Genomic DNA, 144179 nt, shown 5'->3' with positions numbered 1-144179 from the left:
AACACAAAATTCTTGCTCTGGGGGTCAAATGGGGATACCAAATCCATATTTTCTCGAATTCTAATTCTTGTTTTGCAACCCAAACAATGGATTAATTTTTTTAAAGAATTTTGAATTCTAATTCCTACTCAAATCCATGATCCAAATTGGCCCTTAAGAGGCAACAATCTTGCAATCAAGTAGTACATTACATGGTTTTTTAAGTATTCTTTTCCTTGGAGTTGTGGTAGCTATTAAGGAATGGGTTCTTTGACATGCATTCCTCTAATCCTTCTTTTTCTTAAAGATTGTTTGGAGTGTATGTATAGATACTAAAATATAAGGATGATATGAGATATAGGTTAAAGGATCAACTTAGACCAATCCATATAATAGTGTGTTAGATTAATTGAAAGTACATGGAAAAGATGAAAGGAGATAATGAATTTTTGTTATTCTTAAATAAAATATGTTAAGAATATCTATGTTAAAGTTGATATATTTTAAAACATACACTTTTTCCTGCAAAGATATGATTAATGAAAAATTAAGTTTATTAAATTTATTCAACATCAATTTGTATGTTAATTTTATAGGAAGCATATTATTTTGTTATAAATAGACTTTTATCTTTTTCTATTTATATAATATGATTTAATCTTTCTAACACACATATCTATGTTAAAATTTCATATATTGTGGAAGGTATTATTTTCCTCTAAAAAATATGAATCATTTTACAAGTGACGGATAATTATAATCATTGAATTTGTTCAATCTCAATTCATACATTAATTTTATGTATGAATCAACTCATTTTGTAAGAAATGGTCTTTGTGTATGTGGTCACACATGTGCAAACATATGTATACATGTAGGGGTGTGTATGTGTGTGTGTTGATTCACATGGTCTAAAAAATATTTAAGCTTTTGAATCTATCATTAAGGAAACTAATGAAGTATAGACAAATGCTAAATTAAAGTTAGTGCCATTTGGGGTTATCAATATCACATGCATAAGGAAGTTAAGATCTTTGGGGTATTTTCTACATGTTTATTATAATTAGTAAAGGTAAAGAAAATTGTGTGATATTTGATTGGATAATATAATTTATAAAAAAATTGGTCAAGTAAACTTAATTCAACAAAAAGAAATTATTTACCTTTAAACTCTCCTAAGAGCTCTAGGGATGGAACAAAATTTGAGTTTTAAAAATATGTAATGAATAATATATGTTAAAGTTAATGAAGAATCAACCCCACAGCTCCCAATAATCACCTGCATACAAACACCTATCACGAAAAGAGAAATGCAAAAGCTATAGAGGCTGGAATTCCTAGATCCACATATGAGATATTCTTGATGAGCAAAAAAGAGATTTCTATTATCAAAAGTGGATGAATAAATTACAAAGAGATCAATCCTTATAAAAGGAGATCAAAACCCTAACAAGTAACTAACCTAGGTTGCATGATAATGATTAATAAAAGAATTAATTATTATATGCCCAAAGTTTAGCTTAAGTAAACTAGATATAATAAGTAACTTAATAATTAAATAAATATGATTTAATAAATGAAGAAATTACTTTATTAATCTAACACCCCCCTTTAAGATAAACTTAAGGAGTAGCTAAAAACCTAAAAACTATTAATGAAAGCAAATTTGGGTTTCGGCAACAAGGCCTAATGAGGTACTCAAGCACAACCAAACCTATGAAAAGAGGAGAAATAGAGAAAATTGCATGTGAAAAACCATACTCCAAAAAGAAATGTGAATAATGCTCAAAGAAACAATGAGGGACTTGAAGCCTCCAAATTAGGGAATGTCCCAGAAGATAGGAACAAAAGATGATCATGAAGAACACCACTGAAGTGTTAAGCTGCAAACACTACCAAATTGTTGATTTGAAGAACCTCCACTATATAGAATATGATCAATTAGAGAAGATTAAGTCTGAAGAGTTGATCAATCGAAGATGTAAGGTATATTTATGGCCTCCAAAAATAAGAATGAAAGAATATCTATATGCTAAATGATCCATCTCATTGAAATTCATAGGTATCTAGCCATTGCAATCGCCTAGTACATGGATCAAATACTAAATACATAGCTCACTCCATTCAACCAAGAAAATAATAGAACCAACATAACCTCACTATAATGATGAGAGGTAAGACATGAACACTGAAACTAAATGTAATATCTCCTGCAAAAGGAAGAACCAAGAGCATCGAGAGTGCAAAAGAAGTACAAACACCTATAATGGCACATGTCATCGACACATCATGAAGCTAATATCATGGAAGAAACACTCACTTGACAAAGGAAGATGGTGAATATGGCCAACATGAAACCCCCAAGGCACTTTATAATGTAGTGTGAGTACAACAAAACACAAAGATGTACAAGTTCCTGAAATACAATAGAGTGACACTTTATCTCAGTGCATTTGCAAAAATACTACAAAAGGATGTCAACAAAGATCAAAAGAGACATAAGGTTGATACAAAAGATAGTTCAACCTATGACAAATCATTTGAAGCAACGAAATTGATCGTTGGACCTAAAACAACCAAGACATCCACCAGAATTCAATAATGCTAAAAAATAAATTGAATGGTTCTAGAGAAAAATTTGAAAAAAACAACCAGCATCACTAGAAATATCTATGAAAGTCCTTTGCAACGATGCAAAGAATTCACATATTAAAGATTGGATGCTCAAGATATGTCTCCCAGAGTGAAAATAGAACCCTTGAATTGAATAGTAGAAAAGCCATTAAAAAGAATCAAAACTTAAAAAATACCTATACCATTATGACAGGCTCGAAACCAACTTTCTGATGATATCACATTTCTGAAAAATAGAGTCTCTATGCCTGATATATGAGCAAAAATGCGAAGGTAGGCCAAACAAAGCTTGAAGGGGTGACAAGATATGACGATGCAATGCTAATGTCAGCAAGTGATGAGCATAAATTTGATGGTCAAATGGTTTTCGAGGCAAAAAAATTCCAAAAAAATGACCCCTACTAGAAAAAATATCTGATCGTCGAAAATAAGCTAGAAAACAAAAAGCCAGTGCCGAAAGAAAAATCTAATGACAAATAAATCAAACATGTGTTCTAAAAAATACCAAAATTGCTCATAAAATATCCTTTGAAAAATGAAACCCTTCAAAAGAAAAAGCATAGATTTGAAAGTCAAGCCAAACCTCTCATTAAAAAAATAGGGGCACGAAGATCTGGAGCTCTGATACCATGTTGAAGTTGATGAAGGATCAACTACACAGCGTCCAAGAATCACCTGCATGCAAATACCTCTCACAAAAAGAGAAATGCAAAAGTTATGGAGGTTGGAATTCCCAATAACACAAATGAGACATTTTTATGAGCAAAAAAGAGATTGCTATTATCAAAAGTGAATGAATAGATTACTAAGAGGTCAATCCTTATAAAAGGAGATCAAAATCCTAACAGGTAACTAACCTAGGTTGCATGATAATAATCAATAAAAATAATTATTATTATATGCCTTTTGGGTGGATATTTTGCAACCAACAGTTTTGGGTAAAAATCCAGTTGCAATATAGGATGACTAGCCACAACGTTTGTGAGAGAGTCTCTCCTACCTTAAAGGTGTTGGTGTAGATAACTATTTAATTATTACACTTTACTTAAGTTTACTTAGGTCAATGCATTATTTTATTATTTATTAGTTTAACACCTAGGAGTTTGCGTACTCTTATGAGTTGTCATGTTGACAACACAAGACTAAGCAACTCTAATTCAACACATGGTGTCTACAACATTGGAGTTTGCATCATTAACTGAGTTGCCATGTAAATAACACAATTATTTGCACTCTTAATTAAGAATATGGTGTCTAGAACATAATTTTACATGCTAAACCTTTATAGGCTTATCCTCTCATCATCACACTAACTCCTATGCTTAATGGAGGATAATCCACTCTTGGTGGACATGTGCTTGGTTGTAAGACTTATCAGTGTCTTGACTCCTAGATATTCTAAAAGCATTCTAGAGGCCTTTATATTCAGGCACTCCTAGTGTGTATGTACATGACATTACATCAATTCATTTTGATATTGTTATTCTAATCATACTCTTTTCATCTATTATGTGTTTTTGCTTGAGTTCCTTGATCTTGGGTGATTTTTCCCTAAGGAAAATTCTTGCATGGTATCAAAGCTAAGGAAATTCTCTTCACATAGCCATTTGAGACCATTTTCTTGCTTCATCTCTCAGAGATCCTCAACCTAGATCTAAAGTATTGTAATCATTGGGAGCATCTAAAGCCAAAACGGACCTCACCATTGCTTCTGGAACATCGATTCGGTAGAATTTGACTATAAATTTGACTACCCTAAGCCATAGTCGAATTTGAGGCAAAAAATTTTGCAAACCGGCACCCGAAGGCCTAATTTGCAAATTTGGTATGATCATTTTTTTAGATCTGCAATTTATTCTTTAGATCTAAATTTATTTATTTTTGCAAATTCATCAAAATATTTTTTTGCAAGAACCAAGTGGTGAAACTCCGGCCCTAGCAAGGAATATTCACTATGAAATCCAAAATATTCCTTTCATATCAACAATTTGACAAATGGCTCAACAATTTTTGGATGCATCACATAACTCCAGCAAGTACGGGTGGCTATGCATATTTTTACATCATGCCATTTCAATACAAAGTTCAGCATTACATTTTCTAACCACAGTACACACAGTCCAACTACAACCACCATCCAATTTTCTAACAAATTTTGAACATAGTCTGGCTTCACTTATCATAGCGGCCCTCAAAGCCACGTTAGTCATTGTGTGTGTTATTTTTTAAACAAAGGATTACTCAAGACCATAGTGTATGTGGGGGAAAAATTAAGTCCCTACTGGCATTCCAAACACTACATCGACAAACCCTCCTCTCCGGCAGCGACAACCCTTTTTCGACGATCGACTACAATTTCCACCACTTTTTTAAATTTTTGCCAGTATTCACTACTTTGGTGCCATGCTATAGACTCTCAATAGGCTAAATTTAATGGCACCACATGGCATTCCACTCACAACTCCATGCATCATCTAGCCAGTGCACAGCTCAACATCCGCTAACTCGCTTTTTTGGCAGTTCATTAAACTTTTCAGTGTCAGCAACTTCTTGGCACCTACATCAATGACGCCCACAAAACCTTGTCAGTCACATTGCACCTTCAGATGCCACCACACGACATTAGTAGAAATGTGCCACATCCTTCGAACAACTAGTGGACCCCTTATGCTAACGCGATAACCCTGCAATACACCTTTGACCCCATGTGGATCACCGTTACCACAACCTTTTCCATCAGCCACCATACGATCTTCTTAAATTCTACCACATTATCCAAAGAACAAAGTCTACATGTATAGACCGTATGCACAATCAACCTACCATATCACATTTTCGTACAATTGATGTCACCTGCCACATCACCTGGATGGTTTTTTGCTGACATCAGCATTTTACTATGCTAAATTTGATGGTCGTCTAACTGTCATTTCCAAGAAAAATTGAATTGTTGCGATGGTTGTTTAACCATCAAAATTAACCCCGCAGTTTGCTGCCTAGACCCCTCTCTAGATTCAATTTTGATTTCACAGTCCATCTTTGGGAGGCCATAACTCAGTCATCTGGACTCCAAATCAAGTGTGATTTTTTTCTTTTTGGTAGAATTTCTTGTACTTTTTAGTGGTGTTTTTCTTTTGTGGTTTTGGTGCACATATTTGTTAGAAACTTTATTTTTAGCATCTGTACCTGTTTAATCCTAAATTTTGCAAATTCAAATGCTCCGTACGGGCTCATCCAAACACATTTTCATGTTCAATTTTTCTTGAAAGTGCTTAATTTTTTGTCTACTTTCCAGATCTACAATCAGATTATAGGCTTCTGTAGAGAAAAACATCACTTTCAAAATTAGGTCCTTTTCTGCATTGTATTGATTTGATTACTCTTCAAAATTGTTGTACATCTAAGCTACAGTGCTTAGTGGAAGATTTGAACCTCAAAAGGTAGTTGTAAATAGCAAAATCAAAAGTCCACTTTGTACTTTTTAACAAGTGGCCTATTGTGAATGCATTACATATAAAGTGCCAAAAGAATCATTTTTTGGGGGGGTTGGGTGGGGGGGGGGTTCTTTGATTGAGTGAATAGGGGGGTTGTCTCTTGTGTTTTTGTGTCTCTCTTTCTTGTGCTCTTTCAATTTTTTGCATCATGGGTTCACCTAAAAATCCACTTATAACTTCATAGAATTATACTACATGGAAAGATATTGTATGGAGTAGACTAATGGAAAAAGGTTTAAATCTATATGTTGATGGTACAATTGTAAAACCCATTGATGCTACAAAACTAGTTGATTGGAAAATTAAAGACAATCAAGCTTTAGGAATTATCCAGAGTTGTGTTTACATAGATCTCTTCTTCCACATTTGCATCTATAAGGAAGCCAAGGATGCTTAGGACAAACTTGAAGGGTTGTATGGTAAGGTGGATGAAGAAAAGGGATACCAAATTGAGGATGACCTACTTCTCTTGGATCCTAAGAATTTTGACACAATTGAAGACTATATCAACAAAGCCAATGAATTAAGAGCACTACTTAAGGATTGTGGTAATCGCATGAAGGATGATTGATTGATTCATCACATCTTGAAGAGACTACCTTTAGAGTATGCATCTTTTGTGTTGAGTTACAACACTCATAAGTGGACCATGGGAAGTGCCTTCACTAAGTCTTCATTTGATGCATTTGTAGAAATGTTGATGTTGGAACAATCCAAGTTGATAGATATGGGAATTCTCAAGTCATCAAAGACAAAGGCATTGGTGGCTACCAATGAGAACCAATCAAAGCAAAGTGGAAAAAGTTCTAACATCAGTAAGAAGAAGTAGGGGAAGCAAAAATCACAATTAGAGACACAACAATCTACCTCCTCACAACAAGGCAATTCTTCTTCCAGCAAGAAGGGAAACAATGATGAGAAGGATAAATTGTTTTGTGCATATTGCAAGAAACCAAATCATGATGAGCATCATTTCAAGACTAAGAGAATAGATGAGTTGGAAAACTTACTAAGGAAGAACAAAATCAATGTGCCAAATGCTTCCAAGGATTCAACTCCGCCCACTTCAAAGTGAAAAGGGCAAGCACTTATGGCGGGTTCAAGTTCTTTAGGGAAATGGATTCTTGACGCAGGTGCCTCATATCATATGGGTTCTTCAAAAGGAGACTTTTCTTCATTGAAGCAGTCAAAGGTACTACACATCTTTGTAGTAGATGATACAAAAAATGGAAGTTGAAGGGAAAGGACAAGTGGAGATGAAATATGGGGAGTTCAAAGAAGTTCTCTATGTTTCCAACATTAGCTCTAATCTCCTTTCAATCTCCCAAATCACTCACTATGGAGATGGCAATAAAGTTGAGTTCCTTCCTGATTCAGTAATGGTGTGAAATCTTAAAGATGATACATTGGTTGTAGTGGATAAAGTCAATCATCACAAAAGGCTTTATTCATTTTCCCACTTTATGCCTAAGTCTCCTTCACATGCCTCGTTGACTCAATCTCATTCACAAAGCCAATTATGGCATGGGCGGTATGGAAATCTTGCCTTTCGCTATCTTCATCAACTTTTCTCAAACAATATGGTCAAAGGTCTACCTACACTCAACTTTTCTAAGGGTGAGTGTTTAAGTTGTTCAATGGATATGCATCTAGAGGAGAAGTTTGATAAAGGGAAGTATTGGAGAGCATCAGTTGCTCTTGAGTTGGTTCACACAGTTCTAGCAAGTCCTTTTGCAGTAACATCAGTTAGCAAGGGTCATTGTATCCTCACTTTCATTGATGACTTTTCACACTACACATGGGTCTACTTTCTTGATCATAAGAATGAAATGTTTGATAAGTTTCTAGCCTTCAAGAGTCATGTTGAAAAAAAATCAAGAAAAGCCATCAAGGTTCTTCATATGGACAATGAAAGTAGATATGTGAACTCAAGACTTAGAGACTTTTGTGAACTTGAGGGTATTGATCTTTAGAATCCAGTAGCATTCAATCCACAAAAGACAAGTGTTGTAGAAATGAGGATTAGATCTCTTAAGTCTATGGCAAGTTGTATGATTCAAGCCAAGTCTCTTGATCCATCACTTGAAGTTGAAGCTATAAGCAGTGCCAATCACATACTTAATAGGTCTCATCATAATGCCTTAGATGGAAAGACTCCCTTTGAGGCATGGTGCAACATAAAACCAATTGTGAAACACTTCAGAGTCTTTGGTTGTCTAGCATGGGAAAACATCTCTTCAAGGGAATGCAAGCCACCATCACCAAGGCCTTGTACTTTCATCGGATATGAAGATAGTATTAATGCATGTAGACTTATGGATCTTGAGACTCATGAGATTTTTGTAGAGAGGAATGTTCACTTTGAGGAAAGTTCACCCAGCTTATCCTCTAATCCTCTCTGTACTTCATACATTGTGGAAATTGATAGTGACAAAAGTGATAGTGATTCAATAGATTCAAATATGTGGAATCTTATTAATAGATATAGGAAGAGGTCACATCATCAGCACATTCCACATGCATATATTGCTATAGTGATAGGTCCATGCAATTCAACACAGTTGGGTACACCTTGTCTTCCAGTTCCAGCATCAGGGGATGACTACATAATAGATATTTCAGGTTTGTTTGTGCAATCATACATAGTAGATTTGGGGGACATCATTGATGATATACATCTTCTCTTTGATGATGAAGATCCTTCTTTGGTTGTTGCAAGGACCCACTCTAACCCTCCTGTCCATTCTTTATATCATCGGTCTTACCAAGTTGATATGATTGTGGATCCTTATGTACAACAGTTGTAGGAGGTCTCTTTATCATTTGAGGAGACACATGGTTCTTTAGAATATGTTCTACATCCATCCTTTCTAGATTTTACATTATTCTTTTAAGCAGCATTGGAAGGGGCAACTGTCAGTATCAATACAAGGACAGCTGAGTAAGTTTTAGAGACACCATTCATCATCGAGATTCTTTCTACACATTGGGGAAGCATCTCATTTGTACCTATGATATTGTTTCTTCCAAAGGCGAGGAACATTATTCAATAGTCATGGATCAGCTTCTCCCTTGGAGCAGCTATCATTGATCGGCATTCTACATTGGGTGGGGGGGCGGGGTGACTACCTTGTCTCCTTTCTTCTTCTCTCTTATGGGGAGGACTTTTTCCTCTTTTGGGATTGTGTTCTTCTCATACTTCTCTATTGTATATACCTGATGTATGTCGTAATGGGGGGTCTTGATTACTCCATCCATCGATGCATCTTATTTTTTCATCTCTCTTTTTGGGGGACATCATTGATGATATTTCAGGTTTTTTTGTGCAATCATACATAGTAGATTTGGGGGACATCATTGATGATATGCATCTTCTCTTTGATGAAGAAGATCCTTCTTTGGTTGTTGCAAGGGCCCACTCTAACCCTCCTGTCCATTCTTTATATCATCGGTCTTACCAAGTTGATATGATTGTGGATCCTTATGTACAACAGTTGTAGGAGGTCTCTTTATCATTTCAGGAGACACATGGTTCTTTAGAATATGTTCTACATCCATCCTTGCTAGATTTTACATTGTTCTTTTCAGCAGCATTGGAAGGGGCAACTGTCAGTATCAACACAAGGACAGTTGAGTAAGTTTTAGAGACACCATTCATCATCGGGATTCTTTCTACACTTTGGGGAAGCATCTCATTTGTACCTATGATATTGTTTCTTCCAAAGGGGAGGAACATTATTCAACAGTCATGGATCAGCTTCTCCTTTGGAGCAACTATCACTGATCGGCATTCTACATTAGGGGGGGGGGACTACCTTGTCTCCTTTCTTCTTCTCTCTTATGGGGAGGACTTTTTCCTCTTTTGGGATTGTGTTCTTCTCATACTTCTCTATTGTATATACCTGATGTATGTCGTAATGGGGGGTCTTGATTACTCCATCCATCCATGCATCTTGTTTTTTCATCTCTCTTTTTGGGGGAGGGATTCTCCCATGAGGTTTTCCCTCCTTCTCCGCTTTATGAGATATTTTATTGCATTTGTACATGGGTACCTAACATGGCCTAGTAGTCGGGACCCATTATGCATTTTTCATCCTAGCTTTTGTAAGCTTAAGTGCATTCCCCCAAATTGCACTTAAGGGGGGGTGTTGGTGTAAATAAGTATTTACTTATTACACTTTACTTAAGTTTACTTAGGTCAATGCATTATTTTATTATTTATTATTTTGACACCTAGGATTTTGCATACTCTTATGAGCTGTCATGTTGACAATACATGAGTAAGCAACTCTAATTCAGCACATGGTGTCTACAACATTGGAGTTTACATAATTAATTGAGTTGTCATGTAGACAACACAATTATTTGCAGTCTTAATTAAGCACATGGTGTCTACAACATAATTTTATGTGCTACACCTTTGCAGGCTTATCCTCTCATCATCACACTAACTCTTGTGCTTAATGGAGGATAATCCACTCCTGGATGACATGTGCTTGGTTATAAGACTTATCAGTGTGCTAACTCCTAGACATTTTAGAAGCATTCCAAAGGCCTTTATATTTAAGCACTCCTAGTGTGTATGTACATGACATTACACCAAATCATTTTGATATTGTTATTCTGATCATACTCTTTTGGTCTATTATGTGCTTGTGCTTGAGTTCCTTGATCTTGGGTGATTTTTACGTAAGGCATATTCTTATAAAAGGAAAGGTCCCCCCTTCTAACCATTCCTTGGATCAAGTCAAGGTAAGCAAGAAGTCGAGAGATTTTATAAAATGGTTATTACCAATATCCTTTCTTCTTATCTTTCAAGAAAGAATCTACTTACTTTTAAAGAATCCACTTACTCATGGAGTGAGTAATGGGTAGGGTGAATCTCTAACTACACTTATATCAAGAGCTAGAAATAGTAATATTGATAAACCTTCACTAACTCAAAGGCTAGTTGAAAATGTACCAATTTGACTCTAAGTTCGGTCATACTTCTATATAAAAAAAATTTACAATTAGGGAACAAAGACTCCTAAAGGTAAGAATAACTTAACCATTTTGTGAATTAAGAAAGAAATATAAGCTATAGACAAAGCTTCTAGCTATATATTTTCACAATCGCTCCTAGACAAAGCTTTGGCTCCAATTGCTTCTTAAATCACTATGCTCTTTTATTGAACACACAATAATAACATGAATCAAGAAAATAGGCACAAATTACAGTCAAAGCTTCTAATTTTCTCTATCACAATTGGTTCCAGTCAAAGCTTTGAATCCAATTGCTTCTTTTATTCACTTTTCTCCCAAATTTGTACTACACAATCAAAGTTATGCTTGCACATTTGTGGTAGAAATTTTTTGCATACAACAAAAGATTATTTTTACAATGAAGGGGCATTCTTTTAGATAGGCACGAGAGTTGAGAAAAAGATGGAGGAAAAAGTGGGAGCAACTCAACCAACTTTGACAGAATCTAACTAAAAGAGAAATTATCAGGTTACATGCAACTGCACGTGTAACTCGCATTATATGTAATTACACATGTAAGATGTATTACTTACACATTTTTCATGTGATACATCCTATTCCATTACAAACATGAAAGAAGAAGGGGAAAGACAAAAGAGAATTGAAACAATCCTAGGGATTATCCTGAAAGGCCTTGTACTTGATGATGCAATCCTGGATGATCACAGGATCGAAAGTTCATGTACTTTGTAGCACTACATTCACCTTGATAACCATGGTATTGTATATTTTGAATACCTGTGACTTTTATGAATTGTTCGTTGTCATTTGAAAATTTGATATGATCTATCTTTTCTCGCTCAAGTTGTTGTGAATTCTCCTTTTGTAGATCAGCACAAACTAGAGTCTCTCACACTTTGAAAACCTACTCGAAATAACTTTCTATCAACACCTTTAGCTTTTTTTCTCTTTTTTTAAAGTAAAATGCTTGGCGCATGGGAATGCATGCAAATGAGAACTTTTGGGCTTTCAAGATGTTATTGCATGAAAAATGATTACATGTAAGGGCAACATGCAACAAGGGATGAAAAGTGAGATGTGATACAAAGGCGGATGGAAGATGAGATTTTACATGCAAGTGTGGATAACGGATGAGATGTGAAGCATGGAAAGATGTGGAAAATGGAAAACATGTATTTTCTCATGAAGGCATGAGTGTATTTCGAGAGATGGAAATGGAAAATGAAAGAGGGGTAATGAACTTTGTAGTCATCTTTGGTGAAAAGGTGAAGTCAAAGTACATGAAAATGACATTTTTTACTTTTCAAAAAGTTACTTTAAGTCAAAAATGGCTTTTGGAGATGCAATTACACATAAAGCTTTTTCATGTAATCATGTCGTGTGAGTGGAGACATGAAGTGAAATGAGAGAAAATAGAAGTGAAAAATGAGATTATATGCATGTGTGGATGGTGAATGAGATGCAAAACATGTAATCGCATTTTTTGGATGAGATGCAAAGTGTTGTGACATGGAAGATGGTAGTGAAATGTGACGATGCTTTTGCATGAAGTGAAGCAACAAGTTCTTGGGAAAGAACTTGTAACTTCTCCAAAGTGGAGAAAATCGACAAGCAAGCACACAACACAAAAACTCAAAAGAAAAATGTACCTTTGGAAAGTGATTCAAGCATGTCAAGATGCAATGCACTTCAACACAAATTTGAATTTGAAAGTTGGAAAAAAACCAAAAATAAGAAAATGAACAATTCCTTCATTTTTAAAGGAAAAATGCACTTTCTATGGCATTGATTTCAACAAGTAGCAATCATCAAGCAATAATGTGCATGGAAATAGAAAAATAAGCATGAATTGATGATTAAGGTTGAAAATATCCACTTACTTGGAGGTTAAAGAGCCAAAATAGCAAGTTTTATACACTTGAAGACCAATTCTCCCTCAAATCTGGATTTTCAAACAACTTTTTGACTTTTTTTCTACTTGCATGTAATGGAGATTCAATGGTCAAATTTGACATGAGAAAGCCAAAAATGTGGTCTACAAAGACAAGAGTATGCATTAAAACTCAAAAGGAAACCCCACTTGATCCAAATGTATGGGTTGAAATGCCATTTTTTGAGTTTTTTGAACAAAAAAATGACTTCTCATGCAAAAATCTGGGCCATTTTTGCAAAAATGTGGCCAAAAAATGCATGTTTTAGAGTCATTTTTTACTTGTGAGTGCAAAAATGACTTCCTCAAATGCCAATACATGGATCCAAATGCAAAAAAGTGATTTCAAAACACACAAAAGTGGATAAAGACCTCAATTTTCTAGGCATTTTAAGAAAAAAACATGATTCATAAAAAGGCATGAAAGAAAACTATTTTGGCTTCTAAAGTTGAAAATATTTAATACAATGCAATGAGAAACACTTAAAATGTCAAATAAATTCCTCTTTGGGCAAAAACATGAGCCAAAAATGGTGTTTTTTGAAGATTTTTCCAAAAAAAATGCTCTTGGAGGGAGTTTGGAAAAACATTTTTTAGCAAGATAAATCTATTTTTTATGTTATAAAATCTATTTCCAAGCAAAAATGGCTCTAATGGAAAATATTTCATGCAAATCCACCAAGTAAATCTCTCACAGTGAGCAAAATCGAGTTCTTGGAGAGCAAATGCATGTGTTCTTCCAAAATCGGACATTTTAGGTTGATATGCATGTTTTAAAATAAGTTTTTGATCAAAATTAGACCTTTTGGAGTGACTTGCATATTTTAAAAACTCTCAACAAAGAAAATCGGACCTTTTGGAGTGAATAACACAATTAAAAATATGCACTGATAATAAATTGGGCCTTTTGGAGTGCATTGCATATTTTAAGTTGTATCTCACTTTTTTAATTGCAATAACACAAAAAGTGACCTTCTGATGTAGTGACACCAAAAAGGCCCACTTTTGATAGTGATATGCATATTAAGTTGAACTTTATATGCAGTGACACGTAAAATATCCACTTTTGATGGATTTTACATTTAATTGCATATAAAATGTCCACTTTTGATGACTTAAATTCATTTAACAAACATATATCCATTTAATTTTATTGAAATGTTACTTTAATGGGACATAAACAATATTTTTATATCATATTAAAAATATAACACATAAATATCATTTAAAAAGTAACATTTAAATGAGCATTTGATTTAAAAATCAAAAATTAAACCGAAACTATATAGTTTATGTAGTGACTTAAAGTGAAAAATCAAAAAGTAACTCAACTTAAAATTATAACATAAAGTGCACTATACGTTAGAAATGTTTTAGAATAACTAAGAGGGGGGGGGAGGTGAATCAATTATTCACGGTCCAGATGTCCTATTCAAACTTTTCACTAGGTATAGTGGATCCATTCAACCATTCATTCAAGCTTTAACTTATTTAATCAACAAGTTACTATAAATCAACATGCAAGCTTAACACATAATAAATCAACACATGACACAGTGATTTACGTGGAAATCCAATTTGGGAAAAACCACCAGTAACATGCTACTTAATTCTCACTCTTCTGAAGTGATGCCCTGTGAAAGGCCTGCCCTATTAAAGTCTTACAACACACTGTTAAATGTGACTTTGTTAGAGGATTTAACCACCCTGTTAGAAGTGGGTTTGGTTAAAGGACTTTAGAACATTCACTTGGAATGTCACCCTGTTAAAGGATTTACAAATAGTTGTTAGGCCAACCTAAGTCCATAGGATTTTTAGATCTAATACAATTGCTAGGGAGTATTAGAAAATATTGACCTAATTTCAACATACGACTTATCTTGCAAATCTCAAATCACTTCTCAGCTCATACCCTTACCTAGCCTTCAATCTCTGCAACTCTTGATAGCTTGTCCTCCTTTCAAGCTTTGTCTCCTTGAGTCTTCACACTCAATGTACCAATGCAATCATCTCTTCATGACCACTTGTAGAAGCAGAGCCTATGTGCTCTTCCTTCTCATAGATGTCACCTCCTTGAGACCCTTCTAACCACTTTGTATATTTGGCTCTTCAACAACAATAGTATCAGTAGTTCTTTGCTTCTTGGTCTATGACGTCTTAAATAGAAGCCTTGGAGTGCCTTTTCTCACTCGATTCTTCCATTTTTCAATTTCAATTCGCATGGATTAGGTAAGATTCATTTCATCTAACCCATACTTTGTTTCCTCTAGAAACTTCATGAATAATCCTTTAGAATTTTCTCAAAAATGGCTTACATAGGATTTTGTGCCTCCAACTCATCATCCTTATCTTCCAACTCATTATCTTCCAACTCCTTCACAAAATTCAATGTAACCACTATGTCAGCTTAGATTTGGAAAATCTTCATCTTTTAAAATAATGTAGCAACTCAACACTATTGAAATACTGGTGCTAGGCACATACTGTGTTACTCAACTTCAACTGTATTTTTCTTGATGCTCAGCACCTGAAGATCACTCGGCATCAACTAAATTTTTTTTGATGTTCAGCACCTGATCTTCACTTGGCACATCAAGATCACTCGGAACACACTAGGAATTTATGTTACTCGGCTTCTACTAAGAATTTGCTCGGCTTCAACTAACTTTCTCGTCACCCACTAAAGATCTTAGTTTAAGCTTTGCAATCAACCTTGTTACAAATTTTTTTCTCCAATGTTTCTAAGTTTGACCACCCTCTATATCCTTGAGTATGTCATCAATACATTACTTAACCATTGTCTTAACTGATCCTTGCACTTCATTACAACATCATAACTCAACCTTTCCCTTAGGTGCTATTGTTACATCTTGCTGATCAAATCCTCTTCATCAATCAAGTAAGTGATAGTACTTGGATCTTATAAGAAAATATCATTCTTACAAATAGCAGGTTTGACATCAATGACAAAACAATGATTGAAAATATTCTTTTACAACAATCTCCCTCTTTGGCATTGATGGAAAACCAAACTGATCAACCATCAGACTAAACTATTCAACCACAAGCTTACTAGGTTAGAACAGTAAGTCAAATGCCAAAAAGTAAATTGTAACATCACATCTCCTTCTACTATTTTGATTTTAGCTTCTCCCTCTTTGCTATTGTATCCTTGTTCTTTGTCTTTCTCCCTCTGTATTGCTCATCTTATGTTGTTCTGATCAACTTCTGAAATCTCCCTCTATCTTTATTTGATCAATGTTAAACACCTTCAACAGTTGTTGATCAGTTGTCTACTTCTCCCTCTTTGACAACAATGCCAAAGACATATTAACATCTCTAATATGCAAGTGTAGCTTTTACAGGTTTATTCGATGTCTCCCTCTTTCACCTTGCTTGTGACTGATTTGAAATTTTAGCACTTCTACTACTTTAGGCATGGATCCCAAAGTAAACATCCTCTGCATCAATGTATAAAATCTTTAACATTCGGCTTATTTGATGCAGGGCATACTTGCTTTTTTTTTAAGTAGCCTTAGTTAGGGGTATCACCCCTAACGTACCTCTAAGATACTCAAAAGCATCTTTTGGTAGTGCTTTTTTCATGAAGATATCAGCAATCTGTTCCTTTGAGCTAACATATTCCATCTTTACTTGTTTGTCTTCCACCAATTCTCTTACATAATGATACTTGATTGCAATATGCTTGGTTTTAGCATGCATTACTAGATTATTTGATATGTTAATAGCACTTGTATTATCACAATAAAGTATCATAGGCTCAATTACCTCTTCCTTCATACCTTGCAACAAATGTTTGATCCATACAATATTGGTGCATTTTATAACAACAACCACATATTCAGCTTCAGCAATAGACTGTGAGGTGTAGCTTTGCTTCTTGTTGGTCCATGTAATCAACCTCTTTCCTAAGAAAAGTGCTCCTCCACTAGTACTTTTTCTATCATCAATGTTACCTCCCCAATCTACATCAATGTAAGCTTTCAATTCAAATTTTTCACTCCTCTTGTAGTACAAACCAAAGTCATCAGTTCCTTTCAAGTATCTCAATATTCTCTTCACTGCCATTAAGTGATTTTCTCTTGGATTTGCAAAAAATCTTGCTATTATTCCAATAGCTAATGCAATGTTTGGTCTACTATGTACAACATATTGCAGCTTTCCAATCATAGACATATACAATGTCTAATTTACTTTAGCAGAGTCATCATTCTTGGATAGTTTATGGCTTGTTGTCATTAGTGTGCTGATTGGTTTTGAGCCTTCTAGCCCAAATGTTTTGAGTACTTCCTTGATGTATTTGGATTGGGTTACAACTATGCCATGCTTTAACTGATGTACTTGTAATCCAACAAAGAATTTGATTTCTCGAAACATTGACATTTCAAATTCATGCTTCATTTGATCAGCAAAATCTTTGCATAAAACATCTTTTCCTCCAAATATTATATCATCAACAAAGATTTCTAATATCAAAATGTCTTTACCTTCTTCAGCTTTGATGTACAAGTTGTTGTTGTCATTTGTTCTTTCAAATCCTATCTTCACAAGATATTTGTGCAATCTTTTATACCATGTTCTAGGTGCTTGCTTCAATCCATAAAGTGCTTTGTGTAGCTTGCAGACCATGTCCTTGTTCTTCTCATAAACAAATCCCTCTAGTTGTTCTATGTAAACTTTCTCTTCCAGTATACTATTCAGAAAAGCAGACTTCACATCCATTTGGTAGACTTTGAAGCCTTTATATACGGCACATGCAAGTAATGTTCTTACTCCTTCCATTCTTGCAATAGGAGCAAATGTCTCTCCATAATCCAATCCTTCTTATTGTGCATAGCCTCTGCAAACTAGTCTAGCTTTGTTTCTTGTTATCTCACCATTCTCATTAAGTTTGTTTCTAAACACCCATTTTGTACCAATCACATTCTTGTCAGCTGGTCCAAGAACTAGAGACCATGTTTTGTTTTTCTCAATCTAATCTATCTCTTCTTCCATGGTTTTATACTAGTCATCATTTTGTAGTGCATCTTTCACTGTTTTGGGTTCAACCTTGCTTAGCAGACATGATTCATTTCTGAGCCTATTCCTTGTCATTGGTCTTGCATTCTAGTCACTAATGATTTGATCTGCAGGGTGATGTCTTCTTACATACTTGGCTAATCTGGGTTCAATCCTTCTTTCCATGTTTGATCCTTGAGCTTTAGAGTCATTTCATTCTTCTTCATCTGGAATTTCATCATTCATTTCTTGCATACTATTTTCATAATCAGAATGTGCATTCTCTACATTTTGCAGCTCAGCTTCTAAATATAGCTCGGCATTCATAGGCTGAGACTCGACAAATACTAAAGTTTGTTGTTGATTCCCTACTTGATTTGCAGCATTGTGTTCAACTATCATTCCTTCATAGAAGTATACAAAGGATCTATAATCCTATATTTGCTTTGACTCATCAACCTAAACTTCTGCATGCTCATCAAAATTTATGTTTGCACTCTCCACAACTTTGTTAGTGTTAACATTCAAACACTTATATGCCTTACTTCTAGTGGAGTATCCAAGAAATATGCCTTCATCACTTTTTGCATCAAACTTGTCATTTCTAGTATCTTTTAGAATATAGCATTTACAACCAAATACTTTAAAATGTTTAACATTAGGTGAATGACCATACCATAATTCAAAATTTGTTGCATTTGTACCTTTATTGATTTGAACTCTATTCAATGTGTAGACTGCAGTACTTATCGCTTCTCTCCAATACTTTAGTGCAACATTTTTCTCCATCATCAAGGTTCTAGGACAGTCAATCACTGACCTATTCCTCCTTTTAGCAATACCATTCTATGGTGGAGTTCTTGGTGTTGATGTTTTCCTTTTGATACCTTTGTCATTGTAGAATGTTTCAAACTCTCTTGATGTGAACTCACCTCCTCTATCTGACCTTAGGCATTTTAGGTTCTTTCCTATTTCCTTCTCAACCCTAGCCAACTACCACTTAAACATTTGGAATGCATCAAATTTTTTCTTTAAGAACATAGTAGACATCAACAAATAGCATTATGTATTTGTCTCCTAGGTAGATTTGCACCTCTATTGGGCCACATAAGTCTATATGGACTAACTCTAGTGCTTCTCTAGAAGTGTATGTTTTACTTTTGAAACTAGACTTAGTCATCTTCCCTAGTTGACCTTTTTTACACATTGTGTTTTCAGGTTTCTTCAACTTGGGCAATCCTCTGACTTTCTTTTTCTTGCTGATGTTAATTAGATTATCAAAGTTAACATGACATAGTCTTTTATGCCACAACCACACATCATCAAGTCTAATAACAAGACATTTTGCATCTTCCATATTTAGGTAAAACAGATTACTCCTTGTTTGTTCACCTTGTCCTATCAGATTTCCATCAGTATCATAGATCTTGGCAGTTTTGTTTTCAAATTCAACTCTGCAACCTACATTGCCTAATTGTGATACACTCAACAAGTTGTAGTTCAATCCTTCAACATAGTATGCATTATCACATGAAATTTTCTCTGTAAGTTTGATAGAGCCTTTTTCTTTGATTTGACATGGGGTATCATTACCAAATCTAACACTATTTCCATCATATTGAGTAAAGGTAATGAACTTACTTTTGTCTCCTGTCACGTGATGTGAGCATCCATTGTCTATGATCCACTTGTCATTCTTGTTCACACAGGTAACCAATGTTGTTGCTTCATCTTCATCTTTTTCGGATTCATCCTTCATGGCTACATAGACTACTTCATCATCATTTTCATCAAAGTCTTCTTCAACAATGTAGCATCTCTTGTCTTTCTCCTTGTAATCTTTGTTGTCATCTTCTCTTTTGTTCTTGAACTTGTTTCCTTCTTTGTAGTTCTTCTTCTGTGGACATCTTCCAACTATATGACCTACTTCATTGAAATTGAAACATATGATAGGGAGCTTACCTTTGAATTTTCCTTTACCTCTATGGAATCTCCTAGCCAGTAGTGCTTCTAACTATTCCACATCTTCCTCATATGTGCTGCTACCACTAGATGCATGTTTTCCTTTTCTTCTTTTCTTGCTTGATGTGTCCTCCTCAGTCTCTTTTATTGTCATCTTGGCTTTGAAAGTAGATTGAAGGTTCTCAGGTCTGTAGTTGTCAAAATTGGATAGCTCAAATGTAGTAAGTCTTCCCACTATTCTTTCAAAGGTTAGTGTGTTCCCTTGTACACACCTCAGGTCTTGGATGGCTGAAACTCTAATAGCATAGATAGGAAGTAGAGTTCTTAAGTATTTGTTGATAGTTGTTTCTTCTTCCAATTGTCCACCTAGACTTCTTATTGCACTCACCACTTCTTTCATTCTTCCAACATACTAAGCAGTATTTTCACCTTCTTCTATCTTCATGTCATCAAACTTTCCTCTTAGACTTTCTCTCTTTGCTCTCTAGACATTATGATCTCCTCCATAGATTTTTGATAAGGTTTTCTACATCTTAAATGCAGTGTCACAGTCTTTAATGTCATCATATTTTGCATAGCTAAGTGTAGAGGCAATCTCCAACATTGCTTGGTTATGCTCCTTCTTTTTATTTAAATCATCTGTAGTAAGAGGTCCTGCTGGAGTGACATGTTCTATTCCAATTGAGGTTTGTGCATAGTCACCTATTGATCCAAGGTGCAATTTCATCAGACTCTACCATGTAGCAAAGTTATCTTTTTTGAGCTTGGGAACTTCTCTCTTGCACATCTTGATCTTTCTACTTATAGTACCTTGAAACTAAATTAGCAAAAGGCTCTGATACCAATTGTTAAAAATGCTTTAGAATAACGCAGAGGGGGGTGCGGGTGAATCAATTATTTAAGGTCCAGATGTCCTATTTAAACTTTTCACTAGGTATAGTGGATCCATTCAACCATTCATTCAAGCTTTAACTTATCTAATAAGAAAGTTACTGTAAATCAACATGCAAGCATAACACATAAGAAATCAACACATGACACAGTGATTTACGTGGAAACCCAATTTGGAAAAAACCACAAGTAACATGCTACTCAATTCTCACTCTTTTGAAGTGATGCCCTGTGAAAGGCCTGCCCTGTTAAAGGCTTACAACACACTGTTAAATGTGACCTTGTTAGAGGATTTAACCACCCTGTTAGAAGTGGGCCTAGTTAAAAGACTTTAGAACATTCACTTGGAATGCCACCCTATTAAATGATTTACAAATGGTTATTAGGCCAACCTAAGTCCATAGAATATTTAGATCTAATACAATTGCTAGAGAGTATTAGAAAATCTTGACCTGATTTCAACGTACAACTTATCTTGCAGATCTCAAATCACTTCTCAGCTCATACCCTTGCCTGGCCTTCAATCTCTGCAACTCTTGATAGCTTTTCCTCCTTTCAAGCTTTGTCTCCTTGAGTCTTCACACTCAATGTCCCAGTGCAATCATCTCTTCATGACCATTTGTAGAATTAGAGCCTATGTGCTTTTCCTTCTTCTAGATGTCTCCTCCTTGACACCCTTCTAACCACTTTGCAGATTTGGCTCTTTAGCAGCAACAATATCAGCAGCTCTTTGCCTCTTGGTCTATGACTTCTTAAATAGAAGCCTTGGAGTACCTTTTATCGCTTGATTCTTCCATTTTTCAATTTCAATTCACATGGATTAGGTAGGATTTATTGCATCTAACCCATATTATGTTTCCTCTAGAAACTTCATGAATAATCCTTTAGAATTCGCTCAAAAATAACTTACATAGGATTCTGTGCCTCCAACTCATCATCCTTATCTTCCAACTCGTTCACAAAATTCAATGTAACCACTATGTCGGCTTAGATTTAGTGAATCTTCATCTTTTAAAATAATGCAGCAGCTCGGCACTATTGAAATACTGGTGCTCGGCACATACTGTGTTACTCGGCTTCAACTATGTTTTTACTTGATGCTCAACACCTGAAGATCACTCGGCACCGATTGAAAATTTTTTGATGCTCAGCACCTGATCTTCACTTGGCACATCAAGATCACTTGGCACACACTGAGAATTTCTGTTACTCAGCTTCTACTGAGAATTTGCTCAGCTTCAACTAACTTGTTCAACACCCACTAAAGATCTTAGTTTAAGCTTTGCAATCAACCTTGTTACAACTTTTTTTCTCCAATGTTTCTAAGTGTGACCACCCTTTGTATCCTTAAGTATGTCATCAATACATTACTTAACCATTGTCTTAACTAATCCTTGCACTTCATTACAACATCATAACTCAACCTTTCCCTTAGGTGCTCTTATTACATCTTGTTGATCAAATCCTCTTCATCAATCAACTAAGTGATAGTACTTGGATCTTATAAGCAAATATCATCCGTACAAATAGCAAGTTTGACATCAATGACAAAACAATGATTGAAAACATTCTTTTACAACAATCTCCCTCTTTGATCTTCAACAACAATGTGCTTTTTCAATCAGATTTCCAACACTCTAGTTACTTTAAGTGAAAAAATTAATGATAAAGTAACTTAAAAACATAACATAAACTGACTTTAACTTATATTTTTCAAAAAGTGAATGTCAAATTTGAAAATATAATATGATATTTTTAATTTGTGCTATTGCATGTCCACTTTTGAGGCACTATAATGGTCATATCTCTTGACTGACAACTTCGATTACGGTCTAGGTTAGATCAAATTGAAGGGGTAACTGAAAGACATGACATGAGAAAGACCAAAAGACTAAACAAATGCAAACTCAAAAGCAAAGTAAATGACAATGAAGGCCTAAAAATCAAACAAAGGATTGACAGAAAAGAAAACAAAAAAGACTTAACAAAAGCCTTCAACAAAACAATTTTATATACAAATTGAATTCGATTGATCAACCACCATTAAATAATTGAGTATCAAATTCAAACTTAGAAATATGCGAAACTAGCTTGAAAAAAATTGTGTTGTTACCAACATTTTGTGGTGACAACATGCAGGACAACAATGCCCAAATTTTGGCTTAAGTAAACTAGAGATAATAAGTGACTTAATAATTAAATCAATATGATATAATTAATAAGAAAATACTTTATTACTCACACAACATAGATACATATAAAAAAGGTTGCAAATAGAAACTAGGTAATGGGAGTAAGATCAAGTTTTGGGATGATGAATGACTTCTAAATCATCCTCTGATTGAGGATTTTGATGATAGGACTTTTGTGGTCAAGTGCAAATAGGTTTATGGTGAATTTGTGGAGAATTATTGAGATCAGAGTATATGAGTCAATATTGATGACATTAATCAAGATTTTTCCAGTATCTAGTTGTACCTGAATGATGTTAGCCTTTACCCTCAAAAAGAAGATACTTTGTTTAGTGGATTGAACCTAGAGGATGTTTCAAGGTCTCTTCTATGTTCAAATCAAAGGATAGAGAAAATATTCATCTGTAGGTTAAAACATGGATTGAAGGGCTTACTCCAAAAATCAATGTCTTTTTTTGGACTTTGCTTCAAAATAAAATCTTAACTTTAGATAACTTGCGAAAAAGAGGAGTCCCCTTGATGAATAGATGTTGTCTCTGTAAGAAGGACTTTGAAGACAAGAACCACCTTTTTTAAAAAATTTGTTTTAGGCAGAATGTTTGGAACTATCTTCTCAAATACTAGAATTTAAATTCGGTTCAGCACAATGACATTGATCTTTGTTTTAAGGGTTGGACTTCTCCTACCAAGAATGATGATATTGTTTTTCTTTGGAACATTTCTCTACCTCATCTCTAGTGGGAAATCTGGAAAGAAAAGAATTATAGAATCTTTAGAAATAAGGAGACTCCTAATTGGGTTTTAGGTCATAATATAATCAGAGCTATAAAAGAGAATTTAAAAACTCAAAGGAAAATGTCTAATGAGAATCAAATAAGTAATCCAATGAATGCCAAAGGTACTACTACAAAACAAAAGGACTAGAGATAGAATGTTAAGTGGAGATCTCCACCTATGGGTTGGATTAAAAAAAAATGGATGGCTCTACCAAAGGGAACCCGAGAAAAGCTGGACGTGGAGGTGTATTGAGAAACTATTATAGTACGATTGTGGATGTTGTTGCAATCCTATTGAGAAGTCTACTAGTCATAAAATTGAGGCAACGAATGCTCTTTTCACTATAAGGATGGCTATGGAATCTGGTTTTCAGAATCTTTGGTTGGAAGGAGACTCTCTTAATATCATTAACATGTTGAACAATAAGAGTCTAATTACATGGAGTATAGACGGAAGTATATTGGAAATAAAAAGACCTTGTGAATAAATTTGATAATGTCTATATTTCTCATTTTTTTTGGAGGTCAACAAAGTTGCTAACTGGATTGCTAATCAAGTGATCTATAGGGAAACTAGGTTGAGCTGGCAAGATGACCTAAGAAAGGAAGTCGAGCTGACGGTAACTGTTAACTATGATATGACACATGCTAATGAAGGAAAGATCACACAAGATCGAGGAATTTATTAAGGGAAATGATGAGTTTATCGCAGATTTTTTGAGTATCCCTAGGTGGTGCTTTTGCATAATTATGGATTGTACTTGACACACATGCAAAGTTAAAGGTTTCTTAGAAATCATTAGCATCTTACTCTACTTTTTGGTGACTATTTTTTAGTCTAGTTGCAAGTGTAGAGCTGAAGACAAGATGGGAGGGGAACCAAGAAAGAAAGAGCCAAAAAATTGCAAAGAGTGGACGACAAATTTGGATTTTTGGGAAATTTTGAAAAAGAGAAGGTCACGGCTTATATTGAGAAACCTCCAGGGTATAAGCCACACATTATAGAGACCTTCAAAAATTGGATTAAGGATAGGGTAACGTTGCATGGGGTTACTATGAGGTTGTCAAAGGAGTTCATCGTTGAGTTTACAGGTCTTCCAATGGAGGGTCTTAAATTCAGCAAGGAAACCACTATCTTGAATGTGGCCTTCAAAAAATTCCCCAAAATTGGCGAGGAGGAGAAAAGGATGGAGAAGAATGGTGATTTTATGATCTGAGCCAAATTAAGGTTATCTGGAGGGATTTTCTTTCGTGTATCCATGAGTATTTTATCCTTGATGGTAGAGCTAAGAGACTCCTCAAGTTTCATTTTGTGTTCCTAAATTATTTTAGGTATAAAGATAGAATTTTATTCTTGTTCTACCTTAAGTACTCTCTAATATAAAGCCTTCAAGCACATAGGAAGAAGGATTCTCATCTTGTGCTTCATGAGGGCTTAATCCTTCTTATTGAAAAGTATTGTAAAAGTAAGGCTGTTAAACCCTCTCTAACTTTGGAGAAAAAAAGGAAAGTGTCTGGTAATGAACCCTCTGAGAAAAAGGTTAAAAGTGAGGAAGGCACCAATGATAGTAAAAGCACTAAACAAGGTCATAAGCAGGAGATTAAAAAGAGGAATATTGAGGAAGTGATGGATTTTGAGAATTTTGCCAAGAAGGAAACTAAGACAGAAATAGGAGACCTTAGCTCGAACCTGGAAGACTACTCTGGAATTAAGGGCATGTCTACTAGTAAGGACCAAGTAGAGGAGAGAAAAGATAGAAAAACTGAATCAAATGTTGGATATGAAGCTTTAAAGGATGATGAGGGGAAAGATCAAGTTCTTTCTTCTCTTCCTAATACCAAATCCAATGAGGAGAAAATGGACATTGACACAGAAAAAACAATGAAGGTAATGTCCTTGTTATGAAAGAGCAAAGCCCAAGTAAGGAGAAGGAAGAGGAGTTTAAGGAGAAGTAGGATGCTAACATTGACATCCAGGTCAATAACACTACCATTGATGTTGCGACTAGAACTGAAGAAGATACTAGGGATGAGACCCATCATGTGAAACTCTCCTTTCTTCATACTACCAAACTTAAAGTGGAAGCCTCTCTACAAGCAGATTCATGGCTATAAAATGAAATCATGGTGCTCAAGAAAAAGGTTGAAGTCATTCAGAAAGAGTTAGACCATGAACGTGTTATGAGAGCCCACCTGGAGAAACTTGTCAACAACATACTTAATAAAATTAAGGATTATGAGCTAGAACTTTGTCAACTTATTAATGAAAGCGGGCAGAGAATGGAGCAGGTCACTTCTAGTTTGTGCACCGCAATGGCTAGTCTAGGCAAGAAAAGCAATGAGGAGATCATGTCTTCAGACATTGATGTGGTGAGGAGTCCAGGAGGGCCTAGCAAGAGAATGAGGCAAAGTATGAGGAAAAACATTGTTGATGCTCCTAAGCTTCCTATTTCTACCACGATTGATATTATCCATGCTACTACTGAAGTTGGTAAGGAGGTGGAGAAGAGCATCAAATAACTAGTGTAGGTGCTGGTTGTGGTTGCTGGTATGCTAATTGTTGATCTGAGTGTTGTTGTTGGTTCTACTTTTAAATTTTTCTAGCTTTCTATTTAAAACTTTTAGGTTCCAGGTCCTTGCAAAACCTAGGGGTGTTTGGTTAAAACTTTTGGTTTCAGGTCCTTGTAAAACTTGGTTGGTTCGAAATACTTATCTTTTTCTTTTGTTAAAGGGTTTCAGGTCCCTTCAAAACCTATTTTTAATTTAATATAAAATAATATAGATACATTAATGTTCAAGAATGATTTAGATGTGTAGGGTTCATAAGAAAAAAACAATATTAAGTGTCAACAAAACTAGAATGTTGTCCCTAACAAATACAAACCAAAATGACCATTTACAACAAGGTAACAAACATGCCATTAACAATAATCTAGTAGATCAATTAGTAACCCACATCAAGAGTGCCTAAAAAGCTTTGTCATGTCCTAGGGATGGGAATAAGAAAATGAAAAATGATTTTTCTTAAATTGACAAATAATCATCCATGCAATATTATTCCTATGATTCCCACCATAGGGGAGATAAAGAGGTAACCCTCATTGTATGATTGTCAGTACAAGGGACAGAGTGTTGAGAAGGTTGCACATCTTCAGCTAACAATTGGAGTACGCTAGGAGTTCTAGCAAATGGAAAAGGGCATGTCTGATTAGAGTAGCATTGAAAAGAAAATGTTAAATAATAGTATAATAGATATTAACATGATCCTAATATTCTAACATATTAAACATAAATTCAATTCATTATGTATGGATGAGTTTAGACTTAGTCAAAATAATCCATTTTAGAGAAAAATAATAGTTCCACACAGATTCAATGAATTCAAATAATTTATTTTAATTTATTGTTTGAGTCTACCATACCCAATAAATTTATTTGCTAAGAGTCATCTCATAATAATTTGATAGGTTTTGAATTAGCATTAATGAAGGGGTAGGGGATACAAGTGTAGGTAGTCTTTATGCTCATGTTGATATCATTTGTAGTGCTATGAATAAGAAAAACCCTTACAACCACAAAAGTGTTAAAGAGCACAACAGGAAGAGAATAAGCTAGTAATCTGTTTTCTTTTAAACTATTTGGTGGGCTTTGGAAGGAGGTCTTTTCTTGCCTCTACAAAAGATTTTTTTGCTAATTTTTGGATGACTAAAGAGATTAATTATATTGGTAGCATTCTTTTGTCTGGAATCTTGGAAGGTAAGTTATATATAGTATTCTAAAATTACAACTAATACTTTCTCCATGGTGAAGAGGATTATTAAGAGGGTAAATTTGATGTTACACATTGGAATGATAGTGCAAGATGTTAGTTGGATAATGGGTATAATAGAGGGTAAAAAAATATTATAGGTCTCTTTAACTATTATTTTTTGTTCAAAAAAAAGACACAGTACACACCCATATGCCCATGGTATTTTGACAATCCATAAGGCAAACATTCAACAATTTATCAATGGTTACATTAGTGAAAGACATGAAAACGTGAGCCAAATCAATTTCACCAGCTCAAAATACAAGTTCTTGTTGAAATACTAACTTTATAAGCAAGATGTGTGGCATTAGTTAAAATTTAAAGTTCTCTTAAATCTTTGTACCCTTTGTCTTGTAATTGTATCTCTAATCATTACAGAAATCATAGCTTGGAAATCTTAAGATATTATGGCAATTTTGTTACCCACAAGTTGTGAACCTTTTGTTCTTCGCAAATGTATAACTTGTGAAACTTTGAAGGTTTCCATCGACTATGAAGCTCACAAAGCATGACCACTAAAACCATCAACAAAATGAAGTTAAAGAGGGAACCTCCAATCCAAGTGCACCATATGAAATTTGTTTGATTTTGATCTTGATTAGATAAAAAGAGAAACAAGGGTCCCAACACTTATGCAAATAATACCATAAACAAAGATGAACACATCATTTCATGATGGGAATTTAAATTTCCAAGCAGAAACCAACACAATAACCAAAAAGCATGAAAATTATTCAAGGATTTAACCTAAAAAATACTAGAGTGAACCCAGTTTAATCTCTAGCATGAAATCATGAAACTAATTTTGGAAGGCCTTTCTTTGACCTTTATTCGATTTCCCAAGAAATGTTCTCTCAATTCTTTATATGTAGAAGAAAGAAAATAATGTTAAACTGCAATAGTAGAACAAGTAGCAACCACCTTGGAAGAAAGTCTAAGCTTATCCAAAATAAATGGAATGAAAAAACAAGCAATCAAAGAAAGAGGTGGATGAGACTTGCTAATATAAGTCAATAGAGGATCTAGAGAGACTTTTCCAAATCACACCAATCATATGAGAAACTAAACTAGAAGAGAAGAGCTAATCTTTTCAAAAAACAGTTGATATCTTAAGAGGAACCATCAACTAGAGAGTCAAAATCACTAATAGACAAGAGGACTTCTCTCAGCCCTAAGCTAAAACAAGTAAAGATAATTAATAAAAAGGACATAAGAGGTCTATGTCTTATGCATATAGAGAATAACAAAGAACATACAAAAACAATACAAAATGTTGCATGTCTTTGTCTTGCTAATAGAGAAATAGTTGTGGCAAGTGCTTGCCCCACCTATGACTCGGTGTATCACACTTGTAGAATACATCTCTTAAGGCTAGGAGCGGATAGTTGCTCTTCTAAAATAAGATGGTTTCATTGAATTTCACAATTCAAATACACCATATTTTACAAGTGCATAATCCCTTAGAATATGCATGTCTTTGCACTAGAGAGGTTTCAAGGACATGCAAGAAATGTTCTCATGATCGTCACCTATATTTTTTAAAAAGAAAAAAGGAAAAGGAAAAGATAGACATACTTAAATTACCAACTAGAAACCAACACAATGACCAAAAAGCATGAAAATAGTTCAAGGATTTAACCTAAACAATACTAGAGGGAACCTTATTCAATCCTCTAACATGAAATTGATAAACTAAATTTGGAAAGCCTTTCTTTGTCCTATATACAATTATCCAAGAAATGTTATCTCTCAAGTCCTTATACGTAGAAGAAAGAAAATAATGTTAAACCACAATAGTGGAACAACAAACAACCACCTTTGGAAAAAGTCAAAAAGCTTATCCAAAGTAAATGGAATGAAAATCCAAGTAATCAAAGAAATAGGTGGATAATAATTACTAATATAAGTCAATAGTCGAGTTGGAGATACTTTTCCAAATCACACCAATCATATGAGAAACCAAGCTAAAAGAGAAAAACCAATATTTTAAAAAGACTTGATATATTAAGAGGAACCATCAACTAGAGAGTAAAAATCACTAATAGACGAGTGGGCTTTACAAATATTCGTGCATTATGTCATTGTGCCCTTCTGCTTGTACTATTAAATCAAGAATTAGGTGGCCAATTGAAAAGCATCATTTGCATCTCAATGGAAAAGCCTTGTACTTATGAATTTACTTGTAATGCTTATCCCTATTATCAAAATAACATCCTTTTGTAAAGGGTTGGAGCTATTAGAATCTACCCAAATATGAGAAAATGTAGAGTGATGCACATATGTATTAGTAGATTCAACCTTTAACAAACAAACCTATAATATTAGCAATTTCCTTATAGCAAACGTATTCCTAGAACTGGAAAGGAATTATCAAAATTTGAACCTAAATCAATCTAACATTAAGATGTTCAAAGAGAGAGTTGAAGGGGATAAATAAAGGCTTGATCGAGAGAGTTTTCTCTCCACAACTATTCCTCAAGCACCAAATCTCTTTCCTTTAAAAATGAAAAAATCACTATGAAAAATACCATAACATAAGGGAATAATTTAATCTTACCTTCAATAAAAGCCTTATATGAATCCAAGAATATATCATGAAGAATGAGATGAAGGCCACAATTTGTTAAGCCTATAAACAAAGCATTATCGAAGATCAAATTCTACATTGTGACCTATTTGCAAACCACCATAGGAGAAGAAGGTGACTAGGGGAGGGACTAATTTTTTTTGTAGAGATGGATGAGCTAGAACTTTAGAAAAAAAATCCTTACTTAAGAACATTGTTCAAACAACTCTCTATATGCTAAAGTTACTCCATCAACAACAAAAAAAACTCAACAAATGGTCCAATAAAATCTTCAACCCAAGGCAACGATCTAATACTAATCTTTTTTCGAGTAATTTTTCTAAAGCTTCAAACAAGAAAAATAAAGAGAAATGTAACCTAAAAAATAAAGAAAACTAGAGTCCTAAAAAGTGAATACATTTCTCTACAATACTACCATATTTGCTTCCCTTCCCAAAATGTCCCATTTTATTCACTCTTACACACCATTACATAGTATTTAAATTGACATTTTATTTTTTGGGGAAGAAAACTTTATTTAAATACCATGAAGTTTATATTAATATTAGAATGTAACAGTCTCACTTCACTTCACTTGCCTAATCTATTTTTTTCATAATATATTTTTCCTAAATGAACCAAAACTTCAACATACATAAAATATGCACTTTATATATATATATATAATTTTCATGTTTTATAACCACTTACCATTTTTAAACAAGAAATTGACACATTACAAGACATCTAAATGATATTTTTTGAAATATGGCAAAAATTCATTTTGCAAGAAATTAAGAAAATACAAAAAGTAATGAAAAATAATTAATTACAAGAATTGAACAGTCTATGAAAAATATACAAACATGTTTTACAATTTTCATGTTACTGAATAATCCAAATTTAACTTCTTTTTATCCACACACTAGGTCACACAAGACTCATCTCAGACTCTAAATCAGGTGGTATAAAACAATTAAAAACCTTTTCCCAAATCATTTGTCTCCAAGTTAATCGGTGCCTACACACTCAAATAGAAATATCAAGTATATCTACACAACAAGATAGTTAAAGAAATAATAATATAACTAACAAAATATTGTCACGTAGAATAATTACGGATATGGACTCTTATGATCCGTTGCATTTTTAAATTTATGGATCCTCTACATTGCCTCAGATGTGACTATGAGTTTTTTTTCAGGTTGATGGGTCTAAGTGTATTGATGATGTTTCTAAACCATGAGCAGACCCTCGTCCTAAGGTCTTTGTTGGATTTGGTGAAAATTTTCACCTGCTTCAATAAGCTTGGGAGAGGTTGTTGTTGCAGTGCCTTTTTATGAAAAGATTAGGGCTTGGTATGGTGTTTTCAAAGGTTCTTGTCTTGGATCATTTGTGGCAACTCTTCCATCACTTTTGGCCACTACTTTTTTCGCTCCCTATGGAGTGTCTAATTCTAGTTTGGATGTTGGCCCTAAGATGTCTACTAAGCTTATTAACTTATTGTTGGGCATAGTTCTTTTGTTCTTGGTGTTGATGGCTTGGGTTTGGGATTATTTCTTTAGCTCCTAGCATTATTGCCTCTAGTCTTAAGAGAGTCTCCCCCTGCCCCCACCCCCCCCAAAAAAAAAAAACCCTATTATTACTGGTGGACAAAGTTATGCTCTTACTGAAAATTTTGTAGTTATCATTCCCTTAAAGGTGATATGATGTCTCATTGCTTGTGTCAAGACCTTAGTTGTGGTGGCTTGTAGCCCTAAAGTGTTGGATAACATGGAGTTTTACGAAAGCCATGTGCTAGTTGGTAGATTTGCAGATCTTTGGCTCTCTATTCTGAACTTACATTACTAGGTAACTAACTCTTGGAGGCCTTTAATCTTGGGTGACTTTGAGCTCTACCCTTGTGCTAAGGTTTTTTTTTTTGCCTCTTTATCTTCTTTTGGAAGTCATTATTTGGTTTTGAATAAGTTGGTTATTTGGGGGAATTGCTCCATGTTTGCCAAACTTTGGAGTCTCATTTAACCTTGTTAATGAACCGCGTAATGTGCATTCAATGTAGGTCCACCTTCCAAATCTCCCACTCCATTTCTAGGAGATGTCTTGCTTTAAGGTCGTTGGGAACTCCCTTGGTCATTTTTTGAAAGTGGATGAAGCTAAGACAACTATGGACCATTGTACATTTATTCATATTACAATCGATATGGATGTCTCTTAGCCGCTTCGGGGGGTTATGGTGCTTATAGTTGGAGATAGGCCATGGATCCATGTGTTGGATTATGAGGGCCTCCCCTTCTATTGTCAGTGTTGCTTCTCTACAAGACACGTTGCTACAAACTATGCTCTTTTGCGTCGAAATGGGGTTGCCACTCCGTGGAAGACTATAAACAATGATCATTCAACAGGCCATTCTTTTTACTCTTTCTAATTCCTCTTCTGATCTTATTGCTAATCCCATGCTTGCTCCTTTTGCAACTCTTGTTTTCACCTCATATACATTGATATTATGCCTTATTTCCATGATGACCTCTTTGATCCCTTAAATGATGTTGTTGCACGGCACCATGTTTCTACTAATGTTGTTTCGCTTCTTCAACAATTTGGTTATTGTGTCATTAGATTCTTTATTGGAGTCTACTTTATTGGGGAGGTAAATGGTATCATCATGACAATTGTTCAAAGGTGTAGGAAGATCTCTCTCTCTTCGTATGTGATGTTAGTTTGACCCCTCCATTTGGGTTTAGTCTGTATGCTTTGTGTTTGGTATTCTTAGTCTTTGTTGTTATTTATGTTATGCTTTTATTAGCATGAACCCTTGCTTTGTTACCTTGATCTTGTAAGGGTCATCCCACTTTTTTGTTTGTTTTAATAATTAAAAAACTAATAAAATATCATTCATAATAATATAAAATCTTATATCCAATTGAAAATCATCTAACTTAACATGATTTATATATATGATATGTATAATTATAATGTTGGACCTAAATCAAGCATTGAAGTTAAATAACTACAAAGTCCAATATATAGAAATCCTCACATGAATCTAAAATACATTACTCGTATATTATGATAGCAACCACAAGAATATTAATAATAATTGATATAAAATGTGATCAAGTACATATAGTTCCAAAGCTCATTATACATATACCTCAATGAAAATCCACAAAATGCAATAGTAACAAATACAAAATGAGTCCAAATATATAGGTTTGAAATATATGATTTTACTAGATATCAAAAAAATCAAACTCCAACCTCCTGCAATTTTTTGATATACAAAATTGGGTAACCAAACCAACTAGATATTGCCCACATTTGACTACAACAAACACTATACACAACATATTGGAGAAAGAGAAAACAATCCCTCTAACTATTATGAAATACAATCAAAATGTTTGTAGCTGAGGCTCATGACAAACATCTTACCAAACTTTATCAAAAAAAAAATTTTAAAAAGATTTTTTGCCTAATTGCAAAATCATTCAAACAAAACCTACATCATAGTCTTCCCAAGCATTTTGCTTCTTGGACTTACAAATCCTGCATCAACAAGTCCTTTGGGATAAAAATGCCATTGGCTTTCCTCTTACATAATGTTGAGGAAGTAATTAGCTCTCCATTAGTCTTCCTTGCATTCTCTTTTCACCTTAAATGCCCACGAGCCCTATTCAACTCTTCTATCTCCTCCGGCCTCAAGTCCTTTAGTAGCTCTAAACCATCCCTAGCCTCATCAACCCTCACTTCCTAACTATGGCACTCCAAACAAAAAATGGTTTATATGTATCTCGTGAACCATCACCATTCGCCATTCCTCCTACACTTGAAATCCATATCTAGGCTCCATTAAGGCCAGCATTTGCACCATCCAACCATCCATTTAGGTTTTTCAACAGCTCTCATACCCAAAGGGATTCCTCCCTTCTACCCAACTAGAGAGCACATGCAAAAAATAATAAGATATGTCCACATTGACACTATACTAATAATTAATACTAAACTCCTCTCCCAAAAGGATATCAAGAATATGTATAAATTTTTGCTCCTTAAAACTTAAATATCCCTTTCAACCTTCTTTAGGACACCTTAACAAAAAAGTTTATGTTGATGCATAGTTTTCAAAAGTAAAATTCACCTGCATTATCCTCAAGGTCTCGATCCTCCCCAACTCTCAACTATCTAACAACAATAGTAGTTGAAAATGGAAAATGGGCAAAAATTATTTAGCCTCATCTCTTTAGATTGTTCATAACTCAAATGATTCCCTTCAACCACTAATCATGCCTTGATCACTTCTCTCAATCGAGAATAATGCTACATTTGTCCTTCAATGCCATGTAAGTACATCCACCATTATAAAATAGGTGTTAAAATCACACATGGGTCGTTTATCCAACTTCCTTATTAGTTGCCTTTGTTGATTTAAATTAAAATTAAAATTTGAAGCTAAGACCATAAGCTAGCAACCAAATACTATTCCAGTAACTCCAACCTAATTCTCCTTCAATTAATTTGAAAACCTCCATTATTTCTTCTTTGTCTACTTCTGTCAATCTTCCTCCAATTTTGACATCGCATCAACTTTTCAATTGCCTTCCCTCCTTACATGTATTATTCTAAACTTTTTTAAATCAATCAACATTGCTCTAATAAGTTTGACAAACCTATTCAATTACTGCATCTCAAACAATTTGTTAGATAAAGCCAATATTGTTACCATAGAATCCCCTTACAATTGGAACTTTCTATCCCAAATTGTCTATCATTTCTGACTACTAAGTAAGTTCTTGCATTTCCAACTCAGTATTCATCCCCTTTCCCAATCTCAAGGCTCTTATTGTCAATGTGTTTCCACTCCAATCTCTAATTATGCAACCTGCACCACACATCCCTAAGTTGACCTTAGAGGCACCATCAAAATTAAAATTAATTCGATCTTGTTTTGAGTTTATCCATTTTGAAGCTAATGCCTTACCAACTCAAGGATTACCCACTCTACACCCTTGAACAAGCTTTGGGTCTATAATATATTATTAATACACATTGATGAATATCCACAAGAACGTCGTCACTAAGTAATAATAATACTCTCAAATACAAAATGAGTCCAAGTATATACAAATTCTAAATACATACAAATTCAAGATTCATTATGCATACACCTTGATGTTAATACCCACAAACATCATCAATAAGTACCATAGCAACAACAATGTTTAGAGAAATTTGCTAAACCAAAAGTATAAGATTTTTTAATTAAGGTTTATAACGAAAAAACTAAAGAAATCTATCAAAAGGGATAAGAAGTTTTATTAAAAAATTAAAAGCATTTGAATAGCTAAAAGATTTAGAGCAAATATAATTAAGCCAATCAATTATTTAATTTAGATTTTTTATTTATGTTCAATATCACTTATTATATTGCATTCAATAGTACATAACAAAATGTTAATAGTTTTGAAGAGTTCAAATCCCTTACAAGTTTGTGTATATGATTTGTCATATGTCCAAAGATAAGATTGAGATAACTTTGCAACTAATGTTGTCAAAGTAACTCAACCATAGTAACAAAGTTTAGTGACACTTCAAATAAGTTCAAAGTTCCTCGCAACTTTATAAGTCGTTCTAATCTCCTCAAAGACAACACCCTTAGATTCTCTAGATATAACTATAGATAAATATTAACATTAGAGATACCTCCTAGATTGTGACAAATAAACAACTTATACATAAATTGGCTGCTATTACTTGACTAAAATATATTATATCTTAACAAAACTCAAACAAACCTACACATAGAAAAGGGATCCATGAAAATAAAAATGTGAAGGATAAAATTGCTTAACCAAAGTAACAAAGCTTAGGTCAAGCATCAAAAAAGTGTTTTGAAATATTTCAAAGCAATCTCAATGACCTTATAACAAATTGCCCTTAAATTATTTAGATTGGCTAATATTACTTGACTAAAATATATTTTATCTTAACAAAACTCAAACAAGCCTACACATAGAAAAGGGATCCATGAAAATAAAAATGTGAAGGATGAAATTGCTTAACCAAAGTAACAAAGCTTAGGTCGAGCATTAAAAAAGTGTTTTGAAATATTCCAAAGCAATCTCAATGACCTTGTAACAAAGTGCCCTTAAATTATTTAGACCAAGTAAGCATATATACCAATATCACATATTTCTTAAATTATAACAATACTTGTGAAATAAATTGTCAAATATATTTTATCTAGAATAAGTAGTATCATAACAAGATTTAAGCAAGCAAGCTAATGAAAAAAGAATACAAAGCATGGTATTGTTTTGTTTTAAATAGAAAAGCTACTACAAAATCTCATATGCCAACCAATATGAACTTAAATGGAGAGAATCCAAATCTCACCTTCAACATCTAATACACTTGAAAATTTTAAAATTTTAAGAGACAAAATTATATAAGTTCACACCCTCTATGCTTAACAACTTTTGGAACTCAATTAAATCTCTAATAAATTAGATGTAGAACAAACAAAAAACATTCTGATAACAATATCAAAATCATATTGTATATAATGAGAACATTAAGAACACAAAATTGAAGTACTCTTCAAGTACTAAACTCATAAGCTAAAGTTGCAAACTATCTACAAAGAATCCTCTCAAATTTTGATTTTAAATGTATTTTTTGGCCATACAACCCACAAACCATCATACTCATCTTCTTACCTTTCAATATGAAAATGCAAAATCATATACATTTTTGTTGATATTATCATTATAATGTTAGATAAAAGAACGCAAAAAGTTATCAGAGTATTAAAAAAAAAAAAAAACTATCACCCAAAAAAATCTCCTATTGAACCCATAAAGCCATCACCAAAATTGTATTATATTGTATCTATATTTTTCACATAATCCTTATTGTATGTATAGAACTCACCATGCAAATAAATACATAAATTGTTTAAACTTAACCATGCAATGAATTTCATTTAAAACAAAGAACATTAAACAATGCAATTTATAATTATTATTATTGATTGTTTTTTTTCAAATTTTACTTCTATGATAAATATAACAACACCAAATACATATACAAACCCAAAATAAACTGTCATTACAAAATGCACAAATAGCAGGTTATACATTCTCTTGGTGCCTTCCATCCTCATTAAATCGTCTACTTCTGAACAACTGGAATTTGTATACTCGCCAGATATTACCGATGTGATAAGCTCAGAGATTATTATATACATAATGTGCCTCCTATGTATTGGGCAGACATACATGATAATGTTTTTGTTCAACTTCACGCATAGAACGGATAATACAATGCTCGATCTAAGCTATATATGCCTTCCTAATAGTCTATCTTTGGGACATTACTAGCTGATAGCCTCTACGTATATTTTCCTGTTGGATTTGTGAGTTATCCAATTTCCTTTATTTTTAAAATGAAAATACAATGCACCACAATGCATCTTTGCCTCTTGCTTTCACAAGCATGCACTTGAACTAGAAACATCGTTACGAAACATTATAAACTCTTACCGTACACTAAAGAAAATAATGGCAGAAATCAACCAGTCTATCACAGTTTTTTGTTGCCATAAATTAACCAATCTATACAGAAACGGATATAGGGGATCATGATTATTGGTCACTATTTTCAGTGGTAACCAATAAGCTACTTCTTTCGGGAGCTAATACACTTTTAAGATAAATTGTAGCTAGTCAAAATAAATAACCTAATAATTGGATAAATATAGAGAAGCAAGAATATTGCATTGACAAACACTCAGTTTCGCAAGACAGCTCAGATAACATTAACTCTGGAAGTAGCCAAAATACACTGAAAATAAGCATACTAGTCTAGATACGTATACATATGTAAATCTCCAATTTCATAAATAGAAATTGAATATTTCTAGGCAACAAAATTTGTAAAAAATTATTATTATTCTAACTTACATATAAAAGCAGATTAAAAAAATCAAAGTGCAGATGGCAAAATTTCTTCATTCTCACTAAAGCATAAACTTTACTTCAAAGAGAAACTAATAGCCAAGTTTGATAAATCTTCAGTATAGTGTAATACTTGTTTAAAACTAGCCTATATGCTTCCTATAATCATGTCAACCATGGCTGTACAGTTACTTCAGATTCTGAAGAAACTGACTCTTAAGAAATCAAGATACCAGAAAAGGTAATGTTGAGTATTAAATATACATCTCCATATTTATCAGAACTTCAACACAGTAAATTATAACAGTATATTTGATAAATCTGTTCCTTTGATTTTTCAGTTCCAAACAAATAGATAATTGCAAATATGAGCATGTATCATAAGACGTTTATCCATTTGTGCAGTGAAGATACTTATCATCAGGAAACACGCAGCATTATTAGTAATATAGAAATTTTCTGAATCTATTAACCAAATCAAGCATAGTTCCCAAAATAAAATGCAATCATATAAAGCAAATAGCAATGCAATTATTGAAAAAATGTGTAGACATTTCATAAATAGGTTCTAAACGAAGATTTTCAGTAGTTAAGTCAGTACAAAATATCATGCTTGGATTGGGCATTAACTGCTTCACTCATTCCACTTGATCACAAAACAATAATATCAACAAAGATGAGCCAAAGCTCGCCACAAATGTCAAATAACCGACATTAAAATTCCTGTGCACAATGGTTGGTCACAGTATCCACAAAACCTGATAAAAATGTGCAGCAACGCACCTTCCACACACAGCTTTGAACATTTACATTGGTCATTCCTTGATCGACTAAATTGCAGTGAGTTTAGAAGACATCTACTGACAAACTACAGTGTCATTACAACTACTTTATAGCTTACTCTTTGCATTTCTACTGTACAGTGCTGTATCGGAGATGCTGTTCATAAAAATCAATCAACTGCAATGCATTATAGTTATCAATTAGATTTTCTATCTTTAAAACAGTTATAAAAGCAACGTCCCCAGTTGAGTGCAATTAGATCTTGATATTTAACCACAAATTTTAATATCCCTCACATTGGAAGCCTAAAGTAGAAAGATAAGAATGTATTTTCGGCAAATAAGCACAAAATTAGACAAAATAAGAGTTCACTTACCAAACTCGGATAGTTAATTCTTAAAAATTTGTTGTCAACCACCAATTCCTGCCCATCTGCTCTGTTGAAGCAAAGCATAAAATGCCATCAACTTAAAAATTTCCAAAAAGCTAATAAGCCAACTTTATTATTGTACCATATCTTAAATCATTTGCTTAAACATATCATCCTACGGTCTACCCCTCAATTGACAGACACCATATAAAATTTCATTATGTGATGCATCAGTACAGCACCAACACCCATCTTCATTTAACATCAGTCACTGAATGCAACAGTTCATTCTGTAGGGTGGTTTAGACTAGAGCAAATCCCACATAAAAGGAATTTCGCTCAGCCCTAAGCTAAAACAAGTGAAGCTACTTAATAACAAGGCTGTAAGAGAGCTCTATCTTATGCATATCGTGAATAACAAAGAACATACATAAAAATGAATGCTGCATGCCTTTGTATTACAGAGAAAAAGGGCGGCAGCAGGTGCTTGGCCTGCATACAACCAGGTGTATCACACTCGTGGAATAAATCCTCCTAGGGCTAGGCATGGATAGCTGATCTTCTGGAATAGGATTATTTCATTGAATTTTAAAACTCAAATACACTATGTTCCACAAGTATCCAGCCCCTTACAATATGCATGTCTCTGCACTGGAGAGGTTTCAAACTTTCAGGGACACGCAAGAAATGTCCCCAAGACAATCCCCTATTTTTAAAAAGAGAAAAGAAAAAAGAAAAGACAGACGCACCCCAGGTGTTGAAGTTAGGTAGCTGCAGCAGCTACCTGCATTCCTGAGATGATCATATCAGTATTGTGGTTCTTTTCCTTCATGCCATCTATGATTGTATTCTGGGAGACCGTCATTTCTCAGCTATATTTTCCTACCTTATTTCAAATATTGGTTCTTAGACACCGTTTCTTATCTCCAAGTCATGCATGTGCAAGGCTGTCATTCATTGAAGAAACTTGAACTGCTGCAGATTCAAAAGCTACATCATATGTAGTGTCACCAAATTTATAACCATAGAAGCCATGGCTACTGATGTATTCACTCTCGTCTCTTTATATCATTCATTAAAATAATATGGAGATGCTTTGAAATGTCTCATTCCCGTGACTGCCGTTATTTCATGTGTTGCGGAAATTAGTAATATTAAGTGTTATGATCTCTTGAATATGAACGGCACTTAGTGACAATTGTAATCAGCTCATGCACACGGGAGTAGGAGATAATAAAGTTGATTATTCTTGTTCTGCCATTTTTCATGTATCGGCAAAGGTTCATGGTTACACAGTCCTAATGAAAGCAAGGTTGTCTTTCATTTGGATATTGATGATTATTGTTTATCAAGAATAGTATCATTGAGGCTATTGTAGTATGTATTTGCAAGAGACAGTGTGAAGGTTGTTTTATTATTATCTCTATAGGCAGTTCCCGTTTGTGTGTAGTTTCAAATTCATTATTTTGTAAGGGGAGTTCTGTTGATTCATTCTTTGTGTAAAAGCTCAAAAGGTTGTGAGCCGTGTTCTGTGAGACTTATTATTATCATTCAATAAAGTAGCAGTTATTGGTGTGGCCCAGATTTTCTCATATGTAGGAGGGTTTTCCCAGGGTACTGTACCTACCTCCACAGAAACAGCAAGGGTATTCCTGTGTTCTTATTATCAATTATTTATTTGTATGCAATTCTACTTAACACCAGGTACACCACAGAAACAGCTAGGGTCTTGCCTCTTGTTGTTTACCACATTACCATCTGTATTGCCCTTATTAAATTATTAGGTTGAACCAACCTCTGCATTACACTTATTATAGCCCTAGGCTCAACTAGCCTCATAATTGCTCTAGTTGTAGTGTTTTGCTTTGCTATCTTTACTGTCCTACATCTCCATCTCGATATTCTCTATATATTGTCCAATGGAAACACTTTATTATAGCCCTAGGCTAGACAAACCTCATCATTGCCCTAGGTGTAGTGTCTTGCTTTACTATCTTTACTGTACGACATCTCCATCTTGATATTCTATATATATTGTCCAAAGGAAACTCTTTTCTTAATAAATGCAATTGAAGTTTACAGATTTGGTAATGGACTGTTGAGCGTAACAATGCATCTTCCATTATGAGGTATATTGACCTTAATTTATTTAAGACAGCTCTTTACAGTTTGGATATCTTGTGATAACACAATGATTCTGGACAACCATAGAAAATACTAGGCCTGTATCAAAGTAATCGTGGAAATTGAGAATGTACGTAAACACATGCAACTATTAAAATAATTTTATGACATATTCACTTAGCAAGAAAAACAGGGAATTTAGTATATGTACTAATGGTATATTGTTGATGCTTGTGTCTTCATCAAAATTTGGTACTTAACTCTCATCTTTCATTGAGATCTTTTTACAAGTAGGAGCTACAGTGTGTACATATGAAACATTCACCGATGTGTTCAGTGCTATTTACCACATATATTGTATTACGATAATAGATAGCTTCTGTTATTAATTGATGGTTATCTATTTGTAATCTATTGTAAATATTAGAATGTTTCTCATATTTAGTTAGGTTGTAGATAACTGTTCGTTTTCTTTCAGCTAGAATAGAAAGTTACTATTTTTTATGATCGTTTCCTAAGGAAACATCATTTCATTCTTTTGTATATATTGACCTCTCAGTCTCTATTAATATCAAACAAGTATTTTACCAATTAATTCGTAATATGGTAGCACAGCAAATACTTTAAACTTTCTCGAAAAAATTATAAATTCTTTTGAAGTTATTTGCTATAAAAAATCGGAACTATTCTTACAACTCTCTCTACAATCCAACTAGGGTTTCCGTTTTGAAAGATCTGACTGTGGTGAAAATTGCAAATAGAGTCTAGGACCATTTTTTCTGTATTTTTTGCATTTTCTTGGATGTGATTTGTGCCCTATTTTCGCATTTTCCTTGGACGCAATTTCCAATGAACTTTTGCATGCGAACTTCCATGATATTTGTCTTTTTTTTCCAGGCGTGATTCATAGAGATTTTCAATCACGATTTGTAGGTTTTTTTGGCATTTTTTAGAGCCATTTTTGCAATAAAACATGGCTGGTTTTTGGGCATTTTCTTCCATTTTTTCTACACATCTAGGGCTGGGAGCAGCGTCAAGGGTTTCTTAAAACCCTCAATAACAGATTTGTGTCCAAAAACAATGTTTTCTCTACAAATCTGCTATTCATTTCAAATTTCTTTTTAGTCCAAGACGTTTTTGTTCGAAACCCTAATTTTTGGGCTGAAAATTTTTTTTTAATTAAATATTCTTGCTCAATTTCAAGAGCTCAACTGGGTTGTCATCAAATTTTTTTGGGAGCCTCAATTTTTCTAGGTCTTCCATTTTTTCCGGACTAATATTTTGCTCGAGAACAATTCAAATTCAATGGTTGAAATTATGGCACTTGTAAGCAACGAATAATAGCAATTTTTGAATATTGGAATACTGATTAGATTGTTTTGGGTGTTACACAATGTCTGACTACCCCTAGTACTGATCAAGATAGATACGATCTGAATAATCAAAATGCACTGATGCTTCTCAAATTATCATAGCTGATAATCAGCTCTCTCAAGTTCCATGCGGCAAGAGAATTGCCAAGATATGGGCAAAGCTCATGAATTTTCATAAGACTTTTGACAAAAGCAGAGCTTTCTTTTTGAAGAACAATCTGCTTTCTATTATCATGGATGAAGGAACATTACTTCAGACTCACCTAAAAACGATTTCGAAAATTCATGATCAATTGCTTGCTATTGGTCGCAAGATGGAGGAAGAGGACATTGTGGTCATCACTCTCAAAAGTTTACCCAAATCCGATTATCATTTTATCAATAGTGTCAACGTCGCTTCTGGTGTTGCTTTGAAATTCACACATCCCTACACACTTCTTCTTCAACAAGATCGATAGAAACAACAGTTTGGTAGCAGTTCCAACTCCACCACCAAGCAAGCCTTTGCTACTAAATCCTTTCAAAAGAATAAGGCAAGTCTTAGCATGTAATGTCCCTTCTTTGGGGACATTAGAATAGTTAAGAGGGAACGAATTTATAATATTAAATTTGACTATGTAAGCCAGAGAATTATTATTAGAGGTCAAATTAATATTCTTTGTGGTCACAAAAGGACGAGGAGGGACAAGACGAAACCCAGAAAGGAAGTCGAAGGGTTTTCATTGAGAGAATAAAAAGAGAAGAGACTCCTTCCTTTTGCATGCTTGATTTTACTATTTAGTTCAATTTTCTCTCTTGGAGAGTTTTTAGAAAGCTTCAACTTTCAGCCCGTGTGAGGACGTAGCCCCTCGTGCAAGCAGGCAGTGGATGCAAACCCATTGTCCCAGGAAACATCATTCCAAGTGTTTCATTTCCGCTTACAGGTTCTTACCCTATCATTCCAATCCAACTGTTGAATCTGTCTTTAGGACTGGTTTTCTGTGTATTACGTTCAATTGCCGGTTGTTATATTGCTGTTGTAAAAGGCAACATCACTGTTTAAGGAATTATAAAAGTTCTTTGGATTTATCATACCAATTTGTAATCCATGGTTGCATGTTGATATTTTGAATGTTATTGCAAAATAACGGGTTATATTTATTTGAAGAATCTTCTGGTTTATTATAGCACTGTATCTGATTTTGTGTACACCGAATCCGAATGTTATATCTGAGGAAAGTGATTTAATAGGAAAATTCTTCTAGTTTTTCAAATGTGGTGTAAATTATCGGCAAAGTTTTATTTGTAAGTGTATTTTTAAGGAAAATCCAACAAATATCCTATTTGGGATACTACATAGCAATCTTCTCAGAAGAAGTCAACTACTCCAGCTTCAGAAGGCTCCCAGAAGAACATTCAATGCAACTATTGGCACAAGTTTGGCCACATTAAGGTTAAATGTCGAAAATATTTACCTACCCAATCTAAGCAATCAGGTTCACAGCCCAAAGCAAACTGTAGACTGGAAATATGACTCGTGATACAAAATAATGTGATTGAGATACACAAAGTAAAACATGGAATGTACCTTTAATACCACAACACCAGTAGGTGAGGAAACGGTTTATTTATTAATACCAAAAACATCATGAGTACATTGACATTATTCCAAATACTTATAGAGGGTTGTTTGGTTGGGAAAACCAACCAATGCATTCTCACCTCCTAACTACCCAACTTGACTAGCTTTAACAACTACTAACGCAGTAGATACTTTATTCCGACTACATCTATCCCCCCCACAAATAAAAGAAGTCGTGTTCCAAACGAGTGCTAAACATGGAACACAAAAAGAACTTTGATTTTAAGAAGGGGGATGGGAGGACATCCCTGTACTCGGAGCTCCTCGTAGGCGTTGCAAGTCACATTCAACTGTCTTTTGTTTTGTCCACACACCTTGTAACCCTTAAGGCGTCCATTTATTTTTACTTCTATTGTAGCGACTTTGCTTCCCAGTTCAACTTTCTCTATCTTCCAAGCTTCCTATATGGCAACTTTTTTTGCTTCCCACTGATGTTCAAGATTTTGCCTTTCCCACCCCCACACCTTAGCCAAGCATTTTTCATGCTAAAGTTCCAAGAAAATCCCCTGAAAGACAACTTCCATAATTACAAGGGCCACCATGAGAGGCGGCGATTGTTCCTGTCCACTGGAAATGATACAACTGCTTGCCCATGTTGCGGTCATGTCCTGTAAATGTCCACCCTACTCTAATAGTGCCCAATCCGTATGGCAGCCAATCTACATAAATGCGGCCAAAGCTTCCACTGCTATTATGAAAGCTTCCAGATTTCGAGACCTAGCCTGTTGCATGAGCTCCCTAGTAGAATGCTCCATGGCATGCAACTCAATAAAAAACAACTCTGCCTTGGCTGCAAAAGAAGCCATGTCAGGAGGTTCCCCACACTCGCATTGTATCTCTACCTGTTCCTCAACAATTACCCCTAGGGGTCAAGACACCATGCCTTCTTCCTCAAGTCTTCTGTTGGCCTCCTCCACAACCGTATGCAGCATAGCCATAGTCATCATACTCTACTAAGGGTGAATTTCTCCCTACTGGTTATCCACTGTTCATGTCGACTACACGACGAGAGCAACTAGATGTACTACTTTTGGCCCCAGAGGTGTCTACAACCTCACCTTATGCGCACACTTATTTGGCACCTCAAATCCACTACTTTGGTACGAGTGTGTTGTTCTGGAGAGATTAGTTGTGCCACCCTCTAAAGTGAATCTCGAAGCCCCCCATGTTGGAATTTGTTGCCTATCGCCTGCTCCTTGGACTCTTTAGTGGTTTGGGGTAGAACTATCTACTATAGTCATTCCTTCGTCTTCACCAATAATATTGTGGTTATGGTAAATCTCTGGAGATTTCGATATTCCAGATAGAAGCGGCCCCTCCGTGGTTGGTAAGAAAGTAACTTCCCGTGGGGTCCCCTTCGGGTGACTTAGTATTTCTGCCTCTTGGGAGTCGGAGGAAGATGAATTTGTATCGTTGGCCTCCTCTTCTGAACTCTCTTCGTCCTCCTCATCCTATTCAAGCATCTTAGCCACTACTACCTGTTTCGATTTCTTTTTCTTTGGTTTGCCACCGCTGTGAGATCCTACACTCATGGTGGCCATATGGAACCAATATGTCTGAGCAAGCTTGTAGGGTTCCACTCTATTGGCTGGTATCAATGTCACTTGATGCTCGCTACTCCCCTGAGTCCGTACTCCTAAAAATAAAGTTGCAGCATGATGTGGCATGTAAAAGGCCTTATGTTTCAACTCCATGAATTCCCTAAGTCTATCAGAAAGAAATTGAGCTCAGTTATATTCCTTCGCTTTATACAATCCATCCAACACGAGCAACAACATCCAGAGGGCAATGTCTGAAATACGGTTGTAGGCTATGAGCTTACTTTTCACCAAATCTACAATACATCACCATTCATCATTTACAATGAAAACTTTCTTGAAACCCCTATTGTTCTTCAAAATTCCTTCACATTCCATATTTTAAAAGATCTTTTCGGGCACATTAGTTTCAACCACTTCTTTTTGTCCTCTCATAAGGGTTTTTTCTAGTTCCTGCCCTCTATTGGGAATTTCGAAAACCCTACTTATTTCCTCCATTGAATAAGAAGCTATCACCTGCTGCTGGAAATACTGCACTATAGATTTATGGCATGACCTATCATATCCTGTGATTAAATTGCACAGTATAGGTTCAAACTCCTTTAATTCAAAAATTGGCATGAAAAATATTTTGTCTACCTCTATTGTGCATAATGTCTTGTTCAGAGGATGATCCGCTTTTGCTTTCTCCCACCAGGTCCTACACTCGCTTCCCATCACACTTTCAAACGTGATATTCTACGTAGTGATTTTCTATGTTATTTTGCCCTTGCACTTTGCCATCTTCCTTATCTCTTTCCTTGCTTTCACTGTTGCAGGCTTTTTCTTTTTGGAGTCAATAATGTTCCCTCTACTCGAGTTTCCTATGCTTAATTTCACCATTGTGTGGTGATGCATTAAATCCAAAATTTCTTTAACTGTTTATATCTGCCACTTGTACCAACCGTTACTGTGATGTGACTGTTGGTAACAAACTTCTTCCACGAATGACAATGTGGTACAGCCTATGTGTGTATATGCACTAGCACCATATGGCCTTTTGTTGCTTCCTGCCTTGGAGATGGTGAGTACAGTTGTTCTTTTTCTAATTGCCTCCTACCGTATGGACGCTTTATGCCAAACAGACACTTCCTGTCGTACAGACCCATCCTATCGTACAGATGCCTTCCAGATGGACACTTCCTATCGTACAGATGCCTTCCAGATGGACACTTCTTGCCGTACAGACACATGTTGTACGAACACCTTTCTTCTTAATACCTTCTAATGTACAGTTGCATTCTACAGTACGGATATTTCTTCCTTTTCCTTTTCTACGAATGCCTCCCATACAAATGTCTACCTTTTGTACGAATGTCACCCCCTTCGTCTATACTTCTCTATTCTTCCGTACAACTACCACCATTCTCTCTATGGATGTCCTGGTACAGCTACACTTTCTTTTTGTGTAAGTTGTACGAATGTTCGTACAACCGTTCTCTCCTCTTCTAGTGCAGGATGTACGACTGTTGCTTCCTCTGGTATGACTACTAAGTACGGTGACCTCTTTATATAGACTTGGGTTAACGTTTTCTAGTTCGTCACTTTTTGCTTTTCTTACTTGTTCTTTCCCTCCTCCCATACTTATAAAATAGTTGGTTGCTCCTATATTTTTTTTTCATATGCTTTTAACCAATGTAACATGGGGACGCATCCCCCCCCCCCCCCAAAACTGGGTCGTTTCGGAGACGGGGACGTCTCCAGGATGGGGGGATGGCGCCTCGGCATTTCGAGCGGCACCACTTAGAGTGCCTCCACCGTCAAAGACGGCGAGACGTCTCCGAGACAGCTAGAGGTCTCCAAGACAGGGGAGATGTCTCCAAGACGAGAAGAGGTCTCCGAGTGTGGGGGTGTGGGGGGAAGCCAAGGAGTCTCCTTCATTGAGGGGGGACACCAAGAAGTCTCGTTCATTGTAGGGGGACGCCAAGGAGTCTCCATTGATTTAACATTTTGATTTGGACTCTAGGAGACTTGTAGTTTTTGTTTGCATTATATACTTATTTTGATATCATGATTCATGGCACATGATACTTATTGTAATCATCTTTATGTCATGACTCATATGATCATTGATTACGATTAAATAGTAGAATCTAGATACTCATACTATTGATTTGAAGGCTAATATATAGAGTTTAGACTAATATTTATTATTTGTTGATGTTCAATGTTTAATGTTCATTGTTTGTTTGTCATTTGATCATGAATCATGATATTCCAATTGATATGGTATATGCTATACCATATGTATAGTATATACACCCCTACTCCTTCCGCCACCCCCCCCCATCCCCCGCCGCCGTCCCCCTGTCGTCCCCAAATAAAAGCCCCTTTGTCCCCTCGTCCCACCGTCTCCCAAGGCAGTGTAACTATGCTTTTAACTTAGATTCATTTACTAGGTCTTCGATAGGTTTATTATCTACAGTAGATAACTTTATTACCCCATTCTCTTTATACTCTGTGTATCCCTCTAGATAGCTTCCTTCTGACTCAAATTCTTGTATTTGCAACATATTACATTCTACGTGGAAAACTTCATAGTCTCTCATTTGCTAGTGGAATAATCCATTAAGGGAACTTGTCATCGTCTAAGCATTCCCATAGTCTGAGCACCCCTTCCTCATCTAGTTCCATCCCTTCATAGTTTTCTCCTTCTAAGTTTAATGCCAAGTCTTGACTTACTGACTGGTTCCTGAGGTCTATGATGTACTTTCCTCCTTCAAACTCAATAGATAGTGTTTTGTTTACCGTTATGGGTAGCTTTTGTTGCAACCAACCATCCCCTACCTAATAAAGCATTGTATTGTACCCTTTCTTCTCTAAAGTGATAACCACAAAATCCAGAAAAAAATTGTTGCGTACCAACTATGACATTTTGTCCCATCAAGGTTCCTATACTCTTGATTCCATGTTGGTCGGCTCCCACTAGTGGAAATGTCAATGGCCAAAGTGTAGGATTCCCTATTTCTTTCCATGTTTCTTCTAATAAAACATTTATGCTAGAACCTCCATCAACCATGGTATTTAAAGCTTGCACCTTAGTATCTCGATCTCTACTACCGCTAGTGTTCTCGTCATTCCTATAGTGAATTGGCTATTGTCTTATGTCTATACTTCTCCTTCCTTCTCTTTCTTTGAAGTTGTCCATTTCAAGTTTGCCCGTTGAGTTAGCCCTACCTGCAACTGGGGTATTATTTCTAATAAATCAAAGATTTTTACTGGGATAGGGATTTCCAGTACTTGCCTCGCAATATTTGGTACACCCCTATTGGAAGCAAGTTTTTCTGGCCTTGTCTTTCCTTCCTCTCCCATGCTATCTTGAATGTCCTTTGCTTCCTAAAATCTTTCTATCTTCGTAGTAGTATCTGGATAGGTTAATTTTCTAGCTTGCATCCTGGTTGTTGCAAGAATTTCGCCTTCTGGATCTTCAATGTCTATCATATTTACCCCCTTGTGGTCAAGCAAGTCACATCCTCATGATTGCCTAGAACACACCATTTACAGAGCATCCCTTCATTTTGTCCTCCGCTTTGGCAATCTCATGCAAAATGTCCCCATTCATTGCATCTCCTACATTGGATCATAGGCCCCCCCTTGGAATCATACTGGATTGGACATTGAGGCATGTTGTTGTTGCTATTATTATTACTTCCTCTTCTATTATTTATGTATCCCCCTAATGAGGCTTCTGTATTTGAATTCTTTAGAGGGGTGGAAGGTGGTGTAGATTGCTCCCCTTGGGTAAGGAATACTTGAGCGCTTCATGTTTTTAAATTTAGGGACAATCTTTAATTGCGTGCCCCAGTACCTAACAAATCTCACAAAATGCTTTCATTGGGCATGCTCCTTTCGTATGGCCTTCTTTTTCACAATTAGTGCACCAGAGTTCCTTCCCTTCTTTCTTTTCTTCCTTACTCCCTGCCACTTCCTTCATCAATCGCCTCAAGTCTTTTCTCAAAGCTTGGATAGTTTTGGATTCTTCTTCGCTTTCTTCAGAACTTTCACTCGCACGTCCATGCCTTCTTGCCTTGAAAGTTTTGCTCTCGCTCTATCCATCGCGCGAGTACGCCCATCCCCAAAGGTTGCTGGGGGAACTATTTTCATCTTTTTCCTAAAGGACGGTGTTAATCCTTCAATGAACCATTTTTTCTTTACTCCATCCGCAAGCAGCTTCTCAAGTTTCCCTATTAGCTCTTTTAGCCTTCTACTATAGATTTTAAGAGATTCACTCTTCACTTGTCTCGTGTTATAAATCTTCGTTACTATTTCATCGTCGTCCCTCAGGAATCTGAATTCTTCCTCAAAGTCTTTGCAGATATTACTCCATGTGTTTTTCTTTGCTGCCTCCAGATCGCTATACCAGTCAATGGCTATACCCCTTAGTGTAGCAAGGAAAGCTTTTAACCACTCAGTTGGGTCATTTTCTTTGTTGGCTTGCCATATTGTTATGCATGTTTTACAGTGGTGGGCAAGATCCTCTGAGCAATCCCCTATGAACCTTGGCAATTTTTGTCTCTCTATTGCCATTATATGGGTGTTTTTCCCTCTTGGTGGAACACTTCTTCCCAATGGCACACTTCCCTCCCGATGGAACACTTCCTCCCAATGGAACACCTCCTCCTGACTAGAAGTTTGCTCTAGACGAGGAGCCTAATTCTTGATTACTGAAAGTATCCTCTTAATCTAAACTATGATCTGTTGAAGATCTCTTTGTGCAAGTGTCTCTAGATTGTTGTATCCTAACTTCCTGGTGTCTCCGAGATGACCAAATTTGCTATATCCTCGATTGTATGCTCAATCAACCCTTCTTGGGTTTTGGTGGAATCCCCTTGTCCTTGTACTTGCCTCAGATATATGTTTGGAATCAGGGGCATGAATCAATTTATTATCTATTTCCCTTTTTGGAATTTTGTCGTTCCTCCCCATCACGTTCCCTGGTCCTCTATTCCCTTTGTGTCTTAGCTCTTTCCTCTTCTACTCATAACAAATTGCACACTGACAGACAAGGAATCTCTCCCAAGAGATCGTACATAACTGGTGGCACCGAAAGTTCGTCCCGTAACGTACCCTCAAGGATTGTTCTCTCACAGGGTTCCCTTTGTACATACTAATCGACCACAACTTCCAAGGTCATCACCAAATCACGTGTCAACTGATCATCCCTGGTTATTTCCTCCTCTTTTCCGCCACTATTTGTTACTTGCATGAGTGGTAACCAAAAAAAACGCCTTCCCATTACTCCATCCCGCCGACTTCCAGGTTCGGACTTAAGCAACAGCGCCAAAAATGTAGAGTGGAAATATGACTCAAGTACACAAAGATATGCAAATGATACAAAATAATGCAATTGACATACACAAAGTAAAACATGGAATGTACCTTTAATACCACAATACCAGTAGGCGAGGAAATGGTTTCTTTACTAATACCAAAAATATCATGAGTACATTAACATTATTCCAAGTACTTATAGACAAGTCGGTTGGGAAAACCAACCGACATATTCCCTCACCTCCTAACTACCCAATCCCACTAACTTTAACAAGTACTAACACAATAGTTACTTTATTCCAACTACATAAATAGTGCAGAACACACTGAGTAGATGAAATTTGACGTTTACGCCTTCATGGCTAACACAATCACAGATCATGTGAAGTCGTCTGCCTATTATATTGATTCAGGTGCCTCTTGTCAATTCACCCACCGCAAAGACTAATTTACTAACTACCACTCTTATTCAAATTCTGCTATTTTTGATGGCAGAGAAGAGTACACTGTTGTCGACAAAAGGCAACATTCAAATTCGATATGTTGGGAGGAATCTCATTTTCCTCAATGTGTACTACGATCTAGGGATGGAAATAAATCCAATCTCAATCAGTCAATTGTTGCGACAATCTCCACAGATGAATGTCACCTTCAGTTCACATCAAAAGTACAATCACTGGTAACGTGACTTAGACTATTGTTGCAGTAGGCCTTGAGGATCATGGTCTTTTCCAACTTATTGATTATGGTAATTCCCAAAACTAAGCTATGGCTGCTCGGTCTCTTACCACACATTGGCATTAGTAGTATGTGCACTTAAATGTGCATTATCTCTCTTAAATTGCTTAGGAAGAGCTTGTCCTCGAATTGCTAGAGATTTAGGACTCAAAAATTTGGAGTTTGTGATGCATGTCATGCTAGGAAGGAACATCGCACACCTTTCACCAGTGGTAATTCATAAATAGCTTGTCAGGTACTTTAGCTTGTTCATGCCGATATTTGCAGCCCTATGGCCACTCCTATTCTTGGATACACATATTTTATGTTTGTTGATTATTTCAATAGAAAAATGTGGGTATATTTTCTTAAAATAAAATAAAATGCATTTCTTGTATTTTAGAAGTTTAAATCTTCAATTGAAAAAGAGTCTAAAAAATCTATTACTACTCTTAGGTCAGACAATGGGTGGAATTGTATTCTAATAAATTCTCTAGCTTCTTGGATACTCATGGCATCAAACGCCAATTCACAACACACCACACACCAGAACAGAGCAATGTAGTTGAATGTCAAAACAAAGCAATCACCGAGATGTCTCATTCTATCCTCAAGCACAAACATGTTCCGAAGAAGTTTTGGGCAGAAGAAGTTAACACTGCAATTTATTTTTTGAACCAATCACCCATAGTGGCAGTCAAAGGTAAGACTCCGAAAGAGGCCCAATCAGGTCACCAACCCAAAATTAATCACCTGAAAGTTTTTAGTTCCCTTGCTTTAGTTTGGATCCCAAATGCATCAAGCACCAAGTTCGATGCCAAAAGTCAAAAACTCATGCTTGTTGGATACAACAGTCTTCACAAAGCCTGATGCTTGATCAACATTGAGGCATCTTGTCTCCTGTACAGTCGTGATGTAGTCTTTGATGAGCAAGGATGGTCATTCATGCATGTCTCTCGTATTCTTGATCCAACAGATCAATGTATGAAAGCTAATGATTTGGGAGTTAGACTTCCATTAGGTCCACCTAATGGGAAAGGTTCAGTAGCTCCTGCAACTCTAGTGATCCCTATATAGACACCTCCAGCTTCTCCTGCAGGATCACCCAGATTTTTAGATGCTTCATCTGAGTTTGATCCAGATTCTTTTGATGAGGAACCTGATCATAGAACATCTCCTAATACTAATGTTAGTCATTCTCCTCTTCAACCTAAGTGATAGGCTAAGACACTTCTTGATCTTCGTAATGATGAACTCATTGATGAGAGAACAACTCGAAAAAAGAGCAAAACCTACAAAGTCAATTCCCAAATTTTTAGATGCTTCGTCTGAGTTTGATCCAAATTCTTCTATGAGGAACTTGATCATAGAACATCTCCTGATACTAATGTTGATCATTCTCCTCTTCGGCCTAAGTGGTGGGCTAAGACACTTGTTGATCTTTGTAATGATAAGCTCATTGATGACAGATCAACTCAGAAAAATAGCAAACTTACAAAGTCAATTAACTTTGCTCTTATGGCCAACATTCACAATGTGTTTGAACCTCAAACAATTTTTAGGCTAATAGAATTTTGGAGGGGGAATAGGCCATTGCATCTAAACACCGGAGCCTGTTGAAGAATAACACCTGGATCCTTCCAAATCTTCCACCAAGGAAGAATCTCATTGGTTGCAAATGGTTTTACAAAATCAAATACAAATTGTATGGCACTTTGGATAAGTACAAAACTCATTTAGTTGCAAAAGGCTTTTCTCAGCCTCAAAGTATTGATTATTAGGAGACCTTTGCCCCTACTACAAAGATGAGCACAATCGGATTAATCCTAGCCATGACAGCACAATTGTGTTAGAAGGTCCATCAGATGGATGTCAAGAGTGCTTTCTTGAATGGTGATCTCCACTTAGAGGTCTACATGACGCAACCTCTTGGTTTCAAGGCTACTGGTGAAGAACATCAAGTTCTTAGAGTAGTGAAAGCTCACTATGGCTTGAAGCAGGCCTTCCGACCATGGTACATGAAAATTGATAAGTACCTCAATCATCAAGAATTCCAGAGGAGTTTTTCAAACTCAAATTTGTACATCAAGACTACTAACAGTGACATCATCCTTCTGGTTATTTATGTCAATGATTTGATCATCACTGACAATTCGACATCTTTGATTTGGGAAATCAAACAAAATTTATGCCAGTCCTTTGATATGACTGACCTTGGGCTCATGCATTATTGCCTAGGTGTTGAAGTTTGGCAACAGTCTTCTAGTATATTCATTTCTCAGTCTAAATATAACTGAGCTTTGTTAGACAAATTTCATATGCCGCATTGCAAGCCTGCATCTACACCCATGGAGAAAGGTCTCAAGGTATCAATTAAGTCTGATTCTCCTCCTATTGATGATACTACATATAAGCAACTAGTAGGCAACCTCATATGCCTCTCTGCTATTAGGGTTGTTATCAGCTTCGCAATCAACTACATCTCCCTCTTTATGACAGCTCCCAAGGCTAATCATTGGATGGCAACAAAGCGTGTGCTTTGTTATGTGAAGAGCACTTCAAATTATAGAATTCTTTACTCTCAAAGTTCTAATCCTAGACTCGGTGGGTTCACAAATTCAGATTGGGCAAGCTCTATTGACAATGAAAAGTCAACTTCTGGATATGTGTTCAGTTTGGGATCAGGTGCCTTCACATGAACCAATAAGAAGGAATAGGCAATTTCTGTCTCCTCTACAGAGACTGAATAGAGAGAGACTGTTAAGGCAGGATGTGAAGTTGTTTGGCTTCGTCGGATGCTTGGGGCTATGCAGATGTCACTAGCATGACCAACTACTTTGTTGATAGTCAAGACATTATCAAATTAGCATAGAATCAAGTCTTCCATGAATGAACCAAGCATGTGGATGTTCACTATCACTACATACAACAGCTCGTTGAAGACGAAACAATAGTCTTGCAATATGTTCTTACAATAGATCAAATTGCAAACATTCTCGCCAGAGCCCCTTTGTCCTGATAAGTTTGTCAAATTCAAAAGACAGCTTGGTGTTGTTGATAGATTAACCATTAAGGGAGTGTATTACTATAATAGATAGCTTCTACTATTAGTTAATGGTTATCTATTGTATATATTAGAATGTTTCTAATATTTAGTTAGGCTGTAAATAACTATTTGTTTTCTTTCAGCTAGAATAGAAAGTTCCTATTCTTCAGGGTTGTTTCCTGAAAAAACATAGTTTCTTTTTTTTGGTATATATTGACCTCTCGGTCTCTGTTAATATCAAGCTAGTATTTTACCAATTACTTTGTAATATATCATCAGCAAGTATCTATATTATGCAAGGTTGCACAAGGAAAGCGATACTTGGGTACTTCAAGAATGGTTGTGGCTATTTTTCAAAATAGGAGACAAGTGTACTTGGGTATGTCAATTTTTTTAAATATAATTTCATATTTTATAAAAAAATCTAGAATAAGAGTCATGACAAAAAGTTTTCAAAACAAGAACTGAGATAAAATTTGCAGGTGCTTTCTCACTCGTAGATTTGCAATATGTTTGAAATACTAATTCATGCATAATGTTCTGATGCATATCAGAGATGACAAACTTTAAACATGATCATATTACAATGACATTGCAAATGATAAACTTCTGACTCGAACAGTGATAAAGTTTACTGTGAATCAATATTGTATCAAAGTTTGAAAAAAGCTGATATGCAAACAAAAGAATCAAACAAAAATCTAAAATCTAAATGAGGGTTCTTAGCTATGATGCTCTCCACTGAGTATCAACACTTGGATACATTTACCAGTACTCAGTACCCGCACCAGGGGCATGAGTATGTGTACCTAAGCAACAATTATATTATGTCTTCTTCCTTTTGATACCCTCAGAATTGTCCCTATAGTTTTTGTTGGGATGTTTTTCAACTCCTAAATTTTGGAAAATTTTGTTTACTATAGAGGAATAAGGTATTAATTTCTAGCTATGCACACCAAAATATAATAGAAAGTGCATTCAAAGCTGGCTGACCACACTTAATATTCTCTAACCACAGTTAAGGTTCTCTAGATTTCAGTTGAATTACTTATTCTTTTGGTATTACAAATCTATCAATTTATTACTATTGTAATGCATCCCCGCCCAGTTTCTCAAAATGGTGAAAAATTGTAAGTGCGGTCAGCCAGCTTTGAATGCACTTTCTATTATATTTTGGTGTGTGTACCTACAAATTAATACCTTATTCCTCTATAGTAAACAAAATATTCCAAAATTTACGAGTTGAAAAATATCCCAACAAAAACTATAGGGAAAATTCTGAGGGTATCGAAAGGAAGAAGACAAAGTTTACTGTGAATCAATATTGTATCAAAGTTTGAAACAAGCTGATATGCAAACAAAAGAATCAAACAAGAATCAAACAAAAATCAAAAATCTTAATGTCATGTCCCCATTTTGGAGGCAATTTGATTTAATTAATTTAATTAATTAAGTTGTCCAAAATAATGAATATTTTATGAGGATGACTAATTAATTATTTTAATTAAATAAATAAATGGTTTTAAAGTTAATTATTTATAAAGTTATCAAATAAATAAATATTAAAAGGTAACTTTATATTTAATTAATTTAATAAAGTGACTTGAATTATAAAATATTTTAGAAAGCCACTTAATAGATAAAATAAAATAATGTTCTAGAAGCTTCTGGAGAAAGTGGAGAAAAAAGAATAAATAGGCACCCCGAGCTTCATTCTAATCATCCAGATTTGTTGTTGTTGATGTTGATGTTTGTTGATGTGCATTATCGAGCTTAGGGTTTCTGCAATAGTCACAACTGGCCATTGAGAACGAAAACCCTCAATTGGTACGCAATTTTGAAAGTGTGAAATATCACTTGAATTATTGCAACTGGGAGGAAGATACTTCAGTCTTCTATTTGTGCTACATTGAAAAAAAATATTTGTGGCCATTGAGAACGAAAACTCTCAATTTGTACGTGATTTTGAGGGTGTGAAATATCACTTGAATTATTGCAGCTGGGAGGAAGATACTTCAGTCTTCTATATTTTGAGGGTGTGAGATATCACTTGAATTATTGCAGCTGAGAGGAAAATACTTCAGTCTTCTATTTGTGCTACATTGAGAAAAAATATTTGAGTACAAAAAGCAGGCCGAAAAAGCAGTTCGAAAAAGCAAGTATAAAAAGTAGTTCGAAAAAAGCAGGCCGAAAAAGCAGTCCGAGAAAAGCAGGCCGAAAAAGCAGTTCGAAAAAGCAAGTATAAAAAGTAGTTCGAAAAAAGCAAGCCGAAAAAGCAGTCCGAGAAAAGCAGGCCGAAAAAGCAGAACCGAAAAAGCAAGCCGAAAAAGCAGGTCCGGAAAAGCAATCCAAAAAAAAAAAGCAATCCGAAAAAGCAAAGAAAATTATTACAACCATCTACAATCAAGGGCGACAGCTAGAGAGGCACGAATTGGGCACTTGAGGAGGTTATTTTCTGTTCAGTGGTATTGCAATACATCTATTCTCTAAGGCGACTTCATATGCCAGGTCTGATGTGTATTTTCATAGTTGCCTTTCACTATAGAGTGCTGTTGTAATTGTCATTTCGTATCAGACCTATCATTCATTAATAGATGCATCATTCATTTTTACATTCCTCACAATGGTATCGGCAATCCATGGCTTTAGTTGTATTTAATCATGCATGTGATTAGTGTACTGTTGTAGGGGAGTATTGAAGTTAGATATTTAGTGTTGCATTAATTTTCACTGCCAACTGTAGGTGCATATTACTTTACCAACAATCATCATATTTTGATATCTTTGTAAATGCCAAGAGTCTTGGCTAACTTAGTATGAATATTGTATCGGACACTCATTCTCAATTAAGGAGATACAATTGCTGATCATTAATAGTTGTCTTTGAGCGTTAATATATCATTTCTTATCAACCAGTTAGCTTGCATACCAACTGTTTGTTAAAATAACAGTTGGCTGTAGGTGATCATTTTCATGATTAGAACTCATATATGCATTCACTATTGCCAAAATTAGTTGCATATTTATGTTAGGTCATTGTTTAGACAATTTGGAGTCTTTTGTAAGCATTCTCTTTGAGGCAAATCCAAACAAGAATCACTGCAGCAATCTGAAAAGTTATATCAGTCAAATGACCCTTGCTTGCAAAGTGTTTCACGAAATGTCAAACAACTGAAGTATAAAGATTTTTGGTGTTTGAAGAAGTTATAATCTATTCAGGTTATTACAGTGTTATCAGAGCGGTTTTCTTGCTATCCTGCGGGGTGAGAACCGACTTACATGAGTGATCAGCACTCTACTTTATCCAGAATGGACAGGTACAGTACAAAGTCTCCGAGGACACAATCTTGGACAATTGATAGACACAATATCCAGAGTCGAAATTGTGGAAAGGATGGCTATTCAGACGATCGAGATGAACTTAGGAAAATAAGGCATAACATGTCTGAACTGTTGGTTAAGCACCATCGTATAAATAACAAGCTGTCCGACCCAGCTAAGGTGGATAAGTCGACTGGATTTCGATTTGGCAAATCTTCTCGCAAAGCATTGACTGATACAATGAGAGATGTTACTAGGAACCTTAATGAGGAGTTCGAGAAACAAGTTTGCAACCAGTCAGAGGTTTCAGTTCAGCCACAGGAAGAAGTGGTGAAGGATATTACGCTGATGGATAGTAACTGTCAACTTGGTACTCAAGTTGAGATAGTTGTATACAAGCTGCCAAAGGGTGATGTCTCAAGTACTCAGGATGGTTTGGTTCCAACAGGCAGTGACTACAGCATAGTGGGTTCAGATGATGATTATCAAGATGTTGTTGTGCATGATGGTGAGATACCTGGTAGAGACGAGCAGACATTGAGCATTCATGACTTTGCTGAGAGAGAGTACCAGGCACAGATAGATGCTTCGTCACGTGAGGTTGAGGCTAGTAGTACTTCACATAATTTGTCCAGCCAGCTGAAGGTGAGCAAAGACAGTATTGTGACTTCATTATCTCATCATGACAAGATGCGAGGTATGATAAAGGATCACATCCGGATGATTCAGTTACAAGGTAGACATAAGACAGTTCAGGGAAAGTCTTCTTGTGTTGACTTACAGGTGATTAGGGAAGGAATTGGAACGATGAAGTTGAGTTATTTACATCTTCTATCAGATCGTGACCATCTTCTTAGCCTTGTCGAAGACTATTCAGATGCCTTGAGGAGGAAGGAGGAGGAAGTTGACAGGCTTTCTCGCGAGCTTGAGGACACTCGAGCTTCTTTGGTGAATACTCCATTGGCAATACAGGACTGGGAGAGACATGGGGATAAGCATGGCAAGGAGCTGAGCTTAGTTTCATCTTGCACTCATGATACTCAGTTTTCTGCAGTAGGCGGATCATATGTGGTCGTTGATAGTGTTGTGAGTTCATCTTGCATTCACATCCAAGATTCAGGGACAATATCAAACAGGTATGTGGAGTTAGTTTGTACTAGTCATATTACTCAAGTGAGGAGTTTGCTTGAGTTACCAGCTGATTCTAGTTTATGGATATGCACTTGAGATTGTTATATTGGCGTTTGGGATTCAGTTGACTGGAGATCTTTATCACTTTTTGGTAAAAGTGATTGTTTGAGTGCTATCATGGATTTGATTAGCAGATTGTGCAATGTTGTCTTTTCTTGTGCCAACAACTTGTCCGATGTTGGTATTAGTTTTTATACACCGGTGTTGGGCTTTGTTCATATATCCAGTCGACCATTCTTGCTGGAATGTGTTGATGATCTTTCATATTTGGCAGTGTGTACAGATGAGTCCCAAGATCATATTGGCATTGATGACATCCAAGAGGATGCAGTGGGCAATTTTGAAGACTTAATTTCCTTGGCAATTTCTTTTGGTACAGAGGACTTGGATAGCGGTGCTATAGTTTTTGATACTCCGTATGTTGATATGAGCTTTGGAGTTGATTCCCAAGATATGGATGGTAATACTCTAGAGACCAATAACTTTGAGGATACTCCTTTAGACAATGCATCAGAGGAGGTTGGTAGGAGACAGTCTAGCCAGTGCCATCATGTGTCTAGTCAATTGAGAGTTAGTGAACGAGACATTGCTATCGCTTGCCAGCATTTCGATGCTGCTCTTCAGTTGTTAGCAGTTTATGGATGGGGTTCTCCTACTAGTGATGAGCAGGGAGACAGTTATTTTTCCTTGACAGAGATCCACTCTTTATGGAAGGCTATTCAAATTTTGAGACAGAATTATATGCAACTGGTAGCCGACAGAGATTATCTTATGGAGTGGAGGAGTACAGCATACGATGCATTATTGGCCAAGGAAGATGAGGTGAGTGAGCTTACTCAGCAGCTCGAGGTGACTTCTGAGATTCTTGAAAGTACACAATTGGCTTTCGAGGAGTCACAGCTTCATTTGGCTAAGGTGACCATGGAGTTAGAGCGATTGCAGTCTTTACCAGATTTTGTACAGTCACAAGCTGTGGTGTCTGGTGATCCGAGGATGTCCATGGTCGAAATTATCAGAGACAGTGGAGATGGGGATGCATCCATCCTTGATACTAACATTGGCATATCAGGTTCGTTCCCACTAGAGTCAGGTTCAGTTGAGTTGGGTACTGCAGCAAATTGTTGTATCCCTGACATGGTGGTGGCCTCTAGTACTGATGGCACGGAGACTAGAGATGTTGTATCAAAGATCATGTGTGATGTTGGTGAGCCGGCAGTTGGCATGGTTCCTGCTAGTAATACTACTCCCTTGGCAATGTCTTCGAAGGTAGTAGTCAATTCCAACTTGGTTAGTGATCGATTGCAATTAGTTACATCTGGATTGCATTCTGAGCCACTGACTGAGATTGGCGCATTCTATCGGCATTACACTGTGATGTATGCTCATCAATTTACCTTTGATGACCATGTTGATGAGATGATGATACAGAGATGTACTTTGGCTCCTAGTGCTTGTCATCAATTATGGGACAGTTTGATGCCTCCGGAGGAGAGTTGTGATGGGCATGACATGGCGATAGGTGCTGCGGTTGACAGCTTGATAATACATGACTTAGAGCAGGAGTCTGGGAGTGACGCTTCAGTAGTTGTTGTTATTGATTCTATTCCTTTGACTATGACATCTCCTGACTTAGCTGGTGATCAGTCACAGTGGGTTGTATCACTTGTTCATGGTGAGCTGTTGACTGAAGTTGGTTCTTTTTATCAGCATTATACTGCAGGGTATGTACATCAATTAGCATTTGATCCTTGTGTTGAGGAGTTGATGGTAGGCAAATTTGGTTTGCGTTCCATTCCTTGCTGTTTATCTTGTGATGTCTTTTCGCCATCAGCGGTGCATGGGAGTTATGGATATGAGATAGTGGCAAGTGATCTGCAGAGTTGTGTTGACTGCAAGAGTTGTACAGTGTGTGGATTCTCCATACTTGGTACAGTTTTATTCGAGAGTGTTCACCATTGTTGCAGAGTTGGATTCTACATTCTGTATAGGCCAGTGGGATGCATTGATGGAATTTACTGTGTTGGCAATTTAATTACCACTTTACTTGGGTTTTGATGTTCTAGGAGTTTGTGTCTCGTGGGTTTCTAAGTGTGGCAGCTGTGATTTTGGAGTTTGGTTGAGCTGTAATTGTCAGTTTGATTATGGATTCCTCTTGGTTATATTGCAGAGGATATTACAAGAGCCTGTGTTAATTGACAGTAGTATAGTTCATGACTACATTTGGGATCCAAGCGAATTGATTGGTTTATTGTTCAGCCATTGCTTGGAGACAAACAATTTCAAGAAGGGTGGACTGTCATGTCCCCATTTTGGAAGCAATTTGATTTAATTAATTTAATTAATTAAGTTGTCCAAAATAATGAATATTTTATGAGGATGACTAATTAATTATTTTAATTAAATAAATAAGTGGTTTTAAAGTTAATTATTTATAAAGTTATCAAATAAATAAATATTAAAAGGTAACTTTATATTTAATTAATTTAATAAAGTGACTTGAATTATAAAATATTTTATAAAGTCACTTAATAGATAAAATAAAATTATGTTCTAGAAGCTTCTGGAAAAAGTGGAGAAAAATAAATAAATAGGCACCCCAAGCTTCATTCTAATCATCCAAATTTGTTGTTGTTGATGTGCATTGTGGAGCCTAGGGTTTCTGCAATAGTCACAACTGGCCATTGAGAACGAAAACTCTCAATTGGTACGCAATTTTGAGAGTGTGAAATATCACTTAAGTTATTGCAGCTGGGAGGAAGATACTTCAGTCTTCTATTTGTGCTACATTGAGAAAAAATATTTGTGGCCATTGAGAACGAAAACTCTCAATTGGCACGCGATTTTGAGGGTGTGAAATATCACTTGAATTATTGCAGCTAGGAGGAAGATACTTCAATCTTCTATATTTTGAGGGTGTGAAATATCACTTGAATTATTGCAACTGGGAGGAAGATACTTCAGTCTTCTATTTGTGCTACATTGAGAAAAAATATTTGAGTACAAAAAGCAGGCCGAAAAAGCAGTTCGAAAAAACAAGCCGAAAAAGCATTTCAAAAAAAGCAGGCCGAAAACACAATCCGAAAAAAGCAAGCCGAAAAGCAAAACCGAAAAAGCAAGTCCAGAAAAGCAATCCCAAAAAAAAAAAAAGGCAATCCGAAAAAGCAAATTCGAAAAAGTAAAGAAAATTATTACAGCCATCTACAATCAGGGGCGACAGCTAGAGAGGCACGACTTGGGCACTTAAGGAGGTTATTTTCTGTTCAGTGGTATTGCAATACATCTATTCTCTAAGGCGACTTCATATGCCAGGTCTGATGTGTATTTTCATAATTGCCTTTCACCATAGAGTGATGTTGTAATTGTCATTTCGTATCAGACCTATCATTCATTAATAGATGCATCATTCATTTTTACATTCCACACAATGGTATCGGCAATCCATGGCTTTAGTTGTATTTAATCATGCATGTGATTAGTGTACTGCTGTAGGGGAGTATTGAAGTTAGATATCTAGTGTTGCATTAATTTTCATTGGCAGTTGTAGGTGCATATTACTTTACCAGCAATCATCATATATTGATATCTTTGTAAATGCCAAGAGTCTTGGTTAACTTAGTATGAATATTGTATTGGACACTCATTCTCAATTAAGGAGATACAATTGCTGGTCATTAATAGTTGTCTTTGAGCATTAATATATCATTTCTTATCAACCAGTTAGCTTGCATACCAACTGTTTGTTAAAATACCAGTTGGCTGTAAGTGATCATTTTCATGATTAGAACTCATATATGCATTCACTATTGCCAAAATTAGTTGCATATTTATGTTAGGTCATTGTTCAGACAATTTGGAGTCTTTTGTAAGCATTCTCTTTGAGACAAATCCAAACAAGAATCACTGCAGCAATCTGAAAAGTTATATCAGTCAGATGACCCTTGCTTGCAAAGTGTTTGACGAAATGTTAAACAACTGAAGTATAAAGATTTTTGGTGTTTGAAGAAGTTATAACCTATTGGGGTTATTACACTTAATCAGGTTTCTTAGCTATGATGCTCTCCACTGAGTATCAACACTTGGATACATGTACCAGTACTCAGTACACACACCAGGGGTATGAGTACGTGTACCTAAGCAACAATTATATTATGCCTTCTTCCTTTTGATACCCTCAGAATTGTCCCTATAGTTTTTGTTGGGATGTTTTTCAACTCCTAAATTTTGGAAAATCTTGTTTACTATAGAGGAAGAAGGTATTAGTTTCTAGGTACGCACACCAAAATATAATAGAAAGTGCATTCAAAGCTGGCTGACCACACTTAATATTCTCTAACCACAATTAAGGTTCTCTAGATTTCAGTTGAATTACTTCTTTTTTTGATAGTACAAATCTATCAATTTATTACTATTGCAATGCATCCCCGCCCAGTTTCTCAAAATGGGGAAAAATTATCTCCTGAGGAGCAACCACAAAAGGTATCAACCCCAAGATGACCTTGCAGAGCAGGGAATGTGCAGATTTTCCTTGACTAACCCACGGTGACATGGAGTCCCCACACCAAGCAGTTGGTAACTTACATAAATTAGAAAAGAAACAAAGCTAAACATGCTGAAATGTTTAAATAGAACAGCTGGCCCAAATTTAACTATATTAGGTTCAAAAGCAAGTTAATATCTCAACAGCAATTGCCGCAACTGTAAAATGTCCCTCCATGCAGATTTTTTAGGGGTTGCTAGTGATATAAAGATTCAGTAACAAATGCATAATGGCAAAAGAAATAATAAAAGGATTATTGAGGAATCTCTTAAAGGAGTTGTTGACTGTTCTGCATACAAATGCTTTGTCATCTTGATTCTCCCGAAGTCTAGACAAGAAATCAAGATGGAGGGGGATTTTTAAAATCCCTAAGCTCTGGCAGACTGGCACTAAGAAACAACTCATCAAGGATTCCTATCCTTACCTTCAGCTCATAGTTTGTCTTCAGCAAAAGGTTACATCATATCAAAAAAAGACTCAAATATTTGAATAAAATGACCTTTAAAAACTATTATGTTGTCACTATAGATAAAGTATGCCTGCACTCACCACTGTACCATCATGAATGGAAATGAGCAAGGAAGAGATGCAAATGCCACAAAGTGAAGAGCGACACAATAGCAGGGAGGTGTAAGAACCTCACAAGGGAATGCTTAGTATGTGGAAAGGATAGGATAAAATAAAACCTCAATATCGCTTGTCACACAATTCATGAAGTAGTTGTAGTTCGTCCAACAAGGCATTACACTCACCAATGCGATGACATAGCATTTGATGATATGAACAAAAACAAAGTTGTGGAGGAAGCGTGATCAAGTGGACTTTGAGAAATCGCCACAAAATATGTTCTTGATCAAAGAAAGAATCAGGAGCAATGTTACATCCCAATTTTTTACCTAATTTGAAATACAGCTGTTGAGGTTAATTTGAAATACAGCTGTTGAGGTTCACAAGAAGTCATTTGGCAATTTAATTTGTTATAATCTAGCAAAATGGTAAGATAGTTAATCATTATGATTCAAGTGAAGATAACATACTAGTTGATTGTTAATCACGAATTCATAGAATTGAGAAAATGGTTAACCGTTGTGATTATTTATGAAATAATTTATTATGATAATATGAATTTAATTACGGAGAAATTCCTTACAAGAAACACGTAGAAAGGGGTGGAAGCATTGTCAGAAAAGAATTAGGTAGAGCATCACCATCGCTGGGCAAACGAGGAGAGGACTTAGCGACTTCAAACGAGATACATCTGTGGGACTCGCATGATTTATTTAAATAATTAAATTGTGAAAATAATTGGGTCAAAATATAAAATGTATCTCAAAGCATTTTAATTTATTTTTCATCATATTATTTTAATAATAATTTATATACGTGCATATAATATAAAAATCATTTAGCATCATTATAATTTAATAATTTAATAAACTGATGTTTACATGTATATATAAATATAAGATTATAATAATGTTCGAAACATAATATTCGAATTATAATCTTCCTACTTTATTCTTTCCTTTTTATATTCTTGCTTTTAAATCGATTAATCGATTAATATTTGGCAATTCAAATTGTTTTTCAATCTTTCCAACTTCTCTCCCTTATCTTTAAATTTGAATTTTTGATGTTTTCAAGGGTCATCTTGGAATTCGATTAGTTTACAATCTTGAAACTGAAGGTAGCCGAAGAGCCAAGCCAACCATTTAATAGTCTCTTTGATCGTATTTGTATAACTTTTTAGATCTCTACATCCCATTAACTTTCCTTCCATCTATTTTATGCGATTGCTCATGCATTTTTGAGAGGAGGAATTCTGAGTTGGTATCGGCCCAAGGTATCATCTGTCTCTCTTCCATTTCCACATCAACAACTAGCCGCAAAACCTTTGCTAGACAGTGCGAATCAAATACTTCCAGCCGCGGGAGGAAGAATACAATCCAAAGTCACGTAAGACATCCAAAAATGTTTTGAGTTATTAATTCTTGTAAACCTTAATGTTATGCCAATCGGTGTTCTAATATCCTTCTCAGTAAAAGTTAATAATGTGCAAAAATATTCTCAATTTGAATCAAGTATGTTGATAGACAGTTTAACATAGCTTTATTTTAGTCGGAATCCATGGGGTCTAACAATTAAGTCACCTACTGTTCACTAAGAATAAATAATCTCAGTCAAGCATTTGGAAAATGAATTAATAATGAGAGCCTTTGATTTTCCTCAAATGTTTTACAAAATCTTTTCTTTACTCAATCATGCTGAAATGGTAATAATTTCATAAAGTCCGAACACCGAGAAATTCACCGACAAAGAAGCCTTGAAAGGTGAAGAGGTGTAAAATAAATAGAATGATCGTAATCTTTATGGCCACAGTTGTGATAAATATCCCAATCAGCGAATTCTATGCTTAAGTAGTTTGCAACAAGTTTCAACATTTAACATGATGATTTCTAGTTTGATGTCTTGTTGAATTTACAAATTAAATCTCTTTAATTCAGCCCTATGCATGGCAAGAGAAGTCAAGAAAAACATAGTATGGATCCATAATCTTTTTACCGATAGATATTAGAAATAAACAATCAAATTTTTAAATCTTTTAATCACAGATTGTGAGATGTTGGATGCATGTAATCTTCTTGAATATTTGACAGAGTCGTCTACTCTGAGAATTTCGAACACCTCGGACTCACCAGGTTGTGTAGCCAAACTAATGGGTGATGAGGTGAGAGAAAGGAGTCTACAATAACATGAAATAGTAGTTAGTTGTGACATGTCAATGTTTATCAGTTTGATATGAATTATTTTATAGCTCATGCACGATTCCGTTTAATGTAATCTCCTAATCTCTAGTTGAGGGGTATGGTTAGATACCAGGTTGCTCAGCTGATGACAAGATTGTCCCTGTCAATTTCAAGTAGGGAGGGCCTTTCTCGTTAGAGATCGTGTGGGGATAAAATTTGGTCCGAGGTTGGGTGGTTAAGCCTTTGACAATGTTTCACCTCTCCATAAGTTACTGAATGTGCATCGGACAAAGATAAGTCATACATTCAATTGGTTGTCGAAAACAAGTATTATCACTTTTATGATTAATATGCAAGAAGGTAAGATAAATTGAGCTATTTCATTGTTACACTTAGACGCAAAAGATAGATTTATGGGTTGTTTTTCATTTATATGAATATCGAATATAAGTATATTTTCTAATCTTAAGTTGCAGTCACAATTAAGTAACCGGAAGGAAAGAAATCTGAAGCCCTAATTGATTGAGTGATAATTGGAACCCTAAATGATACAATGGTATCAAGAGCCCTAATTGAATCCATGATATCAAAAGCCCTATTTGAATTTGTGGCATCAGAAGCCCTATTTGAATCAGTGGTATTGAAAGCCCTGAGTGATAGAATTGTATGAAAAGCCCTAACAGATCCAATGGTAATTGATGCCCTAATTTTATATAATGGTATTTAATGATAATTGTCATTTGATTTTGAATTAGCAATATTGGATGGAAGTCGTTTTGTGATAATATTATAGTGGTATTTGTGGACTAACTTGAGTGGTTGCGGAAGCATCCCTAGTTTTGATTTCGCTCTCAATTTCCGAGGTATGTGGTTTTCAATTTCTATAGTAATTTCTTTTGATGGTGTTTCAAATTTTTAGTTAAGAAATTTTGTCAAACTGATTTCAACAATAAATCTTATTCACATGAATATGAATGACATAATTGTCTTCCTATGAAACAAAGTGATAATTGTATTTCTTTGAGTATGTTATTTGTTAGTTAAGACACAGAAAAATGAGATGTTGCAAGCAAGAAGCAACCCTTTCTCTTTTGGAGAAAACTTGACTGCTCACAAGAAGATGACATAAAGGCATTAGAAAATGGAGTAGGGGTTGAAGATAGAGAAGGCTTCTAACCTAAACCCCTAGTAAACGAACATGATCTTAATTTCCATGCACCCAATACTATTTCCATTGCACCCATATTTACAAAGAATGTTGAATCATGGATCATAATGTGATTGCAGCTCCTCAACAGGGGGAGGATCACCGTGAATGGTATAATCAATAATGTTCAAATGATCCTGCAATACAAAAGAATTATCATATTTAATAGCAGGTGCGAATGATAATTCTTTCAAAGCAAAGGTGGAAAGGGTAGAGTTTATATTCTCCAATGAATGAGTTAGTAAGGTCTAAGTAACCCCAACCATCACCACGAAATACATTTGAATTAGGAGGAGATAAAGAAGAATGGGTAGACTTGAAACTCTATTTTAAAAAGATCTTGTTCCTTGGGAATATCTTTTTTAGGGACAACTTTCTCCTAGTCCTCATGACACCACGAGAAAAACTGTCTACATATTCGAAGATATTAGAATGTGGTTCTAAAAGGTAGGTGTAACTGAAACCTGGCCAACTGCTGACATTTGACATAATTGCATGGCATTGGCGTGGTTTTGATAGTAACTACCTAACTATAAACAACAAACTTTAAAAACCATGAAGAGTAGAACTAATCCCTCCTAAAGCATGAAACCACAGTCTGCCCAAGGGAAGATTGAATGATGAAGGCCCTAGCATAACATACTCCAAGGTTGGCATAATTGGTCCTACTCTCATAGACAAAAAAAATAATGTCTACACTAATCTTAGTAATATTATCAAAACCACAAGTAAATATAGAAGATGCACAAACAGAATTCAGATCCACCTTGATTTTGAGCAATATGCCTAAACTATAAACATTAAAAGTTCACCCAGTGTCAATGAGAGTTCCCCAAATGCACACAACATTAACATAAGCAACGATTACGAGTGGGTTTACTGCATTCCTTACTCATAAATGGGGGAATTCATGCAAATAGAACATGATATTCAGGGAATCCTCTCAAAATGCCCAACCTATAAACATTAAAAGTTCAACCAGTGTCAATGAGAGTTCCCCAAATGCCCACAACATTAACATAAGCAATGATTATTAGTGGGGTTATTGCATTCCTTATTCATAAATAAGGGAATTCATGCAGATAGAACATGATATTTAAAGAATCCTCTCAAATATGATCTATCAACACATTCACGTTTGCAAGTCTGGCAGAAAATAGTATCAAGACCTTTTGAAGAGCTTTTTGAAGCATGCCCTCATATGCCAAAGCAGTTTGGACCAAATCCCATAGTGAGATCTTAGCAAGAATAATTAGAAGTTGCTCAATACGATCATATTCACTTAGTTAACTAAGAATTAGATGCTTGAGGAAAATTTGGTTGAGAACTAAGTTGCCAGTTCAAGTTCGGTTTGAAGAACCAATTTGCCAATACGGCAAAATTTTGAAATAAGGTTTGGATATGTTAGTAGTACAAAAACATGTAAAAAGTTTATACATACACACATGTATATATGTATGTGTCTGTGTATGCATGTACATATACATACATACATAAATACACGTGTGTATATGTATGTATGTATTCTAGAAGCATGAATTAAGAAAATAAGGTTTGGGTTTGTTAGTAGTACAAAAACATGTAAAAAAATTAGACATACACACATGTATTAATGTGTGTAGGCATGTACATATACATACATACATACAGATACGCGTACACACAGGCACAACATATATATAGCCTAGAAGCATGCATGTACATATACATGCATACATATATATACATACACACACACAAACACAAACATATATATAGCCTAGAAGCATGAATAATATCATGATATCATAAAATACAACAAAACCACTATAAACTTTTAATCATAGCATCATATATCAACAACAAACTATTAAAATAATAACATTAAGTTCAAGCATTATTGTTTTGACTTTCAACAACTAGAACTTTATATAAAGTCTCAAACATCTAATAGCTTATCTAGATCTTCAACATCATCTTCTTCTTCACCAAGGCAATAGTTGATTCACAAATAGTGCCAATGCCAATGGGACCAATTGCACCAATAACATTCTCGCTTTCCAAGTCATTAAATGTTTATTACTTTTCCACGGTACAAAGAGCTTGTTTGTCACTGGAAGAAATCTTGAGGGTTAATTTAATTCGGTGTAATAAATATTTGAACTTTGGCAAATTTTATTTTGTAATGTTGATGATCTTATTCAAATTATGTAATAATTGTTTTCCATGCTAAAATTATAGAATGTTTCTCAGTGTACTTGTCCCTAGCTCAAACTTGGTTTACCTGGGTTTGCCCTGCTTCGGCCTTGGTTCAGCCTAGGTTCACCCTAGTCGAACCAACCTACATTAGCTAGATAGATCAAAATATAAATAGATGAATGAATGATTTGATACATATGGAATGTGATGAATCTCAAGATGCTCAAAGATATGAGAGAGAGAATATATTTAGTGTATAATGTCTTTATTATGTTTTGATAATATGGTGGTTGTTAGATTTTGTAGCTGCAAGAGACATTTTTCAATAACTGCAATGACTTCATCAGCAAACAGGTAGTATGAATCTGTTGCCTATTCTCTGTGATGTCTAATTCTTTCTAATGGTCAGGTGCATTAGACTGAAGAATTTTTGATTGTTTATCTTTTTGACGAGTCATCACTGCAGCTCCAGTTCATGAAACAGCATTCCATTTGTAACTGTTGTCCAGTTGTATGCCACGGCAGTAAGATATTTAAGTAACCTTCATCCATTATTATCAACAATCAGAATTTGAAGAGGTTCTATTTATTTCGTAGCATGTGGAATTCAAAGGGTCACTTTATGTGATATGATTATTGAACATAAGGCCACAAGTTTGTGGCGATTGAGTGGCCAATACAAATTGTAGCAGTAGCATCTTTTTTTCTGAGGATTCTCTGGTATATCTGTGACATTAATTCTATTGTGAGGTTTTCATGTGGCACTGTTACAGAAGTTTAGGAATATTTTTTGCCACAAGATGCTTTTGTAAATATTACTGGCAGTGTGTCAGGTTGTTAATTTTTAATAGCTGGAGGAGTTCTTGGTTATTGCATATACTTGTCCCACATTATTATACTTCTGTGCAGGTGTTTTGGCATTCATGAGATTTGCAGATATCTTTGTTGTGAAGGATTATTGTTGTTTACCAATCAGTGATTTCAAAAGGGGTCATTGTGATTTGCTCCTCAAGTGAGTGTGATCTTAGAAGTCAAATGATAGTGTTTTCAGTCATTCATCATATTTATCAAAAGCATTTTTTTTCATGGTGTGGTTGGGCTTTCCCCCCAAGGAGGGTTTTCCCCCCGAGAAGGGTGGTTTTGCCGGGGTATCTTAGGCAAACTTGTGTTTCTTAAATATTTGCTATTTGCTTCTTGTTAACCTGGTGTAAAACATTAACATGGTATCAGAGCCTGGCTTGAATACGATCCAGTACCAGAATTATGCAAGCAATTGAGATACCTAGAAGAAAAAAAAGTCAGTGCACTGCAAGCAATTCTGGCTGACCATAATCCATATGGGGTGGATGGACCCAAAATTATTCAAGCTAACATATCAGGGTCATGAATCTTTTCACATTCCCGCGGAGGAAAAAGTCACAGAAAAACCTTCATCAGTTCTAAGGGAAGCGGAATTTTGAGACCTCAGCATAGTACCCTAACAGTACTGGGTTCATATCCTTAATAAAGAGATAAGTATTTCATACCCTTGAAACATGTTCATGAACCTTTTATGCAGCTATCAAATCATACATTAGAATAGTGAATCATATATGCTCCTAGCTTTGGTATTTCCCTTCATGATAGGTTGATTCTATGTACTATGTTAGCATGAATGCTGATGCTATGGGGGAGTATTGCAAAACATTGTTATGATGTATCTATAACTGTGTTTGTCATTGATGACAACATAGTAATGAGTTTGTAAAATACTGACAAAGCAGCAGACTGTGATTTTTGTATTTAGGACAATACATTACTTATCTGCTTATGCGCAGTTACCTGCACATGCTACTGTATGTATTTGTCACTTGGGCAAGTGCGCAGAACCTAAATCGACAGTGTACAAAAGATATGGTTGATATACAAAAGACCGCATGGAAACAGAGCATTAGAAAAGCAGTTCTTATTGTATGATCGATACAGCACATTGTATTTGAAATGAAGGGTTGTGCAGTTAAGTGGAGGTAATACACTCACCACTGATGATGTCAGCAAGTGCGCAAGTACGGAAGCAGCACGTGTGAAAGTTTGGGTATAACTATGAGCCGACAGCATTAACTAAATGTGTATTTCATTTAATTAACATATGATGATAAAATGTGAAGCCAACTCAAGGATTTAATAATTGAGTGTGGTATAAAGGAAAGATGTTTTCCGAGTTTTGGACATCATGAATGAGATCAATGAGTAGAGAAGAATTGCGAATAGTGAAGCAGCAGAGCAAAGTGATTTGCTAATGCGTGTAAGTGACCTTAAGGTTTACTGTTGATGGATACAGAGTTCCAGATCTGATTGCATGCTCTGAAGGTGAAGAAGTCCAACGTACTAGACAGAGGAAGAAGCAAAAGATTGTCACACATCTGTTATTCTCAAAGGAATATTACTGAGGTCAGCTGGACATTGGGTTCATTGATCTGATCCTGAAGCTATTTGGACAGTGGGTTCAGTTGCCTTCCACAACTCCTAATAGGGTTAGAATCTTCTAACAAGGATTCAAAGTCTCTTAACAAGGACTCTTGTACTAAGTGTCGTAATAGACTCCTAACAAGGTCCATCCTCTGACAAGGAATGTTCATATTAGCACATTCTTTTGTGGGCATCATTCTCATCGGGGTTTTCCCTCTGATCAAGGGTTTCCCTAGTCAACATATTTGCTGTAATTGTGTGTATGCATCTCTTTACAGTTGTTGTTTACTTTCATTGAATAGTTCAAATTGCTTAAAAGGATAAATGTTTCAAATTCTTATAAAACTGATTCACCCCCCTCACCTCTCAATTATATTGGTGGACTATTATTTCTAACAATTGGTATCAAAGCATCAAGCCTTGAAGAAAAAGTTTAGCAACTTTGGGAGATCCATAGCGAATCTATTCAGAAAGGAAAGTCCAAGATTTGATGGCACAAACTACGATAGCTAGAAGGATAAAATGAAGACTAATCTCCTATGCACGGGTCCAAGATATTGGCTTGTAACCAAGGCATCTAAAAACATTGCAGAAGAAGACAATCTTTAAAGTTGTACTGAGGAACAAATAGAAGTATTCATGTGCAACATAAGGGCAAGAGAAGCAATATTGTCTGCACTACCTAAAAGTGAGTATAGCCAAGTAAAACAACTCAAGACATCTAATGAAATTTTGAAAACCTTAGAAGCTAACTATAAGGGTGATACACATGCAAAAAGGGTTAGATTGCAAAATTTGTATTTCGCATTCCAAGATGCTAAGATGATGGAAGATGAATCTGTAAGAACCTATATTGGCAAAATATCTAAGATTGTTGCAAGAATCACATCTTTTGGTGGAAAGAAGTCTGATGATGAAGTTTTATGTAAGATTTTGAAAAGTCTGACACAACCTTTCAAGACAATAACACAAATGATTCGAGTAATGTTATCTTGTACCACTAATTTCACCAAAGAAATATTGCTTGGTAGATAGGAAGCTAAAGAATTCGATCTAAAAAAATTTGGAGAATTAGCAAAAGTTGAGATAGCATTTAGTGCATTTAACATTAAACCAAGTCTAGCAAGAAACACAAAAGCGCAAGGAGACATTGCTAGAAGCAGTAAGTCTATTGAGGAAAAGATCCAGAAAGTAGTGGCTATTATTGTGGAAAGAGAAAAGGATGGTAAGAATATCTTTAAATGTTGGATGTTTAATGAATATGGTCATTATGCATCTGAGTGTCCTAAGAGAGAAAAAAAGTATAAGGGAAAATTCAAATCTAGAAGATCTAGAAATTGTTTATATGCAAATGAAGAAGAAGAAGAAGAATTTGATCAAAGCAAAAGTGAAGATGAATTAGGATTCGTCGCTATAAAGGAGGTTAGTCTTGACAAAGAAATCAGAGAAGAAAGTGCACTGATCTCACAAGTTGAAAGGAAGGATTAGATCATTGATAGTGGTTGTTCACATCACATGACTGGTGATATGAGCAAATTTCTCAAATTCAGAAGCCAGGATGGAGGAATTATCAGAGTAGGAAACAATGCAACCTGCCACATCACAAGAATTGAATCTATCACACTAGATAGTAAAACAAATACTGATGATGTTTATTTTGTTGATGGACTAAAACATAAATTGTTAAGTATTGGACAGCTTATGGACAAAGCTTACCAATTGCAATTTGATAATGACACATTCATTATCCAAAACAAGAAAGGAAAACTACTTCGTACTGGCACAAGAACCAAAGGTAATGTATTTCAATTAAACTCCACTAAAACAACATGCTTGGTAGCTAAAGTTGACAATAGTTGGTTATGGCACAAAAGATTTTGTCACATTAATTTTGATAACATTGTGAAAGCCAATAATACACTTGTTGTGAGAGATTTACCTAAGATCACTAAGCCCACTGACATTATTTGTAAGGAATGTATCTTGGCTAAGCAAAAAAAAGTCTCATTTCCTAAAAAGCAGTTTGGTACTACACAAAAGCTAGAATTGATTTATACAAATCCAAGTGGTCCTGCGAGAACAAGAGGGTTCTATGGAGAAAGGTATTTTTTGATTTTTGTTGATGATTTACTACAATGATGTGGGTAGCTTTTCATAAGGAAAAGTCAAAAGCATTTGAGAAATTAAGATATTCAAAAACGAAGGAGAGAATGAATCTGGAATTAAAATCAAAAGCTTAAGATCAGATTGAGGAGGAGAATTCAATATCTATTGTGAAGAGCATGGTATTAGGAGACAGCCATCCTCACCCCATACACCTAAGCAGAATGGGATTTGTTGAAAGAAGAGACAAATCAATTGTTGAAGTAGTAAGAGCTATGTTATTTGAGAACGATGTAATGAAGACCTTTTGGATAGAGGCAGTCAATACAGCAATATATACACTAAACAAAGTACAGATTAGAGAAGGTATGGAAAAAACACCGTATGAGTTATGGTTTGGTCACTCAACAAATATTTCAAGAAAGCAAATGCTACATCAAAAAAGATGATGATATTGGTAAGTTTGATCCGAGAAGTGATGAAGCTATCTTTCTTGGCTATTCTTTGAAGAGTAAAGCTTGTTTCAACTATAGAACAAAAACTATAGTAGAGTTCGCAAATGTAAAAATAGATGAAAAGTTTGGCACTAAGGAAAAGATGATGGATTACATTTCTGATGGAGATGATTATTTTGGGATGACCACCAGATGCAATGAACTATTTCTCAAACTAACAATGACTTGCAGAATAATGTGCAAACTGAAGTAGTAAGAGAATAACAGAGCACAGTACCTAAAATAAGAACTAAAGCAACAACTCCTACTCCAAATAGGAATTTCATAAGAAATCATCCTGCTGATCAAATAATAGGAAGTAAAGAAAAAGAAGTAATGACAAGAAGCAGAATCAATGAGGAACTACGCCTAATATCTCAAATAGAACTGTAGAACCAAAAAGTACAGATGACGCAATCAAGGATGATTATTGGCTAAAAGCAATGGAAGAGGAACTTCAACAAATAATTAAAAATGACACATGGGAATTAATTCTTAAACACAAGGACAAAAATGTGATTGGCACAAAATGAATGAACAAGGAGAAGTAATAAGAAACAAAACAAGACTAGTATGCAAAGGTTACTCTCAACAAGAAGGAATTGATTATGGAGAAACATATGCACCTATAGCAAGAATGGAAGCAATTACAATGTTCTTAGCATATGCAGCAAATGAAAACTTCAAAGTATATCAAATGGATGTTAAGTCAGCATTCCTGAATGGAGAGCTTGAAGAAGAAGTCTATATTGAGCAACCAGAAAGATTTCCTTTGATAGAAGCAAATGATATGATTTGCAAATTAAAGAAAGCCTTGTATGGATTAAAACAAGCACCTGGAACCCGATATGTAAGATTGGATAAATACTTAGCAAAGCTTGGATTTGCTAAAGGAACAACAAATACTAACTTGCACTTGAAAGAAATAGAAGATGGTTTGCTAATAATTATTGTATTTGTTGATGATATCATTTTTGGAGGAAATGATGTTGAGCATGATAGGAGAAATGAAATTTTTCTTAGGATTGCAAGTTGTTCAAAACAAAGAAGGAATCTTTATTTCTCAGACAAAGCATTTAAAAGATTTGGTCTAGAAAACTGTAAACCTATTGGAACTCCTATGGTAACTAGTCACAAGTTATCAAGCAAGGATGAGACACCTACTATTGAACAAAAAAAGTACAGATCTATGATTGGAGGATTGCAGTATTTGACTCATAGTAGACCTGATATAGCTAATGCAATCGGAATTGTGGCAAGATTTTTGGTTGATCCTAAGGAATATCACTGTGCAACAATAAAAAGGATATTCAGATATCTGAAAGGAACATCTAATTATGGCATTTGGTATGACAAAAGTAATGATTTTACTCTAAGCACTTATACTGATGCTAATTGGGCTAGAGATAGGGATAATAGAAAAAGCACCAGTGGAGGAGAATTCTTTCTTTGTGGAAGATTGGTTTCTTAGCTCAACAAAAAGCAAGACTGCACCTCACAAAGCACTGTAGAGGCAGAATATGTTGCAGCACCGAACAATTATAATCAAGTCATATGGATGAAGCAAATAATGAAGGATATTGAAGTTACATTCAAGGAACCTATTATCATTTACTGTGACAATACAAGTACAGTTAACATGTCTAAGAATCCTGTTTTGCATTCTAAGACTAAGCACATCTCCATAAAGTATCATGTGTTGAAAGAGAAAGTTGCAAAGAAAGAGATCAGACTAGAGTATATTAACACTAAGAAACAAATTGCAAATATTTTTACAAAGGCCTTACCAAAGGATACATTTGAGTACCTAAGAGGCATGCTTGGGGTCATGCCCCTACCTAGTTCAGAATAGAAGATGCAAAAGTGCCTCAGTCCAGGGTACATAACACCATTGTTAGACTGGACTGAATGTTGATGCTTCGTTAATGGGGGAATATCTATGATGAACAGAGTCAGTCAAGGACTCTTGGTAATTGGTAATTGGTATGCAACAGTGTCTTTAGACACTTGTATTGTTTATAGAGTTATATTCAGAGTTGTAAAGCAACAGACTGACTTGTGGTCGTGCTAATAGATTATTGTATGTTCAAAACAATTGAACCATTTATGTACTGTCTTTGACATTGATGTCAATGGAGGAGAGAGTGACATGAAAAACATTGAAGAGAGTTTGTACTATGGGGGAGAAATGTTGCAATAAAGAATTTGCATGAAGCAAAATTTGATTGATGAAGAGACTTGTTGGTATTCTTGGAACTAGATGTTTTTCATCTATGTTGCCATCAATGCCAAAGGGGGAGATTGTTAGTATGAATGTTGATGCTATGGGGGAGTATTGCAAAACATTGTTATGATGTATCTATAATCCTATTTGTCATTGATGAAAACATAGTAATGAGTTTGTAAAAGACTGACAAAGCAGTAGATTGTGATTTTTGTATTAAGGCAATACATTACTTATCTTCTTATGCGTAGTTACCTGCACATACTACAGTATGTATTTCTCACTTGGGCAAGTGTGCAAAACCTGCATCAATAGTGTACGGAAGATATGGTTGATATAAAAAAGATCGCATGGAAACAGAGCATTAGAAAAGCAATTCTTATTGTATGATCGATACAACACATTGTATTTGAAATGAAGGGTTGCATAGTTAACTAGAGGTACACTGACCACTGATGACATCAACGAGTGCGCAAGTATGAAAGTCGCACGTGTAAAAGTTTGGGTATAACTGTGAGCTGACAGCATTAATTAAATGTGTATTTTATTTAATTAACATACGATGATAAAATGTGAAGCCGACTCAAGGATTTAATAATTGAGTGTGGTATAAAGGAAAGATGTTTTACGAGTTTTACACATCATGAATGAGATCGATGAGTAGAGAAGAATTGCAAATAGTGAAGCAGCAGAGCAAAGTGATTTGCTAATGCATGTAAGTGACCTTAAGATTTACTATTGATGGATACAAAGTTCCACATCTGATTGCATGATCTAAAGGTGAAGAAGTCTGACATACTGGATAGAGGAAGAAGCAAAAGATTGTCATGCATCTGTTATTCTCAAAGGAATAATACTAAGGTCAATTGGACAGTGGGTTCAGCTTCCTTCCACAACTCCTAACAGGATTGGAATCTCCTAACAAGGATTCAAATTCTCCCAATAGGGACTCTTGTACTAAGTGTTGTAATAGACTCCTAACAAGATCCATCCTCTAACAAGGAATATTCATATTAGTACATTCTTTTGTGGTCATCATTCCCACCAGGGTTTTCCCTCTGATCAAGGGTTTCCCTAGTCAACATATCTGGTTTAATTGTGTGTATGCATCTCTTTATGGTTGTTTACTTTGATTGAATGGTTGAAATTGCTTAAAAGGATAAATGTTTCGGATTCTTATATAACTGATTCACCCCCCACCCCCCCTCTCAGTTATATTGGTGGACTATTATTTCTAATGCTATGAACTATTAGTAATCTCTCTAAAATGCTTTCAAGTCAGATTGAGGAGCATTAGGATGATGAGAGATTCCATTGAAGGTTGGAAGAGCTTGATGCATCCTATGGGGAAGTCACACAAGCTAAAGAATTAAGTCACAACTCATTGTAATAGGGCTGAATTGATGGTTCATAATTGGAGAAATCTCACAAAGAAGAAGCTATTCAATTTTTTTTGTAAACAGAGGGAGTTCAATTTGAGAATTCAAGGCTCGAGTTGAGAGCATTAAGATTCTGAGACATGAACTCTAAAGCAGCAGGGATCAAAAGGGAGTTTTGTGAAGAAGTGAAAACGTGAGCTAAGTGGGTTTTACAGTTGCAAGACCATATCTAACATTAGTAGCTCTGCAAACTTATTCAAAGTACGATGTTATGGGATGAGGTCGAAGAGGATGATCCTAGACTCTAGCATGTCTCAATTTTTTAGGGGTGTGTTGAGAACCTTTCCTCTAAGGGAAGCGTTACAAGTAATCTTGATCACAAAGGTCACATGATTAATAACAATACTTAAGATTTAGAGGGATCTAGAGTGGTAGACAGAGAGTGCCATGTCCTTTGGAAAGGACCAACAAACTCGAGAAGCAATCAAGCTTTGACAGCTCATTGTTTGGTCAAATATTTGAGCCAATTATAATTACTATGATAATCAAAGTTTTGAGAAAGTTGCCTCTTCTTAGAGAGTCTTAGCATTCAATTATTGTTATTATGTGCTATAATGCATTTTCTTCTAAGACGGAGAATTTTAAAGTCAAAGCCCTTGTAATGCATTTTTCTCGAAGACGGAGCAATTTGAGGTGAAAGCACTCTTACTGTATTTTTCTTTGCGATGGAGAAATTTAAAGTGATAACCACTCTTGCACTTTCCAATCATGGGAGTATCCCCCATGGATGTCATGCATTTTTCTCTGAGACTAAGCCAATCATGGGAGTTACCCCCATGGATGTCATGCACTTTTCTCTGAGACTAAGAAATTGGAGGTGTAAACCTTTGTAATGCATTTTTCTCTAAGGCAAAGAAATTTATGGTAAAAGCCATTTTTTCTTTCCAGTCATGAGAGTAACCATAGTGGATGTCATGTTGAGAGACTCCATGACAACACCACAGAGCGACTCCATGATGGACACATGAGATTATTTCACAAATGGGAGTAGCCATAATGAACATGTTGAGTGACTCCATGATGTTATCACGTTCAAAGAATCTACGATAGACTTTGTTTTACTCCCAAATGGGCATAGCCATTGTGACTATCATGTTGTCACACTCCGTGACACAAGAATCCAAAAAACATCTCCTTTACTAAGAGGAAGTGTTAAAGTTTGTAGCTACAGGAAATATTTTTCTATAGCTATTATGACTTCATCAGAGAACAAGTTGTATGAATGTGTTGCCTATACTCTGCAATGTCTAATTCTTCCTTATGGTTGCGTGTCTTACACTGTGAAGTGTATTTGATCGTTTATTTACTGATACTTTGGCTCATGAAACAACATTTTGTAACTATTGTCCCGTTGTATGCCACAGCAGTCAAATATCTAAGTAGCCTTCATTCATTATTATTATCAAGCACAATTTGAAGAGGTTCTTGTTGTTGAATAGCATGTGGAATTCAAAAGGTCACTTTATGCGTTATGATCATTCAACATAGAGCCACGTGGATTTGTGGAGATTAAGTCACCAAAAAATCAAATTCGAGAGTCGCTATCTTATTTCTAAGGACTTTTGATATATCTACGATATTAATTTTTTTCTAACAAATGTTAATATAGCATTGTTAAAGAAGTTGGAGAGATATCTTTTGCTACTAGATGTTATTGTAAATATTATTGGCAATGTGTTGGGTTGTTAATTTTTGATAACTAGAGGAGTTCTTGGTCATTGTGTATACTTGTTCCAAATCATTGTACTTTTGTTGCAAGTGTTTTGGCATTCTTGATATTTGTTGTTATCTTTACTGTAAAGGAGTATTTATTACGAGAAATCGTTGTTGCGATATTTGAAGATGGTTAGCATCCATTGCTTCCAAGTGCCACAATTCTAACAATTGAATTTTTTATTTCCCTCGAGCAAAATATTTGCCAGTGATTGTTGTTTTTCAAGATTGTTGCAAATTTACTAAACACTGTCATATTGATATCTATTTTCCAAAGGCAATGACCTCTTATATTTATATTAAAATATGAGATAAGAAGAGACATGTCCCTTCCCTTCATGGGACATGTCTATTTGTTATATTGTAATTAATATTATCACAATTATTATTTAACTATATAATATATTACATAATAATTGATATATATATATACATATATATATATATATATATATATATATATCTGCACTTTAGTCTCATAGTTTATCCCACTGAAGCCACCAAACATCAACGCTCCCTCTTAGCGAGGAAGGATAAACACGTGATAATATCATGTCCCTTCATGGGACATGTCTATTCATTATACTGTAATTAATATAATAACAATTGTTATTTAACTATATAATATATTACACAATAATTGATTATTTAATATTATATATATAATTGTTATTTAACTATATAATATATTACATAATAATTTATACACACACACACACACACACACAATTGAGTCTTATAGTTTATCCGACTGAAGCTACCAAACATCAATAGTCCCTCTTAGCTAGGGACGATAAACACATGATAATATTACACCATTGATAATATTAGGAATGACAAATTTTAAGGATATCTTTTACCAGAAGATATCTACCATTTTGATATCACATTTGACATCATGAGTATTGACCTCCAAAATATCAACATATGATATTCACCAAATACTCTACATAACATTATGATATCATGAGTATTGACATCCAAAATATGAACATATGATATTGATCTCTCGAGCCCACCTTTGCACCTTTGTACTTGTTTTGGTTCCAACCGATAGTCCTTTTTTGACTTCTTGTGGCCACATCACCAATGTGCCAGTGATTTTTGGGAAGCTCTGTGTTTGGAGCACAATTTTTTTAATGATTCAACACAACATTTTGAAGGGAAGATGCATTTTTTTTGACTTGGGCTCACGGCTCTCAAGCAAGTCGATCAAACTCTAAAGCCTGCCACATCATCAGTAGGACCTTTTCTTGGAGTTAAACCCTTGTCATCCAATCAACGAACTGTCCTCAAATTCGTGTGCAGATTTTTTTGGTACGTAGCGTTGATTGTGTTTTTTCTCTTGGCCAACACATCTGATGAGAGTACACAAGGCGCTGTGAATATAGACATTGGTCTCTATGCATGCAATTAGGAACACACCTTGGAAATTTTGGTGAGGCACTACTCCTTTTGTATTCAATCAACTTTGACTTGGGCCCCATCCACATTTCTCGAGCCTCCCCATTTACGACATTCTTTGTGAATTGAAAAAGGTTGACCTTGAGCCCAACTCCAGCTCACCTTGCTCTGCATCAACCTTTGTGCTCTACACCAATGTCATCACCCAGTTGGTTCTTCAACATATATGGTGGTTTGCCTTTTTTACTTTTCAAAACTTGCTTCTAGCACATGCCTTTTTCTATGGCCGAGATGTTTTTCCCAATGCCAACCCCATTGTTTCTGGCAGTCAATTTTTTTTTGGTATCATGAGTTCTTTTTAGGCAATTTTTTGCCTCAACAGCCAATTATTTGGGCTCGTCACTTGCTAAAATCAACACTGCATCATCAACATGTTTGCTCTCCTAGCTCTGTTTGAACCTACCTTCGCATTTTTGTGAATGTCTTAAGCATACGAACTTCGTTTTCTACAAACAAGATATCACAAGAGAGCTAGTTTTGAACCAATGACAGTGGTACAAATAACTTCCAATTTTGATGCATTTTTTATGGCTTTTTTTGTTGTAAAAGTCAAGAGTTTTATTTTGCACTCTGGGGGACATCTTGAGCATCTAATCTTCATAGTTACACCGCCCTGGGAGACGGGGGGACGGGGGGACAAGTTTCCGAGACGGGGGGATAGAGGGGCCTTGATTTGGGGACGGCAGGGGGACGGCGAGGGGACGGCGGCGGGGGATGGGGGGGTTGGCGGAAGGAGTAGGGGTGTATATACTATACATATGGTATAGCATATACCATATCAACTGGAATATCATGATTCATGATCAAATGACAAACAAACAATGAACATTAAACATTGAACATCAGAAAATAATAAATATTAGTCTAAACTCTATATATCAGCCTTCAAATCAATAGTATGAGTATCTAGATTCTACTATCTAATAGTAATCAATGATCATATGAGTCATGACATAAAGATGATTACAATAAGTATCATGTGCCATGAATCATGATATCAAAATAAGTATATAATGCAAACAAAAACTACAAGTCTCCTAGAGTCCAAATCAAAATGTCAAATCAAAGGAGACTCCTTGGCGTCCCCCCACAATGAAGGAGACTTCTTGGCGTCCCCCCTCAATGAAGGAGACTCCTTGGCGTCCCCCCGCACCCCCACACTCGGAGACTTCTAGCCGTTTCGGAGACGTCTCCCCCGTCTCGGAGACCTCTAGCCGTCTCGGAGACGTCTCGCCGTCTCCGGCGGCGGTGGCGCTCTAAGTGGCGCCGCCCGAAACGCCGAGACGTTGTCCCCCCGTCCCGGGGACGTCCCCATCTCCGAAACGGCCCAATTTTGGGGGGGGGACGCGTCCCCGTGTTATACTGCTAATCTTCTATTTGGGAATTCTTTATATCGTTGGAAAGGTCTTTCACAACTCTTTCGACTAATGTTGGTTGGTTTTCTAGTTTTGCTCTAAGCATTTTCTATTCAAGTTTTCCCAATTTTGCATTCTGGTAGATATCTTGGTTGTTTTAGGACCGAGGATCAATTTTGTTGCTTAAGATGATTCCTCATTGATTATACTTTCTCTTGTATCAGCTTTGTATCTCTTCTGATCTTTGTAGACATTATTTGTATTCGTTCTTGTAAATGCACTGAGATAAAGTGTCATATTTCATCTATATTTTCGTTTTAGTTGTTTGGCCTTGTTTTGCTTTATGATCTGAGCAATGTCCTATGAAGACACTCATACAAATTACTGTATTCTTGGCATTCATTATATGTTGGGCCTTATTGTACATGCACTACTCTGATTAAGTGCCATGGAAGGTTGATGTTTTGCCTTTGTTTGCCATTTACTTTTGTCCACTAAGTTTCCCTTTCGTGACATTAGCCCATGACATGTCTGAGATTGATCACCTCAGCACACACATATGTATTCTTTTGTGCATCTTAGTCATTGCTCCTTGACATGTAGTTCTTTTGGCTGACTTTTCCAGTTGCTTGTCACCTCGCCCTTGTCTGCATTAGGGAGATCTCTTCTATTGGTTCTCATGTTTCATTGGTTTGATAGAGTGAGCTATCTATTTTGTATTTGTTCCTATGTACTAGGCAGATGTAGTGGCTAGGCACCTATGCATTTTAGTAAGATGGATCATTTACCATAGAGACACTTTTCTTTTCGTTCCTACTTTCATTACAGTCTTCCATGTTCGATTGATCAACTCTTCAAGCTTTACTGTTTTATGTCATTTATATCTACGAGTTTAATTATTTGCCTTGTTTACCTCCTAATTCAAGTAGTGTCTTCTAAGAGCACTCATGCAAAATATAGTCTTCTCTACATGGCCAAGTTTTATTTCAGTGGAGGTTCTTCATATCAACAGTTACCTTTTGATAGAGCTTTGCAACTTCTCCATGCTTCAATGGTGTTCTACATGATTATTCTTTTGTTCCTATGTTCTGGGACATTCTCTAGTTTGGGGGTTTTTTAGTCCTTCACTAGTTCTTTCAACATTTTTTCCGTCTCTTCTTGGAGTAGGGTTTTTCCCATGTGGTTTTCTCTATTTCTCCTCTTTACAAAGATTTGGTTGAGCTTCGGTACCTCATCAGACTTTGTTATCGAGACCCAAATTTGCTTTCAGTAGAAGTTTCTAGATTTTTAGTTGCTCTTTAAGTTTATCTTAAGGGGAGTGTTAGAGTAATTAGATATTTTCTAATTAACTCTATTTTACTTAATCTAAGCTTTAGGCATCTAATAATTAATTCTTTTATTAATTATTATAATGCAACCTAAGTTTTACCTTTTAAGGTTTGGATTTCCTTTATAAGGATGATCTCTCTTTATAATCTTAAAAACACATTCATTCACTTTTGATTAATAGTAGTTTCTCTTTTTGCTCATCAAGAATGTCTCCTCTATGGACCTGTGAATTCCAAACCTCCATAGCATTTGCTTCTCTCTTTTTGTGACAAGTGTTTGCAGGCAAGTGAATTTTGGGAGTTGTGGGGTTGATCTTTCATAAGGTCTTTTCTTATTAATTCTATTCTACTTAAGCTAAACTTTAGGCATATAATAATTAATTCTTTTTATTAATTGTTAAAATGCAATTGAGGTTTTACCTTTTATAGTTTTGATCTCCTTTTATAAGGATTGATATATTATTGTAATTTACAACATTCATTCAATACAATTACAATCTCTTTTTTTGCACATCAAGAATGTTACATCTTTTGTTGATCTGTGAATTCAAGCCTTCGTAGCTTTGCTTCTCTCTTTCTATGACGGGCATTTGTATGCAAGTGATTCTTGGGAGTTGAGGGTTGAGCTTTCCTCAACTTCAACATATATATCATGACTTAAGTTATTGTAAGATCACCACCTTCCAATAACTTTTGCAAATACAAGTGATAATCAATTGGAACTCGTGACTTTCCCATGATGTACACAAGGGGTAAGCCCATTTAATCATGCAGCCACATGCATGATACAAAAAGTTTAGCTTAAGTCAAAACTCCCTTTGATTATGATATTATCAACATCTTTAAAGATCAACTAAAACATATCCTCTATCTGTTCCTTCAGACAAATGTGTCAGACTCCCTCTGAACATCAATCTCGAGAGCTCCTTAGCCAATGATGCTCCTGATGACGTGCCAGACTCCCTCTTGATATAGAAGGATGCTCATAATCTCAATCGTCAAAGATATTCACTTCAAAGTCTTACTCTATCTAATATGATCATCAAATGACTAATGATAATCAAAACTTTTGTGGAGCTATTCTCATCAAATTGAGTTTTGCACAATATTTGGCAACCATTGTAAAGTATTAACCTCCTTTTTGTGCAAGAACATCTTCAAAGACAAAGGAAAAGATTAAGGCGAATAGCTCTTATAGTCCCGATAGAAAAATAAATGAGAGAGATTTGCTTTATACAATACTTAAATTGTATTCCAAAAGAGAATACTTATCTCATGTGCTCAAAGGATAATGCTCTCTAGAAGACTTCCTCATTCATTACTAATTATTTTTCTTGTTTCTAATTATATTTCAAATTTCATTCTATTCAATAACAATATTAGTAGCTCACAATAATACTAATAAATTATATTGTTTGACAAATTTAGACTTACCTTGATAGTAGTACCTTTATTTCCTTTACGATAGGACCTTACTATATTATTTCTTAATCAACTATAAATAATATCTAAAAAAATTAGATATATATATAGAATAATGTGAACAAAATTTTTAAATACATACAATACCTTACTATAATCTCACAGGTCAATAACCTTTTGCCCTCCATCGTTTTCCCCAATATGAATGACCATTTTGTCAGTAACAAAAGGACTTGTGATTAATATATTATTTGCATCAAACAATAGGACGTTGAGTCTACAGTCAATCAATGCTCGTATTAGCATTGGGCATGATCAAACTTTGTAATTCATAAAATCTATATCATTTCCTCATGATATATTCGAAGTGTAAGCTCGCTCTGTGTTTCAGCTCACCAACTTCACTCCTCCATTTTGATGATGTTATTGTAACCTCCCCTTCATATCCTATGATTGGTCTAGAATGACAATAAGAAGGAAATCTTGATCTATGCCTATCTCCAAGCATCACAATAAAAATGAGTGTATTTGAACTGGGAGCATTGAATTGAAGGAACCACTGAAGCGCTTGTGCCTTCCAATTCATGTTCAATTGTCGATCCAAAGATAACCATTTAAAAGGAAAGCTCTGGATGGAGGCTAGTGAACACGCTACCACCATATTTGAACTACCCACCTTTGCATCTGCACATTCCTTTAGTGCAAGGGTGAAGGTCACACAGAGGGTGGTTCAACTGCATATGTCATGCTTGAACATGTGAGCAACACTACCACATTTAGATTAGAAATTTTATTTCAACAGAGGCTGGAATCATTGGTATGAGTTTTGAATGCACCAAGGTACAAGTCATATCTGGGCGTGAAAGATTGATCATGTTGTCTATGCGCACTTGTGTAATATCCTTGATTATTTTGAGATGTGAATTCTATTCTCCGCTAAATATTTTCCCTTCCTTTCTAGTTCTAGATGCAAGCATAAAGAGTTATACTCTGGATAAGGGCCTCTCGAAATCTCTGATATTAACGTTGACTAGTTAATGGTATTTGTAGATCCAATCATGGAGCCTTCTGCAATCAATCCCTCATTCCTTATTGTAGACCATAATGTTTTCCGCCCAAGAATCACTTGCTCTTCCCATAGACAAGGCTTCAAAAATTGTTTGTTGTTACCATCAGAGGAAGATGAATTCTCTAATCCATATACACGTCGCCTTTCATTTTTCCTATTCATTTGAGGAAGTATGCCGAGTATAAATGATACAACCTTTCTTTCATGACCACTCCCTTGTTCCAAATTTGTTGCCATCTCTCTCCATTCTCTAATCCCCTATCGTAAGGTATACATCAAGTTTATAATTTCCAATGTATATTTGTTATTGAAGACTTCTGCTCTATATAATGTAATTAATATAATAACAATTATTATTTAACTATATAATATCTCATTATTAATATAAAGATATTATATCTCACACACGTATAATATATATATGCACTTTACTCTCATAGTTTATCCAATTGAAGCTACCAAACATCAACAATGATGCCATGGCGCATGTACAATTTCTAAGTGAAAATTCTGAAAATTTGTGAAGGCATGTACTTCATAGCAAAATATTGAAAGACCATGAAAAAATGAAGAGGAACGCAAAAGAGCACTTTAAAAACTCAAAAGGAATGTATTGTCATATTCTAGATATGCTGACTCAAAAATCAAGGCACTCAGAAAAATCGGATAACCCAATTGAGCTCTCAAAAACCCACCAAGAATCTACAAAAAAATTTGAAACCAGTACAAAAAATTAGGGTTTTCAAAAAAAACCCTAACTAGTTTGAAAAAACTCAAAAAATCTGTAGCAAAATGGCATATTTACAAATAAATCTTCCAAATCAATTTGCAAAAAATTATTTTGAAAATTTTGCTTTGATAATTTCTGTGGGGAATTATAATTTTTTCAAAAAATATTCAAGTTTATGCTTTGATACTATATTATTGGAAGTAATTGGTAAAAACTTGATTGATATTAACAAAGATCAAATGATCAATATATATCGGTGTTACCTAAGGATGCGAGCCTAAGAACCCTAGTCCCCATACGAGAAATGTTTCGACGACTTGGGAACGGCTATCGAACGTCCCCACCACAACCCCCTTTTTTGAAAATTCCCAAGAAATGCCCCAAAAACTTGGGGACTTTGGGAAACGTTTTGGGAATGTCCATACGTCCTAAGGACAGTTGGGGAAGCCTTAGAAGTCCCCGAGATAGATGAGCATCCCCGATTTGATAGACAACATTGACACCTATAATATATATATTAACATTAACTTTTTTAAATTTTAAAGTGGGCCTTCCAAGTTCACCCTAACATGCTTATAATTGTTTGGTAGTTAATTCCTACTATTTGGGGATCTTTGATTAGTATTTGACAACATTACATTGCATATCATGGAATTAATATTGCTGTTATAGTCACGCTACACACTCGGAATTCTATAGCAGACTATTTGCAAAGTGTTGGGAAAGTCTAAAAAGTGCATAACAGACCTAGAACATGCATCATTATGTCATTTTCTGGCAATACATTAGTGTTTGGTTGGTCTTGGGTTGATTTGGGTCCTTTGTGGAATATAAGGTGAATACTAGAAGTTGCATCAAGATATTGTCAAACTATTAACAAACCTATATCATGATCAAAACTATATAAAGGACCTTTTTGTATTAATATCAATCTGCTTACAATAAATTGGAAGTGTAGTTTCAGAATTAAATGGTAGTAGCGTGTTTCAATTTGTAAGGCGAGTTATTGTTGTTACTATTGAAAATTAATTTTAAATTATGTTCTTGGGTATATTTCATTTTTATGTTATTATTTGAATGTTACATGACATTGACAATAATTCCAAATTATGAATACATAATAGCATATTGAGCATTGAATTTGATTACTGAAATGTTGTATGTTAAGGCTCTATGATGTTTAAATAGCATGGTTTATCCATGTCTTCATATGAATGTAATATATGCAAATTTCCCTATATATTTTATATTTTCCCTAAATTTTTATAGTTGTCCCCTTTGTTGTCCCTTGCGGTCCGTAAACTTGGTAAAAAAAGTTGTTGCCCCGAAAAATTCATCCCCCCGCTCCATGTTGTCCACATCCCAGAAACTTGCAAGAACACTGATATATACAAATGAATAAACAATGTTTCCTTAGGAAATAGTCATCAAAAATAGAAACATTCTATTCTAGCTAACCACTAACTAAATACTAGAAATATTCTAATATTTATAATAGATTACAATAGATAACCATTAGATAGATATAGAAACTATCTATTATTATAATATTATTGTTGTTTTTTCAATCAATCATTTCGAAAGAGATCATTGTGAGTTGCTCCTCAAATGAGTGTGATCTCAAAAGTCAAAGGATAGTGCATTCAATCATTCATCACTATTTAATTAAAGCATTTTTTTGGTGTGGCTAAGCTTTTCCCTTGGGCAAGATTTTGCCAATGTATCTCAAGCGTTCTTGTGTTTCTTAATTATTTGCTATTTGCTTCTTGTTATTCTGGTATTAAACATTAACAATTGTAAAGTAAGTTCTTTTCTAGATTCAATTGTGTGTATTTTTTAGCATCAATTGAATCCAAAAAAAGACTTGCTTTACAAATGGATTGTGGAAATTTGATAATGTTAATTAATAGTTGTATCAAACTATGTATCAATTGTTTGTCTACTTCCAAGAAGTTAGATAAGTGGATGTTGTGATCTACTAGGTAACAAACAAGTTCTTTAAATTATTGTTAAGCCAATTTGATCATTGGTTGTTCATATTTGCTCTACTTCTATTAGAACTTCAATAGTGAGGAATGATATGCTTTGCTCTGTATTTGTTTGTGATGCCAAATATTAGTTTTATCAAAAAGTAAACATATTAACTCGTTATAAACAACCTCAATAGATTTTAGGGCTTTCTATTGATATTGTATGGCCTTATATATGAATAGAATTCATGTTGAATATACTACCTAATTCAAATACTAAACAGTTATCATCCCTCCTCTGTGGAATCAAGGACTGAGAACAGACTTCAAGGGTCATCAATCTTTGCAACCTTAAACACTCAAACACACATGTACAACATGGAAGCTTAAAATGCAAAAAGACACAAATTTATTATGTTTTGCAGACACCATTTTCTCATTGCAATATACCCTTGAAACTGCAGGGTTTACATCTCATATCAACATTCTACAAAGAATTCCTTTCTTCAATCTGTTATTTTTATCCATACTAGAGACTTACAATTCAAACATCTACACACCAAGAAAACTTAAAATGCAAAATCAAAATAGTTTATTAGTTCTTGTAGCTCATTACAGCTTTCTTACATTGATATGTTTTGCTAGAACAATACTTCATGTAGCCTACTTCTCTCACTACTCATAACAAGGCTTGAAAAACAGCAATTTTCTCATTACGGTACCCCATTTCCAATTCCTTTCCTCTGTCTATTGTTTTTTATATATGCTAGAAATGTCTCCTTATCAAAACAGAGATCCATTCCCTACTTTCTGACCTACTCCCTCACATCAAAGACTCAAACAATGACCTCTATATCCTTTGCCTTTTGTTAATGGCATTTCTTGTTAAATTAGAGGATCACAGCTATAATCTCTAGATCATTTTACTTCATTCATAGCATTTCTTTTCAAACTAGAGGATTATTCTTCTCTCTCTAGATTCAATCGCTTCTCAGAATATAAAATATAAAATGTGTATCTGTTGCAGACTTCAGCCAAGAGATCATTACAGCCACCTATTACCCCCCCAAGCAATGAACCACCCAAAATGGGCAAGAACTAGAAGAAACATTTTTTGAGCATTAAAATCCTAATTGCAAATCAAGAAGCAAAAGGTCAACCACTCAGATAGGCAATGCTAAGTGGTGTTTGAGACAGAATTGATCAACGAAAGTTTTTGTCACTGCCAACAGAAGCTTGTCAGGCAAACAAGGAAAACTGCCCAAGTAATCATTGCTATGAGGATAATAATTAATTAGCTACCAACAAAATGGCCATGCTAATCCATCTGCTGTTTTTTCCAAAAGCTAACAGCCCAAGAAAACAGTCACAGTTGCATGTAATAACAAAAAGATCCAAAGAAAGAAAAAGCCAGAAAGAAAAACAATAGTCCAACAATAAAACACCTCCAGCATCTTTGAACAACAAAGGAGAACAGCCATTCTACCAGATATGAAATACTAAGTGGTAAAGAAGAATCAAAAACTCAAACAGCAAAATTGATGCAGCCTTAATAACATTATCTATCACCAAATTAGAAGGATTTAAATCTTAATTCAGCTGCTATAAATGGAAGTTGACCGCAAGAAAATAAAAGATTTCACAGCTCAAAGACCACATTAGCAATAAATATATAAGGACATATTATTAAATTGGCCTTTTCAAATCATTATCTCCAAGAGCAGAATCACATAATAGTTGGTAGATGAAATCAAAGTTTTAAACTATTGCCTTTATTCAATTATATGAAAAAATTAACCTTCTTTCAATTATATTTCCAAATATAACAATAATCATTGATTGACGACAACCATATATGACTTGATTTGAATGGCTCAACTAGCATTTTGTTTAATTCCTGGCACCACTCAATAATAGGGGATAAATACTCAAATGCCTGACCTCTTTAAGTTAAAATCAAAGACCTCTTAGAGCTCACTGATACATTATCCTGTGCCAAAATAGTAGGCACTCTTTGAAAAGATGACATTAAATCCACCTTAAGTAGTTCAAAGAAACCATTCTAAATTTGTTGTCAACTCGTAGAAAAGTTTCTAGTGGTATTGCAAAAATTAGCTGAAACAATCCATAGACATTATAAAGCATAACTACAAGTCTGACACAAATTGAAACCTTCTTGAAAATATCTCCAGATGCAAGACGAAAAAGCAATAGAGAGACAAAAAACACCAAAATTGGAGGATAAAAATATAAAACAAAACTTAATTTACTTTTGGTAATGTAGGAGTGCCTATGAGCCCAGATATTCTTACAGAACCCCACACCCTAACAACAATATATTCTCCTTCCTTAGACTTCTGCCAACTTTTTCTCACCCCTCCAAATTTTACAGCCAATTGACTCAAATTTCCGTCAACCACAAATAAAATGCTACAAAAGAAGATGCAGCATGGAACAAGTACACATTTTAAAACATAACACCCTGTGGTCAATTGTAGATAAAATATCTACATTAATACAATTCATGTCAGAAAAAACATGAAGCCTATGCAGCCACAGAAAAACAAGAAAATCAAAAATAAAACGATTCCCTGTGGCTTAAGGAGAGAAAATTTAACAGCAAATGGTTAAATGACAATGATTAACACCAAACATAACCTATTTGTTCCCTACAAATAAGGGTCATAATAGAATGAATACAAAATCAAACAAAAAGGAAATTGACAACCTCAGGCAGGGCTTTCTAAATTCCAATTTGAAATAGCAGCAAAAAGTAAACCAGGTCTGGCCAGTGCTGAGGCTGTGCTTAGATACCACTCAAGGATTTTTTTTAAAGGGGTTTCCCTCCCAGATTAAAATACGAAGGACAAAGCAGAAGATTTGGAGCTTCCTAAAGGTTTTAAATTAGCAAAACCTATGAATTCTTAAGTTTTCGAGGTCAAAGGTGATTCACAAGTAATTATTAATGTGTCTGTCAAAAAAAGTGTTATAAATATTATGAATGTAAAGGTCATTGGTGGTAGCTTTCAGGAAACTTATCAGACACTGCAACAAAGAATGCAATATAATAGCCAATGGTTCAGCAAATGCAGGAGTTTCACAATTTCCCTTTAAAAATAAAGTTGGTGTTAATCCCGGCAAACTGATGACAATCTCAACCTAGAGAATATTCAAATTATTTTGCCACCTTCTCAAATATTTGATCCCCATTGCAAAATGTTCATGCCTGAAAATTAAAGACACTGCAACAAAGAATGCAATATAATGGCCAATGGTTCACCAAATGCAGGAGTTTCACAATATTCCTTTTAAAATTAAGTTGGTGTTAATCCTGGCAAACGGATGACAATCTCAAGCTAGAACATCAAAATATTCAAATTATTTTGCCACCTTCTCAAAATATTTGATCCCCACTGCAAAATGTTCATGCCTGAAAATTATTAATAGGTGGCTATCATATTAAATTACTAATAAGGCTCTGCTAGAGGGCAATGTCAAAACAGCAAACTAAAATACATATCTTACCAAGGGGGACACTTAGTTTATATTTTACATTTTATTTTGCTGGATAGTTTTAGTTTGCTGGATAGCCACTTCCTTGCTAGAGTACTTACATTTAATGCATAATTTTTGCATTTTATGTGAATAGTATGCAGCTCCTTAAAAGATAGGGAATTTATGTTTCATGTGATACAACAGGGGTTTTTGGTTGGACTTGTTTTCTGGAGTGTTTACTGGTCCAGAAGGCAAGGAGTGTGATTTTAGACCAGCATGTATAATACACCCTGAACATCAGAAACTGTGACATTGGGATTTTTTAAGGAGGTGTCGACTGCAGATGTCCTGATGGGTAAAGGTGTTAAGCAGACCAGTGCATCCATACTTGATGATTTCACATCCAAGCCAAAAGTTTGGAGTAGCAGAACAGTTTGTTCATGAATGGATCCTTCCCCTTATCACTTACCTCTGAAGTGCTGAGAATGGAGCTGAGTTCAGAGGACAATTTGCCTCAGCATATACAAGGCAGTTGGCATTCTGATTTTGCTCTTTATGTGAATAGTGTGCAGCTCTTTAACAGATAGGGAGTTTATGTTTCATGTGATGCAACAGGGGTTTTTGGTTGGACTTGTAATCTGGAATGTTTACTGGTCCAGAAGGCAAAGAGAGTGTGATTTTAGACCAGCATCTATAATACACCTTCAACATCAGAAACTGTGACATTGGGATTTGTTAAGGAGGTGTTGACTGCAGATGTCCTGATGGTTAAAGGTGTTAAGCAGACCAGGGAATTCATTGTTGATGATTTCACATCCAAGCCAAACACATTGAGTAGCAGAACAGTTGGTTCATAAATGGATCCTTCTCCTTATCACTTTCCTCTGAAGTGCCAAGAATGGAGCTGAGTTCAGAGAGCAATTTGTCTCAGCATATACAAGGAGGTTGGCATTGTGATTTTCATTGTTGAATCCACATATGTCAATGTTTCCTCCTGCAATGCATTCTGGATGTAGCATATTCTGTGTTGATCTATCTCGTTAAATCAAAGTCCCCAAACTTGCTGCAAGTCAGGCGAGTCTCGCAAGTTTGGTCAATCCAGCAGAGTTATTGCATGACTTGCCCAACTTGGCAAGTTCACATAACTCGCCTAACTCGCTGAGTTCAAGAATGCATAACTAGGCCAGGTCCGAGCATACACTTGCAACTTTACTCTGCAATTCAACACTTGACTCAAAGAGCGGGAAAATTTATACAAATATAACATTCAAGTATAATCTACATTTATTATACTTCTAAGTTATATTTGTATAGATACTATCACGATGTTTGAGATAGGTTTCAACTTCATAGAAGTTAAGATGCAAAATCTGGATTTTGGGGTTCCCAAAAAATTCCAGACTCGGCCAAATTCCAAGACTCAGCACGCCTTCAGCACTAACTCCCCATAACCTATCCTAGCTTTCTAACATCAACCTGAAGCTAGAACAAGGATTGTCTAAAGATTTTAAGTTTTCAACTCATTTCTTCCAAATCCCTTTGACAGACTTAGCTACAATTTACATTTTACGTATATGATGAATTTATCATTATGTTTCTTGGTTATGTATGTGATGACAAATTAGCTTCTATTTGATGATTTTATACCGTCTTTAAGTTTTATTCAATAAAGGGTGCATGAAACAAGTTTTGAATTGTTAAAAATCTTCAAACTTCAGGGTTTTTTCATTTTGCTGAGTCATAGCCAAGTCACAAATCAAATCGGCCTTGTCGAGTCTGAGCCGAGTCCGAGTTTGGGAGCTATGCTTTAGATTGATAACATTAATATTATTCGAAGGAATATCAATCTGAGATAGCATGCCCATTAACACTCCTTTCGCTTTCCGAGGCTGGTATCATAAGGACTGTTAAAAAAGATTTCATTCGAACTGGTGTCATGGTCATGGTCAGAGATGGGAAGCCCACTGCTATTCCTCCTCCTTCCAAGGATGTGCAGTTTTCCTTTTTCTGGCTGGTTATGATAGTACTCTTGCTATTTCCAGGCAGCAAATTATCATTTTCAGATTTTATGTAGGTGAAGGTCAAATCAGCTCATAAAAGCATTTTTGTTATTATTTTTCTTCTACAGGTAAGAATCCCTATAGAACCCACAACTATATCAGTTAGAAAAGACATAACCCATTTGTATTAACAAATTTATGTTTTGCATCTAATAGGAGACACAATTCCAAATGAAAATTTTGACTTATCTATCATTTAAGGAACATGACAAAAACATAACAATAGAACATATCTACACATCGGATAACGGTAATGAGAAAAGATTCAAATGAAATTTTTAGGAAAAAGACATTCAAAAGAAGAGAAAAAAAATCAAGGTCACCGGGAGGCAGCTGTACTTGGAGACTTTGAAGACTGGCAGTGGTACCTGTATGGCAAAATTTTAAAAATAGGAGGCAGGTATGTGGAGACTCAAGTTTTTTTCATATAATATAATAATTTCCAAAGAAATCAAGGCATAGAACTCTGAAAACTAGAACAGTGATAAAGTAAAATATTAACTTTATGGTTCAAACTTTAAATACACAAATTGAACTGTCAAATGTCAGTGTCAAAAGCATCAAGGAAGTTAAAACTCACACTACATATTTCATATTAGATTATCACTAAATATCGAAATTCAAAGATATTGGTAGTTTGATGTTGATGTGCAAACAAAAAACATATATCAGAAATCTATCACCTACTCTTCAATGCTTTGATCATTAATATCAAGGTCCTCATATGATGCTCTCCAGATAATCATCAGTCCCAATCTCTAGTTCCTTTGGTGATAGTAGAGGTAGGGGTAATTCATTAAGGTGTTCAACCACTTCATCCACCATGGCTGCTAAATGGTGGAAAACAGTGTTTTCATTTTGTTTTTAACTGTTGCGCATCCTTTGATCAGAGGAGATGTGTAAACCTACCAGGAGTCAATGAGAAAGCAGGAGACATGGAAGTGAAGTCTCCTGCTGAAAATGAAGTCTCCGGAAGTGTGAAAAGTCTCCAGGATGCATCTCAGGGGGGTGGAGACAGGTCTCCAGGTTACAGAGAAAAAAATGCAGCTTCTATTACATTTGTCAATGCGTAAACTACATAGCCACCATACAGGCAAAAGCCCACCCCTATGGTTTTACAAAATCTAGCATACATTAATGTGTACCTAAACCTTTAGGCTCATGTCCCTCCTGTCTAGCAATAGATTTGGCATCTATTAGTATAATATTGCTATGAATAATTTTATAGCTTCAAAGATAAGTGATATTATACTACAGAAGGTATGCTGTACTACAGAAGGTATGCTTGAGGCTGCTTACTGGAAATATAAATTACAGAAAATATTTAGGTCAGGACTCTATACTACTTGGACATCATGAAAACTGTGAATGAAAATTTCACAAGCATGTCTATCAAGAATAAATACCACTCCAACATCGTAAATAAAACAAGACGATGGCAATATTTAATTTGTCATATATTGGATTCTGTAGGCTTCTTGCAATGAGATTTAAGTTAGTGCTGCACCTTTGAACCTTGAAAAGAACATTTACATCTGGTTTGTCCGTTGCTGTGCAATTATTATAACTGATCGCCTTGAGTATATTTGTGATGGCAGGAAACTGATTAGAGTGAGGACATGCTGGCTCTTGGTTACTGACAATGACATTGTTATTATTCTCCACTTGGGCAAATCCATCTCCATTTAAGACTGTCTTTTCCTGTTGCTTGTCAAGACTTTGGCCTGCTTGCTGATCTTCCCCCTCATCCTTCTGCTTTACATGCCTCCCAAGGCCAGGGTATCCTTTCTTTGAAACATTCAGTTCACACACGCTAGGAAGAGTGTCTTCCTTTCCTTCTACTCCTATTTTACTATCTTCTTCAAGCACAAGTTGGAAACTCTTTGTTCCATTTCCCTTCACAGGCTCAGAAGAAGCAGAACAGGATGGCTTCTCAGATTTTATCTTCTGGCATAAACGCTGTGTCTCTTCAATCCTGTCAGAATTATTCTCTTGATCAAGCCCCTCAGTAGGCTTTGCATTGTCTTGAGAGCTGACTGGTGCTCCTTCAGCCTTGCCTTGTTTTGAAATCTCTTCTTGCATGTTTGTATCTTCAATCAAGTCTGCAACTTCGTTGTGCACATCTGACAATCCTGCTTCTGTAGCTTCTTCTTCCTCTTCTTGATCTTCTGGAGAAGGCTTCCGCTTCTTTCTCCCTCTCTTTCCAGCACTGCCAGCACTGCTGTAACTGCACCCAAGAAATGCCACCATTAAATATACTGATGGGCTGATTTACTCAGGATTTTGGTCATGTGGCTGAAAGCTAAGGCACACATCATCCGAAAAATAATCATGCTCTGCAACACATAATTGAAAAGATTTGCAAAATCCAGTTTCCCCCACCAAGTGTCACCAAATATGAATAAAATAAATAAGGTAAACTAAAAAAAAGCTAAACTTTTCCTATAAGCAGTCCCATGTAACAAGACAAATACTTCTTAAACATGCATTCATAATTTTAAAGAAATTGGCAATCTAACTCAAATGGGACGAGCACAAGTGGTAAAACATCAGGAATATTTTAAATTTTTATACAGGAGACCCAGGTTCAAATTCCCTAAAAACATGTTACACTCATGTCTACAACTGTTGAATATTAATCAGCTTAAAAACTAAATTCATTTGTAGTGTATTATACAATTACATAGGAGTATAGGTGCAACTCCCGAATGAGTCTGACAGAAGAAATATTCCCCAAGTCATAGAGTTTAAACCAAAAGGATAACGGGTGAAATTTAGCAATTGAAAAAAATAAAAAAGAAATTGACAAGGCACAGCATACTCTCTAACTTCTTCACGAGGTTAGGGGGTGCAAAATCTACAGTCGTTTATGATAAAATGAACAAATCGCTTGTTCTCACGAGGATGGTCTCACATGCCAAGCAATACACCTGCAATAGGTATTTGAAAGCATTAACAGGGTCCAGTTTCTCCATGACCTTGGATTTCATTGGGGGAATTAAAACTGAATAAATTTTCCGAAAAAACTATAAAGATCAAGTAATTTTTTCTGTAAAAGACATTGGCAGGGCACATTCTACTACTGAAAGTAGGAAGGCTTAAGATGAAGTAAACAATTCCTTGCTCTCACAAGGTAAGTCAAATACAACTAAGAATACATTTAAAAAGAGAAAAATATTGAAAACATATCGGAAAGGTCTACTTTAGTCAAGCGCCTAGTCATAAGGTTGAAACACATTTACAAAAAGTCACGTACACAAAAAGTTAACAAAACAAAGACTAGTTGAATTAAAAGAATACATTGCTTCTCATCCAGTGCTCGCCTAAAGCCATCTTGAACTTTGATACTGGCTTTAGTAACTCTTGCCACAAAAGGTTTTTATCAATCTCAAAATAAAACTATGCATAAGGGAAAAAACACTGCAGTACCTTTTCTCAAATTCTCGTATGATGTCAAAGCAGTCTTTAACATTGCGAAAAGGTTCCCAGGTGTTAGAACTCTCTGGCCAACCCTGCCTACAACAGCAAAAAGAAACAAACAGGATTATAATGGTCAAGCAATATACAATATATGATGGCAAATTTAACCTATATTTTTGCCATCGAAAAACAAAATATTAGTATTACTATAACTCACTAAGGAATCAGGACAACAGTAAGAGACTTACAATTCAAACTAAGCAAACACCAGGATAAATTTATTTAAACAGATGTCTACAGGCAAAGAAAGTAAAAATTTTACGTGTTTGCAACTCACCATTTAACAAGATACTCCACCTTGCCCTGAAACATCCAATGCCCAAACTATCAATGCCACTCGGAATAAACAATATCAACCGATTAAGAATAAATTATATTTGCTTACAGATAAATACACCAGAGATCAAACAAAGGTTGTAAACGAAACGGCAGCTAACTACCATAGAATGCTATATAACAAATAGTTACAAAGTTTCAATTCCCCAAAAGTGCAAAACAAGTGACACAAGCTTATTACAGCACATTTGCTTTAGGTAAACACAACAGCTATGAACGACAAAGATTACTCCGAAAAGGAAGTCAAAAGTCCCACAGACGGAGACGGTTGGATAACAAATAGACCCCCAAGTTCAATTCCCCGCAAAGTGGAAAACAAGTGACACAAATTTATAACAAAATCTGCTTCCAGGTAAATGCACCAAATACCCAAAAAAACATTTTTGTAAGTAAAATATGACTAGCTGTTCTCCATACAAAATATATCCATGACCATTTATACGTGTACAAATGTTATCATTTATATACAAGTCACTTTGCTGAATCCCACACTATTTGCATAAACAGTCCCTTGAAGTATTATTCAACAAATTTGTCCAGCACAGTTCAAACATATTCCCAGTATTATTTATATTTAAGTGGGAAAACGCCCCTACACGCGCATTTTCAGTCATCATCACCGTATATTTTTCAACATATTGTATTATTCAACAAAATACTCTAAATACTTTCTAGCATTAAGGGATAGCTATTCGTATGTACTTGCTGGCCATACATGTATTATGTACGGAGACTAGCAGCTTTAGAGAAAAATAAAGTCAAGAAGAAAAGGCGCCAAACTGCAGCCGGTGAAGAACGCTGTCCCCCAAAAAAGCCCACCAAAACCAGGGGGGAAAAATATAGAAATAAAGCATACAAATTTACTAAATGGCACCAATCCCAAGTAACCGAGTACACATGCACAGCATGTCAAAACAATCGGACTGAAAGAAAAGGGGGAAAAAAAGCTAACAAGCTCTGGAAGTGAAAGTACCCTGCGAAAGCGTTTCTTGCGAATCGATTCAACATCATAAAACCCTTCTCCCAACATGCTAGCGCTATTTTCTATGACCTCACCACCATTGTCATCGTTGTCTTTATCTTTAGCATTAGATGAAGAAGCCGTTGGGGAAGCAGATTTAAGCCTTGGAGAAGTCCTCGGGGTCATCTCCTTGTCCTTTTTCTTCCGACCTCGCTGGCTTCGCGGCTCCTTCTTCTCTATCGGAGTTACAGCTGGTGAAGCATTTTTTCTTGTTCTTGCCATTTCTCCGGCTACCCGGAAATCCTTTGTTTTAACTGCAGCTTAACACTCTGAGCTTCAGCCTCCCGTCAATGGAGTAAAGAGAGGTAGGATTTCAGATCATGAATGTTGTGCTTCCCCGGAGCATTTCAAATGCAGTATATGTTGTACGATAATTTCCCTTTCCGACTTTCCCCCCTTTTTTCCTCTTTCCAGTTTAGTGGAGAGATTTTTCAAGTGCTATATTCAATTTCTTATCATGGTTCCTCAATTTATGTGTCCGCGTGATACCTAGTGGAGATGATTGAAGCACACAACCCTCCAAATCAAAATTACTATTTTGAATAGTTTCACTTCAAAATTTACTATATAAACCTTTTTAATTATCTATATTAACGTCTTTCTCTCATTTATCTCCTCTATTTAGGTTTTTTTTTCCTTTTGTATTTTTTTATTGAGGGTTCAACCCTGTGAGGTAATCCAACAAGGCACGAAGCTTGACCAACTAGCGAAGGCCACGACAAAATAGATTTAGGAACCCGATACGGGCCCACCCATCAAATTCACCCAGGGTACGATCGTGGCCTCCCTTATGATGTCGAAACCTTGCCCTCGGCAAGACTTCATCCCTAGTGGGCTCTTTGTGAGCCATTCAACTTCACCAATAGACCAAGGGCCCATTGACTTTTCCCTTATTTTTTGGTTTGTCTTTGTATGGTATTTAGTTGGTTTAGTATTGGGTTAGTTTATTATGTCTTTTTTTGCCTTTTGTTGCATTTCATTGGCATGTTTATTTATTTTCTTTCATTTTAGTTTGTACCTCCTTTTTGTGGTGCTTCTTTCTTTTCCTCCTTGTGTTGGGTGTTTCTCTTTCTCCTTTGCTCTTTTATTTCCCCTTGGAGAGGCTAGTATGCAATTATTCCTTTCTTTTCGTATCTTTGGCTTTCTCATCCTGATGATGAATAATGTAGTGTGATCCAAAACGTTGATGATAAAAAATATACACAATCAAACCCAAATTGTTGTATTAGGAAACAGTTGGTCTACTTGGTCTCTTGTATATTAAATTTCCTAATCCATAGTATATTTCTAAGTTGAAGTGTGTTGTTTATTTTTCTACCAATATTTTGGATCATATTCAATAATCTATCATTAGAATATAGGAAAGTTATTTGAATTGGATTTACAATCTCTTACATCTTGATGATGGATTATTGAGTATGATTGGAAATGTTGTTGAAAAAACTAATTGATCTAGTTGAATCTAGAAATATACATGCTAATAGTCTCTTATATGTTAGTAAAAAGTCTTTTCCTTGTAAAATCCTATTGATTATATCCTATAAGACATGAATTATCGATGCAAGTCTAGATTTTGATTCAAGTGATCGATGCAAGTTCAAACCTTACTTTAGATTATCTACATAAGTTTAAATTTCAATTTTGATGGTCCATTTAAAATCTAATATTATCCTTGAGGATTAGGTTTATCGATGTGTGTTCGAACTTTGATTCACCCAGTAACACACATTCTAGGGTGGGTGGTTGGATATCATTTTAGCCTAAAAGATTAGTCTTGCATCCTTGAGACTAACTGAGCAACAAGATTGCAATTGAGACACGTGAAAATATCTAAAACATCAAAATAAATAAGAATGATGATATATAAGATTTCTATTTTTAGAAAAATGTATGTATATATTGGAAAGTTAAATGTATGAAAAGAAGTCTAAGGAAGTCTTTATAGTATAACAGTTGAATATGCTTATCTTGTAAATTGTTTTCATTCTCCCTTGGTTGTCCTCTCTAGAATGATAAGTATACAAGAGGTGTAGTCTATATTAGAAGTTAGCACGTAACTTAAGCTTTACATGATTATCCCAAGTACCAATCTTAATCCTTAACTTATCCATTTCTATGTACCAATTTTAATACTCAATTTACACATTTCTAAGTATCAACTTATTTTATATGTACTATTTTGTGTATCAATTCTTAATCCCCAGTTTATACAATTCCAACATAGGCTAAGATCTATAATTTCAATGATCTTCTCAACTTAGTTGCATGAGCTATTAAAATGAAGCTCAATTATTTCAAATTCATATTTATATATTTTATTGAGTCAACCTTTCAAATACAGTACATTTTTGCAAATATGTGACTACATGACTAAAACTTTTAATCACATGACTATAGTTGATCGTATTCTACTATTTCGCAATTCAAGAGTGTAAATGACTAAATAAATGATTAATTTGGTCATTGGGTGAAATTACAAGGTCAAACAAATAAAAGTGACTAAATAAGTGATGAAATAATTAGTCACTAATAAGTAGTTTCCCTAAGAGAAATGACTAAATTTAATTAGTCACCCAAATAGAAATTGACTAAATGAGTCATTAATACTCCCATGAGGGGGACTACAAGATCTATTTATGTGGAGTGAGTGGTCCCATGAAGCCAAAAGATAGTTTGCTACAAGATTAATTGGAATCTTCTCCTAAAAAATAGAATCCCCTACTTTTTAGGGTGCATATTTAAGTGGGTGGAAAAGGTGGAGGGCTAGAAATTATGCCACCAACTTAGGCTTATCTTGTGCCACTTGTTAGTCATATACAAAATTCCATTTTTTATCAAAAAAAAAATTGTAACATATTTATTTAGTTTGTAAGTGAATTGCATATGTTAAAATAAAAAAATTATGAGGCCATGTGCTTCCATAAATTATGGGGCTTAAACTTTTTAAGAATAACTCCTTTACAAAATTCATGGGACCTCCCACTTTAGAATTGTTCCGTAGAGTATCCATAGAATTTTTCACGAAGCCCCCCTCCATGGGACTACACCGTTATTCACCAATAGTCTTATTGCATGAGCAATCCATCTACACATGTCTCGTGCCATAAATCTATCTTTCAGGTGATCTCAAAATTGCTCGATAAACAACATTTAGAGAAAGAATCACAAGGATTAATTATCATCAAGTAAAATTTTGGTCATGGTCTATTTTTTTGAAATGGTCTCCCATCTCAAATCTAAAACAAACATAACTTGCATATAATATTTTCATGAAAAGAATTTGGATTGGTCAACAAAGGCATTTCAGAGGTAGGTTTTAGACCATTCTACAATTTGAGTTTCATCCCTAATTTTTTAATGAGCCATACAAAAGTTACCATCTTTCCTACATAATCCTAAGATCATATATGGAAGGTGTGGGAATGGTGTACCAAAACCCTTGAGAATGATGTCAACTAAGGTCACATGTAATGTTCATTCCCTAAGATTGTGTACTTAGTGGTTGTTAGTATATCACGGGCTCCTCCATATGCATATGCACATGGTTGGGGGAATTTCAAAGGATTTAATTAATTAAATGCAAGTTGATTCTAACTTCACACACAAAACATTTAATTAATTATCTAAATTAGCTTGTTATTATGCTCATGATATGAAATATTTTCACCCTCTTTTTATTGGCAAATCTTATGAGTACTTGGGGAAGGAAGTCAAAAAGGGTAAATAGAAATAAATAATTTTAAAAATATTATTATGTTTAAGTGGGAGAAAACAAGGAAGAAGTTTGTCTTGGGATGCTTCACGGGCTAATGCACGTGGTTAGTAGAACTTTGGAGGATTCAATTAATTAAATACAAATTAACTCTAAGCTTAGACTTGTTATATTTATTTAATTACCTAAATTAACTTGTTACTACACTCACAATATGAAATCTTTCCTTAGGTATGTTATGGAGAAATTGGTGTCAGGTAATTCTAGACTTGACACGGAAGAACTTCTACATTTCTCCTCCCCAAAGTGGGGTTTGTGGTTGGGAGATCAAGTTTGGGGATTGATAAAATTGAAGGAACATAATTTGCTCCTTTTGTTTAGTGGTTCATTGAGGGACAAAGTCATGCAAGATAAAAGCAAGCTTGAGTGGGTTGGTACCTACTTATACTATTGGTTATGGAACAAGATCTAGTCAAATTAATGAAAACAAGGATGCATCGGTGCTTGGAAGATGAAGTTGCATTAGTGTTGAGTTTACAAAATTAGGCACAATGTTAGGATTAGAGAGAGAGAAATAATAATTACATGAAAGTATAACCAATATCAGAAAAGAATAGAGTACATAGAAGAGAACACAAGACACAAAGATTTAATGTGGTTCACCCAGTCTTTAAGCTATGTCCACTAAATAAAAAATCCAATATTCTTGCTACCCAGTAATTTTAACTTGAATACAATCTTCAATCCCTCGCAACTCAATATTGTTGCAAGAAGTTACAAAATCATCATACATCATAAAACATCTAACCCTAAGCCATTTTATACAAGACTTTTTTTGCCTATAAAAATAGGGCTAGAATATGTCATCTAATAGAAAAATAATAATTATTGACACCTTTTACAGTAGCAGAGCACGCCTGGGCCCATGGACCCAAGGACCTCGCAAGGGGCACTACCCCTTAACCCCACCTTCGGCATTGCCCCAAGACCTCATAAGGGGTGTTGCCCCCGAACCCCCATAGAAAAATCTAGAGGGAAATCATGTCAAATGAAGTGGGCAAAAATTAACCTCTAAGTCTAAGTAGGCTCCACATAACAACACACAATACCCACAAATGCAAAGGGAAGATGAATCATAGGTGGAATGGAAGGTGGATGCTCTCGTGGATGAAAGAATTTATGGTCTTATGCCTCAAACCCTAAAAGGTGAGATTTACAAAGAGAGTTTGCTACATGTTGGTCTTTGCATGGGCGTTATGAATTTTAGTACTCCTCTATATTTTTTATGTTGTGAAATCAAAATAAAGGCTAAATTTTTGGAGGATGTTAGGGTCAATGGGTATGAATGTTGTCTAGTGTTTTGTCCTCTTGAGGGAAGTAATTTTGGTGTTCTCTAGGGTGGGGGAGTGGGTGGTGGGTGGTGGTCTTTTACATAGTTAAAAGTGAATAGGCTTATTAGAGGAGAAAAACCGTAGTTTTTGAGTATGTGGATCAAGTTGATGGCAATGTAGTAAGATAGACCAAAGGTGATGATTCAAATGCACAAACAATGATGATTTTTTTTTGTTACACCTAGTGGCCTAAGATAGGAAAGCAAGAAATATGGAAAAGATGATGGCAAGGATGCCCATGTTACAACAAATTTGGTGGGTTGATCAATTGTCTATGAAGAGGCTCTTCTTTCCAGCATGGAATGATGTAATGTATAGTTGGTAGGGAAATGATATCTTTGTCTCATCTATGGAATCAACATAATGATGTAAGCATAATATCTTCATTTCAAATGTTGTGCTAGGATCTAGAAATCTTTGTAACGATTTTAAAAAAATTGATCCTTGAAGAATTTTATGAGGTAGCTTAATGTACTCTACTTATATGGCAATTTGTAAAATCAAAAACTTGCTATCAAGAAAATAATATGAAATATTTCCACCTTCTTTCATATTGCGAAGTCTTGTAATCGCTAGGTGAAGGGAGTTGATAATGTAAATATAATTAAATAATTTTTAATAAAAGATTATTATGTTTGAGCAGGAAAAAACATGGAATGATATTTTGGAAATAAACAAGTAAGAAAAGAGGATGGGTTTTGGTAGGGTTGAAGACGAGGAAATTGTCCCTGTGAGTGAGATCGCTCTAGTAAAGGAATTATTATAAATAAAATAAATAAAAAATGATTTTTTTGTTGTGGTCAAATATAATCTTAAATATTTCAATTATTATAAAGAATAAATTTTTTGTCTTATAGTAAAAATAAAGATAACATTCATGCATTTTAATTAAGAGGTGGTTAAAGGTAGACAAAACTAGTGAATTTTCATGATTTAGGCAATAATTAGAGGTAGAAATGTTAGGAGGATCAATTTAGGAGGGAAATCAAAATCTTTTAGAACAAACTTTCATAGATTGTGTTGATATCCTTCATTTGGGCGTATTTGTTAAGGTTCATCACATTAGAAGAAACCCCATCAACTGGTGGTGACTTCAATTAACACAATGTGAAAAGGGGATTTGATGGTTTTTCCCTCCTAGATTTTTTACAAATATCTCACCATGTATGCCAAAAATGTGTAACTATAAACTACTTCATGATTTGGTTGATATTCCCCAAGAAACTTGGCCTCTCAAGTTTCTTGTTTGTTCTCTATTATCATCCATGAACATGATTTCATATATTGAATCAAAATGAATATGATGAACATTGTGGACTTTCCATTCTTCTATCACATGTGTAAGAAGGTTTTGCACACCACGATAATAATTACTTAAGCACTTCTAGAGATTGTGAGGTATTTTCTCCTCTACATTTGTCTAATCACTTTTCACTTTTGCACTTTTACAACTAAGTAAATGTTAGAAAAAATGAGTATTCTTTCCCATGTACTTAAAAACATCCTTAAGATGGCATGCAAGTCTATCCTACACAACATAAGAGGTCTGAAAGTTTTATAATTTCAAGTTTGAATTCTTTGATTAAGTAATTATGAATGCATATCCATAATATAAAATGATGTTTCCTGGACTAATTGAGGTCAAGGCTTGATCTTGGCATGGTTTTATTTATCATAATTTTGTGTGTGCGAGCTTGCAAGCTAAATTCTACAAAACCCATTATGCAACCCTAGAAAAGGCCTTCAATTCTATAAATCTCATTATCTAACCCTAATAAAAGCCTCTAACCATCTCCCTTGAAGATGTTTAATAATGTGCTAAGGTGATCTTACTACTATTTTTTTGTTTCCAAATTTATTACCCTATGAATCATAGTATGCAATAGGATTAGAGACTTAAATCCATAAAGTTATTATACATGCTCCGTGGTCTACTTACGAGAGACTTAAATCAGAAGAATATGCGCTTTGATAATTCTTATCTTCTAATTTTTGTATAAAGAAAATGAATCATGTTCAAGTTGAGAAGCTAACCCCAAAAAAGGCAATTCTATTAATGGTAAAGCAACTAAGCACACACATGGAAGATCTTAGGATTGACAAGTTGCTATGCATAGAATGACATGGTTAAAAAGCCAAAAATCTAGGAACCTCAAATGTTAATGTATGCCTTACAAGGGAATGTTAGAAGAGAATGAACCATACCCCACAACCCAAAAGGAAGAAGAAATTGTGAAGGATCGAGGATCAATAGTTGTAGTGTATAGCACCATAACATGCACATAGATGTTATATTTGTATTCTATATCATCCATGAAGAATGATAAATTTCTATGATATGTCCCATAATATGGCTTGGATAGGAATATTTTTGTTCCCCTTACTCAAAATCCAAAATTCAAGATGTCATTCAATTAGTACAAAGCTTTATTTTTCTACCATAACCTCCTTGCAAACTTGATATAGAGTCAAAAGGTACTACCAAGCTAAATCTGACTCATTGTAAATAATCTCTAGCATACATTTGCAATTTTAGTTGTTCAATGATTTTATAGAACACTCCCTTTAAATTTCCCTAACATTTTTTCATAGCATAGCCCCAAAGATATTTTTTGTGGATTTTTTTTAAAGGATAGCATATAATTCATATTCCTATAGAAAACATCGAGGAAATGACATAGAAATATACTCTATAATTAATCTAGATGATTTGTCCTATCCTAAAGTACCTTTTTAGGTAAATTTTTAGTAGTTTAGAATGTGTGCATTTTCCTGTGTACTTTTGACCCCAGTGTTGGACTAGATTTTTAGAACTAGATTGAAAATATCATTTGCAAAATGCTTCATAAATTGATGGGTCAGCTAATTCAATGGGAAAAAAATGTTCATCTCAATTCAGGAAGTGCATAGGAGAGCTTCTTGAGCGTCCTTCCTTTCGAGTAAGCATCAAAAGTTGAACCGATTGTAACAATATTTTGAGCAATATTCATATATCTCATATGAAGTATAGTGGTGTGAAGATCCAAGAACATCTATATTCTAGAAAATGATAGATCATGAATGTTGAAGTTTGTCAGTCAAGATGAAAGACAACCTTGAGCATATTTAAAAATTATCTTTGAAGAGTTACAAATCTAAAATTAGAAGCATATGAGAGCAAGAGCATGTTCCATAACAAAAGACCTTCTTCACCCACCTCTTACAAACTCTCCCAACTAATAAAAAATCTCATTCTTGATACATGTAGATGTCATTGCCCTAATTGCCTATTTCTCTATATAGATTTCACATGCTCTTAAGTGCTTCTAAGTTTATTATGTCTTAGTCAATGAACTAGCAAACTACAAGTCCTTATAATAATATCACCAATTGATGAATCAACCTAAAATTTCATTGAGACCGTTTCTTCCAAGACATCTTCCATTATCCCAAGTCATGTCCCCTTAGCATTGCAAGTCATCAATATTGTATAAACTCTAGCATCTAGAAAAAAATACGTAATTTTCATGTCTTTAAAGATCTTAGTGTTGAAAATAATTGGTTAATTATGTATTGTCTTTGATGTTGCACAAAATGTCATAACTTTGTCAGTCAATGTATGTCAATCTCACTCAGGAGATAGAGACAATTTCCTATATCTACCGAGCATTCTAGAGTTTGTCAAGTTTAGAAGACATTGTCTACTGAGCTCACTCGGGTGACAAAGAGAAGTTTGCAGAAGTTGAGTGTTGACCGAGCTCACTCAGTTAATTAAGGAAAAGTTGGATGGAACCTGTGTTAATCGAGCTCACTTAGTTACCAAATAAACTTTGTGAAGATGCAATGTTAATAGAGTTCACTTGGTTAACACAAGAAAATTGTTTTTAAGTTAGTGTCTATTGAGTAAGGTCGGCTTATGAAGGATTTTTTTGTTTTGGCGTATTGAGTTTAATAGATTTGTTTGTTGGTTCTAACTGACTGAGGAGACGAATATTAATTATTATAAGTTATATTAAAGTTGACTTGGCAATGCATAAAATACAAATATAAAGTCAAGTTGAGGGTTGAATGTGTGGAAGTGAATAAAAGATTTGAAGATGTTTAAAGGAAGTGAATTAGAAGGATAAGTAGAATATCCTTGTGGAGATATAAAGATACATTTGATCAAAAAGGATCAAGTATACAAGCTAGAATAGATATTTGTAATTAGCAATTCAGTTACGTCAAAAATCAAGTCATCTCATTATTACTCCCTAACCATTGTAGCAGTGATCTAAATCTCTTAACAGAGTTGGCTTAATAACTATTTGTAAATCCTCTAACAAGGCGACATTTTTAGATTGTAAGTGTCTAAAGATCTCCAACAAGGCCACTCCTAACAAGGTGATTAAATCCTCTAACAGAGTCACACCTAATAGTGTGTTTTGTAACCTTTAACAGGGTTGGCTCCTAACAAAGCTTACTTCAGAAGAGTGAAAAACAGTAACTAGTTGCAATTGGTGGTCTTTCCCAATTTGGGTTTCCACGTTAAATCTTGGTGTCACTTGTGTTCATATTATTTATTTTATGTGCATGAAACTGAGTTAAGTAAGGTTAATCACAAAAAATATCATAAGATTTGCATGTTTTAAGCATTTGCCGAGTTACAACATTTTCTAGTGTAAATTGAGTGCTTGTGTGTTTGCCAAGCATCAGTGTTTTCAGTGAAGTTTATGTTTTGTGCTGACATCTATGGGATCTGGGATTTATTTTAGTGGTAACTAACTCACCCCTCCCCTCTGAATTACTCCTCTTATATTTCCAACAATTGGTATCAGAGCTTCTTGGTGCTTGTAGAAAAGGTTTCAAGGACCTAAACTAAAGATCAAGATATCTTACATAAGGGAAATCCCCAAGCTGAACAAAGATAACTTCAAGGCATGGTAGGAACTCACAAGGCTGCACTTGGCAACCATTGGACATTCAGGTCTAAAGTATCTAGACACCAAATACATGACACCTGTTGGAACCATGACTGTTGAGGAAATTACAAAAATGAAGAATCATAACATTATGATGATTGATATTGCTTTATCTCTCAATTATACTAAATTTGACAAAGTCAAAGATTGTAGAACTGCTCATGAAATTTGGATCAAGATGAAAGCCATCTATGGAGGAGATGATAATGTAAGAAGAGCTAAAGCTGAAAGTCTCAGAGGACAATTTGATCAAATAAAGATGAGGGAAGATGAGAACATTGCAAAGTACAATGATAGAATCAAAGTTGGTGTTTGTGTAATCAAAGCTTCAGGAGGAAAAATTGAAGATGAGACAGTGGTAAGTAAGTTTCTTAGAACACTTCTTCCTATATATGCAATCAGAGTATCAACAATTCAAGAAATGAGATGCAATCCAAAGAATGATATAACATTGGATGTAGTAGTCGGATGATTGACAATGTTGAGATAATGGGTGTTGCACACATTGCATAATATTGTTATATTTTATTATTTTATTTTATTATGTAATGTTGTGCCTAGATGGACGTGCAACATGTAAAGATTCCCATAGAATATTCTTGATGAGTTGTATTGTAACATTGTGATAATATTTGATGTAATTATTTAATATTGGGGAAAAGAATTAAATACCCAATATTAAATGTGGGGTCAGTGGGTTAGGTAGCACATGGTTTATGTAATACCACTTGGTGGTTTTGTGGGATTTGCTACTATATAAGCAGCCACAAGGGTAGTTGTTGTATAGAGAGAATAAGAAGACAAAAGGCAAGAGTCGAGCGGGACAAGGCTTGACAAGTTAGCCAAGGGAGCATTTGTGAAGGTTGGAAGCATGTCATGGGATGTGTGGATTCATGCTTGTTCACATAGTTTGCTCGGTTGTGGCTATGGCCATGAAGGCTTTCATGGTTGTATGGCAATGGTAATTTTGCAGAATAATACATGATGATGGATGCTTTTGGAGGCTGGGTTTTTCCCTAAATGAGGGTTTCCCAGGGTATATCTTGTGTCACAATTTTGTGGGTATGTTGTCTATTCTCTTGCATGTGGATTTTAATTTCGTGTTTATTTCAGATCTATTATGGGTTATGTGGAAACGGTGGTTATATTCTTTGTCGCCAAGTTTCCTTTCAAGTGGTATTAGAACTATGGTTTTATTATTGTAACCTTAGATTGAATCCATGGGAATGCATGAGAGGATAAAAGAAAGGGCAAGATATATGAATGATTTATTGCAGATCTAAGGGTTTTGGATTTGTTGTTATAATGGGATGTTAAAAGATTTGGGCATGTGAAATTTTTTTTTGGACAAAAGGATTTTTTGGATGTTTCATTTAAATGAGGGTTTTGGGGGGTAGCTTGCAAAAATGACCTCCTAGGTAAAAACATACCTCACCATTGGATCTGGGTCGATGTTTCCATAAATTTTGATATATAATATGCCCTAGTTTGGCCATGTTCAGAGGAAATGAAAGAGTTTTTTAGTTTCAGCCCGTAATGGCCATCAAATTTAATCCCGTCGAAATTTTCGTCACTGAAAAAATAAAAAATAAAAAATCGTACTAAAAATGGTAAAAAGACTGTCTTAGTAAAATAGCCATAACTTTCTCTCAGAATATCGGATTTCAGAGTTCTTATAGTCGTTGGAAAGCTAATTCAGAGCACTACAACACGGTGTAGGTTTGGTTCTATAATTTTGAGATTTTGTCAGGTTTTAAGAGCCCTAAAGTCAGATGTTATTTATTTTGAGCACAGATTAGGGCATAACTTGGGCATACAGAGTCGAATTTTGGACTTCGAGTAGTCAACGGAAAGCTCTTGGAGAGCTCTACATATTGGTTTAGATTTGGTGTAGGTTTGGCATGATTTATTTATTGATATATTGATCTGAATAGTTTATAGGTATATTTTGACTATGGTAACATTGTGAGTTTATGGCATTGGAGATTTAAGTTTTGATGTCATTGTATACTCAGTTCATTATTTAGTTTGGTCTCGTGATGATATGGTTATCAGTATTTGGTTTGGATATGCATGATGACTTGTTCGGTCTACAAGTTGTGCAGTGTTGTAAGCGGTCTATACTTACAGGTTGCATTTATGGCTTGGTTATGGGTTGTCTTTGCCCATTGATCTTTCAATATTGATGCATATTTAGATTGGTGGCTTGGATTTGGGTTGTCTATGCCTTGAGTCACATGATTTGCTAATTTTTTCTTCATGTAGAAGAGATGAGATGTTGTTACCAGGGACAGTCATGGTGGAGGATTGTGGTTGACTATTTTATGCTGACAGGGTGGACACTTTGAGAGACATATGCTCGGTTCATGGATGTGATCATGGTGCCATGGATTTTGGCATGACATGATTGGATATATAGGTACATCCTTGATGTTCATTAGCTTGGATTTCTGATTTGGTTATGGTGGTATATCTTCTTGGTTGAGGATCATGGTTATTTGGTTTCTTTTGAGGAGCTCATGATGTGCACTTTGAGTTCTTTAATGGTTTGATGCCTTTGGTTGATTTTCATAGTTAGAGGATAGTTTTTCATCATGATGTCATGGATAGCTTGGATACACGATTTAGTGGGAGCTTGTGACAGTGATGGGGTGACAGTGTAGGATTAATTCCCAGTTTGGTTTGGATCTTCGAGCAGGAGATGGATTTTATGATGCCATATGTGACTTGGTACCACGGTTGAGTGGGAGTTGTTGGCATTGATATATTTATTGAGTGTTTGCAGATGTTGGAGGTTTGTCTTAGATCCTGTTACTGCAGAAGCGTCTTTGACATTTGCATGGTGCACTTGTTATCTTCATGGTGTGTGAAGATGGTTAGATCTTGAGGACTCGTGGAGTTCTTGGTTATCTTCGTGGTGTATGGAGATGGTTCTTCCTAGTATGTGAAGATGGTTTTTTCTTTATGGTGTGTGGATATGGTTGCATCTTGAGGACTCGCAGGGTTCTTAGTAAAGGTGTGGTTTATGCTTTTATTTGGCATATTATCCTTGGTATGAGGATGGTTTCATTATTATGTCACGGTATACTCTTGATACGCGCTTAGAGTTGTGACATGTTATGGTGTGTTCATATGGAGCATGTTATTTCTTTAGTTGAGATGGTAAGATCATGTTGTCATGTTTATGTTCCTGAGGCCATGGTTGGAACTTTGACATTGATCTTGGTTTAGTTTCTTGGTATTGAGTACATTGATCATAAGCTGGATACTTCATGATATTGCTATGTTGCATTTGGAGTTGGCATGGATTGATTGGTTACAGGTGCTCATGGATACTTAGAGACGATGGTGATGTTGATTTCTCTTGGATTAGAGAAGTATTTGTTGGGACGGTTGATGGTTTCAGCAGGAAGTCCGAGGGGTAGTCACTTGATATGGACTTGAGAGGAGATTGTTCTTAGATGAGTATTGGTTGGAGACTTGGGTATCTTGATGAGCATTCTCATTCCCCACTCTTGGTCTACTCGACAGTTTGCTACTTGAGAGGTATAGCCCATTTTTTTCTCTCAGTTGCATTATATTTATGCTTGTCTTTCATGGATATGGATCTTGAGCTATGGTACATGAGTTAGTTCTGGAGGGTTCAATTGAGAGATGGTTTAGCATTCGTTATCTCCATGTGCATATGTTGTTATGCTGATTGAGTTTGGGAGATGATTTTATATTGGGCATTTTCCTTGGTTTAGGAATGATTTTATGAGTTTGATCTTCTTGTGAGAGGCTTACATCCATGATTTGTTATATGGTATGGTTTGGGTGTTGTTGAGGCTTCTTGTTGGGGTTTTTTATGGAGGAGATCATACTTGCACAGTTTACATCTAGAGGTGTGTGTAGAAGGACATGATACAAGTTATGATTTGCATGGTTTCTCCGATCTTGGTTATCTTCTTGGATGTTCAGTTTTGCCTATATTGGATTTGAGATTGGTTGGAGATTGTGATCACTGGTTTGTGCTCATGCATGTCATGTGAGAGATAACATGGTTATTCTTTTATCTCTTTTCTCTGTTGGTTGTGGTGAACTTGGGAGAGCATTGGAGACTTGTTACGAGAGCTTTTCTTGCAGGATATCAGTTTATGTATTGTGGATGTCCTTGATGCTACATGGATTCACTTCTTTGAGATGTGTTAAGTGGATTGGTTATAGATTTGACATTATCTTTTGCAGTGGGAACTTCTTGGTATATATGTGGCAGGTATTGCTCTTGAGGCTTATGATTGCAGGTTGCAGATTGGATATGTCAGTGATATGAGATTCACTTGTTATACCTTTGAGGTATGGATAGTTGGATGGGTTTGGCACTTGTTGTGGGTGCTATTTCAGTTATGGATATTTTAACAACTACGAATACATGTGATTACCTTTGGATCAGGTTATTTGTGCTTGGAATTTTAGTTGGTACATGATTTTATGATCTTCTAATGCGACAAGTTGGGTGGCTTTCTCTTTGGATGGCTTCTATGTATGTCCAGTGGCAGTGGCATAATAGGAGGTGAGATCATTCATGTTCGAGATGCTGGATACTTTGATTTTGTTGTGGGTACCAGGATGGAGCACTTGGTGTATTTTGATCTATGATGGTGGATGTGCTTGGAGGGATTGTTCCCTTGTTCATTTATGTGGCTACGGATTGACCCTATGTAATGTATACAACAAGTGGGAGATTGTTGAGATAATGGGTGTTGCACACATTGCATAATATTGTTATATTTTATTATTTTATTTTTATTATGTAATGTTGTTCCTAGATGGACATGCAACATGTAAAGATTCTCATAGAATATTCTTGATGAATTGTATTGTAACATTGTGATAATATTCGATGTAATTATTTAATATTGGGGAAAAGAATTAAATGCCCAATATTAAATGTGGGGTCAGTGGGTTAGGTAGCACATGGTTTATGTAATACCACTTGGTGGTTTTGTGGGATTTGCTACTATATAAGCAACCACAAGGGTAGTTGTTGTATAGAGAGAATAAGAAGACAAAAGGCAAGAGTCAAGCGAGACAAGGCTTGGCAGGTTAGCCAAGGGAGCATTTGTGAAGGTTGGAAGCATGGCATGGGATGTGTGGATTCATGCTTGTTCACATAGTTTTCTCGGTTGTGGCTATGGCCATGAAGGCTTCCATGGTTGTATGGCAATGGTAATTTTGCAGAATAATACATGGTGATGGATGCTTTTGGAGGCTGGGTTTTTCCCTCAATGAGGATTTCCCAGGGTATATCTTGTGTCACAATTTTGTGGGTATGTTGTCTATTCTCTTGCATGTGGATTTTAATTCCGTGTTTATTTCAGATCTATTATGGGTTATCTGGAAACAGTGGTTATATTCTTTGTTGCCAAGTTTCCTTTCAGACAACATTTGAGCTAGATAACTATGATAATTATGTTCCTAGTTCTAGCAATCTTGAGTCTGCATTTGAAGCCAAGTCGTCACTCAAGAAGAAAGCTAAAAAGTCAAAAGCCAAGCAATTTGAAAGTGAAGAGAAAGATAGTTCTAACAATGATCTTGAAACTATTGAGGCATTACTTACAAGAAGGTATCCCAAAGGTAAAGGAAAGTTCAAAGGTAAAATTCCTTTGATCTTTTTCTCTTGTGAAGAAGTTGGTCACATTGCTGCAAGGTGTTCAAACAAAAAAGACAAAAATGAAAAGAAGCACGTCAAGTACAAAGGCAAGAAGAATTTCAAGAACTTCAAAGACTACAAGGAGAAAGCTAATAAATATTGTTTTATTGCTAAAGCTTCATATACTAGTGAAGATGATGAAATGGTATGTATTGATGTAAAAGATGAATATGATGATGAAGGATATAAAATGGCACTTATCTCTCGTGTTAGCAAAAATGATACATGGATTATGGATAGTAGTTGCTCACATCACATGACTAGTGACAAGACAAAGTTTGAACATATGGAACACTATGATGGTGGAAGTGTGAGATTCGAAAACAATAAACAATGTTGCATAAAGGGAAAAGGTTTTATCTCACTAATCAATGAACTTAGATGTGATAATGCTTATTGGGTTGAAGGACTAAAACATAATGTACCGAGTGATAGTTGGATAACATTGGATTCAAGGTAGAATTCATGAATGGGAAGGCCAATTTGCTAGATAGAAAAGGAAATCTGGTTGGGTCTGGAAATCAAACAAAAGGTAACCTATTCTACCTAGATCTCAGTGAAAGTTCATGTTTTAATGCTTAAGTAGAAGAAAGTTGGTTATGACATAAAAGGCTATGTCATGTGAACTTTGATAATCTAATCAAGATAAGCAAGAACAAAAGAATGAGATGCATTCATAGTTTGAGGAAACCTGATATGGGCCCATGCAGAAATTTTCAAATTGGTAAGATAGGCAAGACAAGTTTCAAAAGCAAAAACTATCATTTTGAAGAAGTCTTGGAGCTGATTCATACAGACTTTATTGCGCCTATTGGAATTAAGAGTTACAGTGGAGACAAGTATTTTTTTCTTCTTGTTGATGATTATTCTAAAATGATGACTGTAATGTATCTGAAAGATAAGTCTAAAGCATTTCAAAAGTTTAAGTGGTACCAGCAAGGGGAGTGAAGGAAACTAATAAGAAGCTGAAGTGTTTGAGGTCAGACAGAGGTGGTGAATTTATTTCTAATGAATTCAATGAATTCTGCATTGAAAGAGGAATTAAAAAAGAAGTATTAGCCCCTGGTACACCATGACAGAATGGTACAACTGAAAGATCCATCATGGATTGTGCAAGAACCTTGATGATAGAAAATAATGTTGCAAACAAATATTGGAAAGAAATAATCAGTATTGTAGTGCATACCTTGAATAAAGTAAAGCTAAAGAAAGACTCAAATAAAACTCCTTGTGAACTATGGTATGGCTACAAACCTAATGTAAGTTGCTTGAAAGTTTTTGGTAGCAAATGTTATATTTCGAAGGAATCTAAGAAAGGTAAATTTGATGTCAAAGGTGATGAAAGCATATTCCTAGGATATTATTTTAGAAGTAAAGCATATAAATGTTTGAATTAATCAACTCATAAAATCATAGAAAGTGCACATGTGAGAATTGATGGGTTTGTAGAAAAGAGTGAAGAAGAGAGCAACAAAGAACCCGAGGATTACAAAAAATTTATCTACTATGAACTTGATACATTGTCAAATCCAATTGGAAGTCAGCAAACTTCACCTCTCGAGTCCCCAAAATCTCCAAAAGCTACCCAATTGCAACCAGTGCAACCCAAGTCATAGTCTGAAGGACTCAAGTCACAGTCACAAGCTACCGAGCTATTGCCAGAGAAAATCGAGTCTAAAGGACCTGAGTCACAAATAGTGGAACCCAAGCTTGATATAGAAAATCATGACAAGGCCAGTGGAATATTGGTTAATAGTTTGTCCTCCTAGTAGATTTTATAACCTAACTCTTTGATTCTCAATGTTTTGGAGAGACAGAATGATGTTTACCAACAAATGGGTCAGTGTATGTATTCTATCACTGCCCTCTGAATTACTAGATACAACTCTTTATGATTTGCAATGATATGCAAAGAATATGTTTTTATGAGATTAGAAGTGTTGACATTATAAGCTCTTAACCCAAGAGCAGTAAACGATAACCAAATTGTTTGTAGGCATAAACAATTCAGGCAAGATGAATTTGAATAACCTATCACACCAAATAGAATGACCGTAGTAGATTATCTTGATATATCTGACTCTTACTTCTTTTATAAATGCAGATTAACCATCTAAATGCAAAAGAGGAGTGAAGAGGATATGTACATGAGGACAAATGGAATTGCTTTCACTATCAACCTTAAATGAAATAGAATCCAACCAATAACTAATAGATTCATACACATTCATCATTCGTTTCCTAATGAAATTATCTAACATGTTATGAAACTAACAAGAGAAGAAACATAACCATATATGAAGAAAGTAAATGGAATCACTATACAACAAACATCAAAGTGAAATGGAATTCATCTAATTATTCACAAAATCATACATGATTGTCTTTCAACTCTCAATGCAAAATTGTTCTATGCATGGGCCACAAAACATGACAAGCAAATAGGTTAAATGGAATTATAGACCAATTCGCTATCGAGTTTGCTGACCTTTGTATTGTTAAATGAAATTACAGTTATAGTTTCCTATCATCCTTCAATTTTTGTAGAGCAACAGTCACAACATATAAAGAAAATACTAATAATACATGAAAAATATCTAATCTTTGACATGGTATAGATGTGTGATGTCATTCCTAGTGATGTCTAGATTCGATGACACCCCTAAGAACACCTAGAAACCATTCATCTTCATGTGGCTTTAGAAAACCTTGTTAAACTCTTTGTTTCCTTCATATCCTGTTGTTTGTGCCAAATCCATATAATTTGTATCTCAACGATCACAATGATTTTGAGTTTTGGTCATCGATCTTAAACCAATGATCGCGATTAAAACCAAACCATTTTCTTTTATAACTTCCTTCATAGGTCCCTCCATGTACACGTGTCGTTCTATCATTATGTCACTATGATTAATGTTTGGGAAATTTTCCATAGCGACATAACGATGAGCATTGATCTCTTTTTGATCTGACAATGGCGATAAGAGATCTTAACCCTTTGTTTACTTTACAATGCGGGTTCACTTTCCAGCTATGCACACCGTGGCAAACAGGTGGCACAATTTAATTGCTTAGAAAATATGACATTGATCTTCTTTATTTAGTGGCACTTTGTGACTAGGTTTTGACTATGTCTCGTGGAATGTGATGGGCCCAGTAGGACATGTGTTGCTTTATCGCTATGTCACCATGATTAACAATCGAGCAACTTTCTATAGCACCATAATGACAAGTGTAGATTGATCTAGAGATCGATGGTGAAAAGAATCTCTTCATAACCCTGACTCTGTCTCATATAGAACCAATCAAATGAAGACACTTGTCACCTCGTCTAACACTGTACAAGTCATAAAAGGAAATAGCCCACAAGAACACGTGTCATTTTATCACTATGATTAATAATCAAGCAACTTTCCATAGCGACATAACAACAAGCATAGATCTTTCTGAAGATTGACAATCTTCATTGTGTTCTTTGATTACTGTGCCTGACTCAAAGAAGGTCCCATCTTAGTTGGGTCCCGGGACAGGTGTCAGCTTGTCGTTATCTCACCATGACTATCGATCATGCAACTTTGGAAAGTGACATAACGAGAAGTGTAGATCTAATTTTGATCCAATGGTTAGGAAGATACATCTCTAAGGTCAGTTATAATTCCATCTTAAATTACTATCCATCGATCTAGTCTTCATCTGACGATCTAGACTTAATCTCTGAGCCATTTGTCTTATCAACTTTGCAACATAGATAGTCAGATCAAATATGAGCTATTGATTTAATTTCAAAGAAAGTCATACCACCTTTGACCAAGTTCTTTTACCATTTCTAAGGATTTATCTGCTTCTCTTACATTTGATTCAATTTCTTTGGTTTCCATGATTTTCTTATGATCTGCATATCATCTTTTAGCCTCAATTCTTGTATTCTTTGCTACCATTTGTTCTAAATATGCATGTGATATCTCCATTTTACCTATATTATGCCTTTAATGAAACACTTAATTATAGAGTTAGGGTTTCTTAACAACTTCCCTCTCATCTAAGAAATGCATAAACTTGCCCTCCCTTTCATAATCACCTCATATGAACAAATGCATTATGTTTCTTTGAATGCCCACCCAAGTACACACAAAGGGATAGATAAGAGGAGAAGCTCCTTAAGGGTAATCTAGACACAGACTCAAGACATTGACACTTAACTTGACTCAAAAACCTAGAGCAAAAATATATGAACTAAAACTTGGGCAACATGGAACAAGTTCTAAATCAAAGTACCCATGTTAACAAGATATGTCAGAAGGCACCATGCACTTGATCAGATCATTGGAGACAAGTCAGATGGAATGGCGACAAGAAACAAATTGAAAGGTACATGTTTGCTTATTGAATTTGAACCTAGATCAGTTAAAGATGCTTTGGATAATGAAAGCTAGATTGAAGCAATGAATGAAGAAATAGAACATATATAGAGGAATAAGACTTGGAATCTTGTTCCTAGACCCAAGGATAATAATTTAATTGACACAAAGTGGGTTTTTAGAAATAAGTTGAATGAAGATGGAGAAGTTTCCCGAAACAAAGCAAGGTTAGTATGCAAAGCCTATTCTCAAGAAGAAGGTATTGATTATGGTGAAAATTTTGTTCTTGTTGCAAGATTAGAAGGTGTTAAAAATTTACTCACTTATGATGCACATAAAGGATTTAAATTTTATCAAATGGATGTGAAATATGCTTTCTTGAATGGAATTCTTGAAGAAGAAGTTTACATAAAAAAACTAGAAGGTTTTGTAGATCCTAGCAAATAGGATATGGTTTGTAAATTGCACATGGCATTATATGGACTCAAGCAATAGCCCAGAGGTTAGTATGAAAGACTTCATAACTACTTGATAAAGATTTGTTTTCAAAGAACAAATGATAGCATCAACCTATATATCAAAGAAGAACTGGACAAGAAAATTGTATTGGCTGAAATCTTTGTGGATGATAGATTTTTCATAGGAAATAATGATTTATGCAAAGCTTTTTTAGAAGAAATCCATAAAGAATTCGAGATGTCCATGTTTGGAGAGATGAAATTCTTTGTTGGATTATGGATTCGACAAAAGAAAGATGGTATCTACGTTACTCAATCCCAATATATCAAGGAGATACTAAAGAAATTTGGAATGGAAGATTCAAGACTAGTTGGAATACCTATGTCTACTGGACGTAATCTTTCTAAGAATGATGATTCCAAAGAGGTAGATCAGATCACATACAAATCAATGATTGAAAAATTGTAATATGTAGTGCACATAAGGCCTGATATTGCATTAACAGTTGGTATGGTGGCAAGATTCTCAACAAATCCCAAAGAAAAACACATGATGGCAATCAAGAGAATCATGGGGTATTTGAAGGGTACTAAATATTATGGATTATGCTACAAGAAAGGAGGAAATTTGGATTTAAAAACCTTTATAGATGTTGATTGGGCAGGAAGTGTTGATGACAGGAAGAGCACCAATGGTGGAGCATTCTTTCTTGGTAAAAGACTAGTGTCTTGGACAAGCAAGAAGCAGAATTGTATTTCTCAGCCAATAGAAGAGGCGGAGTATGCAGCAACAATAGTTAATTGTTCCAGTGTTGTTTGGTTCAAGCAATTGTTAGCAGGTATGAAGATAGAAATCAAGGATCTAGTCGCCATATTTTGTGATAACACCAGTGCAATTGATATATCAAAGAATCATGTGATGAATACCAAAACCAAGCACATTGCTATAAAATATCATTTTCTAAGAGAAATGGTGCAAGATAAAGAGGTAAGATTGGAATATGTAAATAGTAAAGAAAAAATTGTAGACATATTCACTAAGCCATTATCGAAGGATACATTTTTGTATCTAAGAGGTAAGTTAGGGGTCATTCCCCTATCTGAAGCTCACTAAATAAAGTTTAGCGATGCATCAACTAGAGTACGTTGAAGATTAGTTAGTTGATGTGGTATTGAAAATGGCATATTGCATATGAATTAGTACATGAGGTACATTGCTATTCACTGAATATTGTCTTTGGCATGAGATGTCAAAGAGGGAGAGTTTTCTCTCATATCATAGGAATTTTCTAAAGAGGGAGAGTATACATTTCTCAAAAAAATTGTTTGAAGATGTCAAAGAGGGAGAACTTGGTCGAAAACCAAAGAGGCAGAGTTTGTTATCCAAAGAAGATATAGAAAACAAAGTTTTCTGATAGAGGGAGTTCACACTGATAGAAGGAGTTCTCATAGATGACAATCATAATGAAACTAAGGATATTTTCCTTCCTTTGTTTTTCCTCTAAAATTTCATTATACTATGACATGGTGTGTTGTCATCAATGTCAAAGAGGGAGATTGTTGAAAATAATTCGTTAAATATGTATTGTCTTTGCTGTTACACAAAATGTCATATCTTTTCCGGTCAGCATATGTCAAGCTCACTTGGGTGATGAAGACAGTTTCCTATATCTGTCGAGCATTCCAGAGTTTGCCAAGTTTAGAAGACAGTGTCTACCAAGTTCACTTGGGCAAAAAAGAGAAGTTCGCAAAAGTTGAGTGTTAACCGAGCTCACTCGATTAATGAAGGAAAAGTTGGATGGAACCAGTGTTAATTGAGATCACTCAGTTACCAAAGGAACTTTGTGAAGACGTAGTGTTAATCAAGTTCACTTGGTCAACATAGGAAAATCATTCTTAAGTTAGTGTCTACCGAGTAGGGTTAGATAACGAAGGATTTTCTTGTTTTGGCATATTAAGTTTAATAAATTTGGTTGTTGGTTCTAATTGACTGAGGAGATGAATATTAATTATTTTAAGTTATATTCAAGCCAACTTGGCAATGCATAAAATATAAATATAAGGTCAAGTTGAGGGTTGAATGTGTGGAAGTGAATAGGACCTTTGAAGATTCTTAGAGGAAGCAAATTAGAAGGATAAGCAAAATATCCTTGTGGAGCTACAAAGATACATTCCATTAGAAAGGATAAAGTATACAAGCTAGAATAGAAATCTGTAATAAATAGTTCAGTTTCATTGGAAATCAGGTAATCTCATTGTTACTCTCTAACCATTGTAGTAGTGATCTAAATCTCTTAACATAACTGGCTTAACAATTATTTGTAAAACCTCTAGCAAGGTAGCATTTCTAGATTAAAGTGTCTAAAGACCTCTAACAAGATCATTCCTAATGGAGTGATTAAATCCTCTAATACGGTCACACCTAACAATGTGTTTTGTAACCTTTAATAGGGTTGGCTCCTAAAAGAGCTCACTTTAGAAGAGTGAAAACCAGCAACTAGTTGCAATTGGTGGTTTTTCCCAATTTGGGTTTCCGCATTAAATATTGGTGTCACTTGTGTTCGTGCTATTTATTTTATGTGTATGAAACTAAGTTAAGTAAGGTTAATCACCAAAATTTTTATAAGATTCGTATGTTAAGCTTTTGTCGAGTTACAACATTTTCTAGTGTAAACTGAGTGCCTATGTGTTTGCTGAGCATCAGTGTTTTCAGTGAAGTTTATGTTCTGTGCTGACATTTAAGGGATCTTGAATTTATTTTAGTGGTAACTAATTCACCCCTCCCCTCTCAGTTACTCCTCTTATATTTCCAACACTTAGCTGCTTTCTCAAAAATCCCCATCCTCTCATAAGCATGGATCATCTCTGTACATGTAGCAGTATCAAGTTAGAAGTCACATTTTGTAATCTCATTCCACATTAAATCCAACTTTTTGTATATAATAACATTAAAATTGACATGGTAGAGATGTAAGCAATTTGCTTTCTCTATTATCTAAAAATCTTCAATGCATCTTGTATGTGTTCATGATCTATAAGATAGTGCACTACTACCTAGTACTATATCATATCCATTTCTTTTGAGTTTTCAAGAATTTTGGAAGGATGTCGAGTAGTTATAAGACCTTCACCTTCTCTTTGCGAATATATTTTCCAGAAAAAAAACATGTTGGCTAATTAGCTAATTGGATAGGTGTTATTTCTACTCTGGTTGGGAGAGTGAATCTTATTCTCCTTGACTTAACGATAATTTATGTTTTGTATCTTATTTCTCCTTGTGACACCCAAATTCTATCACCATGAACTGTAACCACAACACCACTCAACTTAGCTCTAGGATAAATTGAGAATGAATTAACAAATCCATGCATTCTTTCAAAAAGTTTCAAATCCTCTACAAATCTTGTGATTTTCTGATAAGGAAGTAATCTTTTAGATTGTATGTTCCCCCCACATTTCTTTATAGTTGGGCTCTTTTTGTATCGATCAAAGCTTACTCATAATCATACTAGCGTTAGTAAAAATGATTTGATAAGATACAATTTATTTTCATTCACTCTTTGTTGGCATTTTACACATCTAGATGAACATTTAAAAAAATCCCTCACCTTTCAGGCTTTCCATATAAATCATAGAACTCTTGATTGTAAAGGCAATAAAATCCTTAAGCTTTCAAGTACAACTCCTAACCCAAAAGGGAGGTAAATAAATAATCAATTAATTGCACAATTTTTCTGCTAATTTTATTGAAGGGACAATCTTAGACCCTCTTATAGGTTGCTCGTAATAATTAGAGACCTTCTTACACCCCTGTTCTATCACATATGTCAACTACAAGCTCACATTAAAACTTCTTCCTTATGATCAACCTTTATCTGGCTTTGAGTATCAGGAAAAGTTCCATGTTTTATTTATTGACTCCATGAATTTTCTAACATTAGTCACTTGGACTTGGAACTTCCCTAAAAATGTTGATTCTTCTACCTATTTGGGTTGTTGCCTCCTGCTTCCACTATTTTGCGAGCTCCCTCCCTACACATTTATACATACTTACATACTAGTTTCTAGGATCCTCTTCTTAACTATTGTGTGTTGATTTTTTATTATTGTTATTGTATTTACTTTGAGGCTAGAGCCCCATTTTCCCTTATTCTTGGTTGCAATGAAAATGATTCAAGGATATGGTATTAACGAAGAAGGAAAAAATATAAGTTGAGACCATTACATGTTGTCATGATCATCATAAGTATGGTATACAATGAAACCATGTGTTCATTGTATTGTAGCTACTAGGAGACATGACAAAAATTTCATAAGGGGAGTTATGAGATTAAGATCATAACATTGTTATAAGGCTAAAAGTAATAATAAAGGTCCCACCAAATGATCAAAGTGCGGTAACAATAAACTCATCTTTAGAGGGTGAATTCTAGTAAATATAAAAGGTGATCAATCATGTGAAGGAATGGTAATAATGAAAGAAATGAATGCATCCAAGTGTTTTGAGAGTTGCAGTAAAAAATAGTAAATAAATGAAATTTTGTTATGACATGCCTAGGGGTGTCAAAATAGGATTATTGAAAACAAGTCTTCAATTGATAGATAAGATGTATGATTATTCCACATTTGTTTACACATCATTCAAAATTCCATGATCTCTATGTGTATCATTAACATTCATTCATATATTTTACTATCACAAGAAGGTGTCCATCAATTGAACATAGATGACTAGTATTGTCCCATCAAAGTTTGATGTTACTTCTACAAGAATGTCACTAATGAAATGAAAATTTTTTTCTCCGAATGAAGTATACCATTAAGAGTAAGTTTCACTTTGGGAGTGATGATAACATTCACTGCTAAATGATTTAGCCAACCTAGTGATCCTATTAAGAAGTAAAGTCCACGCACAACTGAGAGGGGAGGCAGGGAGGGTGAATCAATTGTGACCAAATATAATTAAACCCAAACTTATAAATCTGGTCTCCAATAATTATAATAATGATGCAAAACAATTATAAACTATATACCATAACACAATGATTTGTAATATTTAAAAAGTCTTATTATCCATCATTTGTTATGAGAGAGCTAGTAATCTTCCAAGAAAACGAGCAATCATGCAAAATGTCATTTTCTAAAACTCTAGTAGGAGCCACATGCGACATACCCAAACAAAGAGCCTCAAAGAGGGCTCCCCTAAAAAGTTAAAAATGCATTCTATGATTTGATGAAGAGACCAACTTGGTTGTGAAAAATGCTTGCCCTTAAAGTATTCCTATTTTCTAAGCATGAAAAGGTACCATCAAGTAATTTTTAATATTGATATTACCTCCATATCTTACCCAAGGTTTGAAGTCCATTAAGCCCACAATTCTAAAAGCTGACATTGGAAGTCAAATCTTCACAAACTCTTAAATCAAATAATGGATACTCATGTAATTAACACCATGCATGATTGATTTTAATTGAAACACCAATACTAGATCTTATTTTCTCTTGAAACAATTGTTTGCACCATTGCTTGAGGTATGACCCTCAAGAGACCTCCATGTGTGGGACTTCTGCTCTGAGGTTGAATCTCAAAAGAAGGTCGACTTCCTTACAATCAAGATGCACCTAAACTAACACTTTTGAGGGAAAGGGAGAAGGATTGCATAAAATTAAATTGCTGAAAGGGAGAGTGGGTGATGCATCGAATTGAAATTTGGTTACTACCTCTACCTAAAAATGCACTATACATCAATGGAACACCAAATTACACAATTCTAGACTCCAATCTATCACTGAAAGACTTGTATGTAGGTAGAAACTAAGAAAATGTTGAAAGGAATAAGAACTTCACAACACAAAATTTACTAGCATAATAAACAACACATGCAAACTAAGAACATAGAAAATAACATCTAACATAAGGCATAAATCTGCACAAGACAGCTAAATGGGAGAACAAGTAAAATATATATTTCATTAATGAAAGGCAAAGGAATACAATTATAGAGCATAATGTTACTACAAAAATACAACAGAGAAGAACCTAGAAAATATGTACAAAGTTGCCTTTCAAAGAGTTTAGGTATAACTCATATTATATTAGTTGAGTTTGAACTCCAACCAATTGGAGTTAAGATTCCAGAGTGCAAATCAAGAAAGAATTAAAAAAATTTGATTTTGCATGTACATTTGATAATGAAATGAAAAAAAACAACAGAAAATGAAGAACTCTTCAAAAAGAATAGACAACCCAAATAAAATAAACAAGAATATATCTTATTTCCATGTGTATCCAATCCACAAAATGATGGTAAACAGGCCAATAAATGCCTCGTAGTCAACAAAATCATGTCCATACCCTTTGCAAGTGGCAAAAAAGTAAGGTCAACCACTTATGTTGCATGTAAAAACCAAAAAATATATTTCAACCATAAATATTGAGCTCTCAGTCACATCATAGTTAGCATGAAAAAATAATGTTGGCAAAAAGATGCACAATAGTTTCAGTGTGTGCACCATCACAACATGAAATTCCTTCTGCACAAAGACTTGTGATGATGCACGGAGCATGAAAATGCATTGTAGCACAAAAACACACTGCAGTGCACAACATGCGATGTCACATAGTGCAAGATCACAACTTGTGCAAGATCACGACATCAAATGAGCAAAAAAGCGTTCCTTCGACAAGCCAAACTCATTCGGCCAACTCCTTCAATGCCCAAAAATGCACTGCATTGCAAGATCACAACTTGAAAGCTCCTCTCTTCAATTTGACCTACGATCATTTGTGAGCACAAAAATTTACCACAATTTCAACTTGTGAATGTTGAATGAGAAAAAAATGACTCATTCGACAAGAAAATCATTCAACTAGCTCCTTCAACATGTAGTGCCTACCCCTAGTTTGCTTTTATGTTATATTGCCAAATTATTTTAGGTCAATTTTCATGGTACTTGGTTACTTGATTCAATTGATACTATTTTTCATGTTTGGGTTATATATTCGATGAGATACCTTATACTTAGATATTTGATGTGTTCATGGCTATTCTCACGATGATGATGTTGTGCATACTTCATATAGTGATCTCAATTACTTTCATGATGACAATTATATGAATGATTTATATGTAGTTTTATGGCTACCGATCTCATACTTGCATGTGTATAGTGTGCATATATATTTCACCTTATGTCTGATGTATCTGATGTGGTTGAGGGAGGGAGTCATAGTCACCTGCTAGTTGGGATGTACATGATGTACCACTCCTCGACATTGCCTATTTAGTTTAGAAATATATGCATATGTACATGTTTGACTTTTTATGAGGATTGTAGGTATCAAGCACCGACTTCCCTAAATTGCAAGGATGAGTGTGCCCTATTGCAGTATCTCAATGATAAAAGAGGGGAGATAGTTCTCAAGTCCAAATCCTAAACTCGAGCCAATTGTCCTAAGGTAAAGGACAAGTATCTGATTTATTTAGCTTTTTGAATTTGTCAAAGTGACATGAATTCAAGATTTTTGACCTCTAAGTTTAATTCGTACTTTATCTTTTAGTCAAATTCTATCTTATTGAGTTTGTGTGTATGTTGTGCTTTTTGAGAATAATTAAATCAACTAAAGAGATTATTAAATGAAAATTTTATAAAGAAAAATCCAACTTTATTATATTTAATTAATTGAGAAATTAATTAAATTAAAGAGTTTAAATTAAAGATTTAATTTAAAAGGCTAAATTTGGCGTGATTATATTTATTTAATTTAACAATAATACATTTAGAAGTTGCATTTAAACTATGGACTTTAAATATTATTTTTAGTTAAATTAATAAATATATTTTCTAAATACGTCTTTCTTATTAAAAAAACAAAGTGAGGATAATTAAAATAAAGTTTATTCTAAGTAAAGGCAAAAAGAATGCTCAAGGGGATTAAATAAATTAAAATAATAAAAGTTTATTTTAAGGAGAGGCCTTTGCATGTTTGTAAACCAAAAAACCCTAGGTAGAGTTAAACTCTTTGTGAGATGGATCATTTACTGTAACACCCCGCCAAGGAACCCAAAAGAAATTAACCAAAGGTTTCGCTAAGTTTGCCAAACATTTAAAAAAAGAGAGATAAAAACATAACAACAACAGATGTAAAATAGCGAAAGCAATAACATACACATAAACACATACCATAAAACAAATTACAATTCTTAGGGGTCCCATGACGTTGAATCACATTTAAGTTTAATTAATACTAACACTAATATACATAACACATCCACATTAAAGATTAACTACAAGTTCAAATCCATTTAAATAGTATACAATTATCCTGAATGCTATTTGGTAATAATCGAAATGCACAATCATCCACTGTACAAGTCATAGGGTATGAAAAGCTGAAAGAATATACATCATAAAATCGATTGCATCATCTCTTTAAGATCCATGAAATAAAATACATAACAATAGGTATAACCATCCATCATAGTACACAGAGATAGAATAAAAGTAAGTGCAGAACAGGGAACTCCAGCCATGACTTTGAACTGACGGATCTCAATGGTAAAAGTAAAAATCACTACCACCTAAACTCGTGGTAACCCAAAAAGGGTCCACTCCCACCACGCTAAGGAGATAGTCTCAAGTCCCAAACAAGATAAAAATCCCAAAATTCAAAAGTAATATCTAGGGCAAAGGAAAACCTGAAATCAATCTAACTCAAGGTACCAAGACACATGTGACATCTAAACCCAGAGGCAAAAAAGACACATAGGGAATCTACTATGCAAGTGGGTAAGTGTCATCACATGGGCCAACTCTAAGATTACCTAGCTAGTTCTTTAATACTTTGGCCCCCTAGTAACTCTATGTGGCACTAGTATCCTTTCGTATTGATAAGGCATACTAACTAAGCAAGGTCACAACCAAGCGTCCTCTATACTCCCATCCTAGTCTGTACTAGCACTTGAGGCATGGACAAGGAAAGACAAAGACTCTTATTAGTTCATTTTACTCTCATTTAATGTAGTGTTATCACTGGGTTACCTATCAGCGTCTTTAGGGCCTTGGCCTCCATTGCAAGCCACTTCCCAACATCACATATAGATAACCTACCCTAGGCTTCAATAAAAGTAGAAAGTCTCGTATACCCATAAATACTCTTTAGTCCTTAAGCAAACAACTGGAAATTTATTGAAAAAACATCACAGATCACAATCACAAATTTACCCATACAATCGTCCTAATAGGACTAATTCAAAATCAAGTACATACTTACAATAAAACATGACATCATCAAAAACTGTATACTCCCGACCTCTGGTAGACATCCTGAAACTGGTCAACACATTAAGTCAACCCCAAACCCAACATACAAGATAACATACAACTAACATCGTAGTTTCATAATTTTGTTTGATTTTGAAAACACACAATTTGAGTTTACATAAAGGTTTGAGATTTCATTTCGTTCAAAGTTTTCGATGTAAGGTTTTGATTTGATAAAGTTCATAAAATCCCCATACAACTGAACCCATCTTCACCTTTTTAATAATCGATTACACAATTACCATTAACTCATAAAATCATGTCTCGATTAAATATCATAAAATAATTTAAATAATTATTACTAAATTATTAAATAATAATGATCAATTATTTAAATAAAATAATCACAAGATTATTTATAATCAAAATCATTAAATAATAACGTTTCCATTTAAAACGTATGAAAATCATGTTTACTTATTAATAAAATTTAATTAAACTAAAATAACCAAATTAATTAATAAATACTAAACTAAAATAAATAAAATTATTAGTTAGTAATAAATTTAATAATTAAAAGAACTATTATTTAAAAAAAAATTAATAATATTTAAATTTAATAAAACTTTTTTAAAAACAAAAGTTAAAATAAAGTTGGTGTGTTTAAAGGCCCGTTGGCCTGCAAAAGCCATAATTGCCATAGTAGAGCTTGTCGCGACCACAACATGGTATTGTTGTGATAGTGACAGTACCTGTTGTGTATGCAACAGATTCTGCTACCAACCGTCGTAAGGCAAGGTGGTGGGTGGGTGGGGGCCCACCAATTATTATATTATATTATATTATATATATATATATAGATAGATATAGTTTTACTCATCCTCTCGATATAATTTTTTAAATAATTTTTTTATATTTAATCTGATAGGGAAAACCCAATGAATTAATCGACTTGCATCCTATAATTCAATTTCTTTTGAAAACCCTTCCCAATTAAAAATACTCAAATATTAAAAAATTCATAGAGTGAGGGTTCCAAAACTCAATTCCTCAAACACAAATTACTTCGATATGAAGATATATTAAGATTTTCAATAGGATATTTCAATGATATTAAACAAATCTACAAATATCCAAGAACAAATATATCCAAACATGAAGTAGACAAAAGATTGGAAAGATGGAAATCTTTTTGGGTAAATTAATCACAAGATTCTACCTGAATCTGATGCTAACATGAAAACATGCAATCCCACAAATAACGCGAGAAAACCCCTTTCTTCCGAAAACTTCCTTCTCTGAAAATCACTCTTCTATAACCTAGTTCTTGAAAAATGAGCTCCAGATCTCTAATAAAGAGTTCTCCCTTAATTTGGGGCTCTGATTATGCAATCATGTGAGGGAACTCGTTGATCAAATTCTTTTTTAATATTTTACTAACTTTTAAATTTTCATGCACACTTTTTGCAATTTAAAATATCTTTATTAAATTAATTTGCTTTCTCACTTTAATTTATTTTTCGAAGCATTTTAGATAGAAATATTTATTAACTTAAGTAATAATAATATTTAGCATTTAATTAAAAATGATCTCCTAAATATATTATTATTAAATTAAATAAATATTATTGTGCTCCAAAATTGGAATTATAACTTTATCTTTAAATTTAATTCTTTTATTTAACTAATTCTTTGATTAATTAAATATAATTAAATATCAAATTTTCTTAATAAAAATTCCATTAAATTAAATCATTAATTATTCTATTGAATTGATTTAATTGTAATAAAAAATACACCAAAGACCCGCAAGACTAAAAAGTAAACCCATAATAAAGTACAGAAAACTAGATCAAACTCAAGGGCTATAATCACGAATTTATGTCACTTGACGAATTCAAAAGGTAGACAACTCAGATTCTTGACCTACTTTTGAGGAGAAATGGTTTAAGGATAGGATTCAGACTTAACAGTTATCTCCCCTCTCCCATTGAGACATTGCAATAGGGTACGCTCATCTTGGCAATTCAAGGAAGTCGATACCTGGTACCTGAAATTTGCATAAAATCCACACATGTACATACACATATATTCTAAACTAGATAGGCAATGCCAAGAAGTGGTACATCGTGTAGATCCTGACTAGCGGGTGACTATGACTCCTTCCCTCAACCATATCAGAAATATCATACATAAAATAAAACATACGAGTACACCATACACATGCAAGTATAAGGTAAGTATCCATAGAAAACACTTATAAATAATCCATCTAACTAACATCATGAAATAATTTAAATAATTGTAAACAATCCTCATCATCAAGGAATAATCATGCATACATGAAATAACTAGTATCAAGTAATCTCATCGTATACTCAACTAAGGAAGAAATAATATCCAATAATATGGAAAACAAATACCAATAATCATCAAACATAATCATAAAGCTTGGCCTAAAAGAGTTTGACAATAATAACTAAAAAGTAAACTAGGGGTAGGCACTACATCCACCCTTTAGACTTAGGCTTACTCCTGGAAGCCTATAAACCAGTAGGGATATAAATCCCATAAACCATATGCATCCTCCCATGTAGCTAATGACTCATCAATAGGGTCCCATTGGACCCTTACCTGCTTTATGGTTCAACCCTTGAGGGTCAAATCTCACTGCTGTAGAATGCGAACCAACTCCAAAGCCAGCTGCTCGTCCTCTACTTGTAACGCATTCTAATCAAGAACATGTATCACATCAGGAATATACTAAGTATAGAAACATGGAAAACATCATGACATGAGCTAAGCTAGGTGACAATGCAAGATAGTAGGCAATTGGACCTATCCTCTCAAGAATCTCAAACAGTCCCACAAAGTGAGGTGCTAGCTTTGAACCCTTTCCATAATGGATCAAACTCTTCCATGAACGCACTCTTAAGAAAACTTTCTCACCCACTACAAACTGATTATCTGTCCTATGAGCATCTACATACTTCTTCTGTCTATCCTGTGATGTAGACACATGCTCACAGATGCGCACTACCTATTGCTCCATATCACGAAGCATCTTAAGACCCAACAAGATGCAATCCTCAAGACTATCCCAACTCAAAAGGTGTATGACAAGGACAACCATACAAAGCCTGATATAGTGTTATCCTAATAGAACTACATGATAACCATTATTATAAGAAAACTCTACTAGGTAAAGATAGCCCTCCCAAAGAGTTTGTCTATCCATCACATACATCCTCAAAATATTCTCTAGATCTTGATTTGCTCTCTCATTCTGACCATTTGTCTCTGGGTGATAAGTTGAGTTGAAGTTCAACTGTACTCCAAGATCATGCTGTAGTGATGTCCAAAATGCAATTGTGAATATAGGATCCCTATCTAAAATGATCTTTTAGGGAATAACATGAAATCTCATGATATCATGCATGAAGACATTAGCTACTAAAGCTACTATGTAGGATGACCTCATGGGTGAAAAGTGTGCCACCTTAGTCAACCAATCAAAGGTGACCATAATAGTGTCATGACAATGAGCAGTCAAAGGTAATCCTACAATGAAATCCATAGAGATGATATCCCACTTCTATGAAGGAATGAGATTAGGCTATAAAAGCCCTTTTGGATACTGGTGCTCTGCCTTGACTCTCTAGCACTCAAGATACCTAGCCACAAAATCAACAATATCATGCTTCATCCCTATCCAATAGTACAGATGTTGCAAATTTGCATGCATCTTCTTGACACCTAGATGTGTCGAGTAAGCTGCATGATGAGCCTATGATAGGATCAATATATGCCACTCATTCAGTAATGGTACATAGATCCTTCTTGAATAGCACAAAAGGCCATTTGAATCCAAAACACAACCTAAAAACCTACCCTCCAATGGTCTTCCTAAATCTATCTCCATGTTTACTTCTTGATACCAAGTATCTATAGGAAGTGCCTGAAGTATAAGACTTCTCAAATCCACACTAAGAGTCAAAGATAGTGTCACATGTCTCCTATGACTCAAAATGTTAGCTACCATTTTCTCCTTTCCCTAAATATACTTCAACTCAAAGTCATACTCACAAAGAAACGCCATCCAATGCCTTTGCCTAACATTCAAATTAGGTTGCATGAATGTATTGTAGACTGTGATGATCACTATGAAGTTCAAATTGGTGTCCCAACAAGAAATTTCTCCATCTCACTAGGCCATGAACTACCACAACTAACTCAAGATCATGCGTAGGGTAATTCAACTCATGATCCTTGAGTCTGTGTGATTCGCAAGCAATCACCTATCCATCTGACATTAATATTGCTCCAATCCCCTCTAGGGAAGCATCTGTACACACCATGAAGTTGCCTACTGGATCAGGTACATATATTATTGGTACGTAAGTCAAAAGCTCCTCGAGCTTTTGAAATGCTTCCTCACATTTCTCCATCCATATAAACTTATTTTCTTTCCTTTGAAGGGAAGTGATAGAATATGCTACTTTGGAAAAGTTTTGGACAAACTTGTGATAATAACTAACTAGACCCATGAAGCTATGAATTTTTGACACGGTAGTGGGTGTAAGATAATCTTCCATTGCCTGAATCTTCACACGGTCTATAGAAATATCATCACTTGATATGATATAACCTAAATATTGTATCTCTAATTGAAAGAAATTAAACTTCGTCGAGTTGGCATAAAATTGATTATCTCTCAAGCACTACAAAACCAATCGTAGATGCTCTTCATGTTCCTTTTGGGATCTAGAATATATCAAAATATCATCTAGGAATACAAGAACAAATCAATTAGGATAGGATCAAAACACCCCATTCATCAAACACATGGAAATTAATGGAGCATTCATCAACCCAGATGGGACTACTGTGAGCTTGTAGTGCTCATAGCGAGTTCAAAAGGCGGTCTTGAAAATTTCAGGATCCTAAATGTAAAGCTGATGGTATCCTGACTTTAGATCAATCTTAGAGAACATCGTGGCTCCCTTGATCTATTCAAATAAATCATCAATCCTTGGTAAAGGATACCTATTCTTTATCATCACCTTGTTCAACTATCTATAGTCAATACACAAGTACAACAAACGATCCTTCTTTACAAAGAGCACTAGTACTCCCCATGGAGATACACTCATTCAAATACTACCCTTGGCCAAAAGGTCCTCAAGCTGTAGGCGCAACTCACTCAATCCTGAGTGGTCATATGATAATGTGCTCTAGAAATAGGCTCCACTCCTAGAATAAGATCAACGATGAAATCAATATCCCTCTTCGAAGGCATACCTAAAATCTCGCTAAGAAAGACATCTGCATATTCCTATAGAATAGGATGATCTAAAGTCTTCCCTGCAGGGTCTTCTTCTTCCAGTTCACTCACCGTAATGGAAACCATCTAACATCCCTTACAAAAGATCCTCTTTAATTGCATAACATATATCATCTATAGAGATACAAGTCTTTGGCACAATCTCTGAGTCCTTCCCCTGATCATTTTTACACAAAATGGTATTCTTTCTACAATCAATACTAGCTCTATGAGAGGCAAGCCAATCCATACTTAAAACCACATCCTAAGAGCCAATACGAATGACTTGAAGGTCTACTAACATAAAAAAAACCTCCTAGTTTTAGTTCACATTGCAACACTAAGGAATCTGTGGGAACCCTAACACCTGAGGCTAGTTCCACTTGCCAACCCAAGCCCTGCTTTACCACCTCTAGCTTACATTTAGCAACTATGGATGGTGAAATGAAAGAGTCCATAGCACCCAAGTCAAATAAGATGGAGAGAGGTGTACCTTAGATAGCTCCCGTAGTCTCAACTACAGTCTCCTGATGATTTGCCTGACGGTTGTCCACCGCTGCAAATACTCTATGAGCTCTACCCGCATCTCCAATTGTAGGTTCAGATGCTGGTGCCCTAGAACCTGAATAGTGAGATGTACGTTATGGGTAGTTGGCTACAATGTGTCCAAACTGTCAACAAGAATAACATTCCATGCCTCTGCCAGATTGGTTGCTTTGTGGAGGATGAGTGTTCTGATTTTGCCTATTGCATCAAGAGTTATGGTAGTTCCTAGCATTGGAATTGCCACCACCACTTTGTGCTGGAGAGTATGATCCCTTTTGTTGCTACTATTGATGAGGTTGTTGTTGGTTCTGATTTCCCTCAGAATAAGGGGGTTTCATGTTCTCAACTAAGTTGTGATTACCCTTGGATCCTGATGTTGTAGGTGCTCCCACAAAGCCACCATGTCCTAGATTAACACTCTGCTCTACAAGTATGGCTCTCTTTGAGGGTTTTAGGTTAAAATACATTAACACCCCCAACTAGACAGTTATTCAGACCTCTGATAAAATGTTGTACCAACTGTGATGGGTTATCACTAAGCCCTACATAGGGCATGAGCTCATAGAATTTATGCTCGCACTCCACTATAGTCATAATGAACTGTCTCAGGTTGTGGAATTCATCTGCTCTCTATTGATTCCATTCCTTTGGTAGGAATCGCTAATAGAAGTTCTCCAAAAATAACTCCCATGCGACAATGTTCATGTCTATACTCAGCTTCTTCTCTTCAATAGTCCACCATGTGGCTCCAAAGAGTTCCACGTTGATGATAACAAAGCGAGCCTCGCCATGATGTTAGAGTCAAAGTCATGTATAGAAAAAACCCTATCTAGAGCAATAAGCCATTGCTTGGATACATAACCTGAACCCAACCCATTGAAGGCTTTGACCTTGGACCTCTAAATGTCCTTCATCTAAGTAGCTACAACTGATCTCTATCAATCCCTATGATAATTCCTTTGAGGGCTCCTAGACCTAGGTCTCTCCTCATTCGCTTCCTGGTGTGCTCCTTCCTATCCAACACGCTGAACAAGAGGTAAGTGATCCATAATGGTCCTCATCATCTACCTCAGGTCAACCTCCTCCGAGTCAACTGCTGCTCTATATGGTTCTCTTCTTAATACTCAGTAAGATGTTCTTCCCTATTGTCTTCCTGAATAGGGCCTTCATGGACAAACTCATGTACACTAATGTTTCTGCCTTGTCCATGACCTCTACCATGGCCTAAGCTACGACCTCTCACTAAAGATCTCATCCCAGATGCCATCTTACAATAATATCCAAGATAACAAGATGCTATAATAACCATAAAAACATATTATTGTAAGGCATATACATAAGAAACCACATAAGAAACATGTTTTAAATATAGTACAAGATCAATTTTTGTTTTGCCTGATTAGGTTTAAGTATGTTTTAATTTGAAGTTTAAGTGTTTCAAGTTTGTAACAAATACATGCCATAGTTTTAAGTATTGTTTTAGTTCAACTAGTTAACAACTAGTGGTGTTCCAATATACCCAGAGCTCTCAATGTAGAAACTAGGCTTTGATACTAGATATAACACCTCACCAAGGAACCCAAAAGAAATTAACCCAAGGTTTCACTAAGTTTGCCAAACTTTTTTTTTTTTAAGATAATAAAATAACAATAAGAGATATAAAATAGCAAAAGCAAAAACATACCCGTAAACACATTGTAAAATAGATTACAATTCTTAGGGGTCCCATGATGTTGAATCACATTTAAGTTTAATTAATACTAAAACTAGTATATATATATATATATATATATATATATATATATATATATATATATATATATATATATATATATATATATATATATATATATATATATATATAATCCATATAAAAGATTATCTACAAGTTCAAATCCATTTAAATAATATACAATTATCCTGAATGCCATCTAGCAATAATCAAAATACACAATCATCTACTGTACAAGTCACAGGGTATGAAAAACTAAAAGAATATACATCATAAAATAGATTGCATAATCTCTTTAAGATCCATGAAATAAAATACATTATAATAGGTACAACCATCCATCATAGTACACCAAGATAGAATGAAATTAAATGCAGAACAAGGAACTCCAGCCATGGCTTCAAACTAACAAATTTCAATGGTAAAAGTAAAAAGCACTACCACCTGACCTTGTGGCAACCCAAAAAGGATCCACTCCCATCACGCTGAGGAGATAGTCTCAAGTCTGAAACAAGATAACAATCCCAAAAGTCAAAAGTAATATTTAGGTCAAAGGAAAACCTAAAAGCAATCTAACTCAAGGTATCAAAATGCATGTGACATCTAAACCTAGATGCAAACAAAGACACATAGGGAATCTACTATGCAAGTGGGCAAGTTTCATTACATGAGCCAACTCTAAGGTTACACAGCTAATCTTTTAATACTCTGGCCCCCTAGTGACTCTATGCAGCACTATTATCCTTTCGTATTGACAAGGCATACTAACTAAGCAAGGTCGCAACCAAAGGTCCTCTATACTCCCATCCTAGTCTATACTAGCACTAGAGCCATGGGCGAGGAAAGACAATGACTCTTATGAGTTCATTTTACTCTTATCTAATGTATTTTTATCACTTATTAAAATAACCTACAGTGGGTTACCCGTCAGCCTCTTTAGGGCCACTCATATTTAATGTATTGTTATCACTTATTAAAATAACCTACAATGGGTTACCTGTTAGCCTTTTTAGGGCCTTGGCCTCCATTGCAAGCCACTTCCCAACATCACATATATATAACCTACCCTAGGCTTCAATAAAAGTAGAAAGTCTCATATAACCATAAATACTCTTCAGTCCTTAAGCAAGCAACTGGAAATTTATTAGAAAAAGCATCATTGATCAAAATCACAGATTTACTCATACAATCGTCTTAAAAAGATTGATTCAAAATCAAGTACATACTTACAAAAAAAACATGACATCATAAAAAAAAAACTCCTAACCTCTGGTAGACATTTTGAAACTGGTCAACACTCTAAGTGAAACTGGTCAACACTCTAAGTCAACCCCAAACCCAACATGCAAGAAAACGTACAACTAATAGTGTAGTTTCATAGTTTTGTTTGATTTTGAAAGCACATAGTTTGAGTTTATAGTAAGGTTTCAGATTTCATTTCGTTGAAAGTTTTTTATGTAAGTTTTTTAATTGATAAAGTTCATAAAATCCCCATACAATTGAACCCATTTTCACCTTTTCAATAATCGATTACACAATCACCGTTAACTCACAAAATCATGTCTTGATTAAATATCATAAAGTAATTTAAATAATTATTATCAATTATTTTAACTAAAATAATCATAAGATTATTTATAATCAAAATCATTAACTAATAACATTTCCATTTAAAATGGCAAGAGCCTATAACACAATGGTAACTTGTGAGCCTCTCATGTGCGAGGTCTTGGGTTCAAATTCCCTTAACACATAAAAATAATTAATTAAAATAAAGAACAATAATTAATCTAGGCTCGACAGTTTACCATTAAAAAAAAATACATTTCCATTTGAAATGTATACAAATCATGTTTACTTATTAATAAAATTTAATTAAACTAAATTAATTAATAAATACTAAACTAAAATAAATAAAAGAATTAGTTATTAATAAATTTTATAATTAATAAAAAATATTATTAAAAAATTAATAATATTTAAATTTAATAAGACATTTAAAAAAAAAAAAAAGTTGGCGTGTTTAAAGGCCTGCTAGCTTGCAAAAGGCATAATTGTTGTAGTAGAACCTGCTACAAGTACAATAGGGTACTGTTGTAATAGCAGCAATGCTTGCTGCATACATAGCATATTCTACTACTAGCCCCTGTAAGGCGAGGTGGTAGGTGGGTGGGGGTTTGGTGGCCCCACCCACCAATATATATATATATATATATATATATATATATATATATATATATATATATATATATATATATATATATACGTGTAATAAAAATGCCTTTATATTAACAAAACGCGTCCCGTTAATATAATTTTTATTTAATAATTTTTTAAATAAAAAATTTAGATTTAATCTGATAGGGAAAACCCAATGAATCAATCAAATTTGCATGCTATAATTAAATTTCTTTTGAAAACCCTTCTCGATTAAAAGTACTCAACTATTAAAAATTCACAGAACAAGGGTTCCAAAACTCAATTCCTCAAACACAGATAACTTCGATACAAAGATAAATTAAGATTCACAATAGGATTTCATCAATGATATCAAACAAATCTAAAAATATCTAAGAACGGATCTATCCAAACACGAAGCAGACAAAAGATTGGAACGATGTAAATCTTTTTGTGTAAATTAATCACGAGATTCTACCTGAATCTGATGCAAACACACAAACACACAATCCCACAAAAAACATGAGAAAACCCCTTTCTTTTGAAAACTTCCTTCTTTGAAAATCACTCCTCCAAAACCCAGTTTTTGAAAAATGAGCTTCAGATCTCTGATAAAGAGTTCTCCCTTAATTTGGGGCTCTGATTGTGCAATCATGTGAGGGAACTCGTTGATCAAATTCTTTTTTAATATTCTATTAACTTTTACATTTTCATGCACACTTTTTGCAATTTAAAATATCTTTATTAAATTAATTTGCTTTCTCACTTTAATTTAATTTTCGAAGCATTTTTTATAGAAATATTTATTAACATAAGTAATAATAATATTTAGCATTTATTTAAAAAATGATCTCCTAAATGTATTATTATTAAATTCAATAAATATTATTACGCTCCAAAATTGGAATTATAACTTTATCTTTAAATTTAATTCTTTTATTTAATTAATTAAATATAATTAATATCAATTTCTCTTTAAAAAATTCCATTAAATTAAATCATTAATTATTCTATTGAACTGATTTAATTATAATAGAAAATACACCAAAGACCCACAATACTAAAAAGAAAACCCATAATAAAGTACAGAAAACTAGATCAAACTCAAGGGCTATAATCACAAATTTACGTCACTTGATGAATTCAAAAGGTAGAGAACTCAAATTCTTGCCCTACGTTTTAGGACAAATGGTTAAGGATAGGATTTTGACTCGAGTTATAGAGAGGGAAGATACATCATGTAGGTGATATTGTGATATTCTAAAATAAACATGCAATGGTAGGAAGTGATACATCATGTAGATCCCAACTAGTAGGTGACTACGACTCCCTCCCTCAACCATATCAGAAACATCATACATAAAATAAAACATATTGGTACACCATACACATGCAAGTATGGGGTAAGTATCCATAGAGAACACGTACAAATAATTTGTCTAACTAACATCATGAAATAACTATAAACAATCCTCATCATTGAGGAATAATCATGCATACATCAAATAACTAGTACCAAGTAATCTCTTCATATAATCAGCTAAGCAAGAAAAATATCCAACAATCTAGAAAACATATATCATTAATCATCAAACATAATCATAAAGCTTGGCCTAAAAGAGTTTGACAATAATAATTGAAAAGTAAACTAGGTGTAGGCACTATAGTTACCATATAAACACTTTTCTTTTCATTCCTACTTTAGTTACAACCTTCCATGTTCGATTGATCATCTTTTCAAGCTCTAGTGTTTCATGTCATTTGTATCTTTGAGTTTAGTTATTTGCCTTGTTTATCTCCTAATTCAAGTAGTGTCTTCTGAGAGCACTGATGCAAAATATAGTCTTCTCTACCTTGCCAAGTTCTATTCCAATGGAGGTTTTTCATATCAACAATTACTTTTTGATAGAGCTTTCTAATTTCTACATGCTTCAATGGTGTTCTACATGATTATTCTTTTGTTTCTATGTTTTAGGACATTCTCTAGTTTGGAGGTTTCTTTAGTCCTTCACTAGTTCTTTCAACATTTTTTTCATTTTTTCCATCATATAATTAGATATGAGATTACTTGACAAAGAAGGAACACAAAGAGTATTATGAAATGTCCCTTCACTCACGACAACAGGCCCTCTCTTGTGGACTTCAACTAGAGTGTCATCAACCAAAATAATGGATGGCATAGAACATGACTCCAACGAGGGAAAATGCTCTTTTAATGAAGTTGTGTGGCATGATGCACCCAAATCAACAATCCATGAATTTGGTTGTGAAGCAACATCTATTGGGGCCTTACCCTTTCCTTTTCCTTTACTTGATTTCTTGGAAGATTCCTCAGATGAATTTGACTTGACTGGATTAGGCACTTTGATATTGTTCCTTTCAAGAAGATGGGACAAGTGATCAATTTGCTTCTTCAGAAATTTATGTTCATCATGACCAAGTTTCTTGCAGTAGGAATATGTTGTTCTCTCCTTCCTGGGCTTTTTTTTTTTTAAGAAGAAGAATAATTTGCTACTCTTGGAGTAGAAAACTTCTTTTCTTGATTCTTTTTAGCTTGATACTTTTGTTTCTTTTCTTTCTTAGGAGGTCCTCTTTGTTCTTTTGTAACTTGATTTGCAGTTAAGGCATAATAATTATATGGCTCGATTGTGCCCATATGGATCAACTTATCTTGCTCCTTTGTGAGTTCATTTTCAAACTCATCAAGAGAAGGCATTGTGTAGTTGTTGCCTAAGGCTCTTTCAGTAGCATAGAAGGTGGAGATAAACACAGAATATGTAGGAGCAAGCTTGGAAAGAATTTTTTGAATTAGTTGTGAATCTTTCTTCTAAATTCCACATTCTTTTAACTACAATCTTGAAGCTTTCAACTTAGTGAAGAAGTCTTGAATAGTATCAAAGTTACACAGATTTAATACTATCAATTCATTCTCTAATTGATGCCCTCTCAATTCATCTTGCTTTCCAAATAATTATTCTAATGTTTTCCATACATTACTAGGAGTTGTAGATGATTCGACATGAAAGAGAAGATTTGGATATATAGCCATGCACAAGGTACCATATGCTTCATTACATTTGTTATGCCATTTAGGATTTTCTACAACTAATGTTGGTTCAATTTCAAAACCCATTATTACTCTATATAACCCTAACTTCTTAAGATAGATTATCATTTTAGACTTCCACCCATAATAGTTATAGGATGTGTGTAATGGTATTGATGATTGATCCATTTTAGTGTAGAAATAAAGATTTTTGTGTAGAATGAATGATAAGCAAGGTTTGCACAAGAGAGTAATGAGAGTACAAGAGAGTACACATGAGACTGCCCTCGCTTTTTACTAGATAAAAAATCACCCCCCCAAGATGCAATAATTTTGGCACCCTGTAATCCAGTGCATGTACAGTTTCCATTTTTGCAAAATTTGGATCAAAGTGGACTTTATTTTTCAATTGAAACTTCAAATTTGAAGCAAATGAAGACTTATACAATTAGGACAAAGGATTTCTATGAATCTAAACTATTACAAGTGCCAATTTTGGTCAAAGCCTAAAAGTACAATTTTTTCACAAATAAGACTACATTTTTATAGAATATTTGGCTTCTAAAAAATTATGCACTTTTGAAAAAATGGCACTCCAAAATCTATTCATATGAGCTCATACGATGCTCTAAAAGTTACAAAATATAGGATTACACATGTACAATCATGGAAACCTGTAATTTGTGATTATCATATGCATCAAAAACTCCAAAATAATACTACCACTAAATTATTTGGAGAATCCTCTTCCCCACCCCAAAAAAAAATTAAAAAAATTGCATGCAATTTTGAGTTTCGATAACGAAGTTATAGCCATTCAAACTTAGACTACTAAAATAAAAATGCATTTGAAGCAAGGTAAATCATAAAACTATAAGTTTAAACATGATGGTCAAATGAGTGTCATGGCAAAGAAAACATACTCACTATGACAATCACAAGGAAGTCAAATTTAAGATAATGGTGTGGCTGAATTTTGTGAAAGACTTTTGTCCTGCATTCATAAATTTTGTGGGTCCAAAACTCTTTATAATGGGGAGTGCTCACATGCAAAGCAATGAGAAGTGGTTGGAGGGGTTGTTGATGTGGGCAATTGAAGGCTCAATTGCCTTCATTAACCCTTCTCCTCA

The 144179-nt window shown here is 34.9% G+C and overlaps 1 protein-coding gene across 1 annotated transcript; it reads right to left on the bottom strand.

Moving 5' to 3' along the window:
* Positions 1-38726: 38726 nt before the first annotated feature.
* LOC149562997 (chromo domain protein LHP1-like) lies at positions 38727-100744 on the bottom strand. The gene is made up of 6 exons (XM_089826435.1): positions 100362-100744; positions 99330-99355; positions 99002-99088; positions 97080-97799; positions 39355-39415; positions 38727-39155 (listed from the first exon to the last, which is right to left on the bottom strand). The coding sequence occupies exons 1-6, from the start codon at positions 100629-100631 to the stop codon at positions 39108-39110; spliced, it is 1212 nt and encodes a 403-aa protein (XP_089682561.1). The 5' UTR covers positions 100632-100744; the 3' UTR covers positions 38727-39107.
* Between the last annotated feature and the right edge of the window lie 43435 nt (positions 100745-144179).

Source organism: Cupressus sempervirens, chromosome 4 (assembly GCF_028749045.1).
Source record: "Cupressus sempervirens isolate cs-2001-9-10 chromosome 4, ASM2874904v1, whole genome shotgun sequence".
NCBI lineage: Eukaryota > Viridiplantae > Streptophyta > Pinopsida > Cupressales > Cupressaceae > Cupressus > Cupressus sempervirens.
This window is presented reverse-complemented; position numbering and strand designations above follow the sequence as displayed.

Excerpts from the sequence above, each read along its gene's own strand:
- LOC149562997 (XM_089826435.1), bottom strand. The coding sequence starts at position 100,631 with ATGGCAAGAACAAGAAAAAATGCTTCACCAGCTGTAACTCCGATAGAG. Across the intron at positions 39,416-97,079 it reads GTTCTTTTCAAGGTTCAAAG|AGCAGATGGGCAGGAATTGG; the intron begins GTGCAGCACTAA and ends TTGCTTCAACAG. Across the intron at positions 39,156-39,354 it reads GAATTAACTATCCGAGTTTG|TTGATTGATTTTTATGAACA; the intron begins GTAAGTGAACTC and ends AATGCATTGCAG.